We start from the raw sequence: 144179 nt of genomic DNA on the forward strand, positions 1-144179 counted from the left end.
CCAGGAGATCATTATATACTTCAACAACAATACTTAGATGATGACCAGTTCTGATGGACCAGGCCATCCTCAGCAACGAGATCAACCAAATCATTTCCAATGGAGCAGTAATGAACTGAACCAGCTACGCCCAGAGAAAGAACTCTGGGAGATGACTAAAAACCATTACATTGAATTCCCAATCCCTATATTTATGCCCACCTGCATTTTTGATTTCCTTCACAAGCTAATTGTACAATATTTCAGAGTCTGATTCTTTTTGTACAGCAAAATAACGTTTTGGTCATGTATACTTATTGTGTATCTAATTTATATTTTAATATATTTAACATCTACTGGTCATCCTGCCATCTAGGGGAGGGGGTGGGGGGGTAAGAGGTGAAAAATTGGAACAAGAGGTTTGGCAATTGTTAATGCTGTAAAGTTACCCATGCATATATCCTGTAAATAAAAGGCTATTAAAAAAAAAAAAAGAATTGCTTGCATTTCTTTAACCAATAAGTGTTTTAGAGTATTTTTTATTATGGCTATAGATAGCTTTGATTATTTCATCTGAAAACTACCTATTTATATATCCTTTGGCCATTTCTCTATTGGAGAATGGCTCTTATTTTTATAAATTTTACTCAATTCTCTATATATTTGAGAAATAAGGCCTTTATCATAGAAATTTGCCATAATTTTTTCACAATTATGATTACTTAATATATTGCATCTCTCTCTCTCCCTCCCTCTCTCTCTCTCTCTCTCTCTCTTTATCCTGTTTCTTCTCAAAAATATTTTGTTTTGACTACCACCTCCTTCAATATCCCTTCCTTTTGTTACTTCCCCCACTTTCCTGAAAGATTAAAGAGGTTTCTATATTCATTTGAATGTGTGTGAGTTATTCCCTTTTTGGGCCAATTCTGAAGACAATGAGTTTCAAGCATTATATTTCCCCACCTCCAATGTCCTCTATCTTTTCCCCCACTGGAAAAGCTTTGGGGCCTCTTTTATGTGAGATAATTTACCCCATTCTACATCTCCCTTTCCTCTTCTTCCAGTACATTCCTCTTTCTTACCCTTTACTTTTACTTTTTAAAGATATTATTCCATTATATTTAACTCATACCCATGCCTTCTGTCTATATATACCCCTTGTAACTACCCTAATAATGATAAAGTTCTTAGGAAGTTACAAGCATCATCTTCCCATGTAGCAATGTAAACCTTTTAGAATCTTTTATGACTTCTCTTTTATGTTTACCTTATTATGCTTCTCTTGAATCATGTATTTGAAAGTCAGCTTTCTATTCAGCTCTGTTTTTTTTTCAACAGGAATGATTGAAAGTCATTTATTTAATTGAATATCAATTTTCCTCACTGAAGGATTATGGTCAATTTTTCTGGGAGGTAAATTTTGGTTGTAATCCTAGCTCTTTTGCCCTCTGGATTAACATATTCCAAAATCTAAATCTTGTGTTATCTTGCCTGTGGCTCCACAATATTTAAATTGTTTCTTTCTGGCTGTTTGATGTATTTTCTCCTTGAGTTAGGAACTCTATTTGGCTATAATATTTCTGGAAGTTTTTATTTTAGGATTACTTTCAGGATATGATCATTGGATTCCTTCAAATTCTATTTCACCCTCTGATTCTTGAATATCAATTCAGTTTTTTTTGATAATTTCTTGAAAGATAATGTCTATGCTCTTTTTTTTTTTTTTTTTTTTTTTTTTTTTTTTTTTTTTTTTTTTTTGATCTTGGCTTTAAGGTAGTTCAATAATTCTTAAATTACCTCTCCTAGATCTATTTTCCAGGTCAGTTGCTCTGCCTCCCTTTCAAAACTCTTATTAGGAATCTCAGTGGCCAACCACTATGAGGTGATTTGTCTATGCAACAGAGTATAATTGAGGGAAGGGCAGCAAGTTGACATAGTGGATAAAGTAATGGGCTTGGAGTTAAGAAAACCTGAGTGCAAATCCAATCCCAAACATTAATTAAATATGTGATCCTGGGCAAATCATTCAACTCTTTTTGCCTCATTTATAAAATGAACTGGAGAAGGAAATGGCAAAAAATCCAGTATCTTTGCAAGAAAACCCCAAATGGGATCATGAAGTATCAAGAATGACTAAAAACAATAACAAGCCAAAACTCAAAAAGAGAGAGAAGTTTTAGATTGTTTTTTTTTTTTTTTTTCTCAGTGGCTGCTGGTTGAGAGTGAGTTAATCTGAGAGAAGATATGTGCAATTTATTGTTAATATATTCAAAATTTTTTATATCCATAACTCATTTCCTTTTAAAATCAGTTTGAGAAGAGCTGTTAAGGAGCCCAATGTGAAAAGTTTGTTTGGAGTGGAGACCCATTGGGACCATTTCTGCTTGAGAACTCTGGGTATGGCAGGACTAATATTGCCCCCAGTGCAATCTGATGATAATTGCTGGAGGCACCATGGGGGCTGAATCAGTCCCCAACTTGATTGACAACAGCTCATGACAACTGGATGGGAACTCAAAGATCTCATTTTTCAGAATAGGTGACTAAGACTATCAGCAGGGTAGAGATTTATCCAAGTTTTAAGAAGGGATCAGCTGCAGACCCACCTGGCACTTGAAAATGGGTCTTGTGACTCTAAACTCATTGGCCGGAGAAGGCTCTGTAGAGATTCTAGTATTGGATGGCCAGATTTTACAGGTAAGTAATATGTGTCCACTTGATGGAAAATAGGGAAACTGAGGCATCTGAGGAAGAATAGGGAAGGGGAATGGACAAATAGAAGAAAAGAAGGGAAGAAAAGTAAGAGAGTGAATGAATAGAGGAAGAAAAAGGAACAAACATAAAAGAGGTGGTATTATTATCCCCACTGTACAGATGAGGAAACTGAGGCAAATAGATGTTAAGTCATATAGCTAGTAAGTATCTGAGACAGCATTTAAATTGGAATATTTTTTATTTTAGTCCTGGCCAGTGCTTTATGCATTGTGTCATCTAGCTGCTTCCCACAAAAGAGAACGAAGATGAGCAGAGGAAAGCCAAACCCTAGAAAAAAAAATCTGGCCTTGGGTGATTTAGTCACGACATGAAAGTGACCCAGAATTGGGGATTAGCCTGAGGAGAGGCAAGGGTTCAGATGAAAGGAGAGGAACAGCCAGGCTTAACTTGACACAAAAAAATTTCACAGGTAGCTAGAGAGTCTGGCAGACCATTGGCAAGAATAAGCCCAGTGCAGTTAGAGCAGAGACAGTTTAGGGAGGTGACCCTTAGGAGAAGTACCCATTATGTTGAGCCCTAGAAAGGGGCAGTTCGGAGGGCTGCAGCTCCAGCAGAGTCCATTGGGCTAACTGAGTAGGGTAGAGCCTCCTCTCCAAGGAGAGCCCCATTTCTGAAGGTGAGGTGGTCAAATAATGTGGCTTAACTGAGGCTGCTTAGAAAGTGGGAGAGAAACTATTTTCCTATTCCACCCTAGATCCAAGGAAGAGTTCTGAATTTTTAAGCTACTGGTCTGTGAAAAAGCTTTCTTAGATTCCTCTGACAGGCAGCCTAGTGCAGTGCAGAAAACATGGGATTTAAAATGAGAAGTGAGAAGATCTGGCTCCATTATTTACTGCCTGTTTGACCTCAGACAAATGACTTCGCCTGTTTCTGAGCCTCAGTTTCCCCCTCTATTCAAAAGGGATAATATTACCTGAAATACTTCCTTTTTGGGGTAATGTGAGAACCGCTGAATATAATGCTTTGCAAATCTTAAAGTACTATAAGAATGTCAGCTATTATCACATGTCCCAGGATGGGCAAAAGCATCTCTTATAAACCCTAGCATAGAACAGAAATGGGAATTATTATTACTAGAATGAATAGAAATCATAAGAATAAAAATAAAAATCTGTGAAAAATCAGGAGAGTTATTATCTGCCAGGTCATAGGACCACAGATTGAGTGACAGAAAGGATCTTGGAGATCAGCCAACCTAATTTCTTTTATTAGCATTTCTTTATTTTTTCAGAGCCCAGCACAGTGCCTGGCACATAGTAGACACCTAGCAATTGAATTAAATTGAATTCAATACACTTGAAACCAGGTCTAGTGACTCTAAACTGGCCTGAGAAGATTCTGTAGACAATCTAGTATTGGATGACCCAGTTTCTGAAGGTAAGTAATATGTGTCTATGTCATGGAAAACAGAGAAACTGAGGCACCTGAGGAAGAATAGGGAAGGAAAAGGGACAGGTATTGAATTAAATAAAAAGAATTTTTAAATGTCTTCTCAAGATATAACTCTGCTTTCAAGGATTTCCCAACTGTGATGGGTGACATCATAGAAGAGACAGAGAGGAGTGTTTGGGAAAAGAACAAAACTGTTCCAGAAGATGAGAGAATGTTTCCTCTCCTCCCTCCCAGCTCTTGGATCCAATTCAAGTAGATGAAAACATCCATGAGCCCTAGGCTGGAGCTGAGGGGTCCCTGCCCTCAAGAAATTTACCATCTACTTGGGGGAAAAGACTCAATCACAGATAATGCTGCATATTGTTGTTTCCTGCTCTTATGTCTTTTTTTCTATACGTATTTCCACACTTATTATGTTGCATAAGAAAAATCAAATCAAAAAAGAAAAAAAGTGAGAAAGAAAAAAAAGCAGCATCTAATTTGATTCTCACAACAATCCTGGGAGTTGCTCTTGTGTCTTATAAGACACACAAATTTTCTTATAAGAAAATGTCCTGTGTGGTCTCCAGAGGAAAGCGGAAGATGTTGTTTGTTTTTTTACTGATTAGAAAATCACAGAAGCATCCAGGAGAAGAGGCTATTGGAGTTGCTGAGTTTTAAAGGATCAGGGAAGAGATCCAAGGGAAAAAAAAACAACTTCATGTTAATGAAGGAATAGACTCATTCTGCTTCTCCACTCTGCTCCAAACCCCAGAGAAGAGCCAGGAGTGACAGATGAAAATGCCCATAAAGAAGATTTATTAATAATAACAGCTATTATTTACATAGTACTTTAAGCTTCACAAAATGCTTTTATATATGTGACCTGTGAACAAGTGCTATTATCCCCACTTACATTTGAGGAAACTGAGGTAGAATGAGGTTCAAAGGCTTGCCTAGGCTCACACAACTAGTAAGCCTCTGAGGCAGAATTCAAATTCAAGTCTTCCTTTCTCCAGGGCTAGAGCTGCCCCCATTATCCCCCTTAGAGACCATTATCTCCTCATTAAATCCCATCCCAGCACCCTCCCCATTCAGTCTTTCTGACTCCACATCCAACACTAGCTAAGAAATGCCGCCCTTTCCATGTGGCCGTTAGCACCTCCATTGGACGTTTCCAGACATTCTGTATTTCTCTTTCTCAAACCCTTTGCCCCATGGGCTGCCTTGCTCACTCCCCTTCAGGCTCATCTCCGGATCAGGGACCAGATTATCCATTTCTTGTGGGACCTTCCTTGGCCATGCTTTCCGCTGCACTCTCAGCTCAATTCATTCTCTTCCACTTTCTTTCCAGTTCCCCTTCACACTTGTTCTTCTTCCCCTATTAAAATGTAAGTCTCTTACGGGCAAGAACCATCTGTATTCTCACATTTGTGTTCCCAGTGCCTCACACAGTGCCTGGTACACAGCAAGTGCTTAATAAAAACACTATCTACCTGCTTGCCCACCTGTCTGTCTAGCATCTATCTTTCTCCCACTTCATGTTCTATTTCTGGTCTCCTCTTCACACCCGTGCTTAAACTGCCTTCTTTTAACAATCTTTTGCTTCTCTAAGATCCAGATCAGATCTCTGGGAAATCTTTCTTGCTTTTTTGCTGGCTTGTGCTCTTAGCATCCTCACTTGATGGTCTATTTCCTGACCTATGTATGTTTCCTTCTCTGGGGGAACAAAGCTCCTTGAGGACAGGATAGTTTCCTTTTTGCCTCTGTATCTTCATGATCTGGCACACAGTAGGTGCTTAATAAATGTTGTTGATGATTGGAAAGTGTGTAGCTAATATGATTCAACGTATCCTCGGTGTCCAGTGCTAGAATAGACCTTAGATGAGGCAGCTGGGGACATAGAAAGAGGGCCGAATTTGGACTCTCAAAACCTGTGTACAATTCCTGGTTCTGACAGTTACTTGCATAACACTGGCCAAGTCACTTCCCCTCTCTATTTCCACATCTCTAAAATGGGACACTCAAAGAGGACTGGCAGCTCTGGTAGGAGGGTTTGCTAAACCTTGTAGTTCATCAGTGTCTACCTGGGACTCAACTCTCACCCGTGGCTCCAAATGGCGGCTACACTCAGTAAATCCTCTCAGCGGAGGGGCTGACCCAGGTTGAGGGGAACCATTTGGCTTCAAAACCTTTGGCAAGTTAGGGGGATGTCTACTTCAAGCATGTGAAGACTTCCCCCAGCCGAATGGGCAGATGAAAACGATTTGTCCCAGCGATCATGAAGGGGGCTGATGGGGTCAGCCATCAAAGATGTCAAAGCCACCCACTGCATCCCGGGCTTTAGCCAGTCATCTGGACTTTGTCTTGCTCCTGGATTTCTATGACCCTGGAAGGAGGAAGCTGATGATTTTGTGCAACTCTGTCTCACCTAAATCCAATTCACAAAAGAGTCAAGACTTATCCTCTGTTATTGGTCCTCTTCAAAAAGGAAGGACAGAACAAGAGGATCCTAATATTTGGAAAGATCAGTTCAACCCTTTCACATATAAATGGGGATCCTGAGGCCAGAGAGGAATTACACAGCTATGAAGAGGTAGAATTGGAATTGGAAGCCAGGAACCGGTGCCATTGCTCTAGATAACACTCCCGAGCTGCTTCCTGTAATTTAGTATCAAAATTAATATGTTGTATCTTTTGATGAGGGAAGAAAGGGGATGTGGTCTACATTTCAGAAAGCAGAATCTTGGGAGCTTTTAATACTCTAGTTCAATCCAATCCAGTCTAATCCAAATCAATACCAGTCAGACCAGGTCCCTACTGCCCAACAGATTCCAGGTAAACAGTGATCTTTTTTTATGAAACTTTCTTCTCTGAGGTCCTAGCTGCAAATCAGCCAACTGCGGCCCTCTCGTGGCCAATTAGAAATCTTGCATGGGAGATGATTTAATCTACTGGTGACCTCTTGTGGCCATCAGAGTTTCTGCATGGGGGAATGAGTTAGCTCACTGGTGTTCTGTAGTGGCCAACCAGAAATCTTCCAAGGGAAATTATTTAGCCTACTAATGCCCCCTTGTGGCCATCACACATGGGGGAATGATTTAGCCTACTGGTGCTCTGTTGTGGCTAACCAGAAATCTTCCATGGGAGATGGTTTAGCCTACTGGTGCCCCCTTGTGGCCACTACAATCCTACATGGGGGGAATGATTTAGCTCACTGATGTTCTGTAGTGGCCAACCAGAAATCTTCCAAGGGAAATTATTTAGCCTACTAATGCCCCCTTGTGGCCATCACACATGGGGGAATGATTTAGCCTACTGGTGCTCTGTTGTGGCCAACCAGAAATCTTCCAAGGGAAATTATTTAGCCTACTAATGCCCCCTTGTGGCCATCACACATGGGGGAATGATTTAGCCTACTGGTGCTCTGTTGTGGCTAACCAGAAATCTTCCATGGGAGATGGTTTAGCCTATTGGTGCCCCCTTGTGGCCACTACAATCCTACATGGGGGAATGATTTAGCCCACTGGTGTTCTCTTACAGCCAACCAGAAATCTTCCATAGGAAATGATTTAGCCCACTGGTGCCCTCTTGTGGCCATCAGACTTCCTGACTAGGGGAATGATTTAGCCCACTGGTGTCCTCTTGTGGCCATCAGACTTCCTGAATAAGGGAATGATTTAGCCCACTGGTGCCCTCTTGTGCCCATCAGACTTCCTGAATAAGGGAATGATTTAGCTCACTGGTGCCCTCTTGTGCCCATCAGATTTCCTGCATGGGAGAATGATTTAGCCCACTGGTGCCCTCTTGTGGCTAACCAGAAATCTTCAATGGGTTTAGCCTACTGGTGCCCCTTGTGCCATCAGCCATCCTGCATGGGAGATGATCTAAACTGAGATTCCTGTTTACAAGACTTGGCCCCTGATCCATCAGAGTTATTTCCAACTAGTTAAAGAGCTGTGATCATTGTTGTCACTGGAAGAGCCAAGACAGGTTGATAGTTATGGAAAGAACACCCTGTCACCTCTCTACAAATACAAGTTTTTCTGGTACTTGATTTTGTTTCTACCCCCAGGGTACCTTTAGCCATGGAGCTAAAGTCTGTTGTTGACTCAGTTAAGAGCTAGGAAGAAAAAGAAAAGGGGGAGGCAGTAGCGAGGATCAGTGGCGTGGCTATGAGCTCTGTCAGTGGGACCATGAGTTCTTCACCATTATGGTACAGTGAGAAAAGCTGAGCTTGGAATAAAAAGCCCAGGGTTCAAATATTAGCTCTATGGTCTATTACCTTTGTTGGTAAATCATTTCCCCCACCGTTTTTTTATCTATAAAATGCAGGAATTGTCTTGGTATTTTTTTTTCTCAATAGTATTTCATTTTCCCAAATACATGTAAAGATAGCTTTCAACATTCATTTTTGTAAGACTTTGTGTTCCAAATTTTTCTCCCATCCTCCTTCCCTTATCCCCCTCCCCAGAATAGTAAATAATCTGATATAGGTTAAATATGTGCAATTCTTTTCCACATTTGTCATGCTGTGCAAGAAAAATCAGAACAAAAGGGGAAAAAACCCGTGAGAAAAAAAGCAAACAAACAACAAAAAAGGTGAAAAGAGTATGCTTCACGCCACATTCAGTCTCCATAGTTGGCATTTTCCACCCCAAGTCTACTGGAAATGTCTTGGATCAATGCACTGTTGAGAAGAGTCAAGTCCATCATAGCTAATCATCATACAATGCTGTTGTAACTGTGCACAATGTTCTGATCACTTCACTCAGCATCAGTTCATGTAAGTCTTTTTTGAAATCAGCCTGCTCATCATTTCTTTTTTGTTTCTTCTTTTATTGTAAGACAATTGAGGTTAGTGCCCAAGGTCACACAGCTAGTAAGTGTTAAGTGTTTGAGACTGGATTTGAACTCAGGGTCTCCTGACTTCAGGGCCGATGCTGTACCTAGCTGCCCTGATGCTCATCATTTCTTATAGAACAATAATATTCCGTAACATTCATATACCACAATTTATTCAGCCATTCTCCCATTGATGGACTCTCTTCATTTTCCAGTTTCTGGCCACGACAAAGAGGGCTGCCCCAAACATTCTTGCTCATACGGGTCCCTTTCCCTTCTTTAAGATCTCTTTGTGATATAAGCCCAGTAGAAACACTTTTGGATCAAAGGTTACGCACAGTTTGATTGTTTTTTGGCCATAGTTTGTCTTGGTCCATCTCTAAGCTTTCTTTTAGCTTTGAATCCCAGAGCACTCAAGCCTCTCGGAATGGTGGAGAGACCTGCCAGCCTGTTTCCCTGACCTAGTGACTAGATGGGTTTCCCAGAGTGGAAAGCTCACCTTTCCACTGGTTAAAAGTGAAAGCCCTGAGCTGTTAGTTTCTGGGACAGTAGTTTCCATAGACCCTTAGAAGGGTGCATGAGCACTGGCCAATCCCTCTCAGAAGAATCCAGTTGATCTTAAAGAGCGAATATATTCAATTTTCTAAGTCAAGGAACATGTTGTATCCTCTGCATTACCCACTGAGGTGAGTAATAGCTATGAAAAGAGCACCCTGTCATTTCTCTACAAATACAGGTTTAATGTATTATAAATTATATATATGGCATTATGATTTCTATTTTAAGATGTAAATATTGAAGCTCAAAGTTGGTAAGGGACATGTTCAAGATCTCACAGCCAGTCATGGGCAAAAGTAGCTTGTGCTGTCCTGAGTGTTTCTCAATTGATCCTCAATGTTCTTAACATATGCTGCTGAATCACTGAGACAGATTGTATGGGCCTGCTACTGTGTGTGTGTACAGGAGACAAGCAGAGAGAAGGAGAGAAGGTGTGTGTATGTGTGTGTGTGTGTATGTGTCTGTATACTTGGGAGAGGAAGAAGAGAGAGAGGGAGAATACGCACACATGAGAAAGACAGAGACAGAGATGGAAAGAAGTCGGGGAGAGGAATAAAAAGAAAAGTTAGGAGGGAGACAGAGAAGAGAGAGAGAGAGGAGGAAGAGAGAGAAAGAAAGGAGGGGGAGTAAGGGAGAGACACAGAGAAAAAGAAACATACAGGGAAAGGGAGAAAAAGAAAAAAGTTAGGAGGGAGAGACAGAGATAGAGACAAAGAAAAAAGATAAAGAAAAAGAGACAAGTTAGGAAGGAGAGAGAGAAGAGAGAGAGGAAGAGAGAAAGACAGAGAAAAAGAAAATTAGGAGAAAGAAAGAGGAGAACTAGAGAGGGAGACAGAGAAAGAGACTGAAACAGAGAAAGAGAGACAGAAAGAGAGTCAGAGAAGAGAGATACACAAAGATAGAGATACACAGACACAGAGATACATGGAGAGAGATATAGACAGAGATAGAGAGACACAGAGAAACAGAGAAAGAGACACAGAGAGAGGCAGAGACATAGAAACAGAGACAGACACGAAGAGACAGAGAGAAACATAGAAAGACAGAGACAGATAAAGAGACAGGGAGACTTTGAGAACACTCAAAAGTCCTCATTGATTCCCTCTTATCTCTAGGATGAAATAAACACACCATATGCTGGGCATTCCAAGTCCTCCTCAGTGTGGCTCTGAGCTGCCTCTCCAGTTTTATTCGCATCACACCTGGCCTGTCACCTGTCACCGGGCAACAACATTCCAATTACTGCTAATGTGCCATCCCCCCCCCCACACTTATGAAACATTGATTTTTCCTACCTCTTACCCCTCTCCCTGCCCCCCCCCACTGTAAAAACACTAACAGAATCCTCCTAACAAATATTGTCAGGTCCTACTGACCATGTCCTCAAATGCAGATCTCATTGTTCTTTCCCTTTTTTTTAAAATGGCAACTCTCTCCCTAACTTCCCCTTCCCACCTTCTTAATTCTATTCCCTCAAATGAAAAAGGGGGGAAAAATACAGTAATAAATTGCATAGTCGAGCAACATGAATTGCCACAATAATTGCTAAGAACTACTCTCTGCACATTAAGTCTATCTCCTCTTTAGTGGGCTTCCTCCTTTGTACTCTGGAACCATAGTTCATTCATTCATTCAATAAACATCTTATTAAGCTGCTACTACAAAAAGAGGCAAAAAACAATTCCTGACCTTGAGGAGCTTACAATCTTATAGCAAGAAAACACACAAACAAATGTATACAAAGCAAGCTGTATAGAGGCTAAACAGGAAATTAAAATAGGGAAGGCCCTGAAATTAAAAGGGATTAGAGAAGGCTTCCTGGAAAAGGTGGGAAGAAAGTCAGGGGGGTCAGGAGTCAGAGCAGAGGGAGGATAGCATCCCAGGCATGGAACCATGGTTGATCATTGCACTGATCAGAGTTCTTAAATGTTTTTCAAAACTATTTGTCTTTAGAAAGTAGTCATTATTTAATTAATTTTTTTTTAATTGTAGCTTTTTATTTACAAGACATAAGCATGGGTAATTTTTCAGCATTGACAAATGCAAAACCTTTTGTTCCAATCTTTCCCCTCTTTCCCCCCACCCCCTCCCTCAGATGGCAGGTTGACCAATACATATTAAATATGTTAAAGTATATGTTAAACACAATATATGTATACATATCCAAACCGTTATTTTGCTGTACAAAAAGAATTGGGACTCTGAAATAGTGTACAATTAGCCTGTGAAGGAAATCCAAAATGCAGGTGGACAAAAATATAGGGATTGGGAATTCTATGTAATGGTTCATAGTCATCTCCCAGAGTTCTTTTTCTGGGTGTAGCTGGTTCAGTTCATTACTGCTCCATTGGAACTGATTTGGTTCATCTCATCTCACCACGTCCATCAGAATTGATCATCATATAGTATTGTTGTCGACGTGTATAATGATCTGCTGGCCCTGCTCATTTCACTCAGCATCAGTTCGTGTAAGTCTCTCCAGGTCTCTCTGAAATCATCCTGTTGGTCATTTCTTACAGAACAATAATATTCCATAATATTCATATACCACAATTTATTCAGCCGTTCTCCAATTATGGGCATCCACTCAGTTTCCAGTTTCTAGTAGCCATTATTTTATAATTTATTCTCTCAGTTCTGGCCACTTTGTTCTACAAAAGTTCACAAGAGTCTTCACAGGTTTCTCCCAAACCTTCCCTTTCATCATTTCTTATGGTGCAGTAACATTTCATTCCAGGGATTCCATCATTTGCAGCCTCCCCACATGTCCTTTGTTTCCACTTTGCCAAGAGCAGCCAAGTGTTGCTGTAAATAACTTTGTTCTTACAGGTTTTTCCCCTCATTCTTTGATCTCTTTGGGGTATAAGCCTACTACTAGCACTGCTGGGTCGGCACAATTTAGTGGCTTTTAAAGTATAGTTCCAAATTGCTTTCTAGAATGGCTGGACCAATCCATATCTCTACTAAATACTGCATTAATGTATCTGTTTTCCAGCAGTCCCTCCAACTGTCATTTTCCTTTGTCAATCTAATGGGTCTGAGATAGGTCCTCAGAATTGCTTTAATTTGCATTTCTGTAATTACTAGTGATTTGAAGAAAGTTCCTCCCCCTCCCTCTCCCCCCCAAATTATGACCATAGCTAGCTTGGATTATTTTTCCCCCTTCAGAACTGCCTGTTTAGAACTTCCTTTGACCATTTTTCTATTAAGGAGTGGTTCTTATTCTTATAAATTTGGATCAGTTCCTTATATATCCTGGATATGAGATCTTTATTAGAGAAGCTTCCTGCAAAGATTTCTCCCCCCCCCCCCCAGTAACAGTAAATATATTTACTGTTTATGTTTTCATTTTAACTTTATTGGTTTTGTTTATGCAAAAATGTTTTGATTTTATGTAATCAAAATTGTCCATTTTATCTTGTGTTTCTCTCCATCCTTTGTTTGGTCCTAAACTTTTCTCAGTCCTTAACAGTGAACAACATGTTCTTCCTCTCGCTCCTCTGATATGTTTATTGTGTGAACTTTTATTTGCAAGTCACACATCCATTTGGACTTTATCTTGGCACACGGTAAGAGTTGGTTTATACTTATTTCTGCCAGACTCCTGTCTGGTTTTCTTAGCAGTTTTTGAGAGAGTGAGTGAGCCTTTGCCTCGGGAGCTGGAGATTTTGAGTCTATCCAAACGTTATTTCACTTTATTTTTTGGCACGTATGTATATTATGAACTTCATCTGTTCCACTGATTGTCCCAAATCATTCTGATGATTATGGCTCTGTAGTGGCCCTTCTGGGCTCTGCTAGTTCCCCTTTAGGAAAAGGAAGAGCAAAGGTGGCTAGAAACAGCAGAACCTCAAAATGCTCAAAGCGGGATATCCTGGAGAACCTGAACCATGAACTACCCCAGACTGTAGCCACAAGGGTCAATGGGGCAAGAATGGGATATACAGAGACAGGAGTTCCCACAATAGGCTGGTAAGTAAATGAAGACTTTTCTTTCCTGCAAGAATGGCCTTAAGGAAGGTTATTCCACTTACTTCTGGCTATTGCTGAGTTTCCTGAACCTGGGGGCTTACTTTTAGTACTTGGATGGGTGAGGGGGAAGATCACCAGGGCTGGGAAAGCTTCCACTCCAGAATCATCCCTGAATGCTCCTCTTCAACTCATCCCATGTTTTTCCTACTAGGCCACAAGAACTTGGTTAACTGTGGCAGAGGAATCTGGAACCAGAACTGAATGGGTGACATCATGCCCTACGTCACTGCACTTTTCTAGACCCCCATTTCCACCTCTCGGAAAGGAGACGCAGACATGGCGGGTCCCCCGAGGGCTCTATCCCACCAAGGCCACTGCCAATAAGGAAAGACATCCTCCAGAATGTGCAGAGCCTCACTCTATGTATTAATAAAAGATGTGCTCAAAGTTTCGAGAACAGCCAAACAAATTACACCCCATAAAGTTCAAGGAATACGACAGTACCATAAAGAGGAACAAATATGAAGAATTCAGCCACCTGTACAAAACGATGCAGGGTAAGGACAGCAGAACCCAGAGAACAATTTACACAGCATTTCTAACGTTGAGGGGAAGAGGGGGAAAAGTCTGCCTAGAGAAGAGCCACAAATCAAAGATCAAATGCATGGGTCAGTGGTCAGTGTTGGTCCCACACGGCCCAAGCCCACAGTTGTCTGTGATCCAAACAAGTTTCTGAGATTCAAAGACATATTTTTTAAAGTACATTTCATTCCAGATTGAATCTGTTGGCAATGGTACTGATTGGATGAATGAATGAATATAAATCCTTTATCAGGAGGCTCCTATGTGCCAAACACAATACCAAGTTCTGAGAATACAAGTATAAATACAAGATAGCACATGAGGATTTTCCTATTAACACAAGTTCAATGCTTACTGAGCCAAAGACAACAATGTTTGTTTCTACTAAAATGGAGGCTTATTCATTACTTGAACTATTAAAAAATTAGACATGCAGCCATAATATTAGTATGTAGACTCAACAGATAATTATCAGAATGACATTTTAAGTGCTGATCTAATTTAGTAAATGTTTATTAAGTGGAATAGAGGATAGCTATGTTAACTGAGCAATTCTTTTTTCAAAAAATTTTTCTTTTTTTATTATTATACCTTCTTATTTAGAAGTTATATGAATGGGTACTTTTTCAATATTGACTATTGCCAAACCTTTTGTTCCAATTTTTCCCCTCCTTCCCCCCACTCCCTTTCCCAGATGGCAGGATGATCAATACATGTTAAATATGTTAAAATATAAATTAAATACAAAAGAAGTATACAGGTACAAACCGTTGTTTTGCTGTACAAAAAGAATCAGACTCTGAAATAGTGTACAATTAGCCTGTGAAGGAAATTCAAAATGCAGGTGGGCAAAAATAGAGGGATTGGGAATTCAATGTAATGGTTCTTAGTCATTCCCAGAGTTCTAAACTGAGCAATTCTTGATCTCTCAATGCTGCAGGCAAAGAAATAGTGGTGGAGCAGTGTAATAGGTTAGTATGCAAAAAACAGTAGTTAACGACTACAGTAATCTACTGTTTGATGAACCCCAAGACTCCAGATTCTGGGCTAAGAACCCACTATCTGACAAAAATTATTGGGAAAACTGGAAAATTGTATGGCAGAAACTAAGCATAGACCAACATCTCACACATTATACCGAGATAAGATCAAAATGGGTTCATGATTTAGACATAATGGCTAATAATACTATAAGCAGATTAGGATCCTTGGAGAAGGAAGGAATTTATGGCCAGATGAGAAATAGAGGCCATTATGAAATACAAAATGGATTCTTTTGATTACATTAAATTAATAAGTTTTTGCACAAATAAAATCAATGCAACCAAGATTAGAAGGGAAGCAGGAGACAGGGAAACAATTGAATAGTTGAACAAAATTGTGTTGACTAGACAAACTCCTATTGGGGACCTTGTGCTGATTCCTCTAGATACTGTTATCTTTCCTCCAAAATTGCCTTTATCTTTTCCTTTTATTTTTATTGTGAACTCAAATGCCAATTCCCAAAAACACAGTTGAACACCAAGAGGATCCCATGTGAAACCATTAATTTCTATTTTATGACACTCACTTAAAAAAAAGATATATAATAAATTCTACCTGCAAATTTCAAAACAGTTACTTTTCTGTAACTCAGCTTCCAGACTCTGTTCTCTGGTGCAGCAAGAAAAAAGCTCCAGAGGCTCTATTTCTGGGGATCACTACCGCTATAGAGGGGCAGCCAGATGGCACGGCAGATATAGTGTCCAGAGTTCAAATGTGGCCTCCGATAGTGTGTGACCCCGGGCAAGTCCCTTAATCCCGTTTGTCTCAGTTCCCTCACCTGTAAAATGAACTGCAGAGAAAATGGCAAACCACTCTAGTTCTCCCAAGAAAACCCCAAGCGGCTGAACTGAAATGGCTGAACAGCAAACTGCTAGAAGGAGTAAGGGCTCATGGGAACCGAATTCTGCATAAAGGAATGGTTCTATTATGTGCGGGTACACTGGCAGGCGTACATGCACACACACACACACACACACACACACACACACACACTGCACACACACACACACACACACACACACACACACACACACACACTCTAGGCTCTCTGGGGCCCGCTGGGGAAGCTTCCCAGAGGAGGCAGGTTGGGGGTTAAGCTTTGGAGGCCTGCAGGAATCCCCAGGGCGTATGTGGATGCTGCTGGGGACGAGGGCAGAGGCCCAAGCCTTCAGCTGGGCTAGAAAACACAAAAGTCTGGGAGACCGAGAGGAGGCCAGGCGGCCGAGGGTGAAAACCAGGCTGGTGGCAGACTGCGGGGCCTTGGATGTCAGCACTGTACTGGATAAAAAGAGGGGGCCCATGACTATAAAACATACAAATTAAGATGTCTTGGGCCCCCTTCTCAAAGCGCCCGAGGGCCTGCTTCAGAACTGACCGGAGGTGGTTAAGTCAATGGGGCAGACACCATTCTTCTCCATATTTCCCCGAGATGACCTAGTCTCACCAGCCTTACCTTCATGAGACAAAGAAGGAGCTGAGCCCTCCAGGGGCTGTGCTTTAGAGGGATGTCGGGCGTGGAAGGGACTCCTGAGACCACCTCATCTAGCCTCTTTACAGAGAGAGGCTGAAGTCCAGGAAGGACCCCTTTGTATATCACATTCCGCCAGGGGGTTTGGTCTCCCCCAGCAGGGGGCTTACCCAGCGCCTGGGCTGCCCCAGGGGTGCCAGGAGGCTGGACAAGCATGTTGACGTACGGGTAGTCCCAGGCCTCCTCACAGCGCAGACCCCGCGCCAGCAGAGAAAGGGGCCCACACCCAGGCAGGCAGCCGCGGCTGGAGCACCGGGCAGCACTGAGGGAGGCTCGAGTGGTGGGGACGGGGCCGTGTCCACTGGGAGGAGCCAGCCGGGTTCGCACAAGCGCCTTTATTTCTGTACAAGTGCCCGTTACAGGAAGGGGGCCCAGAGCGAGGGGGCAGGAGCACAGATCGGGCCCGGAAGGGCCTCGGGAGCACGGCTCCTGGAGCAGGCAGAGGCAGGCCGGGGCGGCCCCCACAGAAACAGTCAGCGGCTCCTCCCCGCGAGGCCGGGCTCCTTTCGTCAGGGTGACGCATGCACTAGTGTCGGCCAGCTACGAGACAGCCGCTGTCACAGCAAGGACAAGGCGCAGGAGGAAACGCCGCGGAGCCAGCCCAGAGCGGAGGCCAGCCCAGGGCGGCCTCCCCTCCTCCTGGGGCCCTGCTTGCTCAGCTCTTGGCAGGAGCCGCGATCCCTTTTGTGGTCTTCTTCAGGTGGTGGTAGTTGGGCAAGATTTTCATCAGGAAGTCCAGCTGGAGGGTTTGGGGCTGGAGGACAAAAGACAGGAGGAGGAGAAGCCCATTAGCAAGACCTGCAAGGCTCGAGGCCGCCCGAGTGCCCAGCCGTGGCGCCCAACCTTGGGAAGGAGTCCTCCCGGTCAGGGAATCTCCTGCAGGGACCCTGAGCATCTCCTGGGGAGGCCCCAGAGCCAACACCCACCGGTCGTCACTGACGCCTCAGGAGGAGGCCGCCCAGGGGGCGTGAGACACCCCCACGGGCTCAGAACCAGAAAAGCCCACCCTTCTCTTCCTCACCCTTTTACTATTTACAAAGCCCAGGGCATGTGCGGAAGGCCCAGAAGGGACCAGGAAGCCAGGCTGCACCTGGGGCCCTCCCCTCAGGACCCACCTGGGGTCTCTCCGTCTGGACCCGGCGAAGGCAGTCGGCCCCATAGATGACAGTGTTCTCAGGGATCACCTCGAAGGTGTTCAGGTTGCAGCAGGCCCCGATGATGCAGCCGCTTGTCAAGATCACGTTCCTCCCTACATGGGCTGTGGACAAGAACATGGCTCTTAGCAGAGGACCAGGGAATGGGCAGGAGAGCTTGGCTCTGAGGAGGCTGGGGGAGTCGGCTCTGAGGTGAGAGCAGGGGACCCCCGAGGCAGCATCTGCCCCATGGGGATGGAGATGGTAAAACTGGAGCTCTGTACACCCAGCTCTCGGTCCTCCAAGTCTAGGGCCCCTCCCGATCGCACAGGGATCAAGATCTGCTGCTGCATCCTGTAGGCTCCAGGCTAACCCTGTGGCTGATGCCCTTCAGAGCCCAGGACCCCAGGCAGGAGCACTGGGCCAGAGTTTTCACCTTGGCCTTGAAAAGCTGAGTTCTAGCTCAGATACCTGGGGGGGGGAGGGGCAAATTCCTTCCCTTTCCTGGACTTCAATTTCCTCATGTATAAAATGGGGGGGGGGGGGGGGGGGGGGGGGGAGGAGAGGAGTAGACTGGATAAGGCCTCCTGGCCTTTGACATCATCTGGGCTGAATCAGAGGGAAAGAAGGAAGAAGGCTGCTGAAGGCACAGGGCGGGCACTGGTAGCTATGGAGGGCAGGGGGATCAGAGGCAGAAGGAAAGCAAAGACCAGGGGCTGGCATAAAGGCTGGAAAATGGGCAGAAAATAGAATAGTTCCATGAATAAGTGCTGGACTAATCACACGCTGGCCATTGCTGTTTCTGTTTCCTGGAACACCTGCTCCCTCCTGTGCAGCAAGGGAAGCTCTTGGGCCTCCTGTGCCAGTTTCTCCCTTGCTAGCTCTACCCGGGGTGGACCCGGGTCTGGAGCCCTGATCGCCCTCCCTCCCAGGGTGCTTATCTGACCACAGCCTGAGGCCTAATGAACTCAGTCCAAAGGCCTTTTCTCAGTTCTTCTCCCTGACCCCCTCAGCCTGCCACACTGCTGGATGCCCGCTCTCCTGACTCTCCTCCTACTTCTCTGGCCATCCCTTCTCTGAATCTTCTTCCAGACTGGGCCCCTAACTGCAGCTGTTCCTTGGGGTTCTGTTCTGGGCTCTCCTCTTGGGGATCTCATCAGCTCCCACAGACTGAATTACCATCTCTGTCCTGCCCCAAACTCTATGTCGGCCTCCTTTCAGACTTCTTGAACTGAATGTCCAGCAGCCCTCTTAATCTCAAGGCATCCAAAGCAACCCCCAACCTTCCTTATCAGTGTAGAGGGCAACCGCCTCCTCCCAGTCCCTCTCAATCCCAATGGAGTCATCCCAGATTCCTTACTCTCTCTCTTCCCACACCCAATCTACTGCCAAGGCCCACAGACTTCCCCTCAGCAGCACCTCCTGAACACAGGTCCCACCCAGTGTAGACCCTCATCACCCCGTACCCGGCTACTGCAATAAATGCTGGGGGAGTGGGGGTGGGCTGCCTGCCTCAGGTCTCCCCCTCCAGTCTGTCCTCCATTCAGCCACCAAAGTGATTTTATAAAGTGCAGGTTTGACCATGTCCCTTCTACCCTCAGACCTCTGCCATCTCCACACTCAGTAACCTCCAGTGGCTCCCAATACAACATGCTCTACTTGGCCCTACAAGCCCTTCATAATCTGCCCCCTCCTCCCTTTTCCACCTCACTCCCCAACACGTCCTCTTCCACCCAGCGAGCCCAGCCCCTTGGCCATTGCACCAACAATCACTTCTCTTGGCTCTGGGCATTGTCTGTCTGTCCCTCCTCTGCTCTGACTGACGTCCCTGGCTTCCTGTAAGTCACGTTCTTCTGTAGGAAGCCTTCTCTGACCCCTCTTAATTCCAGGGCCTTCCCTCTGTTAACCACGTCCTATTTGTCCTATCTACAGCTTGTCTGTACGTAGCTGTTTATTTGTTGTCTCCCTCATCAGACTGTAAGCCCCCAGAGGGCAGGAACCATCTCCTGCCTTTGTATTTTGAGCTTTTAGCACAGTGTCTGGGACATAGTAGGTACTTAATAAATGTTTATTGATTGATTGGTTTGTACTTCACAGAAGAAAGACTCCCCCCTGCACAGTTAGTACACACATTCAGTGCCAGGCCCAGGGGCAGCTGATCTTGGCTCGGCTCAAGCTGGCGCCACAAAGGGCATCTCCTGGCCTAGAGATGGATCCTCGTGCTTGGAGCCTCTCCCTGTCTCTTTCATGGCTGTAAAGACCATTTCCTTCTCAAAGCTGGCACTCCATGACAAGGAGAAGGACATGCGGCCCTTCCACACGGGGCAGAGGCAAGGGAGAGCCAGTCACGCTCGCTAGTCCCATCTAACACATGCCCACTACAGCAAATGATGTGGGCACTGGGGGAACAAAGGCCAAAGTCCCTCTACTGGCTGATGGCAGGCCTAAATCTCCATGACAGCAAGATTCAATCTAAAGAACCTACTGAAGTCTGAGATGCTGACCTTTAGCAAAGCTATTATCAGGACACCAGAGAAGGTCTTAACAATCACCTGTATTTCTACACCTTGAAAAAAGACAAGAAAGAATACCACGCTCTTCTAAGATCCTGAGCAGCTGCGTGAGCTTCATGTCAACTGGAAATCTGGTAATTGTGTCGTGAAGGAACAAGGTCTGAAAAAGGAGATACAGGGAGTTGTGGGAGGACAGGAGCCCGGAAGCATTGTGGGCCACACTGTGAACTGTAGCAGACATTCTGGAAAGGCCCATGCTCCCAAGGGATCCAAGATGGAAGAAAACATGGAGATGGACAAAAACATATGGCAGCACTTTCTGTGGGGGCAGAGTCTGGTGGGTGGCTGAACAAATTACGGTCTATGGATGGGATGGAACATCATCGTGCTTAAAAAATGAGGAAAAGAGGGCAACCAGTTGGGCAGCAGATAGAGCACCAGCCCTGAAGTAAGGAAGACCTGAGTTCAAATCTGTGCTCAGACACTTAACATTTCCTGGCTGTGTGACCCTGGGCAAGTCACAACCCCAATTGCCTCAGCAAAAAAAGAGGAAAAAAAGGGAGGAAAACGATGAAACCAAAGAAACCTGGAAGATTTAGGTGAACAGATGCAAAGCAAAGTGAGCAGAAGCAGCAGCACAATTTACAGAATAACCCAATAATGTAAGGGAAAATAACTCTGAAAGACTCCAAGGACAGCCATGATAAAGCCTAGAGGCAACAGGTGGAATGGTGTCCACGAAAAGTGCCTGAGGGCCAGCTGGGCCGAACCAAAGGATGCACTAAGAAGCCTGGAAAGGTGGACTGGAGACGGGCAGAGAATGGATCTCCAGGTCAAAGGAAGGAGCTTGTATTTAATCCTCAAGTTGAAGGGGGGCCATCCAAGTCTCCCCAGCAGGGGATTGGTCTGCTCAGAGTTGGGCTTTAGGGAAGTCCCTCAGGACAGAGTGTGAGGCGAGAACGAGGGGACAAGAAGGGACATGGCTCAGGAGGTCACCTCCATTCTCCAGGAGAGAGGGCGTTGAAGGCCACCAGAGGGATGAGAGAAGCCATGGAGCATGATGACCAACGCTTGGGGAAACAGGAGGTGCTGAAGATGGGAGTGAGGGTGTGCTGCTGGGAGCCTGGAGGGAACCTTGACAGAAGGGAAAAAAGTGGGGAAGGAGAATGAGTTTTGGACGTGCTGACTTTGAGCTGCCTACGAGACATCTGACAGACAGCTGGGGATGCTGCCTGGAACACGGACACCAAGTTTGGATACCTGACCGGCAGTCAGATGGCTGCAAAGAAATGAGAGCCAAACTTCTGGGGGCTGAGGAGACACTGAGTACAAAGAGAAAAGAAAAGGGGGTCAAGGACAAAGTCTGAAGGAGTATCCTAAATTAAGAGACAAGAAAACAAACCTTACAAAACACATATGATTGGACTGAGAAATATACACATCCATCCCAACAGCCAAGTATCGAGGAGCAGCTAAACAGACCATTCAACAAACACTTATTAAAGTCCTACTCTATAAAAGGCCTAGCTGTCCAATTCAAATCTGGCCTTAGCTGGGTGATGCTGGACAAGTCATTTAACCCTGCTTGCCTCCGTTTCCTCATCTGTAAAGTGAGCTGGAGAAGGAAATGGCAAATCCCTCCTATATCTTTGCCCAGAAAACCCCAAATGGGGCCATAAAAGGTTGGACATGATTGGAAAAAAAGCAACTATAAAAGGCCTGGTCCTTTTATGGACAAAAATAAAATGTCCCCCGCCTTTACCCCATCAAGAAGTAGAGAAAAGGTGATCTGGGAGGGACAGAGCACGGCATGAATACCTGGGGGGATTTGATTTGATTCCATAAGCATCTACTGAACACCCTCTATATGCAGGACACTCACCACTGCCACTTCCACAAAATCTTAAAATTTTGTCTGATCCCTCCTTTCTTTCCTTCAAGTGACAACCTTAGCTCGGGCTCTCATGGCCTCTCACTCAGGCGTCCATAACTGCCCTCCCTGCTTCCCTCTCCCACCCCATGTCTCTGCGTGGCCTGAGGGGGTTTCCCCTGATTGATCACCTCCAGTACCTTCCTGTTGCCTCTAGGATCAAGTAGAAACTCCTCTGATGAGCCAAGAAAGCTCTTCACAGCTCATCCCCATCACACGCCATCTCCCACCTCTGAACCTTTGTCCTGGACCTCCCCCACGCAAGCCCTCCCCTCCCATCTTGTACCTGGCTGCTTTGTACATATTGTACTTATTTGTATCTCTATTCTCTGCATTTGGCTCTATCTTTGTCATCTTCCCATTGGAAAGGAAGCTCCCTGGAAGGAGGGATGATTTCCTTTTTTGTTCTTGTACCCCCAGTGCTTGACACACAGTTGATGCTTAATGAATGCTGGATAACTGATGTTTACCTTTGGATTCGATGACATTGTTGTCTCCCATTTTCATGGCTTCTGAATCTGGAAACGAGGGTTAAGCAAAAGATGGTATCAAAAATGGAAAGAATCACTAAAAAGGCAGCAAATGTAGACAGCAGGGCAGGACGTGTGTCTGTGCTTATTCACTCAGGCTTAGAGGAGATTTTGACCCAAACAAGAGCGCGAAGCTTTAGTGGAGGAAATGAGCTCAACGCCACTTTGCCTCCCACTCTGCACTGTAGCTCCTTCCCCCAGCCTGGAGAGAAGAGTGTGAGGGAGGAGATGGGCACAAAGGGGCTCCCCCAACGAGAGCCCAGAAAGAGGGTACAACTCCTCCCAGCTGGAGGCCACGTGCCTCCTCAATTAGGACAACGCTGAGCATTTCCATAATACTTCAAGGTCTGCCAGGAATCTGGCATCAGCTCCTCACCACCACCCTGGGAGGCAGGTACTATTATCCCTTGCATTTCATAGATGGGGAAGCTGAGGCAGGCACTGAGCCTTTGGGACTCTCACCCTGCTCCACACCTGCCACCAGCTGCAGGCCTCCCTTCTGAACCCTCTCCCTCCCACTCCGGCCTCAGCAGATTTCCCATTTCCATCACTGAGCTGATGACGCCATCGCAGGAGCAGGAGGGTGGAGCTGGGTGGGCCTGCACCAGTAGCCAGGTCCAGGGACTCAGGTAGTCCCTAGGTACACAGCTCGAGCCTCGCCTCCAGGTATGGGCTCCAAGAGCCCAGCACCCTCTCCCATGGGCCACCAGGATTCAGAGGAGAGCACAACCAGGAGAGCACAGATCCACCTGCGGTGGAAACATTATCATGGCAGGTGGGCCACTGTAGGAGAAAGGCCACTCTCAGGGCAGGGTCCTCTCTGCAAAGGATACAACAGCCAACTTCAAACACGTTGTTGGTGCCGATGATCATGGGCTTGGGCTCCACGTCCTCTGTGTCGGGGATGACGTTTTCAGGATAACTGTGGAAAAGACAAATACATTTTCAAAAAGTTTTAACGGAACACAGTTTCTCCCCTATTTACTGAACCCCAAATGTTTTCCCACAGTAAACTTCAATCCCACAAGAGTTTGTTTCTGGATCCAAGGGTTTCCAAGTTTCAAATGAGAGGAAGAAAGGTAGCTGTCGTTAAAACTCCAGGTAAACGCGAAAGAAACAAATCCTCAGAAAATATCCCCAAGAAGACAGAAGGGATGGGACAGCAGGACAAACTGGGCACAGCCTTTGACCCACCAATACCACTCCTGGATCTATACCCCAGAGAGAGCAAAGAAAAGAGGTAAAGGATCTACTTGTACAAAAATAGTTACAGCAGCTCTTGTTGTAGTGGCAAAGAATTGGAAATCAAGGAGATGTCCTCCAATTGGGGAATGGCTGAACAAGTTATGGTATAAGATTGTCATGGATGACTATTGTGCTATGAGAAATGACAAGCAGGATGCTTTCAGAAAAACAGAGGAAGACTTACATGAACTAAGACAAAGTGAAATGATAAGAACTGGGAGATCATAGTCACATCAATGCTGTACAAAGATCCCAGACAATTCTGAAGACATGATAAAAGTGCTGTATCCCTCCAGGAAGAGGATGATCATTGTGGGCTCGGACTGAAGCTGGTTGGTTTTCACTTGCTTTATTTCTTATCACCCAGTTAACATGGAAACATGTTCTGCATAACTGCATATATAGAGTGGGTACCATATTCTTTGTCTTCTCAACACGTGAGAGATGGACTGGGAGGAGGGAGGGAAATTGGAACTCAAAATTTAAAAAGAAAATTGGAAAAAAATAAATAACAGCGGTCTGGATAAACTAAACAACAAAAACACACTCAATAGGAAGAGTGCTGATCTGGACGTGAGAAGCTCAGGTTCTAAGACAAGAAGCCAGTTTTCTATAAGCTGGCTGGCTGTGTGTCATCTGGTCCAGGCTTGCTGTTAACTGGAGTGCACGAAGCTGTACAAGACACATAAAAAAAAGCTGCTTCCTCCAGAGAAACACCAAGGGAAAACAAATCACTTTGGTAACCTGAGCATCCAAGCCGGGCACCTTTCAGAGCTCAAGGACGCATGTTTCATGTGCTGCTGCTTTGGAGAAGGCAAGAGGAGCCTGGAACCTTGGGCCCCTGAGGAGGCCGGCAGGAATGGTGCTGCTGTTGCCTTTGGAGGGAGGCTGACAACCCAATGGCCAATGCATGGCCAAGGGCTCCATCAAGGGCAGAGCCAGAGTGACTCTGAGTCTAGTTCTTCCTCTCTTCTGCCCCCACCTCAATGTTTCCCAAGGACACAAAGTCTGGTTCATTAATACACTGTAGACACACGTACACGCAGACACAGCCAGACAAGGAATCTCGGCCAGAGGACTCATGAGTTCACATCCCTCCTTCGTGACTTTCTAGGTGGAGTGGGGGCCCTAGAGGTGACCATGGTCAGTCTCATGACCTGCACGGACCTGGAGCTGGTCCTGGGACCCTAGGATGGATTGATGGCACTGGAGAAGGATGGCTATCTGCCTCAGGCAGGGCACTGCCACATTTGGACGAGATCAAAACTCTTTCACATGTATCTAGTGAAGAGGGTCTTCTTACCAAACACATAAGATTTTCCACAATCTCCAAACCCTTCAAGTGTTAAGAGCTGACAAGCTTATGGCTGCATTTAGCATCAAATTTCCCCAGCAGGAGCCTGGGAAAGGCATGTGGAACAGCAGGAGAAGCTCCAGACACGGCTCTCTCCTTGCCACCAGCAGGGTGAGCACTGAGAACCAGCAAGATACAGAGGATGGGGCCCTGACACCCAGATGTTTACATCTCAGCTGTGACCCTCACTCTCACATCTTCCTTGCTGGACTGATCTGTCTCTAGAGTCTCTTCCATCCCTAGATCAATGACTGCAATGACAGCCTGAATGGTTGGGATACAAAAATGAGAAGCATCGAGGAAGAAAGGTCAAAGTCGATTCTCTGGGCTTTGGGCCCAAAGCCCAGTTCATTACTTCTCTGCCAACAAATTCAAAAGAGTAGAGATCCATCCAATTTGGAAAATCTCTCTGCCCAGAATCATCTTCTTCTCTCTTTTTAATAATAGCTTTTTATTTTTCAAAATATACCCCAAAATAGTCTTTAAGACCAAAATCATCTTAAACTCATCCCCTCACTCCTCTGATGCTCTCTAAGGCTCCTGCCTACTCAGGTACAGATAGATTAAGAGACGCTCATGTTGTCTGACCAAAAGACATCCTGGCACTCAATCTGATTCCCAATCCCACTCCCAGTCGCTGGGGAGCTGAGCTGGGCAGAGTAGGCTCAAGCTCTGGGTGGCTAGAGGTGAGCAATAACGAAGAACCCTACTGCTGCCTGGCTCACAGGCAGCCCATTGCAGAGGCTCCTACTCACCCATTGAGAATGAAGGCCTGCTCCTCGATGAGGTTGCCCTCCCCAATCACTATTGGTCCGGCTTCCGCAATGATACGGGCCTTTGGATGAATCACTGTCCGAGGACCTATGGAGGAAGCAGGATAGGACATTATTACTGGCCAAGGTTCAGGGGCTCCAGACACAGATTTGCAGCTTTGAGAAGAAACAGGCCCATTCCCTTTAGACAAATTGAAATATGTATTTTTAAGTAGACATCCTCCAATGAAGGAAAGAATAAGATAAGAATTAGTCTCTCTGACCAATACACATGACTTTTTAAAGCACATGATGCAGACTTCCCACGTGCCTGACTCCCTAACTTACAAAAAAAAGACTTGACGTATCCCATGTAGCCAGAACACTAGCCTCGGGTCTGACAGGACTGTTCACATCCCTGTGAAGTGAGCAAAGCTGGCTAGCCCCCATGTCCTCATGTGTACCAACAACAAATTTTATTTTTTATTAATTAATAATTAATTTCATTCATTAATTAATAGCACTGCAGTGCTGGGAACTGATACCAAAGACAGAGACTACTTTCAAGTGGAAAGAGAGATCTGGTTCAATCCCTACTCCCAGTGTGATCTTGGACAAATCCCTTCAGGTCCTGGTCCTTAATTACCTCCTCTGTCAAACAGGCCTGGACTAGATGAGCTCTGGATCGATGACCTTATGCCTGGGCAGGGGAAGGCAGGGAAGGAGGGGCAGATTTCCAGCTGGCACAGAATAGGGGCCCACCATGTCCCAGACTTGCTTTTCAAGTGGGCGTTGTCTCCCTTGTTAGAATGGGAGCTTCTTGAGCACAAGCAGGCCCTATCTTTCTTTCTGCCTGCATTTATGTGTGTCTGGCACACAGCAAGTGCTGCCTGCCCCAGAGACAGTGTTTTTCATGACTGGATCTGCACCCAACAGCCTCCAGCTGGAACAGTCCTGCTGGGACAGGAGAGAGTCCTGGGTGCTGGGGCAGAGGAAGGAGAGAAGCAGCCATGGCCACAGGAGCAGCTGTGGCCTTCTAGAGCTAAGTGTGCTTAAAAGGGAACACACACACACACACACACACACACACTCCCTAACAAGACTGAGGGCTTCGGACCCCTGCTAAGATTTCAAAAGAATGGAAGGACAGCACGGAATGAGCAAGCCTGATCCCCCAGTTCACTGAGGGCAGCCCTGCGAGGGATGTCGGGGTTGGTTGCCATAGCGACCAGTTCTCCAAGGGATGGCTCTCTGGGAGAAGGCAGACGGCAGCCAAGTGTGAGAGGCAAACACAAAGGATCAGAAATGATTTCCCTGTAAAAATAAGTGCTGGCCCCTGCGCCCCTCCCTCAAAGGTGCCTCCCATCGCTGCCATTTCCCTGTGGATGTATCCACCAGCCTGGTTCTGGGTGGGAGATGATGGGGCCACTGAGCATTGTGGGGAGAGGAGAGTGGCCTTGGGGGGCCATATCAGGTAACAGACAGCTGACAGGCAAACACAGGTGGCTGGCTCCCACCTGGGCTCTCTACCATGCCCCAGACTTGCTTTTCAGCTCCCTGTGGGCGCTGTGTCCCTTCTTAGTGAGGAGTTTCTTGAGCACAAGCAGGCCCTGTCTTTCTTTCTGCCTGTATTTATCTGTCCTTGCCCTCCTCCCCGCAATGTTTTCTGTCACTGGATCTGCAGCCAAGACCCTCCACAAGGGGCAGGGATGTTCTCCTCTTTGGCCATTTCGGACACATGCGTTTCCTTGGGCCCAGAGAAGTTGGGCCATAATCCTCACCAATAGTAGACAACCCCTGACCCTGGAGATTCTTAACCTTTCCTCCATCCTGGCCCCCTGTAGTCTGGTGAGACCAACTCTATTTGACAAGAAAGAATCCCTGGGCCTCAGGCCAGCTTGGCAGAGAGAGCTCTGGGTGGGCTGTGAATGTCTGGGGTACAGCCCAGGAGAAGCCACAGGAGAACTTTCAGAGAGGACGCTGCATTCGAGATGGCCGGGGGACCTGTCCGGCCTGACCCAAGATAGGCCCCATCCCACAGCAGGAGGCCAGCCCAGCCCAGGCAGCCCTGCAGGAGATGGGCTGGCACCCAGTCACAGCAGAGGAAGGGCAGCACCTGCTGCGAGCTCAGTCAGAACCGGCTGGGCAGGGCCTACTAGCACATGACCACACAGGAAAAAGTCAATTCCATGACAAAGGGGGAGAAAAGATGTTCCACTGAAGACCAAGTCGAGCTGATCACCAAGAGTACAGAGCTAGCACAAAGCCCCATGCAGAAACTGAGCCTGAAACCAGGAGGGAAGAGAAGAAAATGGCAAACCCAATGAAGAAATCTGAAGGTGTGGGGAGGCAAGGGGAATGCCCATCAAGGGCAAGGAGAGCCTCAACCAACACAATGTCCTCACTGTGCTGATGCAAGAGACCTTGGGGGAGATGGAGCCAGAGGTACAGAGCTGTAACACCAAAGGAAGGACCGTGGGGAGCAAATGGCAGATAGGGATAAACTGTGCCCAAGGGCAGGACTTCCTGAAAACCAGAGGAGGCCCAACAGAACGCAAGGACTCCTTCCTACACACTGACCCTGGCCAAGGAAACACACCTGGCTGTGTGTAACAGAAGGTTCTGTTCCCAGACAACTCTCTTTTCTCTTTAATTTACTGGAATTTCATGCTGTGAAGTTCAGAAACAAAGGGAAAACCAATTGTTTTGGATTAAACAATTGTTTAAAAAAGACATTTTAAAAATGTTTAAAATTGTTGTTTAAAACAATTAAAAACAGAATTAAAAATTGTTTAAAAAAGACATTTCTGGAAGGGATGCTCATCAATTGGGGTATATGAATGTAACGGATACTATTGTGCTATAAGAAATGATGAGCAGGCAGATTTCTAAATACTTGTACAAACTGATGCAAAGTGAAATGAGCAGAACTAGAAAAACATTCTATACAGTAACAGCAACATTGTGCAAGGAGCAACTTCGATAGACTTGCTCTTCTCAGCAAGTTCCAAAAGACTCATGATGGAAAATGCTCTTTACATGTATAGAAAGGATAAGAATCTGAATACAGATGGAAACGATTTTTACTTTTTTTCCATGGTTTTTTATTTTTGTTCTATTTCTTCTTTTACAACAGGACTAATGTGGATATAGGTTTTACATTATTACACATGTATAACCTTTATCAAACTGCTTACTGTTTTAGAAAGAGGGGAGGAGAGGGAAAAATGAAGAAAAATTTGGAATTCAAAATCTTTCAAAAAATGAAAGTTGAAAATTACTTTTGCCTGGAGAGACTTACATGACCTGATGCTAAGTGAAGTGAATAGAATCAAGAGAACATGGTACATAGTAATAACAAGATTATGCGATGATCGACTGTGATAGACTTGGCTCTTCAACAATGGGGTGATTTAGGCCAATTCCAATAGACTTGTGATGGACAGAGCCAACTGCATCAAGAGAGAGGATATGGGGATTGAATGTGGATCACAATATAGTATTTTCATCTTTTTTGTTGTTTTTTGCTTTCTTTTTTTGTCTGATTTTTCTTGTGCAGCATGATAAATGTGAACATATATTTAGAAGAATTACACTTTTTTTTTTTTAAAACATATATTGGACTACTTGCTGTCTAGGGGAGGATGATAAAGGCAAAGGAGGGAGAAAAATTTGGAACACAAGGTTTTGCAAGGGTGAATGTTGAAAACTATCTTTGCATGTATTTTGAAAATAAAAAGCTGCTATTAAAAATTTAGAAAAAAAAGAAAATAGATTTTACGTGTAATTGGGAAAACGTTTAAAAATTTTTAAAAAGATCATTTCACAGGATGGTGTAAAGGAGTTTCTGGCTACTTAGATTCTAATGGTGCTATTTACTAGTTGTTTGATCCTGGACAAGTCCACTTCATTTCTTCACTAGTCAAATACTCAAACAGGACCAGAAGACCCTTCACATTCCCAGCAGGTCCATGATCCTCATGAAAAATACAAAACCAACTTTATGCTCACTCTTACCCCTGTATATACCCCTTAATTTATCCAGCTGGGCCCTTCCATCTATCTTCTGCTGCAAACATCTAAGTCAGACCATATCAGTTGCTATGTAGCTGAGAAATGTTACAAACAAATCTTCCTTTTTTTTTTTCCTAAACAAGTGAATCCCATGCAATGGAAAGATTCTCTCCATTGTAAATACTAGCAAAATGCCCAGAGTCCTAGGTATGACCCAGTGGTACCTCATGAGAAGTCCATACCCAAGTCATAGAGCACAAGCAGTGCTTCCTGAGGCACTCTTTCAGGCCAGTCTGCCTCCTCTCTCTCTCTCTTTTTTTTATTAAACTTTTTATTTTCAAAACATAAGCATGGATAATTTTTCAGCATTGACCCTTGCAAAACCTTGTGTTCCAATTTTCCCTCCCCTTCCCCTACCCCTCCCCTAGGTAGCAAATAATCTAATGTATGTTAAACATATTGAAAATATGTTAAATTGACTATATATAGAGATAACATATTTATACAATTATCTTGCTGCATAAGAAAAATCAGATCAAAAAGGGAAAAAATGAGAAAGAAAACAAAAAGCAAGCAAACAACAAAAAGAGTGAGAATGTTATATTGTGATCCACCCTCAGTTCCCACAGTCCTCTCTCTGGGTGTAGATGGACCTCTTCAAAACAAGATCATTAGAACTATCTGCCTCCTCTTAAAACTTTTCTTCCAAGCAGAGAGTAAGGCAAAGCATTTCTGTTTTGTTTCTCATCAAAGAATGCCATACCCCAAACAAATATACCCCATGCTAAAGAATGAAAACAACTGCCTTCTTCCAGAGAGGAAGGGAAGAAGCTTGTATTAAGCACCTCTAGGGCCAGATATCTCCTGGGTGTCCACAATAACCCTGGGAATATCATCCTCCTCAGGTAAGGATAAGGAAACTGAGACAGAGGGTGGTGAAGCATCTTGTACAGTGTGATCTAAGCAGGACTTTACAGGTGACTTACTGCCTAAGCACTAAATGCTACATAATTGCTACTGTAACACGGCCTCTGTCACAGCTTCAGCTGCCCAGTCCTGTTGCAGAGAGCATCTCAAAGAGAGACCTCGCAGTAAGCGTCCTTCAAGCTCACCCTTAGCTGGTGACCAACCCCAGGCACAAAGCCACCAAAACAAAAAAAAAAAAAATCTGTGGCTCAGGAAAAATTTGTGATCCCCCTCTCCCCCTTCTCCAAGAATTAAAACTATTCCACATCCAGCCATTCTGGAGAGCAATTTGGAACTATGCTCAAAAAGTTATCAAACTGTGCTCACCCTTTGATCCACTATTGGGCTTATATCCCAAGGAGATCTTAAAGAAGGGAAAGGGACCTTATGTGCAAAAATGTTTGTGGCAGGTCTCTTTGTAGTGGCCAGAAACTGGAAACTGAGTGGATGCCCATCAATTGAAGAATGGCTGAATAAATTGTGGTATATGAATGTTATGGAATATTATTGTTCTGGAAGAAATGACCAGCAGGAGGATTTCAGAAAGGCCTGGAGAGACTGACATGAACTGATGCTGAGTGAAATGAGCAGGACCAGGAGATCATTATACACTTCAACAACAATACTATATGATGATCAATTCTGATGGACGTGACTCTCTTCAACAATGAGATGAACCAAATCAGTTCCAATAGAGCAGTAATGAACTGAACCAGCTACACCCAGCAAAGGAACTCTGGGAGATGACTATGAACCACTACATAGAATTCCCAATCCCTCTATTTTTGCCCACCTGCATTTTTGATTTCCTTCACAGGCTAATTGTACACTATTTCAGAGTCTGATTCTTTTTTGTGCAGCAAAATAACTGTATGGATATGCATGCATATATTGTATTTAACTTATGCTTTAACATATTTAACATGTATTAGATTATCTGCCATCTAGGGGAAGGGGTGGGGGGAAGAAAAAGAAACACTGGAACAAAGAGTTTTGCAATTGTCAATGCTGAAAAATTACCCATGCATATAACTTGTAAATAAAAAGCTATAACAATAATAATAAAAACTATTCCATTACACAGACTCATTTTAAAAACTGTCTTCCAAACAAAAGGTCAAGAATTTCAAGGGAATTCATGAAAAAAAATATATAGGAAGGGAGCGCCTAGCTGTCCAGATCTAAAATTACATTATAAAGCAGTGGTCATTAAAACCATTTGGTACTGGCTAAGAAAAAGAGTAGTTGATTAATGGAATAGGTTAGGATCACAGGATAAAATAGTCAATTACTATAGTAATCTAGGTGTTTGAGAAACCCAAAGACTCCAGCTTCTGGAATAAAAACTCACTATTTGACAAAAATTGCTGGGAAAATTGGAAAATAGTATGACAGAAACTAGGCATTGACCCACACCTAACACCTTTTACCAAGATAACATCGAAATTAGTTCATGATTTAGACATAAAGGATGATAAACTATAATTTATCTTTCAGATCTGTGACAAAGGAAGGAATTTATAGCTAAAGAAGAATTAAAAAATATTAAGTGTAAAATGAATAAGTTTGATTACATTAAATTAAAAAGGTTTTGTACAAACAAAACCACTGCAGCCAAGATTAGAAGGGAAGCAGAGAGTTGGGAAAACAATTTTGCAGCCAGTGTTTCTGATAAAGGCTTCATTTCTAAAATATATAGAAAATTGACTCAAATTTATAAGAATACAAGCCATTCCCCAATTGATAATGTGGTCAAAGGATATGAACAGACAATTTTCACACAATGAAATTAAAGTAATTTCTAGTCATATGAAAAAATGTTCTAAAAATACTTTAAATCACTATTGATTAAAGAAAAACAAATTAAGAGAATTTTTAGACTAGCTATGATGACAGGAAAAGACAATGATAAATGTTGGAGGGGATGTGGGAAAATTGTGGTGGAGTTGTGTGAATTGATCCAACTATTCTGGAGAACAATTTGGAAGTATGTCCAGAGGGCTATCAAATTGTACATATTCTTTCATCTAGCAGTGTCTCTTCTGAGTCTGTACCCCAAAGAGATAATAAAAAATGGAAACGAACTGATGTGCAAAAAATATATACATATATTTTTTATTAAAGCTTTTTATTTTCAAAACATATGGATGGATAATTTTTCGTGGATTTTTTTTTTATTTAATAGCCTTTTATTTACAGGATATATACATGGGTAACTTTACAGCATTAACAATTGCCAAACCTAGTATTGTTGTTGAAGTATATAATGATCTCCTAGTCCTGCTCATTTCACTCAGCATCAGTTCGTGTAAGTCTCTCCAGGCCTTTCTGAAATCATCCTGTTGGTCATTTCTTACAGAACAGTAATATTCTATAATTTTCATATACCACAATTTATTCAACCATTCTCCAACTGATGGGCATCCACTCAGTTTCCAGTTTCTTGCCACTACAAAAAGGGCTGCCACAAACAATGCAAAAATATTTGTAGCAGCCCTTTTTGTAGTAGCAAAGAACTGGAAACTGAGTGGATGCCCATCAGTTGGAAAATGGCTGAATAAATTATGGTATATGAAGGTACAAGAAATGATGAACAAGCTGATTTCAGAAAAGCTTGGAAAGACTTGAATGAACTGATGCTGAGTGAAGTGAGTAGAACCAAAATAACATTGTACACAGCAACACTGTAAATGATGATCAACTGTGATGGACTTAGCTCCACAATAATGAAGTGATTCAACACAATTCCAATAAACTTGTGATGGAAAGAGCGATCCCCATCCAGAGAGGGAACTATGGAGACTAAACGTGAATCAAAGCATAATATCTTCTTTTTTGTGTGTGTGGTTGTTGTTTGTCCACTTGTTTTTTTCTTATGTTTTTTTCTTTCACCTTTTTGATCTGATTGTTCTTGTGAAGTATGACGAAAATGAAAACATGTTTAGAAGAATTGCACATATTTAACCAATACTGGATTGCTTACTGTTTGAGAAAGGGAGTAAATGGGAAGGAGGGAGAAAAATTTGGAAGACAAGGTTTTGCAAAGGTGAATGCTGAAAACTATCTTTGTATGTATTTGGAAAAATAAAAAGCTATTAAAAGATAAAGTTCATAAAAAAAAGAAACTGTCTTCTAAACAATGGCTATTTCTGAAGGTTTTGAAATTCTATGATCTCTGCTATCGACAAATTTATAGATTTAGAGAACTGTGGAAGCACAGAAAGAAGGATATAAGTTTATAAACTGTGTTGGGGGCAAAAAATTTTAATGGATTATTAAAGTGTTCTTTGTTTGATTTGGTCAAGACCAAAAGGTCTGAGGTGCAAGCACCCAAATTCATGTATTTCCAACTGCAATAGGCCAGCCTGATGGAAAGGGAGCAATAAGTTAGGAATCTAAACACTTGTTTGATTAAACTAAGGCCAGTGAGGGCTTTACATGAAAAGAAGCCACAGTCATCTGTGACAAACAGGTGATCGTATAAAGCTAAATAAAAAATAAAAAAAAAAAACTTAAGACATGAAGGAATTCAGTAGTAATAATGAAGCATTAAAAAAAAATTTACAAGTATACCTAAATCTCAGACCCAGGTATGGACTAGTTACTGCCTCTTTGTGATAATGAAGAGGGTCTGTCTGCCCTCTCTCCTCCTTTGCCTACTTTGCCTTCAGAGCTGGGGGACATAGAGAGGGACCACTTGAAGTTTGGGGTGAGACTGACCCACACTTCTAAGGAATACTTGGCTATTTCTCTGTCTGTCTGGGAAGTAGACATCTCAATGAAGGACAAATCTTTCTGTTCTGCAGGGGAACTCTGATGAAAGCCACTGCAGAGCTGCAGCATAAGTGGGCCTCTTCCTAACCACTAAAAACTGATGTACTATAATCAACAGAAAGTGACTGGAGATGTTCAGTTGATCTGCTGATGGCAATGGCAAAGGTCAACAAGACCAAATGAGGAAAAGGTATAAAAATACTTTGGGCAATACTTTGGTTGATCTCACCTTCTCCCAGGAAGGATGCTGAAGGAGTCCAGAGACCCCCTCCACCAGAAGAGAGAACTGGAGCTCAGGCTGGTGCTGGGGAAAGCAGGCCAGATCTAGAAACAGCAGAACTGGGCCCTGGTCCTGGCCCAGCCACATGTGATCGAGTCACTTCCCTTTCTTGGTCTCAGTCTCCCCTCATCCCTAAAAGGAAGAGGTCTCCAGCCCAAAGACATGGCACTGGAATCACCAATACTGGCGAAGTAGACCACAACAAATCCACCGTCCCCTCTCCCCGACTCTTGTCCTCTTACCTATGGTCACATCTCCCCTGATCTCGCTCTCCACACACACGACTGCTCCTGGAGCAATTTTCACACTGTAAACAAGAATACAAGTCAGACTCCTGCCTGTTTAGAAGGAAAACGAAGAAATGATGGAGTTAATTGGAGTGCTTCAAAGGTTTGGGATGTCTGATGGGGGTACCTGTGCCCCTGCACCAGCCAAGAGAGAGAGCAGATCTGTACACAGCCAAGCACCCTTGGGTGATGGAGCTCACCCTTGTACTGCCAGCCTGGGGCTCTAGGGGCACAATCTGAAGGGCCATTGGGGTCCCTCTGGACCACAGTTATCAATCTGTTAGACCTACAGAAAAAGGTGGAGTTAGAAACATTACATAACTTTTCAAGCTGTATCAACTCAATTAAGGTTTCAGGCCCCACCTAAGGTGTTATCCAAAAACACCTTCATGCAGGAAAAGAAAAAGCCAAGTTTTAATTTCTTGCGCTTACTTATGCTTATTTTGAAGGTGCCACACCTAGTGGTGGCAAAGTGGATAGTGTCAGAAAGATTCATCTTTCTGAGTTCAAATTTGATCTCTGCACTTAGCAGAGGTGGGTGAACCTGGCCAAGTCACTTTACTGTTTGCCTCTGTTTCTTCACCTATAAAATGAGCTGGAGAAGGAAATGGCAAACCCCCAGTGTCTTTGCCAAGAAATCCCAAAATGGAGGCATAAAGGGTTGGACACAACCAAAAACAACGGGACACAACAATCACGCTTATCATGAATCAGCCCAACTTGTGCCCAGCAGACACGTCCCCAAGGTCCTTGGGGCAGCAAGAACTTCTGATGCGCTTTAATGAATGCTAATGCATTTCCTTCCGGGGGATCAGTGCAGTTTTGGGCGTGCTGTCTCCCCAGGAGTGTCTGAGCTCTAGGGGACTCCTTTGCCTTTGTGTCCCCGGCACATACAACAGTACCCGGCTTCTAGGAGGGGCTTCACAGAGCTTATGAGGCGATTGGCCGAGCGCTCTGGGCTGAGCTGGGTACCCAGCGAACACTTCGATGTTCAATGACAATTCACAGCGGGTGCCAGGTGGGCACGGCGCGTCCGGTGTGTCGCGGACCCTGCTTCCTCCTTGTCAGCACAGCCCTCTGCCCACGGCCATCCCCGTGGATCTGTCTTTGAAGGGTAGAGGGCTTAGGAAATCCAGGAATCTGGCGCGGTAAGTGGACACAAAACGGAAGATCTCATCCCTCTTTAGACGTTTAAAACTAATCAGGGATTGCATCTAAGGAGCGCTTCACATTGGGGATCTCACTAGATTTTACTCCCATCCAGGGGATGGTGACGCCCATTTCAGAGATTAAGAAACTGAGGTAAGCAGATGGAATGACTTGTGCAGAGCAGCCTGGCTAGGAAGTGTCCGAGGCTGAATCTGAACTCAGGTCCTCCGGATGCTTTCTCAGGATCCCCAGCCCTCAGCGCAGTGTCCCGGCACACAGCAGGTGCAGAGAGAGTGCAGACTCTCCTTTGTCTATTTCAGCAGACTCCCCTCTGTCTATTTCAGCAGGCTCCCCTCTGTCTATTTCAGCAGGCTCCCCTCTGTCTATTTCAGCAGGCTCCCCTCTGTCTATTTCAGCAGGCTCCCCTCTGTCTATTCAAACCTCAGTCTTCCTCAGATAATTTCAAAGCTTTTAAAAAGGCAACAATGTTATTAACAAGGTGGCTTGGTCCTTGCGGTTCTCTCCCTTCCCCCCCCCCCCTCCTCTCCTCCGGCTCCCGGGAGCGGCCCTCCCCACCCTGCCCCGCCGTCTTTCACTCCGCCCAGGAGGGCTGCGGCGTTCAGGCTCCGCCCCAGTGGGCGGAGCCATCAGGAGCCCGTGACACACCGTTCCCATCCAGGCTCCGCCCCGCCCTCGGTTTCTGCGCGAACACAGACCAGCCTCCCTGGGCTAGCGCACGCGCATTGCGAGACCCCGCCCCGCTCAGCGCTCCCAGCCTCTCCGGCCTGCGGTGGGGGAGGGTTAGCGGAGGTCTCGGGCCGATCTTCCGCCTGCTTCCGTCACAGTTTGTGGGGGCACTGCAGGGGGAAGGCAAAATGGGGGGGCTCGAGCAACGCTGGGAAAACTCACCTCTTCGAGATTTTCTCCGACATTTTCCCCTACTCCCGAGGCAGATACAGCCGTCACATCCAGTGAGGGTGGGGTCAGCTCTGCGCTCGATTAGTCAGATGCCGGTGGGGAAGAGGGCGCATGCGCAGTGAATGGGCTAAACTCCGGACTCCATTATTTAGCCTGATAGACGGTGTGAACCGGGGCGCATGCGCAGCTGGGCGGGGCCAGCTTTGAGCTCCTTTGACTAACTTCGCTGGGCGCGATCTCGTGCTCCTGAATGCGGAGCATGCGCACTGGCGGCAATCCCTCCCCGGTGCCTCAGTTTCCCTTGCGGTCTCTCTGGCTCTAATCTCGAGACCCTCAGGAAGTCCTGTGCACCCCCTTCCTGGGAGCCTCATAACCCTGGGCAAGTCCCCGCCCTCAGGTCCCTCCCAGCCCGGATCTAGAGTTCCGTATCTCACCACTTCCTGGCCTTAAAGTGATGGAGGGGCCCATTGATAAAATCACAGAATGACAGACAAACCAGCGTATTGAGGGTCCCAGGAACTCTCCAGGGTGCGCCCCTAATGCTCTAACCCAGCGGAGTAAGCCACCCGTCTCCACGCCAGCTTGGCCCTCCCAGGGCAGCCACGAGCAGAACCTGGTTCCTGGCATCCTTTTACCCAGGCCTTAACCCGAGAGGAAACAGACGTCAAAGGGTTTTCTGCTTTTGAGAAGCACAAAATCTGCATTAAAATGGAAGTCTTAGTTTTCTGTGCCTGTGGCCATTGCTTTAATAGTCATGTTATATTTATCTTACTGCTTTCTTTTATTTCTATTTTATTTTTTTTATTAATAGTTTTTTATTTACAAGATATATGCATGGGTAATTTTACAGCATTGATAATTGCCAACCTTTTGTTGCAATTTTCCCCCTCCTTCCCCCCACCCCTTCCCCTAGATGACAGGATGACCAATACATGTTAAATATGTTAAAGTATAAATTAAATACAAAATAAGTATACATGTCCAAATCTGTACAAAAAGGGTATTTTGCTGTACAAAAAGGATCAGACTCTGAAATAGTGTACAATTAGCCTGTGAAGGAAATCAAAAATGCAGGCGGACAAAGGTAGAGGGATCGGAAATTCTATGTAGTGGTTCGTAGTCATCTCCCAGAGTTCTTTCTCTGGGCGTAGCTGGTTCAGTTCATTACTGCTCCATTGGAAATGATTTGGTTGATCTCCTTTCTGAGGATGGCCTGGTCCATCAGAACTGATCATCCTATAATATTGTTGTTGAAGTATATAAGGATCTCCTGATCATCTTACTGCTTTCTTAAAATGTTTTATCTTGAAAACCAAGGAACAGAATGAATGGGGAGCAAATCAATAAATAGGCAATGAACTAAAAGAACTTGATTGATAGGGATACACCCTCCTCCAGATGGGGAAATGAGACTCAAATAGCACCTATTCCGAGTAGAGCTAAGGGGAACTGGGAACTTCTTGTTACAACATGCTCCAAGTTTTAGTGGTTCCTTTCTGCTTGTAGAGAAAGCTGTCACCACTTGGTCTCTGGCTCTTTCAGTGTAGTTAGCAGCCTTGGATCTAGACTCGGGACTGGAGTTTAAATTCTGATTAGTTTCCTTGCTCCTTAGGTGATCTTGACAAGGTACATCTCTTTTGTGAGCTTCAATTTCCATCTGTCCAACATAGAGCTAGCCTTGGTCCTGATGCTACACTTTTGACCCCACTTGTGACTTTCTTGCTTATATTGCATACCCTAACTTCCTCATCTTCTTAGGGCTAAACAGATCACACAGTAGCAAAGTTATCAAAGAACTTCATTTTACCAGTGAGGAAATGAGTCCAAGCAGAAGAATGTACTTGCCCAGAGTCACACAGGAACTAAGGCCACTATTTTGTTTCTATGTCACAGAGTTTTATATTTCCCTTGGTGCACCCCTATCCCATTTCCTTTCCAAATCTTCCTTCCTGGTCTACTTTCCTTTTTCGAAATATATGCTCAGATATAAGCTCCATATCTTATGAGTTGTGTCCTTATGGAAAGTTTTTTCCAATAGAGAGCAAACACTTTTATATTAACCTAGTGATGGAAATATGTCAGTGTACTTACAGGAAAGGCAAATAAAGCAGTGTTTGCAACGAATACAGCTGGCAGCTGCTGAAAATAGCCAGGTGCTTTCTCCCTCTTTCCCCATTCTTCAGATATTCCAGTCTCCCAAGTGCAGAAAATCCTACTGAAACTGCTTATCTCCACTACTCTAGCCTGGCTATCCAAACCATATATAACACCCTGACACTGAAACTAGAGGTTGCTTAATTGTGGAGAGGCAAGAAGAAGAGACTAAAGAATCTGGCCAATTTCCCCAGTTCCCAATGGATGGCCTACCACTGTTTTACTTTCATCCTGTGACCTTTTACCAAGGGGTTGCTTTTCCCTTTGCTCTTCTTTTTAATTTTCTCTGTGCTATGGATTCTTTCTCCATTACCGCCCGGTAAGTTTGGAAGTTTTTTTTCTTTTTATCTTTGTGAAGGCTTTAACCACCAATTGGGTGGATAACTTTAGGTGAATCCCTTCTCCTGTTGGGCTTGGTGATCTTTGAGATCTCTTCCAGCTGTAATCTCTGACATATAAAGTAGATTGTGGAGCTTTGAGATTTGGAGTCATCCCCAACAACAGCAAGAGAACATCTGTGTTGACAAGGAAGCTGGCAAGCTTTTGTAGCAGATGGGAAAGATGACATTCATTGCACAATTTCCTAAATGCCATCCTGCCTGCTTTCTACCTCCTACTCCAATCTGGGTTCAAGTGATTCTCCTTCAAAGGCTTTGTTTCATATAGATGCACTCAATTTAAGGGAGTGGCCTTCTCTCCAACTGCCTATCAAAGTCTAGATTTTTTGAAAATTTCTAGTACACAGTAGGTGATTTCAAAAATGTGTCTTAAATTGAACTGAATTATAATGAGTTCTATGCACAGAAAAGCTAAGTACATAATTAGACTCAGGTCATTGAGGATAGGGACTATTTTTGCCTTTTGTTTGCTATTCCTGGCACTTGGCCTAGTGCCTGGCGCACACTGTTTCCTAATGCTTGTTGACTTTTTGAACATGCTTAGGGAAAAAATCATCAGATCTGAGATTTGGGGCTGGAAGAGATGTTGTAGACCATAAAATCCAATCCCCACCCCTATTCTAGAAATGAAGAAACTGAGACCTAGAGAGGGAAAGTTAGTTATTTAAGATCACTAGTAACAAGATGGAAGTTGAGGAACACCCCGAAGGGGCACCTTTATGAGGTGTGTGCCCCTCCCCCCATTTCTTACACATTGTTTTTCTAAATCAGATCATAATTTAGACAGACTTCAGGGAGCTGTGATGGATCCCCTTATGAAGTTCATAGATCTTTTGTTCTCCAGATCTTCATTCCTTAGCTGAGCTATTTAGAGGCCCTTTGTCTTTGTCAGATTTTCTGAGACAGACTTGCTCTCATCTGTAACTCAGCTGATTTCCTCTGACTCCAAGGGTCTGGGATTTTCTGTAGTGACTCCCTCCCTTATTCCTTCCCTCTGATAGCCTTGGGAGACAGTCTTCAAGAGTTGTAATGGCACAAAGACCCATCATCCAGTGTCTGTGGTCACTCCCAATAGCAGTTTGAATGGGCTTCTTTGTGCTGTGTCTTGAGAAGTCTAACATGAGACTTGATTGGTTTCTCCTACTCTTTATCAATACCTATATTTGGAGCCAAAGAAAGGCCTGTTCATGTGAGTAACTGTGGTAAACTAGCATTTTTGCACTGAGAAGGAAAGGAAGATCCGGGCACAAGACTGACCATGTCCAGATGAGTTTATTAAAGGCCACTCTTCACAGCCAGCTCAGAGGAAGGAGTGCTGTGACTTTTCAAGTCTATCTAGATTAGAATGATAAGGTGATAGGTAACATCTATGTAGTGGCCTTTCAGCCTGCCCCTTCTGCACAGGAAAAGACCTATCTCTAGCCTGTGTTGGGGATTCCTTCTTGTTTTTCAGGGGCTTCAGGACCTAATTGGCAGGGGGGGAGAATAATAATAGCATCTATGTAGCTCTTCAAAATTTGCAACACAGCATATATATTGGAGAAGGAAATAACAAACCACTCCAGTATTTTTGCAAGAGAATCCTGAATGGGGTCACAGTCAAACATGACTGAAAACAAAATATGTGTGTATATACTCAGTTGATCCTTACAACAATCCTGAAAGGCAGGTGCTATCATCACCTACATTTTCTATATCAGCAAATTGATATATAAGTGAGGTGACTTGCTCAGGCTCACCTACATTGGAAATACTTGAGGCTGGGTTTAACATGTGTCTACCTGAGCCCAGGCCTAGCATTCTAGGCTGCCGGAGGAAAAGGGGTTTATAACTCAAGTTTCTTTTGTTTATTTCAAGTGCAAAGTGCCATATTAAAGGGGGCACTGTAGAAGACTGAAAAACTAACATTTTGGACTCTTTGTACTTTATAAATCATGTCTTCAGTGGTTAAAGTTAGCTGTTTGTCCTTCATTCTCAAAGAGGACTACACACATCAGGAAGATGACTTGCAAATGAATTGGATTTAAATGAGGCAGGGTTGTGCAAAGTCATCAATCTCATCTGTCCTTCAGAGCCATTTGCATCCTGTGGCAAGACATAGATCAGAATGACTGGAGATGACCCTGCTCAAGTAGGCAATTAAAACGTGAAGAGGCATGAGGTTAAAAAAAGCCCAAATCCCATACTATCTAGCTGGCACCACCTAGCTGTCTTTTGAATGAAACTCCTCTGAAGTACCCAAGGAAGGATCCTGGCAAGGTATGAATTTTCTGGCCTCAGGGCCAGCACATCAGGCTTCCATTTCTGCAGGGTCCCCTCTCAGTCACAACAAAAACAATTTAAAGCTTGCTCCCCACAGACATTGAATGCAAAAGCATTCACATGGGTAGGAGACAATCAGTTAAAGGGATAGTCACATGAGAAATATGTAAAAATGACATAGGATCTTGCAGGTAGATATCTCATAAGCTCCAACTGCCAGAAAGTCATATAGGACTTCTTGATACAAGACATTTTCATAAGTCATAAGTCATAGACCTAAATAACTTGAAAGGGTTTCCATAGCCATCTATTCTGATTCATAGCCCCAAAGATTAGTTATCTGGTCTTTTTCTTAAGAAATTGATTGTGGTAATGAGAACCTCTAGTGGAAGGGAGCTCGTTACTGCCCATATTTCCTAGAATAATCTAATTCCATTTTGAGATAGTCCTAATAATTAATAAGTTCTTCCTGCATCTCTATAACTTCCACCCATTACTCCTATTCTTGCCCTTTGGAGCCAAGAAGATTGGGTTGAATCCCTTTCCCCCAGACTAACCCTTATAAAAGGCTGTCATATACCCTCTATGTCTCTCTTTCAGACTAAGTATTCCCAATTCAACCAATACATACTTGGCATAGTCTGGAGATCCTTCACCATCTTGGTTGATTTTTCAGTATACTCCCCAGTTAATCAGTGTTCTTCTGAAAATTCTGCCAATTATGAATGTTAATTGAATGTCCATCCGGCATGGTGTTCCAGATGTGATGTGTGATAAAGAGATGGATGGAGAGACACAGTGGGACTATCCATACCCTCACCCTGAAAGCATTCCTCTCCACCAAGAGATAGATGTCAATCTTCTGGAATCATTTCATTAACCATTTCTTAAGTCTTTCAAAGATGTTTTTCTTTACAATGTTATGGTCAAGGCATACAATTATTCTCTTGGGTTTGCTCACTTCATTCTACTTTATTTTATATGAATTAGTCCAGGTTACTTTGAATTCATTCCTATGGTCATTTTTTATTGTAACAGTATTCCATTATATTTATATTGTATAATTTGTTCAGTTTTCCTTATTTGATGAACATACACTTTGTTTCTTTGCTATAAACAAAAATACTTTTATAAATATTTTTATACAGATTTTATTTTATCTTTATTTTATCTCTTTGGGATATAAATTTATTAGTGGGATGGCTGGATCAAAGAGAATACATAGTTTAGTGACTTTGAAGGCATATTTTCAAATTATTTTCCACAATAATTGGATAACTTCTACTAACAGTGCATCAGTCAATTGCCATTTCCCTTTTTTTCCTTATCTTTGCTCATATTATGGCTATAAGGTGAAAGCTCAAAGTTATTTTAAATTATATTTCTTTAATATTTAATTATTTGGAACATTTTTCATATTGTTGTTGATAGCTTGTATTTCTACTTTTGAGAACTGATTATTCATTTCCTTAGATCTGTTAGTTAATGCCTCTTGTTCTTATGTATGTCAATTTCTTACATATCTCAGATATGCCTTTTATTGGAGGAATATCTACAAAGATTTTCCTCTTTCTCCCTAGTCCCACGCCAGCTCATTGCTTCTATTCTAGATGCATTTTGTTTGTAGAGAAAATTTTCGGTTTGATGTAGTAACAATTATCCTTTTATCTCCTGTGACACTTTGTCTTTTTTTTTTTTTTTTTTTTGGTCAAGAATTCTTCTCTTCACGTTGTGGGAATATTTTCTCTCCTGTTCCTCCAACTTGTTTATAGTGAATTGTTTCATTCTTTGTATCCCCATATTGGGATGCTTAATAAATGCTTATTGCTTGAAACATTATTGTTATGCCTCAATTTGTGATTTCTGGTTCCCAAGTTTATAGTTCACTAAAGCTCTCTTCTCAGCTCCAAGCTCTTAGCTCCAGATGCATGTTAGACATTTCCTAGCTGGTCTCAAGCATTAACTGTGGGCCCTTGGATAAATTTCTTAACTACCATATACCCCAATTTCCTCATCTGTAAAACTGGGATAATAATAGCTCGTCCCTCTGAGGATTGTGACAAATTAAATAATGTTTGAATGCTATATAAATGCTGTCCTTGTGTTCTGTTGGTATCTTAATCTCATTTAAAAATCTTTCCTCAAGTCCACCTTTCCTCTAAATTATTCTGAAAGCAACTCCCTTTTTCCTATCACCCAGATTTATTATCTCTGATATTCTCAACTCTTCCCTTTCCCTTGACCTCAGGGATCCAATCACTTTCCAAATCTTTCTTTGAAGCATCTTGAGCATTCATACCTTTCTTGTCTGTTTCTCCCCACAAGTCTGGCTTGAACTTTTGCAATAGTCTTTGGATTAGTGTCCCGGCCTTTTCTCCTTTGCAGTCTATTATCTGCTCAGCTGTCAGTGGTTTTTCCAGATACACAGGGCTGACCACATCACTTCTCTGCTTTAAAAACTCCAGTGGATACTTAGTGGGACGGTTAGGTGCCGCTACTATAAATAAAGGGCCAGGCCTGGATTCTGGAAGACTTCCTGAGTTTAAATCTGCACAACTAGCTGTGTGATCCTGGGCAAGGCACTTAAATCCTGCTCTGCTTCAGTTTCTTCATCCATAAACCAGTGTGAGGGATGTAGAAGGCCCTTACCCAAAATGACTACTCAGAGATCACTCAAAATAGAAAACAGAAAAGTTATTTATTAAAACCTCCAGAGAATGAGCCATCCTATCATGAGATAAGAAAGAGAAAGCTCATAGTAGGAGGGCTAAAGAATTAGTAAAGATATACAGCTTTTATAGGTTCTGTTATAAAGGATTACATCATAAATAGGGGAGCATTGAGAACTAGGTGCCCTCTCCCCTAATTGAATGTTAAACATTGGGGCCAAAGGCAGATTACAATGGAATGCTTTGTGTCCCTGGTTCCGAGAGGAATCATCAATCAGACCTTCAAACTTTAGATTACTGAGCTGACATTTAAACTAAGAGTCTAAATATTGATAACATTGAATGAGGATAAATGTCATCCTCTCTGGTTAAATAAAAACATCTGAAGTTTTAAGTAAATATTGGCTTGCACATACCATACTTATGTAGGTCACAGAGACATAGAAATAATAAAAAATACAGAATAAGAATTTAAATATTCCTGTCAGTTCTTCACCTTATCTCTCCATTCCACACACTAGGAATAATAATAGTGCTTACTTCCCAGAGTTGTGAGAATCAAATGAGATATTTGTAGCGGGCTTTGTAAATCTCAAAGTGCTTAAATGCTACTAAAGAAATGATTGTTGTTAATTGTTATTATTAAGTGCCTTGTCCTGGGTCATATGGCTAGTATCTGGGGCAGGATTTGAACTCTGTACTCTAGCACTCTACCCACTGTACCTAGCCATCCAAAAGGGACCACCTACAGTGGGCCTGTCTTGAATGGAATCCCAGGCTCCATCCTCATGAGACTCCTGCAGATCAGGATGCCAGGGACTCTCTCTTGTTCCAGATACATCTTTCTCCTGGTGGGAGGCTGCCTGCTCGCCTGGACGGCCATGGCCCAGTATTCAGTGCTGGTCTTCACCCCTGCTGTCTGTGCTGTGGCCCTCTTCCAGTCTGTGAGTCCAGAGAAAGTTCACCGCTGGACACTCTCCTTCCAGATGACCTGGCAAACCTTTTGCCACCTGGGACTACATTACACTGAGTACTACCTTCAAGAACCCCCTTGCATGAGGTAAAGGAGATCCTCACTCAGCCCATGTATGGCAGCGCCATCAGTTACAGGAACTGTCCATGGAACTTTGTAATCTTTCCACAGTCGGGCACTTCCTTTTTTATTACTGCCTGTGCTCAGCCAATACTCCAGGGAGGCCAATTTACCTTAGGAATAACAAAGCTAGCTGAGAGAGGTAGCTGTGGAGAACAGAGCCAAAAATGGGAATTATTTCTCTGCATGGGGGCAGGAAAAGCCAGGAGTGGAGCTCATTATGGGAGGAAGTGAAGGAAGCCTATCCCAGGACATCTTGAGTTTTCCTTGCTACTGGAGGACCAAGAGAGGAAAAAGGATGGTGCAAGAAGATAGGCTAAAAGCCAGGGGTGTGACAGCTGTGGGGAAAAGAAAGCATACTTTGAGATGGAGCTGGTATCACACCCAGGACCTTGGGACAAAGATCACACTGCCCTGCCCTAGTTATGGCTCAGAGAGGGAGGTACTCTATAGTGACTGCAGGGTGGGGGAGGAGTGGAGTGTGTCAGGGCTGTTATCAGAAGAGTGAGCTGGGTAGGAGACAGAAAAACAAACTACTCAGGAAGGAAGAGGGTGGGAGTTTGGAGCTGGGTTGATGGGGGAAGATGAAGAGAACAGCAATGGATGCCATTTGGTCAAAGTCCTCCTTTCTAAGAGAAACAGCTAGACTTTTGTAGTTCAACCTATTTGCACACAGGTGAGAGCTGGAGGGGAGCTGGAAACCAGTATTGCTCCAGCCCCATGACAGCCTGGTCTTCCTATTTTCAGAGTGAATGACTATAATTTCCACTAATTACTCTCACAACCACCAAGTCCAGGAAATTACCCTGTTCTAGAGAGCATGAAACTAGAAAAGGAAGGGCTTGGTAACATGCCCAGCGGTTGATGTTTATATGCTGAGAGGGAATCAATAAGTTAATCAACAAGCATTGATTAAGAGCCTACTGTGTACTTAGTAGTGTGCTAGAATATTAGAAGTAAATCCCACATCTGAATCATACAGTTAAGACACACTTCATAATAAAGCACATTTAACCAATTTTTTAAGCTACATTTTAATTTCTGGGATGACAACTCAGGAAAGGACACACTTTTTATTTATCAAACACAATGATTTTTTTGTACAGTTATACAACTTCTATCTATCTTGTTCAACAACTGATGGTTTTTAACTTTGTTTAGAAATCTCTCAGTTGTTTCCTAAATATTCTAAATGTAAATATATTTCTAAAGGTATGTGCTTACCAAAATCCAGGAAAATATATGGGGAAAAATCTCTGGATACAGATGAGTGAAGTGGCTTTATTTCTATCTTGTCCAAGTTGAAGTACCTGGAGGGCCATTCTTTGGTATCAAATACCGGGCAAGAACTCTCCAAAGCTAGATTCTTGACCAACCAGCATCTAGCCCCGAAATCTAGATACCAAGTGCTTAGGTGGCCTAGAGGGATATTTTTCAGCATAAGTCACTCAGGATTTGCCACACATACCGTTAACAAACAGCAAATGGATGAAAGCCCCAAGTTTCAGATATCCATCCTGCTTTCAATGAAAATAACTGAGTCTGGTTGGTCGGGGCTCATCTTGTCTCTTTAAAGATAAGTCTGTTCATGCTTGGAGGCAGTGATGAGAAAAAATTTCCCCAGTCTTTTTTCTCCATCTCTTTCAGGTTCTGTATCACCCTTTCTTCCCTCATGCTCCTGACCCAGAGAATCACTTGGCTCTCTCTAGACATCTGTGAGGGGAAAGTGGTGGTGAAGAAAGCCTGGAAAGGCCCCTGTGTCCTGTCATTTTGTAGCTACCTCCTCTTCTTCCCGGCACTTCTGGGCGGCCCTTTGTGTTCCTTTAAGAGGTTTCAGGCTCGGGTGAGGCAGCCGGAGTCACTGTGGAGGCCGCTGTACCTTGGCCCTACCACCAGGAGGGGCCTGATGTTCCTGGGGCTGCAGCTGCTTAAAACCTTGGTGAGGGGGATACTCAGGGCAAGTACCAGCTTGGCCAACTGCCGCCGATTTGGCTGTGTCTATGTCATGTGGACCACGGCTGTGCTCTTCAAACTGAGCTATTACTCTCACTGGATGCTGGATGAAGCCCTCCTCTGGGTAGCAGGCTTTGGGCTGGACTCCAGAGCTCCTCTCCACAGCGAGGGAGATGTTTCGGACACAGACATTTGGACCTTGGAGACAACTCACAGGCTCTCCCTGTTCACCAGGACTTGGAACCAGAGCACCACCAAGTGGCTCCGGAGGCTTGTATTTGAGCGGGCTAAGGCCTGGCCACTGCTGCAGACATTCGCCTTCTCCGCCTGGTGGCACGGACTCCATCCAGGTCAGGTCTTTGGTTTCCTGTGCTGGGCACTGATGGTGGAAGCCGACTACCTGATCCATGGCCGTGCCAAGGTGCTGATCAGATCCCGGCCAGGGAGGCTGCTCTACAGGATCACCTCCTGGGCCTACACGCAGCTTATCATTGCCTACATCCTACTGGCAGTGGAGCTTAGGAGCGTCTCTGCACTCCGGCTACTGGGGGCTTCCTACAACAGCCTCTTCCCCCTGGGGTACTGTATGTTTCTTGCTCTAATAGCAAGGAATAAAAAGCAAGCAGGAACCTTACCAGCCTCTTTCACACAATGAACTGGATTCTGCCTTGGTGCTGGGGTCCTTGCCCTGTGGGGCATTATGGCCTCATTGGGGATCATTTAGAACATTTTGATCAGACAATTGACAAGACAAAGGAAGAGCTACTATAGCAGGTTCAGTGAGGATGACCAAAAGCAGATCTGAAAGGAAAAATAGAGAACTAAATACACAGAACTGAAACAAGCAGAGTAGCAGCAGCAAAGGTGTGGGAAAGGTGTGCAAGCATGACATGTGGCTTGGGAAATGACACATAAACTGCTGATTTGGGGCAGGCCGCTGCAAGATCTTGCCACCGAAGGAAGGAAGGTTTATTTAGTTAGGGTGTGTTGAAGTCTCAGTCCTTTCTCATTTTTATGGCCTGCAGGACACTCTGCTGTTCTGCCTTGCTTACTCATCTCACCTCTTGCCCTAGTCTTCCTCCTCACCTCACCCATCACCATCTTTGGTAGTTTCTCAAGAGGTGAGGTGGTGTGCTTTGGTGGAGTATATATGGGACCACTCTAGGGTCTGACTGTCCTTAGAATAGAAATCAGGGAGATAGAAGCCCTCCTAACAAATACAACTTTTTCACAGATAGGAGGCTTGATCGTTTCTTGATCTTTTGAGTTAATATAGTTTCTGATTAGATGATCTCTGAGGATGTTTCCACCTCTAAAATGTTTATTATGACTTGTTTGAAAACAACATAATTTTTAAAATATGAGGAGCCCTAAAAACTGGAAAATGAATGGATGCCCATCAATTGGAGAATGGTTGGGTAAATTGTGGTATATGAATGTTATGGGATATTATTGTTCTGTAAAAAATGACCAGCAGGATGAATACAGAGAGGATTGGTGAGACTTACATGAATTGATGCCGAGTGAAATGAGCAGAACCAGGAGATCATTATATACGTCAACAACGATACTATGAGGATGTATTCTGATGGAAGTGGATTTCTTCGACAAAGAAAAGATCTAACTCAGCTTCAATTGATCAATGATGGACAGAAGCAGCTACACCCAAAGAAAGAACACTGGGAAATGAATGTAAACTGCATTTTTGTTTTTCTTCCCCGGTTATTCTTACCTTCTGAATCCAATTCTCCCTGTGCAACAAGAGAACTGTTCAGTTCTGCACAAATATATTGCATCTAGGATACACTGTAACATATTTAACATGTATAGGACTGCTTGCCATCTAGGGGAGGGGGTGGAGGGAGGGGAAAAATCGGAACAGGAGTGCAAGGGATAATGCTGTAAAAAATTACCTTGGCATGAGTTCTGTCAATAAAAAGTTATTTAAAAAAAAATGAGGAGCCTTAGCATATTTCCACAAAAAAAAGATAAGTGATAAGAGCCAGTAATAACATTGTTTGGCAATATGACAGATTAAATGAGCTCATGGGGGCTGGTCTAGGAACCAGACTATAACTGGTAATGTTGATTTTATGGAAAGATGTTATAAATTCCAAACACTCCATTTCATCTTGAAATAGCTTTTTCATAACTCGGGACTTGACAGCTTCTGTTTTGGAAATTTTCATTTCTGTAGGTCTTTTTTTAAATGAGGAAGGTCTGACTAAATCGTGGCACATGAATGTAATGAAATATTATTACAGGGACAAAAACAATGATGTGTAGAATTCAGAAAAGCACAAGAGGTCTTTCTATAGTGAAGCAGCTACATATGTGGAAGGAAACGATATACACAAAAACATGACAAGTAGGATGGTTTCAGAAAATCCTGGGAAGACTTAGATGAACTGAAGCAAAATGAAGTAAGAGGAACAGAACATTGTACATAATAATAGTGATGTTGTTGTAATTATCAATTGTGAAAGATTCAGCTACTCTGATCAAGACAAGGAATGATTCAAAATAATGATGAAAAATGTAATCCACTTCCAGAGAGACAACCAATGAACTTTGAATGCAGAATGAAGCATATATTTTTTACTTTATTTTTCTTGGGATTTTTTGGTTTGCATTTTGTTTTACAACATAACTAATATGGAAATATGTTTTACATTCTTCATATGTATAATTGATATCATATTGCTTGCCTTCTCAAGGAGGGATGGGAAGGAAGAAAAGAATTTGAAACAAAATATTTTTTAAATGATTACTGAAAAAATTTTACATGTAATTGGTAAATAACAAAATTAATAAAAATATATTTTAAATGACAACAACGTAAATGAAGAGAACAAATGAATCAATCTTGGTTTAATTATAAGGATGAAGCCCACCCCACAGGAAAGTTGAGAATATTTATCTCCTTTCTTTCAGGGCAAAGGGGAATCCTGGACTATGAGTGAAAAACGTAACATAGACCATGGGATACATTCAATAATATTAATTGATATTGCTGAACCATTTTCCTACCTCTTAACATCTTTGTTGGATTTTATTTTGTAGAGGAAAACATCGATCTTCATACAACTTTCTTATATGTTGCTTTTCTTATGTTTGGTTTAGGGTGTGTTCTGAGATTCTGTGTATCCCAAGTACATGATTAGATGTTAAATAAGGTACCCTAATAAAGTTATCTGGATGGTCAGACCTTTTCATCCAGGGGGCTTCAAAGTGAACTAAAGTTTGACTTTTTTTTTTATATTCTCAACAAAGACTGAAACAACAAGTAAAAACAACCATACTATTGAAAATGTGGAATTTCATGGATTGTTTAGATTTGCAACAGAATGCATACTTGACCTAAGAGTAGTGCTTGTATTTATAATGCTAATACATATAATTTTTCAGACTAAATAGAGAAATAATCCTTTGATGTTTGTTTAAGCAAAGCCAGCTGAAATAACAGTATTAGGAGCACTATGCCATAAAAATACGACCTTAAAAATATTTGCAGCAATTTTACAATAAAAAGGTCTTGAGATTAAGTTCTGAGATGGTTCTGAGACCTGCCTTTTGTGACTCAATTGCAAACACGGTTAGGCAAAATGTCATTTCCTGACCTTATTGGCCCCCTTTCACTAATGTCTCACATCAGGGAGTCTCAACCACGAGAAAGGAACATTTGTTACCATGGTTTCAGTTTTAATTTTGGAAACAAAACTGCGCTGCAAGGTTACCATTAGCTAGGCAGCCATGCTATCATGTCATGTGCTTCTTTAACTCTTTAATTTCCTTAAGACTAGAAGCACCTCAGAAATGAAAAACAGGACGTCGCATGTGTTTGCTAAAAAAAAAAAAAATAAAATAAAAATAAAAAATCCCACAAGCAAAAACAAGAACTTAAAATCTTTATTGTTTTGTCATCAAAAGTTTTCCCTCTCTTGGACAGCAATGCTCTATCAATGCATATTTTATGGAAAAGCCACATGTTAAGTATCTTAGTCTAGAAACCAGAGGTGGCAGCAGCACTATATCAAGCCTAGTGAGCAAGCTCTGAGACACAATGCTGCTGCCCCCACTGCCATTAATATATAAGAAGTGTGTGCAGCAGGTAGAAAAAAGACGTATGGCCAAGGAAATAAACAGGAGGGAGCAATGAGCCACCCTGACATCACCTAAGAGGAATAACAGAAAATGGGAAAGTTTCATAGACTGGGTGGGGGGATCACAAGGCATGGCAAGTTCTCAATCACATCCACAGTTGTCTAATGCATATTTACTCAGCATTCTTGGACTAGTAGGGGTCAGACACATTTTAACATTGTAGGTAATTTTCAGCCCCACTGAAGGGGCAAGGGGCCACAATGGTAGGGAGTCACATAAAAACTTTCTAGGTACACAGTGTACTCTCGGTCAGCTGTCCCTATGATCTTGTTGCTCATTTCCTAGCAAGAAAAACAATGCAAGGTGATTTTATATATCTATAGGAATAAGCTGAACATGTCCAACATCTGTTCCCACTTCCTTCAGGAATAAACTTGATAAAAAAAAAAAAGCAAATAGTAACTATCATGATCATTCACCATTGTCTAAGAATGAACTCATTTTTATGTATATACATCAGTACAGTGAGTAAACAAAACCAACAAAAAAAAAAAAAACCAACTAACAGAATAGTTGTTGATGAATCTCAAAGTTTTTCAAGATTCAATTTAACAATTATTATGTGCCTAGTACACTAAGGCATCAAATACATCAAAAGGTAAACTTTCTCTCTCTGTGTCTCTCTGTTTTTCTCACACACATACACAATTTGATCAAGCTCGGTTAAGAATGAGATATGCAGCTGAGCATTTTGTGGGTTAGATTTGTGTCTAAAATGGCAATAGAGGCAGCCAATGACATTACATGAATTGAATACACAACAAAATGAATGCTTAAGGAAGGGGCAAGTCTGACAGGATGGCTATCAGACTGCCAAGATGTAAGCAGGAAACTTGTCTTAAATATTAAGTTACATGTGACCTAACATTACAGAACACTAAACTACAATTGTCATCGACTAAACATGAAGATTATTAACATGAGAGCTGCAAGACTGACAAATCACTTGAGAAATCATTTCAAGACTTGCAAAGAGAAAAAATGTAATGCTTTGACTACACAGGATGGCAATCCTGGTCGTTTAGTATTATTTAAACTACATTTGAAAAGTATTTTTAGTTAAGATATACTATGTATAAAATAAATTTTAAAAGGGACATGGGAGAGGGAGGGCTTTCTTTTCTAGATGCTGCAAACATAAAACTTTTTAATCATCAGTAGTGCCATCAACATCCATCTTACCTAGAGTAAAACATGAAAGGCTGCTGACAAGATCAAAAATCTTACATATAAATAGAAACAGGCCTTTAAAAATGGAATTGCAACACTGGTTGCTCCCCACAATGTAGCTCAATCTATTTATAACCACAAGAAACACAAATAAAAACCAGGCATAAAAGATCTCTTTTCTCACATCTCCAGCATAGAAGTTCAATGAGGAAATAATTAAAGGAGCAACAAACACTCCTTCTGAGTAACTCCAAAAATAATCTTTCATGACTCAAACACCTGTCATGGGTAGAACCCCCAACCTGGGCCTGGCCACTAAGACTTATCAGTCCCACTGAGGTATGGCCAGCTGTGGATTCTTCGGCACTTGTCATGTTTTCTTCCACTTGTGCCATCATCAACATGGCTATTCGGCAATGGGAACCGTCATCCTGTCTGAACAAGCACGTCATTTTTATAACACAGGAGCTATTTAGGAATTGAAGATGATTTCTGGAGACTAAACTGGACCTAGATTCCAGGACCGTGGCCTTTGGAGGGCAGGCATTACTTTCGCATACTCAAGTAGTGCTTTATTCCTTTAAAAAGGGGGCAGGGGCATGGCCAATGGAGCTAACACTGAACAGGGACAACACTTAAGATGGACGTCCCAACTCAGCAGGGCTCCATGAAAAGCAGAGGAGTCCACCCTAGCTTTAAAAAAACAAGTCTGTGAACCCTTTAGCAAGTCACTGTGGAAATGCTCTCCCACCCAGCAGCAGCGAGTAGAGTCTGTCCCCAGAAGACCAGCCACCTGGGACCTGCTCGACTGTCTCCTCTTCTCTTCCAGCTTCTGGATGGCATGGATGGCCACCAAATGACAAGAGGTTCGCGTTAGGAGAGTCTGGTAACCAAGTTCCTTCTTACCACTGCTGCCAGCTGAAGTCATCATTGCTGCCAAAGACCAAGAAAAACCCAAGGATCGTTGCAAAGATGACTGTATTGCCCGTGAGAACCAGGGCACAAGCCCCCCACTGAATCTGGGGAGAGAAGAGAACTGAGTTATTTCCTTCATGAAGCCAGCAAGCTTGGACACCTTGGACTACAACTGCTTCCTGGACCTTGGATCCTGCTCAAACACACTTGGGTAGTTGTTGGGAAGGAAGGGTCTTATTTGATAGCTGCTCTCATCTGATTTTGGTCTCTTGGAGATGACTGGACTTGGGGATGGACAATGGTTCCTGTTTCTGCTTCTAAAGGCATTTGCTTTAACTCATGTTTTGTTAAGAAAAACTTTACGTATTTTTGGGTGGGCTGCTCACAATGTATTCAAGGACTAAATGAGGGGAGAAACTGGGATAGCCAAGGCAAGGAATGTGTATAGGGAAGTCTACTTGTCTTGGGAGTCAGGATGAGACCAGAGTTCAAGTCTGCTGACCCTTCCTAACTAGTGACCCTGTGTACTCCCACTCCTTACCCTCTTCCAGCTTTATTTTTTTCATCTGTAAATTGAGGAGAATAGTATCTGCAGTACTTATCTTACAGGAGGGTTGTGTGGATCATAAACGATCATGCTTTTAAAGCATTCTGAAAACCTCAGTACATTGGGGAAATGTCAGTAAAAGAGGAAAAAATAAAAAGACTATCCTTGGATGGCTTAATGGGGACATTACTAGTGGAATTCAGTCCTCCCTGAAGGAAGACCTTTTCTTGATCATGTTCTTCTCTGAAATCTCATTAGGGTGGAGGGAACACCCTTGGCTTTCAAATGCTATGTTTGTGGTGGATCTTATTGAGCTGGAAAGGCCTCAAGATGGTCCCAGCAATAGGCTAATTAGCAGTAAGGTGGTGCCAAGGAATGAAGTTTGGGATTGTGGTAACCCAGAAATATTGGGCATGCATGCAATGCATCCATTCATCTTTCTCCCTTTCTCGGTGTTTGTGTCCCTTTGACTTCCTCTCTCCCTTCCCTCTTCCATCCTTTCCCCGTCACTTCAAATAAAGCTATGTCAAATAAAACACACTTACCAGTTGTGCCCTGGCAAACACTATAGGAAGTCCAAAAGCAGAGACAACAATGCCAGTTGTGAGAAATATGGCGAGTTCCTTACAAGCATTGCTCATGGCATCTGTGTCATCCACTAATCTTCTTGCAATGCAATATGGAATAGGAGAAAGGACATAAAAAAACAGAACAAACAGGGGCCAGTATTGGCTGCAAAAAGAAAAAAAAATAGAATGAGGAAATCACCCAAGCTTCTGCTGTCAAAGCCATTCACTCCTCTTAAGTTTATAATAACATTTATCTTTACAAAGAACCAGAACAATGACTTTCCTTAAAAGAGACCTCTGCGTGCTGCAAACACCAGGCAAAGCTTGTTTAATCTTTCCAATACCCCACAATCAGGATCACAACCAGAGAAGAGGCCTGCAGCAACGCACCTTACAGAGGAGGACACTGAAGTCCATCACCACACAGAACTCATAAATACCGGATGTGACATCAGATGCTAGATCTCCTGACTTGAAGGCCAACGTGCCTTGCTCATCTCAGCACATGACACTGGATAAACCTCCCAGTTGGCTTTCCTAAGTCTACCTTCTTTCTTTCTTTCTTTCTTTCTTTCTTTCTTTCTTTCTTTTGGTTGAGGCAATTGGGGTTAAGTGATTTGCCCAGGGTCACACAGCCAAGAAGTGTTAAGTGTCTGAGGCCAGATTTGAACTCAAGTCCTCCTGACGTCAGGCCTGATGCTCTGTCCACCTTCTTCTATAGTCTATAGCTAGGACCAGAGCCATTTTCACTTGAATCTTGTGCTATCCATAACAGGGCCTTGGGGCTTCCTGCTATACCAAGTAGAAACTCTTCTGATCTGGCCCCACCATACTCTACAGAAGTGTCTGTTGAAGTACAACCAATTCCTTCCTGTGCCCTTCTCCTCAAAACCAAGTCACTGCGTTCATGCTGTTCCTCTTCCTCATCATCACCTTTCCGATTCTCCAGACTTCAGGGCTCAGTTATCTCTCCACAAAGTCTTACTTAACTTCCCAAGCTCCCAAAGAGATCTACTTTTTCCAAACTGCAATATACTGTTACTAGTACTCTCCTCAGAAGTTAAACACACAGTGTCTAGTACCAACTACCCAACAGACTATGTATGACATGGCTGCATGGGAAATCCTATTTTATTTTCCATCATTTCTTTGGTACAATGGATAGATTGTTGGCTGAGGAGAAGGATGTAGGAAAACCTAGAACCAACTTGCATGTCCGACTGTGTGACCCTGACAATCTCAGACTATGTCCTAGAGCAGGTGCTGAGCCCTGTCAGAAGATTCTCCTTGGCAGTTCTCTATACTAATGAGATTACATGCCTAGTCCTCACAACACCTTCCTCAGCACCAAGCACCTAATGGGCAGCCAACCAGTAACTGATTGAATGGATTCAATCATAGGAAACTCCTATGCACGTGAGGTTGCCTGCCTTTTTCCTCCATCCCCCCCTACCCCTTTCCACAGTAAAAGTGTCACTTCCATCACAGCCAATATTTGATCATATGCAAACAAGGTGTGGAGAATAGGTGACACCTTATTTAGTTAGCTTTGACAGAGAAAGAGTCGTCATGCTCACAGATTCTCCCAAAAGTCCCTTTCCAGTTCCATGATGAAGACTCACCACCTGTGGCCATCAATTGTTCTAAGGCCTCATACTGTGAAAGCAGTTGGCACTTCCTCCCACAGAATTCCTCAATCATCTGATCTGCTAAGATTTTATGTAAGGTTTCAAAGTCCACCTGCTTAGCTATCAATATCCGCTGGATTTTCACTGGTCCCACGGAATCCTTTTAGACCACGCCTAACCCTCCTCTTCTTTCCCAAGGTGTTAATACCTTGGAACACTTTCTTCCCTCATCTCTACTTTGATCCCACCCATCCCAACACAATAGCAACCAAGTACTCTTGTCCCCAGCCCCCAAAGAATTCTCACTACTGCACCATACACGTTTTCAACCAGCCTTGGTTTGGCAATCCCTAAGGAGAGGAATCCATTCTCTGCTGCAAGAGCCCCCAGACTTTAAAAAGTATTCCAATGACCCTTTATACCCAGAGTAGTCACTGTCCCATTTCTAGGTTTGAGAATGGTTCAATGAATAGAACCAGTGAGTGAAGATTACTGGGTGAAACTCTTAAGCACCCCAAAAATCTGTCTTTGGTCTTATTCTATTCCCTATTATTTTGATAAAGGCAAAGTTGGCATATTAGCCAGATCTGCTTATACCCCAAAGCTGAGTGGGACAGTTAATGTACTGGATAAGAGAGGCAGGATCTCAAAAAATTCTGGCATCTTTACTGATGTAATTAATTAAAGATACAATTTAAGGTTTTTTCTTTTTTCTTTCTTTTTTTTTTTTTTGCTGAGGCAATTAGGGTTAAGTGACTTGCCCAAGGTCATACAACTAGGATGTGGTAGTGTAAGACCAAATTTGAACTCAAGTCCTTCTGACTTCAGAGCTGGTGCTCTATCCACTGCACCACTTAGCTGCCATTAATTTAAGGCTTTTTAATGGGGATAAATGCAAAGTCCTATACTTAGATTAAAAAAATTAATTGTACCATTTGTATGAAAAGAGATTTGGGGCTTTTAGTGGATTGAAAGCTTAATGTGTCATATTAGCTACAAGATGATGTGATTTTTGGCTATAATGAGATACCTTATGTTTAGAATCAAAGAGGTGGTAATTCTTTGCCTTTAGTTCTACTTAGGTCACCTCTAGAATACTATGTTCCAGCTTGGTCCCACATTTTAGAAAAGAGTTTACCAGGATGATGATAGGACTAGAATTTCCCAAATCAGGGTAAGTTAAGAAACTAGAGATGCTGAGTAAGAAAAATAATAAGATAAGAGAAAACTCAAAGGGACATGGCAGCTTCAGAACGCTCTTCCAAGGATATGACAAAGGGATATCACAAGCTAGAGTGATTAGGCTCCTGTTTTGTGCTTGAGAGAAGAGCTTGGAGCAATGGATATCAACTGCAGAAACTGATTTGAGGTTGAAGAACTTTCTGAACAATTAAGTTGTTTAAAAGCAGAAGGGCTATTTCAAAAGTAGTGAGCTCCTCAGCACTGTAATTCTTGAATTAAAGCCTAGATAATCATTTATTGAGGATTTAATGCTTATCTTTCCATGTACCTATGCTTAAGGAGGTGTTTTCACCCCTAAAGCCTCTTCCAAAATTCCATTTGAGGATCTATCCACATGAGCCATGTTTACTTCTAACTTGTCTCACCTTCTGATTATCTGCATGAGTTTACCACCTTGATGACATGAAGGTATCTACTCTCCTTCATCCTCATTTCAACTCCCTTTTGTGTTGTCTTTCCCGTTAGAACATACACTCCTTGAGGGAAAATACATACTTTTTGCTTGTATTTGTCTTTCCAGTGATTAGCACAATGCTTGGTAGAGTGTATTTAATAATTAAATACACTGTCCCTTTCAAAAGAGATTCCTATTCTGGTAGGGTTGAAACAAATGACTACCAAGAGTCTTGTCTCCTAAGAGCTCTGATATTGGGATTTATTTCAAGACTTAACTTGATTTGGTAACTGAATGCAGTCATCATTATTTTGATTGGAGCAAGGCTGGAATGGAAAAGCAGAGCCTCTGATCCCCATGCTGAGGGGATTTATAAGAATTTGGTGGCGACTCCTTTTGAGATCATTAAAACACCATTTTTAAAGACAACCTTAACACAATGAAAGAGAAAATGTTCATACATACTTGTATAGTGGAAGGGCACATCCAAGCATCAAAAACATGAGCCCAATCGCTCCCCCAAAGGACAAACTGATCAGAGCTGCAAGGAAAACACAAAAAATAGAAATATTCATTCATTTAAATCACAGCTTCAATTAGTATTATTATATGGTTGAAAATACCTAGATGTATTATAAAAAGAATAGCTTATAACTTTGTAAGTAAAAATTCTGCTTTTCTTTTTAAAAAGGGGGAAGGAGCATTAAAATTAAGCCAGCCTCTGGAACTATCTCAATCACCTACTCTCCAACTAATGGTCTTTTGCAGTATTTTGAAAGATAAGTATCAACTTTCAAAATATTCACATCATTTCCACCTGTTTTGTTTGTTTACTTTTTCCCCCAATGATTTTTTCCCTTTTGGTGTGATTTTTCTTGCACAACATGACAAACATGTTAGAATTGCATACATATAACCTACATCAGAGTGTTTGCTCTCTTGGGGAGGGGAGAGGGATGAGAGTTAGAGGGAAAAATCTGGAACAAAAGTCTTACAAAAATGAATGGTGAAAATTATCTTTACAAATATTTGGAAAAATAAAATACTATGGAGAAAAAATAAAAAAATTTTAAAATTCAAATCATATTATCACATTCTTCAATTTTGGTATTCTATTCCAAACTCATTAAACTAAGCATCTGAGTATAACACATTTTAATGTTCTAGATTAAAGTTATTTTATAGATACTTGTGGAGTTTTCTTTGTTAACTGGTATGTGGAAGAGGGAAAGCTCTGACTAAGGTATGTTTAGCAAGTTATTGCCAAAAAGAAATACTTCTAAAAATGCACAGAAGAAAGCAGAAGATTCAGAAAGGATTCTAGATGACCCGGAGAGTTTTCAAAGCAATAGAGATTTAATTAGACATTTTTATATAAAAATAAACATAGAATGTTTTTTCTACTCTACTACAGATATAGAAATGTTCTTTTTTTTTTGGGGGGGGGGGTATACTTAAAAGAGAACTAAAGACCAATATGACTAATGAATATTGATGAAAAAATTATAAATAAAATTCCAAAAAAACCTCAAGAACAATATATCCCCAAAAGTATTCATGATGAGTGGATTGGTCTCTTGGAGTGTTTCAATATTAGGAAAACAATTAACATCACTAACATTAACAACCCCAACAATTATTTCTCACTAAAGATAATCCCTCTTTGTGTGACTTGGACTACATTTTCTTTCTTTTAAAAAAAAAAAATTATTAAAAAAAAACAGAATAAGGAAAAAAAAAACAGAAAAGGAATCTGAAACAAAAGAAAACATTGTCATGTGGCCAGCAGAACATCAAAGAGAATTCAAAATATATAACAACAAATTATCATTTTAATTATGAGTGTTGGACTAAATTTTCTACTGGCTCCTCTTTAAGATTCTTTGCCATCAGTCAACTGATCTCTTTCAGGGACCTTCAATCACTTTCTTTTTTCATTGGTTCTTCCTACTTCTCCCTGCCTTCAAATATGGTGATGTTTCCCCTCTCCTAAGGGGGAAAAAAAAAGCCAAAAATAAATCTATTCCAGGGTCTTTCTTCCCCTAACCAGATCTTGACTAAATGAATATAAGTAATGTCATGGGACAAGTAGATGGCATGGTAAATAGAGCATGAACCCTGGAGTCAGGAAGATCAGAATTCACATCAAGCCTCAGACACCTATTAGCTGGATGATCCTGGGCAAGCTACTTAACCCAGCATGCCTCAAAAAAAAAAAAAAAAAAAAAAATCACATCAGGAGCCTTTTTGAAGTTATGAAGACAGCAATACAATGATGATTTTTACATGGATAATCACACATGTATCTCAAGAAGACTTTTAATTTCTTTAATGAAATATTATTAGACTGGACTCAGCATGATGTCCCCTGATCAGATGATGGATGAAAGGGAAAGTTAACGAGTATCTCATGATGGAAAGTTTCTTGTATTCACAAACAATATTTGTGGATAATACTGAGTATCAGCATATTTGTTAAAAGCGAATAGTATTTATTTGCAATGTGTTTAAAGCTTAAAAAATGATTACTTTTTATACAGGCATGTTTCATCTGATTTTCTTCACTGGTTTCATGAAAACTTGTTAGGCAAAATGAATCAACTGTGGCCATGGTGACATTGTTATACAACAAAAATTTAGCCAAATCCTAGTGTTTGGGATATAAAGACCTACCCAAATTGACTACAACAGAGATCACTCATAGAAAGCAGAATTATTTATTAGAATCTCAAGAAGCGGACCCCATCCTGGTTTGTGAGCCAAATTCACAGCAGGATAGGGCCAGAACCTTGAAAATGCTTACAGTTTTTATACATTTCAGACAAGGAACCTCCAAAATCCCACCCTCTATATGTTGTAATTGGTCACATAAGTCTACTGTTCCCCTAGTTGGTCAGTGGAATGTAGTAGATAAGGTGATGTACAAGTTTCTTTGGCCACATAGTCCAGGCCTTATCTAAAATCACGTGACTCCGGAGAAGCCGAAACTGAGGCCTATAGGCTTGATCTACTTTAGGCTTTTGACCATGATATGTTAATTATAGCATTGGAAAATTGTGAGAAATGCTAAAAAGTTGGGTTTCCAGAGTGTTGCAAGCTTCTGGGTACTGTGGGATAGAAGGTAACACTGACCAACAGGTTTTCAGAATGTGAGAGGTTAAGAAAGGTTAAGATTCCACACAATTAAGTGATCACTAGAAGCTTTGAGCAAACAAGGAGTTGGGGGGGAGGGGAGGAGGAGGGATTGGAAGGCACAAGTGGATATCAGGCCAATCATAAAGTCTTGAGGGTTTTGATGATTGAAAAGTATTTGGTGAAGCCTTACAAAGGGGAAGTAGACAGGGCTTGGCAATAGAGTGAATATGAGGTGGGGCAGTATATCTGATACCCATATAACCACAATAAAAAGCAGAGTAAATCTGCTAATATTATAAACTTGGCCACCTAAGCCTAGGAAAAAACTTAAAACTGTTAATATTTTGAACATCTAAAAACTACTGGGTCATTGAGCTGATATTACATGTAGGCAATAGTGACATGAGCAAACCCTGTCATTGAAGAAAGCATATTCCACATATTTATCAGATTAAAAATGATAATTTGGGGGAATATGATAAAGCATTTTAAAAAAATTTAACATTTCTGTGCTTGCCACAAGTTTCAAGAAAAGAAAGAACTGCATCATTTAGATTTTATCTTCTTGTTCAGTTGTTTCAAGTCCTGTCTTGTGACCTTGTGAGCTTAGGGTTTTTTTGGCAAAGATACTGGACTGGTTCACCATTAATTTCCTTCTCCAGTGTCAAAGAGAGATTAAATGATTTGCCTAAGATGATACAGCTAAGAAGTTTTTGAGGCAGGATTTGAACTCAGGGCTTCTAGACTAAACCTAGCCTTCTATCTACTGCACTAACCTTGCTGCCCCTTAAAATTTTATCTTCAGAATTTGTTATGGCAGTTAAAGTAAGTATTTTCTCATGGAAAATTCATAAAATGGTTTAAAAATAGGAAAAATGATTATGAGTTTTATAATTACCAACATTCTGTATATATACATATATATGTATATACTAATAATTTAGATCTCTCAGTTGCCTCTTCTGGATCGGGAATTAGTCGCACAAAGCAGCTTGAAATGATTAATAAATTCTTCTTTTTTTCCCCCTGAGGCAACTGGAGTTAAGTGATTTGCCAAGGATAACACAGCTAGGAAGTAATAAGTATCTGAGGCTAGATTTGAACTCGGGTTCTCCTGACTTTAGGGCTGGTGCTCTATCCATTGTGCCACCTAGCTGCCCCGATTAATAAATTTTTGCCAACACTTTTGTGTTGAAATGAATCAAAGATTGTAGATCTATTTCTATCACAGAACTCTGGTCCTGTCCTCCCATCAAATAACTTCCCAACTCCCTGTGATTTGAAACAATCACTTAAGAAGGACTCCAGAGGACTGGAGAACACTCATTTTGTCCTACATTCATAGTCTTGTCATGGGAAACCATTCAGGCTCTAAATAAAAATGACTGTATTGTATTTTACCTACTCCTCTCCCTTCCCACTTATGATTTGTATATAAAATCTCTATCTTCCTGCAACAGATAAAGATCTTCTACCCAGGGCAACTTCCATTTTGCACACTGCATTCCTTATTCTGAAAATAATTAAACTGTTACTTGATCTCTAAAACCTGTCTCTAGACATGCTTTGTATGACTCTGGCTATTCAGTTTAGGGACCACAATAGTAAAATTCTACACCAAAACCTAATTAAATTCTAAGGTATTACTTCACAGATTGGCTCATATGGGAGAAAAGGAAAATGACAAATGTTGGAGGGGATGTGGGAAAACTTGGATACTCATGTACTCTTGGTGGAATTGTGAACTGATCCAATCATTCTGCAGAGAAAGTGAACTGTGCCCAAGAGCATATAAAACTGCATAATTTTTAACCCAGCAATACTACAAGGTCTGTACCTCAAAGAAAAAGGAAAAGAACTTAATGTATTGCAGTTTTTTTCTAGAAGCAAATTACTGGAAATTGAAGGAATGCTTCCTCATCAATTGGGAAATGGCTGAAGAAGTTGGGGTATATGATTGTGACAGAATACTACTGTACTATGAGAAATGATGAAGAGGATTCTTTCAGGAAAATCTGGAAAGACTAACATGAACTTAAATGTTCTAAGGGTTTTTTTTTTTGGGGGGGGGGCGGGAGAGCTGTTTTCTTTCCTAATGTGACAAATATGGAAATGTTTTGTTTGAGTATACATGTATAACCTATATCAAATTGTTTCCTTTCTCAATGGAGGGGAGGGGTAGGAAAGAATCTGGAACTCAAAATTTTTTTTACATGTTAATTGGGAAAAAATTAAAATATTTTAAAAAACACAACTCTGTGGTATATATTTTCATTATTACTATAGTATCACCTTAAGCTTATATAGCATCTTATCTACCAAGAACAAAAAGTTCCACAATATTAATGGTCATATTACCTTCACAACATTCCCAAAGGGCAGCCAATGAAAAACAACAAACAGGTTAAAATATTTACCCAAGAAGTTGGGAATCAAATTAAATGTTCCAAGTGAGACAAACAAAAAAATACAACCTAGTTTTTCTAACTCTAATCAGTTTTCCTCATAGGCTGATAAACCTATAATGACCTTTAAAAGATTTATTTCCTGGTTATTTAATAATTAACAATTGTCTTATCTGCCCAATGAGTCCATCTATCTGACTAAAGGTTTGATGCAGTTTAATAAGTCTCTTATCAGGAACATAATATTGTATCACATTCTCTTTCCCAAGGAAGCAATGCCACAGAGTAGGTTTTCAACTTTTTGTCATGTGAGATCTGCACACGCAAGATGAGTTTAATTATGATTTAATTATGTTTAATTACAACAAAAATGTTACTTATATCCTTATATATTTATACAAAAAAATCCAATACCCAATCATACTAAGAAATATTAAAACAAAACAAAACTATGCACATAAAGTGTCCTCTTGATCCTAATTAACAAAGAATCAAAGTGAGAAAGTCCCAGTTCCCAGGATTCAATTTGAATCTAATTTTATTTTTTAAAAATTTACTTTTTTTCAATTAACAAGGATTTTTTTCTCTCCATTAATTGAAAAAAGAAAACCCTGATAAACAATAGGAAAAAGACTTTTTTCCTACACTAATCACAGCTAAAACTATGTCTTTTTTTTCTGTACCATTTAAATTATTCTGTTCTGCTCACTTCACTCTGCATTAGTTGATACAAGTATGTCCAAGTTTCTTTGACAACCTTTCTATAATTTCTTATGATGAAATAATATTCCATTTTATTCAGGTGGCATAAGTTAGTCAATCATTTCACAACTAAAGGGCATCCTCTCAGTTCCCAGGTCTTTGCCATTTCAAAAAGAGCTGCTACAAATATTTTTGTACTTTTGGGTCCTTTTCTTTTTCCCTGCACTCTCTTTACTTGGGTCAAAGGGTATGTGGACTGGTTTCTTTGAATACATGGTTTCAAATTATTTCCCATCACCATACAGCTTCTACTAACACTGCAGCAGTGTGCATCTCTCTCCATAGTAGTTCCAAAAATTGTCATTTTCCTTTTTAAGGGCATCTTTAGCAGTCAGATAGGCGAGAAGTCTCAGAATTACTTTAATGTGCATTTCCTTAATTATTTATGATTTGGAGCATTTTTTTCTATATGGTTATAAACAACTTGGATTTCTTCCTTTGAAAACTGCCTGTTTATATCCTTTGACCAGTTGTCTATTAGGCAGTGGCGCTTTTAAACTTTTGCACCAGTTCTTTGGACTTTAAAATGAATCTTTGGATTCATTTTAAACTTTTGCACCAGTTCATATAGGAAATGAAATCTTTATTAGCAAAATTTACTGCAAAGATATCCCCTCCCTAGCAATTTTTCTAACTTTAACTGTGTTTCACTTGTGCAAAAACTTTGATTTTTTTGTAATAACATTACCTTATTTATGAATTCTTCCCCTGTCCAAATCTGAAAAAAAAAATCTCCCCTGGTATTTCTTGTTTACAATGTAACCTTTTATTTAAGTTATAATATAAGGCAGGTAAACGGTGGTGCTGCAATGAACAGAATACTGGGCCCAGAGATAGGAAAATCTGAATTAATAGCCAACTCTGCATGCTTTTGGGGCTGTGTGACCTTGAACAAATTTATTTGCCTCAATTTCCTTATCTATAAAATTAAAATAATAATAGCACCTACTTTTAAGGAATATTATGTGGATAATGAGATATTTACAAAGCACTTATAAAGTGTTTATAAAGGCTAGCTATTGTTACTATTATTATAGTATCCATAGGGAGCTTGCCTTGCTATGTAGTATATAAGTGGCAGATATAAATCTAATTTTTGCTAGACTACTTTCTACCCTTCTCAGCAGTCTTTGTTGAATGAGTCCTTACCCTAGGAGTTGGGGTTTCTGGGTTTTAAACATTATAATTTTTCTGTTTACTTCTTTTTGTTATATATCTAATCTATTCTATTAAATGATTTGTTTTTATCAATACCAAATATTTCTGATAGTTAATGCTTTGTATTAGAGTTTGGAATATGGTACTATTAAACTCTTATTCTTCACACTAAAAAAAAAAAACAAACCCTTGAGATGTCTGGCCTTTCTGTTCCCTTAAATGAAGGGTCAACCATTTTTTTCCTAGATCTAAATAATCTTTTGGTAGTTTCATTGGTATGACAATAAGTAAATTTAGGTGTGGTTTTAAAAATTATATTGGCTTGATCTACTTATAAGAAATTAATATTTCTCATTTCCAGAAAGTGTTTTGTAGTATTTTATATTGTTTCTAAGTCTGTTTTAATAAATAGAAAATTAACACTTTCCTAAAAAGAAAGGCCTGCTTTTATTTCCATAAAGAATGATTTGTAGTGTTTATATAGCTTTCTGTATGCCTTGGTAAGTAAAAATTCACTAGTAATTTATATATTCTGTAAGTTAAAATTTCTTTGTCTTTTTGTTAACAAACAGAAATGATGTGGAGTTATTAGACCTACTAAAGTAGCATTCATTTCAATTATGGAGCTTAGGTTTTTGTCAAGTCTAAAATCTCTCTTTTAACTTCTTCCTATGGTCCTCAGTTGTGCCCTCTGGGCCAGAGGATCATGCAGCTATCATGTTGATAAGAAAATATTTTAAAATTTGTTTAATGCATCGTATTTGTTTAATAAATGCTTATTCCTTCTTCTCTCCTTCTGCTCACCTGATTCTGCATTAGCCCATCTTCATAGGTTTCTGCAGAATTGACTTTTTTTGTCCTTTGCTTCAATACTACAGCATTCCAAATTATATTCCTATGACATCATTTGCTTCACCCTTCCTGATCTTATGGGCCCCCCTTTAGTTTCTGGTTCTGTCATTACAAAAAGAGCTATTAGAGATATCTTTGTACCTGGATCCTTCTCTCCTTTCTTTGATCTCTTTGAGCTACAGACCTAATAGCAGTATCTTTGCATCAAAGGGAATATGCAGAGTTGTGATATTTGAGGCATCGTTCCAAGTAGTTTTCTAGAGCAGCTGGCCCAATTCCCAGCTCCACCAACAGTGCAGTCTGTCCTCCCACTTTCTAACAACTGTCATCTTGCTTTTTTGTCACTTTGCCAATCAAGTGGATATGAGATGTTACTTCAGAATTGCCTTAATTTGCAGTTACTAGGACTTCTCTGAAAAAAGCCTGTTTATATCCTTTGACCATTTCTCTTCTGGGGAATGGCTCTTGTTCTTGTAAATTTGAATCTATTTCTTCCATATATTCTTTTCTGAAGATTCAACTTTTCCATTTCCTCCACTTATTCTTGGAGACTATATATATATAGCTGAGGCAATTGGGGTTAAGTGACTTGCCCAGGGTCCCACAGGTAGGAAGTGTTAAGTGTCTGAGGGCATATTTGAACTCAGGTCCTCCCGACTTCAGAGCTGGTGCTCTATCCATTATGCCACCTAGCTGCCCCATTGGAGAGAATACTCTTAAGGATTCTCCCCACCTCAACTCACTGCTGATCACCTTCCAGCTGGTCAATGTTCTTAAAACGTAGCAGCGAAACCAAACATAATTCAGAAGTGGTGTTTGAGGAGAGACCTTCCTTGTTTTGGATGTTAGGTCTGTGTTCATACAGCCCCAAATCATTAGCCTTCCACATAACACAGTTAACTCTAAGTTGTTTCAAGTTTCCTCAATCCCTCAAATCACTTTCACAGGAAATTTGTCTAGCCATGCTTCCTTTTTTTCATATTGCTTAGAATTTTGGGTTGTGAAATTTCTGATTCTGTGAAATGAAGAAAGTGGACTAAATGGTCTTCAAGTTCCTTTCCAGTCCTAGTACTTCATTTTATATTTTGGAGTAGAACATATTTCTGAGGTTTTAATCTCTTATTGTATCTCCTATACATCTTCATTTTCAAATGTGTCCCTCATCCCCAACTATACAGCAATCCATTCCTTGTAACATAAAATCTAAAAAGAGAATTTAAAAAATTGGCAATATATCAACAGATTCTACTAGTATAAGTACATGATGTTTTACAACAACAGGTTCTCACCTTTCTCTCATTTCCTTTCTTAGACACAAGTTTCATTTTTATAAGTTGAGTTTATTTTCACCCCCTCCCCCCCTTTTATAACTTTATCATCATCATTTAGATCATTTCCTGGTATTTATTTTACTGTGTCTCTGTCTTTACAACTTTCTATGTTTCTGTTAATTCTTTCTACTTATTTTCTTACAGCATAATAAAATTTCATTATATCATTAGACTATTTTGATCAGACATGTCCCAGTCAACTGGCATTCACCTGGTTTCTTCATTCTAAGTGTCACAAGTACCAATTAAGCAGGGTATTTTTCATCTAGTACAAAATTACACTGCTATATCCAACTTATTTTTCTCTTCAGGTACACAACAAATTCAAAGTTGTCCTGCTAATTTCTGAGCTACTCTTTCCAGATTCCTGCTCTAAATATTTTGTGTATTTGTGGAATTTAGCTTTCTTTCTTTGACCTACCTGGGGTATATGTCTAGCAGAATCACCCCTGGATTGAGGGGTATGAAGAACAGACTTTTTAAAAATTAAATTTTATTTTAAAAAATTATAAAGTATGGGTTTTTTCCTCTCCTACCTTCCCATCTCCATTAAAAATTTGAAAAGAAAAACAAAACTTATCTTACAAGTTCTTATAGGCAAAAAAAAAAAAAAAAAAAAAAAAATCCCAGGTCTGGTCATGCCCAGAAATGTGTCTCAGTCTGCATATGTATCATTTCTCTGTCAGCATAGCATTCCTATCATTTCTCTTCACTGAAGTCCATTATTCTTTTTTTTTTTTTTTGCTGAGGCAATTGGGATTAAGCGTCTTGCCCAGGGTCACACAGCCAAGAAGCGTCTGAGATCACATTTGAACTCAGATCCTCCTGACTTCACGGTTGGTGCTTTATCCTTTGTGCCACCTAGCTGCCCCTGAAGTCCATTATTCTAAGAAGAAAATTTAACTAAGGGTTAAAAAAGTGTTGCACATAATCTATACGTGCATGATAAATTAACCTTTTAAATATTCAATTCAATAGGCATTTGCTTAATACATATCAGGCTCTGTGCTAGACAACCAGGGCAAAACTGTGCCTGTCCTTAAGGAAAGGTTTACAAAATATTCTCCCAGACAACTAGATCAAGAAGATAGTACAAGTTATTTGTTTCTCCACGCAATTAGGGAGGAAACTAAGGCTTGGTGGGGTCAAGTGACCTATTAAATTATGGCGCTCAGATGTGAAGCTAGGTTCCTGTCTCCATATTACATACTTTCCCCTAAATGTCTCTAGGAGTCACTTTTAATGGTTTAAACAAGGAATCTCTTAGTTCCTCTCAAGAGTCCTTGAACTGTACAGATTATGCAGCATAGGGATGAGTTAGCACAGAAGTGATCTGACCACTGAGTTTTTCAAACCCAGTCCCCAGTCACTCTATTTACTCTTTTCCCCTTACACACAATGATGAAAATTGACAATGTTTCTAAATGGCCTAACTCAGCCACAATTTCTTGTAGCTTGAGAAGGCTGACCATCACAACCTAGAAGATTTCTGTAGGGGAAGCAAGAGGCTAGGTAGGTGGAGAATTTGGGCTTCATAGGAATGAAATAAGATTATGTAGCAAAATCACCTTGAAATGATGGGAGGGGGGAGGGAGGCACCACACTTAAATCAGGTTGCATAACATCTCAATTTCATTTCCATGATTAGCCTGCATTGAACAATAAACACACACTTGTTGAATGAGTTGCACTCCTGATAGACACTTGGTATTCAGGTGGACCAGCATGAAAGATGGCTTTTTCCTTCCATCTATAATTGGCAGCTGGAATAGAATACAACTGGAGCCAGAGCTGGCTATGAAAGCTCTCATTTCTAGTTTTTATACCTCTTTGGGCCCTTTGGAGTACAGAGTTTTTGTGAAACTCTTTTGGCTCACAGTATTCAATGTAAATGTGTTTCTAGAGAGACAGAAGTCAGTGAGCCACACAACCTTCAATAGAGAGATCTATGACTTCATGGATGTGGTATTCCTTTCATTGATGGTTCACAGGGACTCATCTCTGCTTCTCCACTCAGGACCACTCCTGTCCACACGTTCCTCTAGCACTGTCACAGGTGAGCCAACATTCCTTTCTTTTGTCATCGAACTTAAGGATATTCACTGGTTGTCTCTTGTTCTGGTCACAAGTCCATGTGTCTTAACTGTAAAATGAAGAAGCTGGACTAGATGATGATTGATGTGTCTTCCAGCTCTGACATTCTACAAGTCTATGACCTCTTAACAAATTACATTTAGGGAGTATTGTAAGGTGTACAAAATTATTGTCCTCTCGGCAGCTTTGTGAAGTGGCATTGCAATGAAAGTGGGGTGGATGGGAAACAGACTCAGAGCGCACTGACTTGCCCCATATCACATAAAGGCCTCCATATCAAAAGCTAGGACTTGAAAGCATGTCTCCTACTCTTTCTTCTTGTAACTGAAGTCTTTCAAGTTATACACTATTGAGAACACAAGGTTCAACAACTCATTTAACCAAGAAATAGACTATCACTATCCAAGAGCGTTAAAAACCTGAAGGGAAAAAGCACACTGGTCATAAAATCTAAATGCCCCTGCATTAAAAACCTGAAGGGAAAGCACACTGGTTATAAAATCTAAACACCCCTAACAAAGGGGACCCCAGAATTCTCAGCTGTCTTCAACCTAGGAAGTTCAAAAGGTGGTCTGTTGAATTGCACTAAAATTTAGCTCTTCAAACCATAGCACATCATGCCTCAGGGAATGCAAAAAGGGGCAGGTGGTAAAAGCAGACTGGTGATAACAGCACTGATAGTCAATAATCTTGAGTCTTAATTTCTCTTGAGGCTAGATTGGTGCTCACTAGGCCACCCCTTCTGGACACTTTCCTCCTGGGTTTCATGGCTCTGTTCTGGGAGTGGCTCTTGGTTTTGCTGACAATTGGGGTTAAGTGACTTGCCCAGGAACACACAGCTAGGAAGTGTTAAGAGTATGATGCCAGATTTAAACTGAGGTCCTCCGGACTCCAGGGCTGGTGCGCTATCCACTGTGCCACTTAGCTGTTCTCAGAGTGGCTCTCTTCCAGCTTTTACAATGATCTACACACAAGCCTTGTTCCCTATGGGCAGCTATAAAACAGAGCTGTCCTGGACCCCTTCCTGCTTTTTCTCTCTTTACACTCTCCTGTGATCTCATCTGTTTCCTCGAGAACAGAATCAAAGAACTTGAATGATGGAAGGACAGCAGGGTCATTACAGATCAGTCTCTACATAGAAGGAATTGGGACTACCATATTCTGGAGGTCTCTAAGAAGGGGGAGCCCACCATCCTCAGAAGCAGTTTATTCCCTCTCTAGGATAGTTCTAATTAGTAGCAAGGTTTCCTTGATATCAGGCCTAAATTTGTTTGTAATCTGCTGTTCCCCTCCAACAACCCTTATCTCTCCTCCATATGACATATGTCCTTTAGACATATGAACATAGATATCACAACCCCTTTGGTTGCTTCCTAAGGTAGGTGGTGCCTGAAATAAAGCTCTGAGTCTGGAGTTAGGAAGATCTGAGTTACCTAGATATGTAACCTAAGAAGTCATGTAGCATCTGTCTATCTCAATTTCTTCAAGTGTAAAATAGAAATAATAGCATCCATCTTGCAGGGGTGTTGTGAAGATTAAATGAAATTAACTCCAAAACACTTAACACAGTGCTTGCCTCATTTACTAATCTAGTAATCCTGTGAAAACAGGAAATGAAGTTAGTCTGGAACAACCTGTTCTTGAAGCCAGGTTGGTTTTCTGTGATTACTATTTTCATTTTTAGAAATTCCCTACCAATCTCTTTAATGATCTGCTTTAGAATTTTCTCTGAAATAGAAATCAAGCTCACTGTTCCATACTTTGCAGACTCTCCTTTTTCGTGGAAAACCCACATTTACCCTTCTCCAATCTTATGGCACCTCTCCTGTTTTCTATATAACCATTATTCAGAAGACTCCAAAATGAACACATCCAGACCTCTTCTCTCTTAAGTGCTAGTCCCCAACATCTCTCCCATCTCTCCCTGTCATTATTCTAATAAGATTCTAATTACAACCACCACATACCCTTACCAACTCTCTCCTGGGCTATTTATTACAGAAGTTATGCTCCTTTCTCTCCAATTCATCCTGCCCATGGCTGCTGATGGATAATCCTAAAGGACTGATCTGACCATGTTACTGCTTTGCTAAAGAAGCTTCAGTGAGCCCCTAGAATAGAACAGAATCCTTCAGAATAAAATACAAGCTGCTTTATGATTTAAAGTTCTTCACAATCTGGTTCCTGACTACTTTCTGGGCTATTAGAAAGTTACCTGTACTGTGGTCCTGTTCCATCGAGGTCACTTGATCTTCCCCATACAATCTACTGTGCAGCCAAATTCTGTTTATTACTAAGTTACACAATTTTGAAAATAAGTACAATTACATTCCTCATATTATTTTACTTTACAAAAGTAAAAAATAAAATCTAAAAAGCTTAGACATCATATCAAAGATAAGTGTGAAACTGAGGGTGTGTCGATATTATAAAATATAATAAAAGCTACCTCCACTACTTTGCAGGCTATCCCCACATCTGCATTATTCTCCCTCTTCCTCTTCCCTTTTTTGAATCTCTATTGCTCTCTTCCAGACTAAGCTCAAAGAGCACTTCTTTCAGGCCTTTCCTGATTCACTCAGTGAATCTTCCCTTTACCTGATATCCCCACTTCAGCATACCCTGTCTATTCTATAGGTTGTCTATTTTCTCCACTGGCAGCATGTTGTATCACTCCTCAGAAGCTTATGGAGAGCAAAGGTTGACTTATGTTTGTACTTGTATTAGCAGCACACAGCAGTGCCTCAAACTAGCCAGGAGAAAATTAGATAAAGTGGACACCAAACTCAAAAAGTGAGGCAATCTGGAGCCAACTTACCATAGGGAAATAGAAGTTCACAAATAACTCTAATTTTCCTTATCACCTTGTTCAATTGAACAGACTTCCTTTCCTAGACCCCAGAGCCACAATTTTGGGTAGATCTTTTTGTTCTTTTTTTGGAGAATGAAATGTTTGCTGATGAGTCAAATTCAAAATAGGGCAAAAGGATACCAATTCAAATCTCTTTCTCTCTCTTTTTTTTTTTTTTTTGAAGCAATTGGAGTTAAGTGATTTGTTCAGGGTCATACAGCAAGTATTAAATGTAGGAGGCTATATTTTAACTCAGATACTCCTGCCTCCAGGCCCAGTGCTCTATTTATTGCACCATTTATGTCTATCTTTTTAAAAACTCATGAATAATATGTATTTTATACAGTACAATAATTAGTAATGATGGCTTTCAGTAAGGACAAGGATAAATTCTGCTTGGTATATTCTATTTAAGAAGTCAGAAGCATGTTATCTATTAAACAATAGGTCCCTTGAAAATTTTTAGCAATTTCAAGTGTAAATTGGAATAAAATCACTTATCTAAACACAAGATTTCGCTTTCATTAGATAAATAAAATTCCTATAAAAATATCAAAAAAAAAAGTTTTTCGAAATTGTAGTTTATCTCAAGGCTGGCAAAAACAAGTCATGAACTTGATAATTTGGCTGACATTGAAGTAACATTTCTATGTAAACTGTTTCCTTGTTATAATAACATAGTAATAATTCATTATCCCAATCCAGTGGTGAGCAAATGTAAACGTGACTGGTCAACTTCCAAAGCCTCTATCAAGGCTAGAGTTGGAACAGAAAAAATATATAATATCTAGAGATGAAGTGCTAATTATATGAATTTGGTAGCAATTTTTTACTTATCAAAATTGGAAATCAGACTTATTAGCACAAAAGTCACTACCTTCTTAGATCTGCTCTGTTAGCTCTTTTGATACAACCCTGTAAGGTAGGTGTTATTATTAACCTTACTCTACAAATGAGGAAACTGAGACTGGAAGAAGTTCGGTGACTTGCCTTAAGTAGAATCAACAATGGCTGTTTAATACTTATATAACAGAAAGTGGTTTTTCGAGCATTGTTGTTTAAATTATGTTTTCTTTGTAAACAACTGCTGGTGATTAAATCTCAGCAAGGAAGCCGAACTAGGATTGAGTTTAAAGACACTAAAGCACATTTCAAACACATCAACAACAACAACAAAAAAACCCTTAACTTAAAAAGCTCCTCACTTCCAGTGGGCTCAGCCTTTCTCCAAAACATCAGCTCTAGAAAGGAACGAAGTCGTCTTCAAAATATCTTAACACTACTAGTACTGTCTTTAAAGTGTGGGTGGGTTATTTGTGACTTAACCACAGAAGGAAAGAATAAAGTAACTTTGTAAGTACAATTCCTCTTTTTAAAGTCTGGATACTTTAATTTCCCACCAGGGGTAGGAGAACTCGTTCCTAATTATCACTACCAGATTCTGGAACCCACAACACGTAAAACAGGATCAGGACACAAATCAGTGGCTTCAGCCTGCAGGGAAGGAGCTGAGTCATTAACCATGAAACCCAATGCAGTCCCCTGGGAGGCCATGCCCGGCCCTGAGGGTGGAGCCCAAAGAGAAGTGAGGGAGGCAGATTTGTAGGCAACAATAACCCAGTGCGGTTTGAATTCAGTAACAATGTAGCGAAGACAAAGAGTCCGTGTAAAGGGATGTCCCCGAGTGGGAGACGCTCACTTGGGAGTGAGCCCCGCTTCTGGTCGGGGCGGCTTCCCAAAAGGAGCTCGTGTCTCCGCAGGGGAGCGCGACAATTATCCGACCTCCGAGATGCCCCATGCCCAGCCCTCCGCTTAGGAAGTAGCTCAGGGAGTCCGGGGGAAGGCGATCACAGACCGGCTCTGCGCTCAGTTGGGGTGGGGTGGACCGGGAGAGAGCACGCAGGACCGGAGGAGTTCCTAGCCTCGGTGCAGCAGGGACTTTAAACAGAGGTGTTACCGAAACCTCCATTTCGCTGAAGTTTCTGAAAGTTCTCGCTGCGGAATGGACGCGTGGGAGGGCGAGAAGAGGGGAAGGAAAAGGGGACAAGCATTTATTAAGCACTGACTGTGTGCCGGGCACGTTACAAAAACTGTCTCGTTTAGGGAAGACAAGTAAGCCAAAGAGAGAAATGAAAGGGAGGGGAGGGGAACAAACATTTATTAGTCGCCTACTGTTACCAGGTACCGCGCTTAAGCGCTTTCCAAAAGGTATCCAAGAAAGGAAAGAAGGGAAGCGGCGACGTTAGGCTGGGGGTGGGGGGAGAAAGAGCGCCATGCGAAGGGAGACAGAGACACGAAGCGGGGGGGAGGGGAGGGGGCGACAGGACGCGGGGGGCAGCGACACCAGGTGGGGAGAGCGCGAAGCTGGGGGGGCGGATAGGAGGGGGCGGCGACGTGAGGCGGGGGAGGGGGACAAAGAGAGATGAGGCGGGGCTGGAGGAGGCCAAAGCTCTGGTCCCTCCTGCCCGCTCTGTCGCCGCAAGCCCGCGGCCCCTCCGCCGCCCGCCCGGCAGGGCCGCTCGCCGGCCCCCTCACCTTTGATGCCGGCCATGGCGGCGCCGACGCCCCGAGAGCCTCCACGCAGTCGCCACACGACCAGACAGACAACAACCGGAAGCGCCCAACACAGCACTTCCTCCGGCGGGGTGGGAGCGAGCGGTGGGACGCGATGACGTCAGACAGCGTGCTCCGCCTCGAGCCCGCCCTCTCCTCCCTTCTTTCACACTGATTGGGCAGCCAATATAAGGTCCCGCCTTTGGACCCTCCCCTCATTCCTCTCCGTCTCTGGCTCCGCACCTGTTATTAAAGGGGCCGCGGGAAAGCGTCTTCTTTCTCTCTCTCACGCCTCTCACGGAATCCGGGAGGCTCGTCCCGCCCTCCGATGTTTCTGCGGGGGCGGTCAGGTTGTCCGCCTGGAGCAGCGCTACTCCCTTGGCTCATCCGCGCTCTCACGTCCCTCCATTCACACGCCCGTCCGTTCCCTCCATCGTACCCCGAGCAAGCCTTTCCAGCTTTTGTAGTAGGAAGACTTGGGCTGCAAGTCTTAGTCCCTGTGTGACTCCTAGTGGACACTTCCCTTGTCTGGCCCTCATTCTCTTCATCGTGACAGGATGGGGTACTGGACTTGACGTTAAGAAGATTTCAGTTCAAAGACACTGGCCAGATGAATGACCCAGGACAAGTCATCTTTTAACTGCTCTGTGCCTCAGCTTCCTCATCTGTAAAATGGGTATAATAATGTCACCTGCCTCCTGGAATTGTGTAGATCGATGAATAACATCTTATGCAACATATTGGCTTTGCAAAACGTTAACATACCATGCCCATGCTAGTTGTTATTTAAATTGAGTATATATGTGCACTCAAACTTCAAAGTCCTTTTCAGTTGTTATAATATTTTTTTTTAACCTGGTGTGCATAACCTTTTTTGTGTGTGTGTGATAGTTCCCTTTAGTCTGATAATGTCTATACACCCCTCCTCAGAATCACTTGGGAGTGATAATCATGTTTTTTAAATAATCAGAATAAATCATGTTTTTTAAATAAATAAATCAAATACACAGAATTCCAAAAGAAACCAATTAACATTGAAATATTTTTATCAAAATATTTTTAAAAAGTTTACAGACTCCAAGTTAAGACCCTCTACCCAATTAACTGGCTCCTAGAAAAGGGAAGTATTCTGAAAGGTAAAGAGGGGAAAGTAATACCATGTAATGTATGGGTAAAGAGATCAACCAACAAGCATAAGGTCTTACCATATGTCAGGTACTAGGTAACATTGGGATTCATAGTGCAACAGGAGCTCATGGAGTAAGTTTGGATTTGTTGATCTTGATAGCTTGTATGGAGCTTTTGCAGATGTTTCCTGCTAGTCAGTCCACTGTGTACTGAGGAGAACCCATTTCTGACCAGGGATAATTCAGGGGTTTTGCAATGGCTGATGAAAAATTGTCTGCTAAATTGGAACTCAAGATGTCTGCTAAAACAATATTGTGCCTCGTTTTCTTTTAGCTTTGAAGCATCATGACTGTGATGACCTGCCTTTCAAGAGTCTAGTGAGAAAAAGTCAGTTAGCCTGATTCTCTTTGCTGACTACTATGTATCCCTGAACACACGGAAGCTTCTGTTTCTTTGTGTTTGTTCTTTCCTTATTTCAAGTGAATTTTAGTATCCAAATAAGAATTGTCAAGAAGTTTGGGTAATTCTGAAAGGACTGTTGATCATAATAGTAGCTGTCACCAGAGGGGTAGTGGTTAATAGCTAAGGGATCACCCACATCAAGAGTGCAGAGATATACTGAGTTAAATGAACTATGGGGAGACACCAATAGAGAAAAAGCATCTTGAAGGAGAATGACCCTCTATGGCAGAGATATGGATAAGAACTCAGATCCTGTTTGAACAGTTTGCCTAATGGAGAGCAAAATCCTAAGGAAATCCTGTGAGGACTCTACAAAGAGTGAAATGGATTTCTAGTGACAGAAGTTGTAAGATATCACTTTGCCATATCATTTGCTTCACTGCAATTATATAATTCAGGAAAGGAAAAGGAGCAATATGATAGACAGGAGGAGAACCAGTATAAGGTAGATTCACAGCAGTCAAGATAGTAATAAAGTATGCGTCAGAAAGATAAAGAGTTTCAGAGAGGTCAAGGAAGATGACTGGAAAATGGCCTTGTAATGCATGGGTAAAGAGATCAACAATGGTTTAGCAATAAAGTTGCTTTTGTATCTGAGATTAAGACTTTGGAAGGAAGAGTTCTTTTTTTTTTTTTTTTTTTTTTTACATCTCCAAATAGTTATTTTGCTGTACAAAAAGAATTGGACTTTGAAATAGTGTACAGTTAGCCTGTGAAGGAAATAAAAAATGCAGATGGACAAAAATAGAGGGATTGGGAATTTTATGTAGTAGTTCATAGTCATCTATCTCCCAGAGTTTTTTCGCTGGGTGTAGCTGGTTCAATTCATTACTGCTCTGTTGGAACTGATTTGGTTCATCTCATTGTTGAAGATGGCCATGTCCATCAGAACTGATCATCATATAGTATTGTTGTTGAAGTATATAATGATCTCTTGGTCCTGCTCATTTCACTCAGCATCAGTTCGTGTAAGTCTCTCCAGGCCTCTCTGAAATCATCCTGTTGATCATTTCTTACAGAACAACAATATTCCATAATTTTCATATACCACAATTTATTCAGCCATTCTCCAATTGATGGGCATCTACCCAGTTTCCAGTTTCTGGCCACTCCAAATAATGCTGCCACAAACATTCTTGCACATACAGGTCCCTTTCTGGAAGGAAGAGTTCTGATATACTTCACACTTATTTTCACTTTCTAGATTATTGCTCACCCCAAGTGAAACTGGAAGTTAAGCTTGAGATGTAAATTGGTAAGGAAATGGAGGCAATGACAGTAGAGAACTCTTTCTAGGCGGTCTCAAGGGAAGAAGAAAGATAAAGGCAGTTTCAATGGCTAACAGCTGGGTCATCATATTCTCTTTACTTATGAAGTCTTGCCACTGGACCCAGCTGGCTCTGAAGGAAAGAGTGAGGCTTATGACTTTGCACAGCCCTGTCTCACTTAAATCTAGTTCACTTGCAAGTTAAGACATCAACTTCTTAACATCATTGGTCCTTTCTGAGAATGAAGGACAAACAACAATAACAGCAGCATCTGGTGGCAGATTTTTTAAGACTGAGGGTACCTTGTCTGCACAGAATTCTCAGCATGATTGGGAAAAGGTCTTACCCTGGATTTTCTAAGGCTATACCATGAAGTTCAAGGTTTATGGCATGTTCCTGCTAGGCTGGAAAAACTTTTTGCACCTGGTAATGGACTGAATATATTGGCTAAGAACCAATTTCACTAAGGTTGGAGGCAGAGTCACCTTTTCTTGGCTACAGCAACTGTCACAGACTATCAATTGAGTAGCAAAGGGATCCTGGATCCTGGAAGTTCTGAAATGGAGGCCAGAGATTAGAGCAGGCCTCAGTGGAAAGGGAAAGGCCAGAGATAGAGAGATTAATTAATGGGCAAGTTCCTGCAGGATACGGAAGGGAGAGGAGAGGAATTTCAAAGAGAATGGCCACCTCTTCCTCTAAGGCTACTAGGAGGAGAAGACTCATGAAGAGGTAGATGAGGTTTGAGGCAAGGAAAAGGCAGCTAGTTTATCAGCAGATGATCTTGATCTTCTCAGCAAAGCAACATTATCTGTTAAGAGGAAGTATAGAGGAGATGGTAGATAAGAAGTTCAAGTTGTTGCTTGAAGTGTGATAACCAAAGCTGAAATAAGGGTTGCTGTGCAGTAAGGAAGGCCAGTAATAGGTAGACCCAGGCATTATGGTTTTGTGAGCTCTGTTAGCCCCAGGCAATGAATGATTTTAAGAGCCAGAGCACAGAGGGTGGAGGCTAGAGGTGACCCAAAGTTGTGGAATGACAAAACATGAACAGTGGGGGCAAAGATCAATGGTAAATAAGAATGCTTTTAAAAAGTGATTAATGCCAAGACTATGAAGAAAGGAAAGTGAAACTAGAAAAGACACAGTGTAGCAGAAAAGGGAGAAACAAGTGTCTATGGTGAGAATGAAGATCAGGTTTAATAGCAGGAATAGATGATTTGAGATCTATTCCTTTTTCAAAATTCAATATTATTTTGAAGTACACTTTCTCTTCTTCCCACTTCTCCCTCTCAACCTCCATTGAGAAAGTAAGAAAAATAAAACCCCTTTTACTGTTGTGCCAAAGTTCCTTTTTAATGTCGTGATCCAGTTTCTCCAATTGTCCTATTTAGTTATTCTGCCTCAGGTTATTACCTTTGCCTCTTAATGTTTGATGAGATAAAGGATATAGGTTATAGACATTCTTCTTAAGGTTTGATAGGATAAAGGTTTATCCATTTTAGATGTCATTAGAATATCAATAACCTCCCTCCATTATGTCATCCTAGAGGCCTCCCCCACCATTAGGTTATCCCCACCTAGGTACCTTTCCCATTATGTCATTGTTCTTGTTATTCTATAAAAAATCTTGCTGTCCCAATACTCAGGGCTGGACTCTTTGAGATGATAGTCTTGTCCAGCCCTGGGATCAGACATGGATCCATTCGTCCCAGTACTTCTCTCCATTTAATAAACTATTGAATTGGTCTCTAATCTCTTGTCTTGCTCAGTTTCTTTGGCATTACATTACAAATATAAATAGTAAAGTCAAACAAATCCCTTTATTGGTCACATCAAAAAAATAAAACAATTGTTTCAATCTCAACCTGTCTTAACCTCTCGTTTGGAGGACAGTATGTTTCATCATGAATTTTCTGAAATTATGATTATGATTAGTCACTATGTTGAGCAGAATTTCAGAGTCTTTCCAAAATGTTTGTACTTACAATATATAATGACAAGTTGCCACTGAATAAAGTATTCCCTTGGTTCTAGTCACTTCATTCTGCATCAGCTCAAACAACTCTTCTAAGGATTCTCTGAAACCATCCTCTTTACAATTTGTTATAGCACAATAGTGTTCTAGTACATTCATATATCATAATTTTTCATTACACAATGAAGGGTACCCCTCAGTTTCCAATTCCTTGCTACTATGGTGATTCCAGTTCTCCCAAAGTGTAAAAAGGCAAATGAGGTGCTGTAATGGAATATAATCAATGCTCACATTATATAATAGTTGAGGGTCTCATCCCTTTCACCCAGGTATAGGGTCCACTTTACTTTTCTCTGGATTTGGCTCACTCCTCAACCTGCTGTTACATTAGTAGGTCTAAGTTTCCAGTGATTGACTACTTACTACCACAATACTGTTACATTCAAACTCTTTTAACATCCTAGGGGTAACACTTGAGAAATATACTTCTCCTACTTATAATTCTGTCTCTTGAACATCTTTCCATTTTCTCCACCCTTCCTTCCTTCCTTCCTTCCTTCCTTCCTTCCTTCCTTCAATGCCTTATCTCATCCAGGCAGGGGATATAGCAGGGATTTTTGGACCCAATATTATTGATCAATAAAGATGCTTTAATGTGTTCTGTTTCCAATCTGGACTAACTTGAATCTCCTTAGATAGCCTACTGGCCCCCTGCTCCCACAGATTCAACATATTGGTATTGTACTTGGTGTCGACACTGAGCCAGATTTAGCCCTGTTGCATTTCAGGACTCCCAAGCTCAAGCAATCCAGCAGATTCAGCCTTCCCAGTAGCTGGGATGATGCCATGCCAGGCCCAATATATTTCTGAATAAACAACCTGCCATTCATAGTAATGGCATTTAAAATTTTGAAACATAACCATTTACTTAATAATAATGCAAAATAATAATATAATAGATACTAAAATATTAAAGAAAATATATAAATATATTACAATACACATATAAACCTAGATTACATCTTTTCACGGATGTACTCAATAACTGTGGTGAAAAGTTGGCATATTTAAAAAGAACCTTCCAAGGAAATACAGGAAGGGGAAAAAAAAAACTAATGGGTGCAGCTTTGGAGTATTGGCTGGAATGTTTGGTTTTCTTTGCTTATTGTAATCAGTAATTCACTCACCTACTTGCTGCTTCATCCAATCAGAAGGGAGCTCATAGACCTCTCAGAAATGGCAGTAGAAACTAGATACTTATTATTGCTCTTCTGCAACTTTATGTGGCGTTAGAAGGAAATATCACTGGAGATCTTGGCAAATAAAATCAACTGTAATCAATCAGGAATCACTCAAATGAAGCCTTCTTTCAGTTGACTGCTTCTAACTACCTCAACCCTAGCACTCCAATCCATACTACAAATCATTTGCTCTCTGAAAGTGTCCCAAATCCTACCTAAAATCTGTATTTCTTCATATACATATCACAGGAGTGCATAGGAAAATATATACTTTTTCTTTAAGCATTAATTTTCTAAATGTTCATCCATAGAGGCAGCTGGGTGGTACAGTGGATAGAGTACCAGCCCTGAAGTCAGGAGGGTCTGGCTCTGGGCATGTCACTTAACCCCAATCACCTCAGCAAAAATAAATAAATAAATGAATTTTTGTCCATTATTTATTTTTAACATTCATTGTCTCTTTGAAGGCAGCATTTTTCATTTTAAGTTCAGAATTATCTTGGATCATTCTGTTATTGAGAATAGTTAAATCATTCCCAGTTGATCATTATAACAATATTCCTATTACTGTGTTCAATGTTCTCTTGGTTCTTCTCACTTCACTTTGCATCAGTTTAGGTATGTCTTTCTAGGTTTTTCTCAATGTCTCCTGTTCATCATTTCTTATAACACTATAGTAGTATTCCATCACAATCATGTATCATAACCTATTCAATCATTCCCCAATTAATAGGCATTCTCTCAATTTCCAATTCTACGCCACCACAAAAAGTATTGCTACACACACACACACACACACACACACACACACACACATATATATTTATATATATATATATATAGTTTTCTTTCCCCCCAAATCTCTTTGGATGCAAATCTAATAATGATATTGCTGAATCAAAGGATATATATATATGTGTGTGTATATGTATATATATATATAGTTTATAGTCCTTTGGACATAGTTCTAAATTATTCTCCAGAATCGTTGAATCAATTCACAACTCCATCTATAGCGTACCTATTTTTCTACATCTTCTCCAGTATTTTTCATGTTAGCCAACATGATAGGTATGAAGTAGTATCTCAGATTTGTTTTAATTTGCATTTCACTAATCAATACTGATTTAGAGCGTTTTTATATTATTATTGATAGCCTTGATTTATTGTTCTGCAAACTGTTCATATCTTTTGACCCTTGATCATTTGGGGAATGGCTCTTTTTTTGTAATATAAATTCAGTTCAATTCTCCATATATTTGATAAATAAGATCTTTATCAGAGAAACTTGATATAAAAATTCATTCTAAGTGTTCTACTTTTCTTCTAATTTTGACTGCATTATTTTTGTCTCTGCTAAAACTCTTTAATTTCATGTAGTCAAAAATCATCCATTTTACTTCCCCTGATCCTGCCTATCTCTTGGTCACAAACACTTCTCCTATTTGTAGTTCAGACACTCCCCTAATTTGCTTATGATATTACATATTTGTGTGAAAATTATGTATCCATTTTAAACTTACCTTGGTATACAATGTGAGTTGTTGATCTCTGTCCAGTGCCATACTGCATTCCAGCTTTCCTAGAAATTTTTTTTTGTCAGATAGTGAGTTTTGTCCCTCAAGTTTGGGTCTTTGGATTTATCAAACACATTATAGTGGACATTTACTTCTGTATATTTTATACTTAATTGATTCCACTGATCCACCACTATTTCTTATACAGCAGCAGATTGTTTTGATGATTATTACTTTCTAATATAATTTGAAATCTAGTATTGCTAGGTGAACTTTAAAATTTTTTCACTGATTCCCCTGATATTCTTTATCTTTTATGTTTCTGGATGAATTATTTTTTTCTTGCTATATAAAATAATTCAGCATGCACTGAATAAATAAACTAATTTAAATAAAATTGTCATTTTTATTGTATTGGCTTGATATACTTATGAGCAATGACTATTTTTCTAATTGTTTAGATCTATTTTTATTTGGATAAAAAGTGCTTTGTAATTGGGTTCATATAGTTTCTAGGTCTCTCTTGTCAGGTAGACTCTTAAGCATTTTATACTGTCTGTAATTATTTTAAGTGGAATTTATTTATCTCTTCCTGCTGGATTTTGTTGGCAATATATGAAAATGTTGATGATTTGTGTTGGCAATATATGAAAATGTTGATGACATCCTGCAACTTTGCTAATGTTGTTAATTATTTCAACTTTTTTTTTTTTTAGTTGATTCTCTATTTTACAAGAATACCATCGTGGTCTGCGAGGAGTTAAATTTTGTTTCCTTGATTCTTATTCTTATTCTTTCAATTTCTTTGTCTTTATTCTTAAATCAAGATAATCATTAGTTTATCTATTTTTTTTTATTATTCTCTCCCTTCCCAAATCAGTTTCTAGTTTTACTTGTTAGTTCAATGGGTTTTGTTTGGCTGTTTTTTCACTTTGCTAATCTCTCCTTTGCTTTTCCAGGATTTCTCTTTCAGTGTTTAGTAGGAAAATTTTAATTTATTCTTTTTCTATTTTTTTTTTTTTTGTTGTTGCATGCCCGATTCATTGATTCACTCTTTCTTTTTTTTATTGATTTTGTTGATTTACAACTTTGGTATTGTAATACCAGAGAAACTGAGGCAAGAGAAAGATTGGTTTTTAATCTTTTAATGTCAAGAGTTTTAGGGTAGCCAACTGGATGGGACTAATGTCCAAAATCATTCTGGCCCAGAAAAATTGAGACAGGGAACTTCTCACAGTTCCCTGTTTTAGCTAACTAGGGTTTGCAAGCAGGATACAGAAGCCAATAATGCATGAGTCTAACATTTTGTAACTGTTATCTTTATTTTAGGGAGAGAGCTAGAGAAAGGAGTTAACTTGGTATTTACAGCTTTGGATTGTGGCTCAGGCCCTGTCAGACAAAGGAGGAGGATCATTCTTGGATAGATACGGACTATAACTTAGGTTTTTTAGGCAGGAGGCAAGATAACAATTCTATTTCAGGGTAGTTTTGGACAAGGATGGAGTCAGAGTGGCAGGCACCTCGATATTGTTTTTCTTTTCTATCCTTCAATGGTATGTAAAACTCAATTTCCACTTCTAATGGCAAGGAAGTAGAGGGCAATGCCCAACAGTATCTCAAAAATGTTGGTACATTGTATCAGTTATTATTTATAATAGAATTGATTGTTTCTATGATTTATTCTTTGACTCATTCATTATTTAGAATTAGCCTCTCTAGTTTCCAATTAATTTTTGATCTAGTCTCCCATGACCTTTTACTCAATGTAAATTTTATTACATTTTAGTCCCCAAAATGGAGTATTTAACATCTTTGCTTTTCTGCATTTATTTTGAAGTTTTTGTACCTCAACACATGGTCAGTTTTTGTGACGTTTCCATGTACAAATACTCTTTTCTGTTTCCACTCAGTTTTCTCTAGAGGTTTATGATATCAAAATTTTCTAAAATTTTATTCACTTAATATCTTTCTTATTCACTTCATGTTTTGATTCATCTAATCCTAAGAGGGAAAAATTGAAGTCCCTACTAGTAGAGTTTTACTGTCTATTAGAATAGACAGTATTAGAATCTAGATGTTTGCCATTATTTAATGCACATATATTTAGTACTGATATTATTTCACTGTCTATGTTACCTTTTAACAAAGAAAAAATATATAGTCTCTAGTTATCTCTTATTATTAGGGCTACTTTTGCTTTTGCTTTATCTGAGGATCATGACAGTTAAGCCTGTCTTTTTTACTTCAATTTAAGCATAACAGATTCTGCTTCAGCCCTGTATGTTTTTGTTTCAAGTGTGTTTCTCATACATGTTGGATTCTAGTTTTTAACTCATTCTACTATCTGCTTCTGTTTAATGGGCAAATTCATTCCATTCATATTCACAGTTATGATTACTAATTCTTTTCCCCTCCAGCCTATTTTCTTCCTTTATGCTTCTCTTATTTTATCTCATCCATCCTCCTAAATTTGTTTTGCTTCTGACCCTTCTTTCTTTTAATCTAGCTTCCTATTTATCACACTCTCCCCAGCCCCCCTCCTCTTACCTTCTTCCTCTCTTACTTCCCTCTTGGTTAAAATAGATTTCCATATCTAACTATATATGCATGTTTATATATTCTTCCCTTTTGAAGCAGTTTAGATGGAAATGAGGTTCAAGTGTTAGCGGGAATGGAATTTCTTTTACTTAAATTTCATTTTTTTTAACTCAGGAACATCTGCCTCTCTTCTCTCTAGTTCAGTTCTGTAGGGAGAAAGTAGGGTGGACCAGAGGGAGGGGAGCAGGGAAGAATTAAAGCATAAAATCCCCTTTTTCAGTTGTAAGAAGCAACTTTTTTGGATGATCTAATGGAAAAAAGTGGGAAATCTGTTCTAGTCCTTGCTCTTTCACTGAGCCTGCTGTGTGACCTTGAGCAAGTTTTTTTCCTGTTCTGTACTTTAGTACTCTCATCTGTAAAATGGGAACAAGGCTAAAACAAAGCAGATAATACGGAATGGGGATTCAAAAGCTCTTCTTGCATGCTTCTTTTATGTGAGATAATTTCCCCTTTTCTTCCTCTGCCTTCCCTTTTTTCCCTAGTCAATCATGCTTTCTCATTTCTCTATTTTGTAGTTGTTGTTGTTGTGGTCATTGCTACATACTTAACTCACATTCATGAACTCTCTTCTTTGTAAATACCTAATTGCCTCAGTAATGACAAAATTCTTAGGGACTTTCATGTCTCATCCATTGGAATGTAAACAATTTAACCTTATTTAATCCCTTGTACTTCCTCTTTGGTGTTACATTTTTATGCTTCTCCTGAATCTTGTTTTTGAATGTCAAGTTATCTTTTTGCTTCAGTTTTTTTTCCCTCAGGAATGCTAGGAAGTCCTCTATTTCATTAAACATCCATTTCTTTCCTTGAAGTTTTGCATTCCAGAATCCATTCATCCACCCTTTGCAGTCTCAGTTGCTAAGTCTCATGTTTTTATCCCTCCCAGTATTTCTTTTATCCCTCATGTCCATGCATATAGAAAGGCAAGGAGTCATTCAGAATGATGGTGAGGTCATGATTCTCTTGCAGTCTGTCCTTTTCAGCCTATACCTGTAGTACCAGATGTAATCTGTGCATTACATTTTAGGAAGATAGATGCCATCCAGAAAGGGGTAGGAATAATGTTGAAAGCTGAAGAAATTGAAGAGAAAACTTAAGTGAATTTGTTTTTAGATAAAGTCTCCAATCTTTCTTACCTAGGCTGAAAGCCCTGCCTCCAAGTTCAGCAGGGTAGCTGACTCCAAATATTCAAAGAGTTGTCCAGCAGAAGGATTAAGCTTTGCCCTGTTTAGCCCTAGAGAGCAGAGCTAAGTGTTCTGGGTGAATGTTGTAGAGACAGATTTAAGATCTATAATCCTACATACAATTGTCTCAAAATACATGTGAACTACTTGTATTCAGGGTCAAAAGACTGATATCTAAGCCTACATAATGTTACTTGCAACTTGTGTGACCTGGGAGGAGTTACTTTCTGTTTCTTCATCTGTAAAAAGAGGGGCTGTTCTAGGTGACCTTTCAATTCTAGATGTAGGATCCTGAGACAGGCTAACTCCTAAGATTCCAATTTACTCCAAGCTCTCACATGCCATCTTTCAGGTGATGCTGGAAGACCACTATTTGGGTGCATTATACAGGGTATTTGTTTAGTAAGACCAGATGCTTCTGATAGTCTTTCCAGCTCTGAGATTGTGACCCTCTACTTCCATTTGTTGCAGCCACCTTCTACCCAAGCCTTTCCTCTTCTAGTCTTTAGGTGGCTTCCCCCCAATCTTCCTTTGTTTATTTTGTATCTTATTTATGGAGAGATACAGTATGTATCTAGTACACACACAATCTATATAGTTGTTTGTGAACTATACAATGTGTATTCTATATATACTATATATGCTAATGAAGGCAGTCCCCCAAATTTTAATTTAATTTTAAGCTTTAATATATATTTAATATATGTATTGTTTATCAATTATGTGCAATATAATAATCTATTATATTAAACTATATGTCATAGTGTAATATAAAATAATTCTATTAATATAATTATAAATTTACCAATCATTAAGCATAAATTAAATTTTGATAGTTCAAAACTGTACTAAGACTTTTGAGACCACCTATTAATATACGCGTTGTCTTTCCTTCACATTTATCTTTATATAGAGTGCCCAGCACGTAGTGGGCATTAATAAGGCCGGTACCTATGCTGCGGTGCTCAAAGTGCTTAGAGGACTTGAGTTCAAATACTGCCTCAGACACTAATGGGGTGATCCTGGGCAAGTCGGGTAATCACCATTTGCCTCAGTTTCCTCCTCTGTGAAATGAAGAATTTCCCCCGAATTTTCCAGGGTTGTAACGCAGATCAAATAAGGGATTATTTGTAAGGTGTTTTGCAGAGTTCTAGCTGACGTTATTTGTATTATTTGCCGTCTCTATCGAGACAAGCTATTGTTGACACCTAAGTGCTTGTGCCTGCGGGGAGAGACGGACACCTAGGAGAAAGGGGCGGGGGAGAGGAGAAGGCAAGCTTCAGTCCAGGAAAGTCCGGGAACAGAGGGCTGGGATCTTTTCGTTCCCGGGCTGGCCCGGGGCTGCTCCGCAGGGGGTAGTTCTAGGCCGAGGGAGATGGAAGGAAGTATGGAGATTGAAGTGACAGGGTGATGAAGCTCCACTCGCTTCCCAAGGCGCCTGCGCAACTGCCCGGCGGTGCCCGTTGGGGCGGAGATCCCTGGCTGGCTCTCGCTCCTCTCGGGCCCAGGGCAGGGCGGGGAGGAGGCCGGGCGTGAGGCAGAAGCATCCATTCGGAGGCCGAGACGTGGCACCGCCCCAGTGTCGCAGCAAACGGGACCGAGGCGAGCGTCGCGAGCTCCCTCCGCCCCTCGCCGCAGTCTGTCTGCTGCACCATTCTAGAACGTCTGCAGCTTCGGGACGTCGGATTTCGTTGAGCTCCTTCCGCCGCCCCCCGCCAAGTCTCTGCGCTAGTCCACTGGCCCCCCGACCCCCGCGCGCCGGCTCCATGGCGCCCGCAGCCCTGGCCCCGCTCTGGGGGGGCCGTCGCTGCCTGCCCCTGCTCTGCGCCCTCTTCGTGCTGTTGCTGCTGCCGCGGCCCAGCCCCGCCCTCGCCTGGGACCAGTCCGGTGAGGCCCCTGCTCCAACCCCCTCCCCTTCTCCGAGGTACCCCTCCGTTGCTCCCCACTGGAGGAGCCCTCCAGCCCCCTTGGCTCTCCCTGGAGGAGCCCCCGTCATCCTCCTCTTCTCGAAGTCTCCTTGTCATCATTCCCCTTCTTCTCCAGCTCTCCTCCCCGCCTTCTTATGGAAGAAGATAATGCGTATCTCCTTCTACCATCCTCTACTGTTCATCTCCCTCCACCTTCTCTATCCTCTCCCCTCCTCGCCATTATCCCCCTCCCCCCCCTTCTTTCCAGCTTTCTCGACATCACCCCCTCCTCTCCATCCTCACTGCTTTTTACCTTCTCCCGTCTGACTCCCTTCTCTCTCTTTCCCTATCCTCATTCTCCTTTAGTCTGACCCCCCACCTCGTCTCCCTCCCCTCCCCACTCCATTCACCCAGCTGTAATCCTTCTCGACTGACTCCCCCTACCTCCACCCTTCTCTCCATCCTTTCTGACATTATCTCCTCCCTCCATCCGTTCCTGGCCCCCTTCCTTCGCCTCTTCATGCTCCTCTCCTTCCCCCTCCAGTGTCATTCCTCCTCCCTGGTTCTTTCCATCCCTTGCCACCATCCCCATTCCTTCTTTTTGAGGCCCCCTCCCCTGTGGCCGCAGCCATCCATCCATCCATCCCTTTGCCCCTCCTTTCTAATCCCCGCCCCCCTGCTTCTCTTCCCCCCTCCCACACTGCGGGTGAAAGTGGGGGTGGTGTCTGGTCCTCTGTTGCCATAATGCGTATTATTCAGATCCTCCATATTTCTGCTTCCCCCTTCTCTCTCTGCTTCCTCATTAGCCTGTGAGCCACCAGAGCTGCTTCTAACCTGGCTTTGGTCCCCTTTGTTCACCTGTCTTTGGCTGATGAAATCGGCAGAAATCCTTTGTCTGACAAAGTGGGGGTGGGGATAGGGAAGGGAAGAGACGAGGTGGGGGGGAGAGAAGAGGTGGGGCGCTGACTGGCCCTTGCTGGCTGGCTGATTTTATTCACCATGCTTTTTATTTTTTATAGTAGCACTTTACCTGGTCCTGTGAGGTGGGTGAGCCAGGTCTCTTTATCCTCATTTTACAGTTGAGGGAAGAAGCCTGTTCTGTTGTGACTTAGCTGAGAGGCCAAGATGCTTTGTCTCTATACCCTTACCTAGTGGTAAAATTTAAATTTAATTTAAAGGTTTAGTAGATTAGCTCTATTGTTCCTGGTCTACACTGAATGATAGTGGCAACTATCATGTTTTTACAAGCATTAATGTCATTTTAGAAAATCCTCGTTGTAGTCCTGTGAAATAGATGTTATTCCATTTTACAGATGAATCTGAGGTAGATGTGGGGAATAGATAAGGTGAAGAACTTACAGGAATATATGAATTCTTTTTCTGTATTTTATTATTTCTGTGTTTCCCCTATGACCTGTATAATATGTGCAGGCTCATATTTACTTGAGCCTTGGCCAGCTAGAAACATATTTACTTAACCTGAGCTGATGACATTTATTGGCATTTGACATTTTTAGATATTTAGTCTATTAGCTGGACCACTATCTGCTTGATTAAGCCTGAAGGCCTGACTTTCTGTTTCCTTGAAATCAGGAGATTTCAGGGAAACAGAAACCTTCCATTCGAGCCTTCTCAAATAGCAACAACCAATTAGATGCCTTCCCCTCCCCTTTTCAATGTTCTCTTACTTGTGATGTAATTTCTTGTATAAAAGCCATGTATCTTTACTACTTCTTTAGCCCTCCTACCAAGAGCTTTCTCTTTCTTATCTCACGATGGGACGGCTCATCCTCCGGAGGTTTTCAATAAACAACTTTTCTGCCTTCTACTGAGTGATCTCTGAGTAGTCATTTTGGGTAAGGGTCTTCTACATCCCTCACCCAGAGAAGTGAAGTGACTTACTTGATCCTGGTCACATTGTTAGTAAGGTCTAAGGTTGGATTTGAACACAGGTCCTGCTGATTTAAATCCCAGTACTCCATCCACTGTGTCCTTTTCTTTAATCCATCTTTTGCATGCTGACGGAATAGTCTTCGAAAACTTCTGTGGCTACTACACATTCTGTGGCTAAACAACATTCTGTTGTTTCCAGAATGAAATTTAATCAGTTAAGCAACAGTCATGTATTAAATGTAAACTAGATGCCAGACCCTACTAACCATTAATTTTACAATGGGAAAAAAATCAAATACAGTCCCCATTCTCAGGGTGTTTAACCATCTAGTGTTATCTAAATTGAAGATAAAGTGATTAATTTATTTTTCATAATGAATTATGCTACCCTTTAAAGAGTTACTGGGGTATAAATAAGTCCCCTTTATCTTTCATACTTTTATATAAGTAACCCTTGATTAATCACCTCACTTCTATGTGCCTCAGTTTCCTCACCTGTCAAATGGGGATAAAAATATCTACAATAATAATTTCTTTACAGAGGTGTCCTGGGGCTCTTAGCATGGAAGTCTATGTGCACAGTGTGGAAGTTTGCTGTTTTTTGCAAAATTTTTAGGACATGTTCAGTTGAGTGACCATTAGGCATTTCTCCTGGGTGACAGTTTGATGTGGTCTGTCTGGGTCAACATGTTGTATGGCTTTTGGATCACTATCCTTGGTGCTTTCCTTACTCATGGCCCATCCCTTTTTTGAGCCTGGACCTCTACCTCCCATGGTGGTCCAAAGATGGCTGTGATTGGTGAGAAGCATATAGGTGAGTCAGCAAATTAGCAGGGTCAGACTTATGCTTTGGAAAAATCATGTTGGTAGTTGAGTAGAGGATGAATTGGAGGGGGAAGAAACTCTGAAGAAAGGAAACCAATTAAGAGGCTATTGTAATGGTCTAGGTAGGAAATGATGAAATCTTGAGGTAGGATTTTGACAGGTGAGTGGAGAGAAAATAGATAAAAGAGGTATTTTGAAACTCCAAGATAAGATTTGGCAGCTGGTTGACTGTGGGAGTTGAGGATGGTATCCAGGTTGTAAGCTGAGGTAACTGGGAAGATGGTGATCCTCTTGACAGTTAAGAATAGAGTGGTTTTGGGGGAGAGAGGAGTTCTTTTTTGAACACATTGAGTTGGGATGTCTGTGTGACATATATTCCATGAGGCAGTTGGTAGTGGATTGGTTGTCTCTCAGGAGAGAGGCTGGGGCTGGATGTCATGTGCATGGAGGAGATGAACATTGGATCTGATGAGCTCACTTGGAAAGGTATAGAGCAGGAAGAGAAGAGGGCCCAGGTCAGGCTGGATTTTTGATTTCTCTGGCATAGGGAGCTTTTGGATAAGTATACTCCCTCTCCCAATGTGGGTTAGCACCTTCTCTGCAAGCAGCAGAATTAGGGTTTGAACCTGGTCACAGAATATGAGTGGCTAACTCTAAACCCACATGCAAAAGGAATTCCCATTATGACAAGTGATTTTCTAATTTAGGGGAATCCAACACTTCAGGCAGATATGCCATTCCACTTTTAGTGGGACAGCTGGAGAGCAGGCTTAAATTGGCTTCCATGAAATTTCTTTCTACCTACTGCTGCCGATTCTGTCCCCAAGCTCATCTCTTCCTCACCAGTCTTTTCTTCTCCAGGCTATAGACATCCCCAGTTCCTTTAGCAATTCCTCATGTAATGGACTTGAAGACCTTCATGGTTGCCCTCTTTTGAGTCCTGTCCAGCTTATTCATGCCCTTTTAAATTTGTGATGGTCAGAATGAGAACATTTTCTTTTAGATGAGGTCTAGGTCCAATTGGACCATCATTTCCTTCTTCCTGGCAGCTCTGCCCCCATGCTTCCATTAACTTTTTTGGCTACCACATCACATCGCTAACTTATTGAGCTTGTAGACCCCTAAAATCCACCCCCACCTCTTTCAGAATCATTGTCCTTTATCCATGTCTCTTTTATATTTGTGAAATTGGCTTTTTGAACCCAGGTGCATAGCTTTACATTGAGGCCTCTTGAACTTTACTTTTATTAATCTTAGCCCAAAGTTCTAGGTAGTCAAGGGACTTTTGAATTCTGATTTACCCTTGGATGTGTTAGCCATCCCATCTCCCCAACTTTGTGCCATTTGCAAACTTGATGAACTCTCACCATCATACCTTTATCCAAATTTTTATTAAAGATGTTGCACAGTAAGGGGCCAAACACAGCTTCCTAAGCTACTACTACTCTTTTGACAAATGGACCTGCATGGTTGCTTAGGTATGCCACCCTAATATTGAACCATTAACAATTACTCCTTGAATCCTGCCATCTAATAAGCTTGGAATCCACTTGATTATATTATAAATAGTTTATATCTTACTATTTTCTCCCCAAGAATAGCAGGAGATATTATATCAAAAACTTGCAATCCACCTAGTTTAGTAATCCTTTCCCAAAAAGGAAGTGAGGTTAGTCTGGCATGGCTTGTGGTTGATGATGACACTAGGCTGGTGTCTTGGAATTATTGCTTCTTTCTAGTTATGCACCAATCATCTGTTTCAGTTCTGGGACAATTATAGAATGAATCATCAGGGAGAAGATCACTGGCCCTATAGTTCAATGACTATTATCTTCCCTTTTTGAAAAATCCAGATGACATCTGCCTTTTTGCAGTGTGTTCTTTGAACTATCACTGATGGTAGATCAGCCATCATGTTAGATGCTCTTTTACACTAAGTGACTTAAATTCATCCAGTGTAACTAGCTGTTTCTTACCCTCTCCTTACTTATCTTGAGTGTCTTATGTTCAATATCTCCTCTTTGTTAGTCATTTTTGTTCTGTCAATTTGCAGTCAAGGCCATTCCCTTTTTGGGAAAAAAACAAACAAAATAAGAATTGCTTTCTCTCTTTTGCCAGTTGTCATCTTCCCATACCATACAAAGATTCTGTGAACTTTTCTTTAATCCTCTCATTTCTCTCAATGTACCAAAAATTCTTTTTTTGTTGTTGTTGCTCTTAAATTTCTTTCCTAACTTCTGCACATTCTGTGTTTAGCATCCTTAATGTGGAGTTAAGAGTTAGAATTCTAACTCAATATCTAAGCCTAATTTTTTATTTTTATGAGACTGCATTACACTCTTGTTGTCATTCTCTGTTACTTGACCTTGATTTTATCTTCTCTATGTTTCTTTTTACTATTTAAGTTGGCTTTGGGAGTTCCCTTTGTATTCCCTTTGCATATCATTCTCAGATAAATAGATTTTAGGTAGCACAGTGGATAGATCACTGGACTTGGAATCAAGATGACCTGAATTCAAATCCATTTCCAACATTTAAGATTTAGGTCTTTGAGCTTTGTGACCCTGCACAAATCATTTGATGTCTCTTAGCCTCAGTGTTTTCAGTTGTAAAATGAGGATAATCATAGTATCTACCTCCGTAGTATATTGTGAGGATCAAATGAGATATAAATGCTTTGCAGACCTTAAAGTACTATAGAAATGCCAATTATTATTCTTCCTATTTGGAATTGTTTCCATGGGTCTTTAAAATTTTATCTGTGAGAATCTCCTAATCCATGGGATCCTCCTCATCCTCCCTATGTTCCCTCTGAAGTCTTCAAAATATGTTTTTTCTTGATCTTGTCTGACTGTGTGGTCACTTATTCTTCAGGTTTTTCATCATTTCCGCCTCAGCAACCAGTTTCTCCTTGTGAGTGAGAATGAGATTTAGAATATAATTTCCCTTTTTTGGCCCTTTTGAAGGATGAAATAATCATTAAGGCAGATCAAGAAGTTAATCGTGACTCAGCTTTTTTGAGGTCCAGCACATATCAGGATATTGAAGTTTTTCATCACTCCTGTATGATACTTCTGTGTCAGGCTTGGGATCTGTTCCTCTTCATCTGTTTCTTCCTTCTGGCCAGGTAGTTTCTGGCATATTCTAGTGACAAATTCAGTGTTGTTTCTCCCTCCTTTGACCTTTGCCCAAATAATCTTTACCATGCTTCCTTTCCTTTGTGGTTTCTGAATGTCTTCCCATCTAAGCCCTGCTTATGTTTACTTTGTTATGTCAAATAAGGTGTGCCTATCCAGAGCCATGTACAGTTACAGGTTTCATCCCAGCGAGCCTCAGTGCTACCTATCTTGAGATCAAATATGCCCTCTTGAGTGAGAATTCTTGTTTGTTGCTTTAACTCTAGTTATGGGTCCTCAAATTTTTAAAATAGGGGGCCAGTTCACTGTCCCTCAGATTGTTGGAGGGCTGGACTATAATAAAAACAAAAACTTTGTTTTGTAGGCCTTTAAATAAAGAAACTTCATAGCCCTGGGTGAGGGGGATAATCGTCCTCAGCTACTGCACCTGGCCTGCAGGCCGTAGTTTGAGGACCCCTAGACGATATTTGTGTGTGTGCTCTCTAGGTCACAGATTTTTGTTTGTTTATTTTTAGTAGTACTTCTTTCTTTTATTTTGTCTTGTGAATTTCTGAGTGTGTTGGGGTTATTTTTCTTTTTTTTTTGTGGTTACTTTCCATAATATCTAGCTTACAGGGGGATACTCTTCCTCCTCCATTCTTTTTGGTTTAATGTCCTTATGAGTAGATTTTTAAAATGCCTGGCAAATACATTTTTTGTTATTAGATATTAGATTCCATCTCTGACCAGGAATCCAGCAACTTCATATTTTAAGTCAGGGATCCAGATATCCAAAAATAATTCTCAGATACCATTTTTTTAGTGTATCAAATAACCTTCTTATTTCAAATCAATCACTTTATCATTCCTGGAAGATACTTCATATACAAGTCAGCTGTGCAGCACAGTAGATAGAGCCATTTCCTGATGTCAGGGAGGCCTGAATTCTAAGCTGGCCTTGGACATATTTAATCACGTGACCCTAGATAATTAACACTCCAGATTGTTTCCTCATTTGTAAAATGGAGATTATAATAACCCCTGCTTCTGAAGGTTGTTGTTGGGATCAAATGAGGTATTTAAAATGCTTTGCCAATCTTAAAACTTTGTATACTTATTATTATCATATGAATATTTTCTTTTTTAGCAGCAGCCCATTTACGGGAAGTTTGGATAACTTTATATCCCCATTTTAAGTGCTCACATAACAAGCACTGTTATTTTTGTTGGGTTTCAAGGTATACAAAGTGCTTTCCTGAGACTCAGGGGAGTGACTTAGAGGGCCATAAATTTAGAGCTGGAAAAGAGGCCAACCACCTCATTTTATGGATGAGGAAATTAGGAAGGTCCAGTGACCTGTTCAGGTTCTCAAAGCTAATAAGTGTTCCAATGAACTCAGTCAGCAAGTGCTTCTTAAGTGCCAACCAGGCATTGTGCTAGTGGCTAGGGATACAAAAGTGAAGAACGGAAGAGATGCTGCCCTCAAGGAGATTGCATTCTAAAGGAGACAGCTTTGGCTAGTGAACATACAAAACAAACTCCAACAAACACAAACATTTCTATTTACAAATAACATTGTGTTTGAAAAAGAAAAAAGATGATTTTGTCCACACAAAGCGTGAATCTTTGCTATATACAGCTTGCTTTTTAAAACTGTGTATCAAATTTAACAACATAGTGGCAATACTTGTTTGTGTCCTCTCCTAACCTTTCCTTCTGCTCTCTACTTGGCCATGTCTGAAAAGGTAAGTACCAATGTGCACCTCCATTCTACCACCATATCAGGGGTGGGGGGCATGCTCTGCTCCTCTGGGATTTGTCTTCCTTTGCATTATTGTAGTCATTATGTGAATTGTTCTGGATCTGCTTTCTTCACCCTGTTCATGTAAGTCTTCTTCCCAGGTTAGTTTGAATTTATCCCTTCTATCATTTCGTGGGGTACAGTAATAATTTGTATGCCATAATTTGGTCCTTCCAGTTGGTGGGAATTTACTTTGTTGCCGGTTCTTTGCTATAACAAAAAAGTGCTTTAAATATCTTTGTATATGCTTCTTTCTTTGGGATGTATAAATATGCCTAGGAATTGGATTAAGGGGAACATAATTTCCAGAGGTGTTGAACTACATCACAGTTCCAGCAACAACAAACATATCATCATGCCCGTTTCCCCGCACTTCCAGCAATGTTATTTTCTGGGTTTTTTTTTTTTTGTTGTCTTTGCCAATCTGATGGGTATGAGGTGGAACCCCAGAATTGTTTAAATTTGCAGTTCTCTTCTTTATTAGCAATTTGGGGCATTTTCATATGGCTGTTGATAGTTTTGGATTTCTTTTTTTGAAATAGAATTATTTATATAAACCAAATTTTTATTGCAAGAATTTTATACATAGTTTTTGATTAAGAATATATTTCTTAATGTAACTTAAGGAGTTGTTCCCCAAATAGTTCATGTTTTCTAGGTTTTTTTGAATTCTGTTATTCCTGGTTCTTCCCAGTATAGTCTGTTCTAACTGAGCTGCCTCTCTTTTCTAACCAACACCAGATAGTTTTGATGACTGAGGTTTTATACACCTCCCCACCTCATCCCTATCTTTTTTTCTCCCTTCATGTGATATTCTGCATCTCTTATTTTTTTCCACATGAATTTTATCATTTTATAAAATATTCCTTTGATATTGATTGAAATGTATTAAAAGTATAAATTACCATTGATAGTTTTGATATTAACTCAGCCCCATGAGTACCTTACTAGTCCTCCAATTGTTTAAGCTGTTCTTTATTTCTATGAAGGAGCAATTTGTACAAGTCTCATGTGCTTTGTTAGATATATCCCCAGTTACTTTATGCAATTTGTAGTTATTTGGAATGGAATTTTCCATTTTTATTATTCTATAAAAATGCTGTTGCTTTTTGAGGGTATCTTTTGTAACCTGTTTCTTTGTCAAAGCCATTAATTGTCCTGACACTTTTTATAGGAAAGTGCCAGGCTTTCATATTCATTTCCTGTCACTGGCCTTGCTTCCATCTACTTTGCATTTCTTTTTAAAATCTATGAGTTGGTGACTTCCCTGTGCATCCACATACATCTCTAAAGATGGATTTTATTTTTTCTTTTTCATTGAAATTGTTTCCTTTTGTGTCTTTAGAACTTTATGTTTGAGCATCTTTCATCTTTCCTGGACTGACTCCTTCTGAAGCATCTTAGTCTATGAGATGCTACCTATCTTTTCTTTGAACCCTTTGAAATCTGCTTTGCTCAGATTTTGGGATCATTTCAAATTATGATAAAATTTCCTTTTTTTCTAGATCACAAACTCTAGGGTGGAATAGTTACTTCCTCACAGGGCTCCCATAATTTCTACCTCAGCAGTCATTCTTTTTCTTTCATTTTTTAGCTAATTTTTTTTCAATCCATGAGCATTTATTTTCTTTCCTTTTTACCTTTTGAAGCTACAAAATTATCTCTACAAAACTTTTGTAATAAATATTGTTACATATAGTTTTTGTCATAAATATAGATAAGCAAAACAAATGCCCATTCTGGCTATGTTCAGAAAGCATCTGTTTCTGCATGTTGAGTCCATCCACTGTTTGTCAGGAGGTGAGTAGCATGCTATCTCATCAGTTCTATGGAATAGCAGATGGTCATTGCATTGATTAGAATTCCTAATTCTTTCACAGTTGTTCATTTTTGCAGTGTTGCTCTAATTGTATAAATGGTTCTGCTCCCTTTCCTCTGCATCAGTTCACATGGTTTTTTTGTCATTTCTCACAGCATTCATATACCATTATTGATCTTTTATTCTCCAGTTGATGGTTATCTCTTAGTTGACATTTCTTTTCAGGATTGCACTTTTTTAAAAGACATTTTTTTCATGTAAGAAAATTCTCTCCTATGTGTTCTGTTGTGTGTGAAGTTGTCAGATAAATCCCTGTGCTGGGGGTGGCATCTCTAAGCCCTTCCTTGTAATCTAACCTAAGTACTCGGATCTCTGAATTTCTAGCTGGAACAGATCCTAGAGATCAGCTGCTCTGGCCCCTTGGTTTTCCCCTGTCAAGGCTGGGGTTTGGACCTTGCCTGTCCTGTATCTTTACTGGAACTCCTCTGCCTTTCTGACCTGGTCAGATTCTGTCCCTGAGCTTCATGTCACTCTGGCAACAGACCCTAGGCCAAGGGAGCTGTACTGACTGTGGAGGTGGCCGAGAGAAACTGAGAAGCCCCTCTGTGCAGTAGCCAGGCTGGGGATCCCTTGTCCTCTGTCTGCATCATGCTGATGTTCTCTCTTTTGCTCTATAGAGAAAATTCTGCTACGGGACATCCAGGCCTTGACCCTGCACCGAGACCGTTTCACCACTGCCCGCAGGACTGCGCCCATCCCTCAGCTGCAGTGCCTGGGGGGCTCTGCCGGATGTCCGGCCCACATCCCCGAAATCGTGCAGTGCCGCAACAAAGGCTGGGATGGTTTTGACGTTCAGGTACCAGCAGTGGGAGGGCCGGGAGGGTGGGGTAGGTAGGCTGGGGTGCTATGAGGAAACCTCCAGGGGGGAGCTTGCTTACCATCAGGGCCAGCTATTGCTTGGTCAGTCATGGATCTAGGACAGAATACCTTCTGTCTCAGAGGCAGAAACTCAGGTTGCAGGAAGGGAAATGGGTTTTCCAGGGTCATGCAGGGGATCACTCAGAATGCGCTACCTCTATTGCCTTTCCTTCACTCCTCTTGATGTACTGTGACCATTCAGCTTCAGAGGACTTGGACTTATTTGCAGTCAGGAGAAGCAGCAGTTCAGCTGCTCAGAGTCTTCTTTGGGTTCAAGCTCAGACTTCCATATGTACTGGTGGGGTTTCTCTCCCTCTCCCCCAGGACCCTGGGAAATACTGGGGGAAAGCAGCTGCTGATCTGCTTTAGAAAAAGGAGTTTCTTCACTGGAATCTCATGGTCTAGTTCCCCTCCCATCTCCTCCCCAAGAAAAAGGCAGAATAGATTTAATACATCATAGAATCAGGTAGCTTTTGCTGCTTATGCTCACTTGAGGAAATGTCAGGATTATTAGATCCTAGCTGTGGAGACTGGAGAGACCCTCTAGTCCAGGTTCTCACTTTATATAGGGAGACAGAATCAGAGCCCAGAGATTTGCCTGCAGCTTTTTGTTTGTACCCTTCCCAGGAAATGGGAGGACCTTTCCTGATAACAAGAGGAGGGTGACTTGTCTTTTCTTGGCCCCTCTGCAGTGGGAGTGTAAAGCAGAGCTTGACACGTCCTACCGATTTGGCAAGACCGCTGTGAGCTGTGAAGGTTATGATTACCCTGATGACCCCTACGTGCTCCGTGGCTCCTGTGGCTTGGAATTCAACTTGGAGTTGACCGAGCAAGGCCGGAAGAAATACAAAGATGCTGGCAGCAGCAACACCAACAGCCACGGGAACACCTACGGCTCCAATTACTTCCCCGGGTACGTTGAGAAGATGGATTCCCCCGTGCCCTCCAGTACCAGAGGCCTGTTGGCCGTCGTCATCCTGCTGGTGCTGGCATTGGGCGTTTATAAGCTCTTTCTGAAAGCCCAGAATGAGGATCTCCCCCCGCCCTACACTGAGCATCCCCAGGACCACCAGAGGTTCTTCCAGGCGTCCCCACCCCCGCCTCCTCCTCCCCCAGGCTTCAAGTCCTATTTCACAGGTATGTTGCTATGGCTACTTTCCCCCAAGGGATGGCTTCCAGTGTCTCTTGTGAGCGTGGTGACTGTTGCTGTGTCCCTGGAAAGGACTGAATGTCACCATCCCCCCAGAGCTCGCTGGGTTGGGTGGTTCCAGGGCATTTTGAAAGTCTCTATGATCCCCAGAGTAAAAAACAAGACTGGAGGGGGACTGAAGCATTGGCCATGACTTAGGGTGTTCATATGGCTTGGCTGTGTTGTCACATTGGTGGTGGATTGATATAGCTTTGGATCTGCAGTCAGAAAGACTCAAATTTCGCCCCAGACTTTTCCTAGCTGTGTTACCCCCTGAACAAATCACTTGACCCTGATCCTGTCTGCCTCAGTTTCCTCATCTATAAAATGAACTGGAGAAGGAAACGGCAAACCACTGCAGTATCTTTGCCAAGAAAATTCCACATGGGAAATAACTGAACAACAAATGTTGTCACACCAGAATGGTGATCATTTTTTTCATTTGTAAAGTAGGTGATCTTCAGAGTTCCTTCCAGCAGTAATCCCTTGATCCTGTGAAATCTCAGGTGGAGCAACCTTGTAGATGGTCCTGTCCAATCCCTTCATTTTACTGATCAAGAAACTGAGGTTCAGCTCAGTTAAGGGAGCTGAGTCAGAGAATCTGATGGTCAGGAAGACCTGCATAGGGAGGGGATCACTGACTTGGGAACCTGGTAAAAAGGGGTAGATAAATGGGGGTAAGGGGACACAAGGAAAATGAAGACATATTTTGTTTTACTTTGAAAGTCTCCCTTTGGGAGAAAACTTCCTTTTTATGAACTGTGTATTATAGAGGAAAGAAGAGTAGATTGGAAGTCATAGGGTCTGGCTTTGAGTCTTGTCCTGGGAGTCTCATAGAAAATCTTGGCTCAGGGGGGAAGCTTTCTAAGAGCTGATTGGTCAGAGGCTATGTGAAGGCAGTCTCCTTCTGGGCTATGGGGCTTGGTTTGTCCTGGGGTGGCCTCCCCTGGGAAGGGGGATTCTGAGCTAACACTTGTCTCTGCTGTTTGCATTAGCATCGGGTACCCCCGGATGGGGCTTTGGCAACTCTTTCACGGGTCCCCAAGCGTTTGGCCAATCTGGCCCTGGATTCTGGACTGGATTGGGGACTGGTGGCCTTTTAGGCTACTTGTTCGGAAACAACAGGTATACTTATTTATATATTTCCTTCTCTCCTTTTTAAGGAGAGCTTTTTGAGCTCTGCATCTGGAAATCTTTTTCAATTTTGACTTCATTTTAGTTTGACTGAATTGAGCTTTATTCAGCTGGTTTAATGAAAGTAGGAAGAAGAGCTGATGATTTTGAGGTCAGACTTTCTCTATAAAAATAGGAGTAAGGCTCCTTTTCCTGCTGTTACTTGATGTGTTTTAAAAATGCTGACAATAGCAATAAGACAAAAGTAAGAAATAAAAGCATTAAAGATAGACAAAGAGGTGTTAATAACATTGCTCTTATTTGCTTAAGATGCAATAGTTAGAATGTCTCAGGGAATCACTGAAAAATTAGTAATTAGCAGTGATTGACACAGCTCTTGGCACATAATAGGCAGTTAATAAAATTCATAAAAACCATCAGCACTTTGACATTATGATAATTCCACGAACAGTGGAATACAGAAAGAATCCATACTCAAAAACAACTACAACAAATATCAGATTTGTGGGAGTCAGCCCCTATCAAGTCATACTCAATACCTGTATAGCTATATTATAAAAGGCTCCTTAAGCTCTTAAGCTCCTGTAGTTCTTGCTCTTAGGGAGGCAGAAGTTGGTGGATTGCTTGAGCTCAGAAGTTCTGGCTGCAGTGGATTAAGCCATCAGCTTTCTGCACCAAATTGGGCACTAGTATGGCAAGCCCCCAGGTGCCCAGGGGGTTCCTGACTGGCCATGTTCGATATGGAACAGATCAGAGGTACTGTGCTGATGGGCAGTGAGGTTGGACCTGGGAATGGTTGCTGCACTTTTAACCTGGGTGAGGCAGGGAAACCTGGTCTCCAGACATAATAAGGAAATACCAAATGACTTAAATAACTAATTAGCTCCTTGCCAATATGGTTAAAAGGACAAGAACATCCAGAGCACTGAAGCAGATTTATTATATGAGGTGGGGCCTTTAGAAAGCTAGAAAAAAGAATGGTGAAGTCCATTTAGAGGAACTTCTGGAGATTGAGGGTCTCAGGGTAAAGTAGAATGAAGGGGCAGCAGGCCCTGACACTGTTTAGATAGATTTTATTTCTGTGTTGCTCTTCAGTAAACATTGGATCCCTGCCCCACTGTGCCAAATGATCACATTAACTTGAAATATAAAACATGATGTTTCTGGAATTGGGTCTGATCTGCCAACTCAAGGCAAAGCCTTCAGAGCTGAACCTCCCCTGTTGTTCCTTCTTGCTTTCTAGAGCCACGCCCCTGTCGAACAACTGGACTCATCCTGCGTATCCTCCCCCGTACTTCAACACCTGGAACAATCCGGTGCCCCCGTCCGCGCCCGTTAATTCCCGGAGCTCTGGGTCTTCCTCGGGCTCCGACACGGGGACTAGGACCACGTCAGGTGAGTTATGAGCCTTGATGGTCATTCCTCCTCCTTCAGCCTGGGCTCCCTGCCGGTGATCCTTAGAGTACAGGTCACTACAACTAATAAAATAGGTAGCTTTTTCCTGTCTCTGCCTTTTTTATTTTAAAGTGACTGCATCTGGGATAGTCATTTCCATGCAGATCTAGGGAATGGTGCCTGATGAGGCAATTCCCTCTCTTTGAAGGAGGTGGGCACTCTCCCATGCAGGGACACACAAGTAGGAATGACCAGAGATAGATCTCAGACTCAGGGATGATTAAGGGCAGTTAAATGTTCTTTCCTGCTCCACAGGTTGGCTTCTGACCAATCGAGTTAATGAGGAATGGAAAATTTTAAGTACTATCTTATATGAAGTGTTTGATGAAAGCCTGAAAACGCTGACCTTAGGGAAAAAAAAAATAACTTAATTGAAGCATTGTGGTATGCCTGCTACATCTGTGCCAAATGGAGTTGGCCCTCAGTGTTCAGTCCTTTATAAAAGACTGGTGCCATCCTGGACTCTTTATAAAAAGACCAGTGCCATAGGGTTCACTGAGCTGCTGCTCAATGTGGGTTGGGATAAGCCTAATGGAGTTTTTGTTGTTCTTGTTCTAGGGTTTGCCGCCACCAAAAGACGTTAAGAAGATAAGGCGGATGAATAAAACCTTCAGACGCAAATTTCTTATTTTGGGGTCATTTTCTCTTTAAAAAGCTATGTACTAAGAACTGTGGGAAGAAAAATTATTCAAGTTTAGAGGTGGATGATCGCTTGTAACACTCTTCGTCATCAGTTCTGTAATATAGCTAAGAGTTGGTGGGCTGAGCTCACGGGCTTGTCTGTAGGCAGGTTTGTTGACCCTGGGCCGCCTCAGCCAAGTGCTTTTGGCAGCTTCTGGAAGAATGCATGCTGCTCGGGCCCCTGGTATGTCTGCCCTCCACTTACCCCTCTTCCTGTCACCATCCCACAGCAGAGAGGACCACCAAAGCCCCTGGCAAATGCCAACTGGGGAGAAGTTTTTCTCCAGCTCGGTTTCCATTTCAAGGGACTACTATAAATAGTTATGGGAAATTGACTCCAAGACCCCATCTCCTATATATGCAGTTTTACTCCTTTGCCATATAGAGTTTGGTAATTGGGGCAAGGTTTTCAAGCACTGCCCAAGCTTGGGTTTACTAATTGGATCAAGCTGTTGGTATAAAGTGAAACTTCTAGCAATGGTGGTAATGGAGTCAGAATGGGGAGATTGGGACAGGGGATACAGGCAGCAAACTTTGAGAGGTGACTTTTAGATGCTAAAAGGAGAGGACTTTTTTTAGGGCAGCTCATGCTACCAGCATGAAGGAGAAAGGAGGAAGTGTGCCCCATTTGAGCCACTGAGAAGTGAATTTGGATTCCACTTTTTTTTTTCTTTTCTGAAGAGTCCCTTTTTTGTAATTTTTACATCCCATTCCTGCTTCCTTTAGCCGTTTGTAGCCTATTATATTGTAAGACTTAGTTTTTCAGGTCCCAGACTGGAAATAGAAGATTCTGAAAGAGCTGGTTGTGATCTCAAGCCTCTCACAGTCCCTATGCTTTTTGTTGCCTCTGGATCAATCTCCCTGGGCTAGTTGTCCTTGGAGACAAGGCAAATATTACAGCTGCATCAGACAGCTGGAAAGCACCTACTTGTACACTGTCAGCAGCTTGATTTTGGGACGTGGATTGGAAGCAGGTTGTTGGGTAGTGTAAGTAGACTCATCTTGGCCACCTCGGCAGAATTGGGAAGCATCCTTTTTCTTTTGATCAGGTGAGCTTGTTTAGGCCTGGCCCTTTATCCTTTCTGAGTAGCAGGGAATGTGTGGTTTTGTTTGTTTTTGTTTTTTTCCAAGCACTGGTGACTTTCTGGTATCAGGCAGCTATTTTTCAGGTGAGAAGTCAGGAGCTAGTTTGGGGTCCATGTTGGGGTGCTTCAGGAGGTGTGATTGGGAAGGCTTTCCTTGGAGGTCTTCAGGCAGAAGGGAATTCTTGGCTTGTTATAGGCATGTACTAGATTAGGGGATGGCTAGGGACCTATTGCACCTCAGCCCTCAGAAACCCAGCCTGCTAATGCACCACCATTGTCCATGGTGCTATTAAGGAAACCTGAGGGCTCCGATCAATCACTAGATCAATTTTGCATACTCTGTGCCGGGCACTGCACTGCGCTGGGTGCCCTCACTGGGTTTACTTTCATTCGAACAGGAGACAGCTTGTACATAGCATGAGTGTAGACAATGAAGGTGATTATCTGAAGTAGAGAAAGGAGGGAGGGGCGGGCGGGCACTGGCAGAGGAGGGAGAGGGGGTGTCAGGAAAGATGGTCTGCCCAGAAGGGAGTGGGGTGGGGGTAGGGAGGAAGTGCCTCGAGGCACAGCTGACCTGCTGCCGCTTTTGATTGACCTGGTGTCAAGGGTGTTCCAGAACCTTTATTCCCTTCTAAATCTGTGTCTTTGCTGTTGGTGCCCACAGCTGCTCGTGCTTGTTATGTTCGTGTTGTGTTCTGTAAGACATATCTTTGCTCTTTTTCCCTTTCTTGAACTTCAATAAACTAAGCTTGGCCCCAAGGGAAAGTTCTTGGCTCCAGTTTATTCCCATTGTCCCTTTGCAGTGGGAGGGTCTCCAGTTCAACAAGGTTAGCCTGGCCTGGCCTTGTTGGCATTGATTGGCACGTGTGCTGCCACTGGCTTGTGGTAGTGAGGTTGGGGGAGGTGGGATGGACTGGTTCACACTACCCTTGTGGAGTTAAACAGATTCTGAGAAGCTCCGTTTTCAAAGAGACTGTGATGGTCTCGGTCATGATGGCTGTGAGAAAGAACCTTGCCCTCCTGCAGCTGATATAGGATCCTATGAAGCCACAAATGTTAACGCTTTGTGAGGTCTTGGGGAAGAAAATGGGTATCGGTCAATGGACATTAAATGCCTGCCTGTTACCCTGAGCAAATGACTGATATTCCCAGGGCCCTAGATTCTGAAAAATGAAGCAGCCTGGTTCTAAATCTATGGCCTAAATCTAAATCTAAATCAGTTGTATAATGAGGATCATAACTTGGACTACCATGTGGCCCATGGGCTTTTTGGGAAGGAAAATGCATTATGTACTTAAGAATGATAAAAGGTGTGCCCACTAAAGCATGAGCGGTGTCAGGCACTTGTCTGGGAGCTGGGGTGAGGAAGGTTGAGACCAGGCGGCCCTATTTGACACATTCCATGTGAAGCAGGGGTGAGTGATGGGGCAAATCCCTTCTACATTTCCTCCTGGAGTCCCTGTAAATAGCTCTAATTGTAGTGCCCTACAAAGTAGACAAATGTCTAGGAAGAATATTACTATATAGTACATATGCTATACTACATCTAGGTTTCCTCTGATGACCCAACCACAAACTGACATTATTTTGAGAAGAGGTCCATAGGTTTCACCTGCTTCTACAGGAATCTGTGACACAAAAAAGATTTAAGAACCACGGTCTAGATGGCAGGTAGTTTAGTTTTTCCTATATAGACTATTAGCCTAAGCTCTTGAGTGTTCATAGATCTTACTGAGGCTTGTATCTTCCATAAATAAGCATCTGAAGAGCTGCTCCAGTTGCAAAGACTTCCATTAGGACATTGTTTGAAACATCCTTCCTAACTATTGGTTACCTGTTTTATGCCTTACATGATGATAGAGGGCCATTGTGATTGCCTTTATCTAAATCAATCTTGTATTCTGATAACACATGTGAGAGATTTCCTGGTGGAAGAATAGTAGCATTCAGTCGGTTATGCTCTCCTAATCCTTTTTTTTTTTTTTTGGATCACGAAGAGAGGGAAGAGAACAAGTATTTACTGCCAAATGGAAATTCTCTGGGTGCTTGATGGAACTGATTCTTGTTTCTCTCTCCCAGAAGGACCTGAGAGTCATCCTTTCACTGAGCCACAACTTCTCCTGGGCTTCTGGTTTTATTTGTCATGTTCCAGATCTGTCACAGTTCAATTCATCTGTCAATTCCTTGGTTGTTGCATAGAGTTTTCACATTGAGAGTACCTGTAGTTAAATTAGTGTCTATAGACAATCTGAAAACTGATTAACACTCCAAGCTGCCTCTTCTGCCCTGGCCACCTTTTAAGTAAAAGATGACCACACTGAAATGAGGTTTATTTTATTTTATTTTATTTATTTTATTTTAAAAGAATTTTATTTCATGAATTGCAATAGCCAAAGGAGGCGTCATTAAGTGGCCAGTCTGCTGGTGATGAGCTTCTGATCCTCAGAAAGCAGATCCACTTTATTGCCAGGATTCCACATTCAGCCTTGCAGAACTTGCCCAAGCTGGCCCCCACTGACAATCTTTGAGAGTTCAGGGTCACCTTCATAATGAGGTAATAGAGGAGGTCTTGTGGAGGATGAAAAGTGGTTGCCTTAGGAAATAATCATTTTACAAAAGGATTCCTGTAGATGAATTTTTCTACTCTATGATCTCTTATAAAAACTCAATTTATACGTAACTTTCATATAGAACACATCTTCAATCAGAGACTGCAGTTTGAAAGGGATCTTTGTGACCATGTTTCCCAAGCTCCCATCCAAAGCTTGCAAGTTTTAGCCTCTGCTTGCACATTTTCAATTCTGGAAAATCCCTATTTTGTGAGGCAGTCCATTCCTTTGTCAGACAATTATAACAATTAAAGCCAGTATCTGTGTACATTCAATTTTCACCCATTGGTCTTAGTTCTGTCTTCAGAAGCTACACAGGACAAAGTCAACAGTTAGTTTCACCTAACAGCTCTATAAATATTTAAAGACAGCTTCCTTATTCACTTCTCACATGTTTCCAAACTCTCCTCATTATGGTGATCCTTTCTTCACACAATCCTGTTTCTCAATGTCTTATTGATAGCAGTACCCAGAAGGTTGTGTGGTGCTCCTGATTTTGATTGATTAGGGGCAGAGTAGAGTGGGACTACTACCCTTTTCTAAGTACTTACTTCTTGCTAGGCAGTATATAATAAAATGAGAATATAAAGATGACAGTGAATGTAACCCTGCCCCCTAAGACTCAGTTTCCAAGAAGATACAATATATATATATATTTTAATTTTTTATTTAATAGCCTTTTATTTACAGGATATATACATGGGTAACTTTACAGGATTAACAATTGCCAAACCTCTTGTTCCAATTTTTCACCTCTTACCCCCCACCCCACCCCCTCCCCTAGATGGCAGGATGACCAGTAGATGTTAAATATATTAAAATATAACTTAGATACACAATAAGTATACATGACCAAAACATTATTTTGCTGTACAAAAAGAATCAGACTCTGAATTATTGTACAATTAGCTTGTGAAGGAAATCAAAAATGCAGGTGTGCATAAATATAGGGATTGGGAATTCAATGTAATGGTTTTTAGTCATCTCCCAGAGTTCTTTTCTGGGCATAGCTTAGTTCAGTTCATTACTGCTCCATTAGAAATGATTTGGTTGATCTCGTTGCAGGATGGCCTGATCCATCAGAACTGGTCATCATCTAGTATTGTTGTTGAAGTATATAATGATCTCCTGGTCCTGCTCATTTCACTCAGCATCAGTTCGTGTAAGTCTCTCCAGGCCTTTCTGAAATCATCCTGTTGGTCATTTCTTACAGAACAGTAATATTCCATAATATTCATATACCACAATTTATTTAGCCATTCTCCAACTGATGGGCATTCATTCAGTTTCCAGTTTCTAGCCACTACAAAGAGGGCTGCCACAAACATTCGTGCACATACAGACTCCCTTTCCCTTCTTTAAGATCTCTTTGGGATATAAGCCCAGTAGTAACACTGCTGGATCAAAGGGTATGCACAGTTTGATAACTTTTTGAGCATAGTTCCAAACTACTCTCCAGAATGGTTGAATTCGTTCACAACTCCACCAACAATGCATCAATGTCCCAGTTTTCCCGCATCCCTTCCAACAATCATCATTATTTTTTCCTGTCATCTTAGCCAATCTGGTCATCTGAACTTTTATAGTGTCTGAGGAAAAGGGGTAACTATTGAGGAGTGACTAGAAGAATAGTTATAAGGAACTTATAAGAAATAAGGAGCTAAGAGGAGGTATATATTTAGGTAGAGAGATAATGAGCTCTCTTTGGGGGCATGTTGAGTTTGAAAAATCTGGTGAAGTAGAAACTAGAGATAGGGACTGGATTTGAAGTCATAATTTCTATTAGCCTTAGTTTTCTCACCTATAAAGTTGGCAACAATAATAGTATGCACCTCATAGGATTGTCGTGAAGATTAAATGAGAGCATATTACAATGCTTTGCAACCTTAAGTGCTACATAGATATTATTATGAATTAAATACATAGAGATATTGGTTGAAACTATAGGAGATGAAAAAATCACTGTAGAGGGAAGAATGTGCGTGTGTGTATGTGTGTGTGTGTGTGTGTGTGTGAGAGAGAGAGAGAGAGAGAGAGAGATAGAGACAGAGAGATAGAGAGAGAGAAAAGAGAGAGTTAGACAGAGAGACAGAGATAGAGACAAACAGAGAAGAAGAAGAAGAAGAAAGAGGGGGAAGAAGAAGAAGAATAAAGAGGAGGAGGAGGAAGAAGAAGAAGAAGAAAAAAGAAAGAGGAGAAAGAAGAGGAGGAGGAGGGAGGAAAGGAAGGAAGGAAGGAGGGAGAGGGAGAGAATAGGATCTAGGGCAGAATGCTAGGATATAATCACATATGTTTGATGATCAGAAAAACTTAAGAATAGAATAGTTCTGGAGCAAGTGTCATGAAAAGCAAGGGGGGGGGGAAGTATACAAAGGAAGGGGTTATTGAACAGTATTAGAGATAGTGAACTGGTCAAGAAGAAAGAAGAATCAGAAAAGCAAATCATATTTAGCAATGAGGACATTATTGGCCATCTTGGAGAGAGCAACTTCAACTTGCAGAAGATTGAGAAGTGAGAAAGTGGAGGCAATGAGAATAGATGGCTTTGACTAGGAACTTGGCTATGAAAGGGAAGAGATCAGAACGTGAGAGGATGGTAGGGTCATATAGAGGTTTTTAAGAATGAGTGAGAAATATAGCAACCTAGTCTTTGACAAACCCAAAGATCCCAGCTTTTGGGATAAGAACTTACTGTTTGATAAAAATTGCTGGGAAAATTGGAAACTAATATGGCAGAAACTAGGCATTGATCCATACTTAACGCCGTACACCAAGATAAGGTCAAAATGGGTTCATGACCTAGGCATAAAAAATGAAATTATTAATAAATTAGAGGAACATAGGATAGTTTACCTCTCAGACCTGTGAAGGGGAAGGTTTTATGACCTAAAGCAGAACTAGAGATCACTACTGATCACAAAATAGAAAATTTCGATTATACCAAACTGAAAAGTTTTTGTACAAACAAAACTAATGCAGACAAGATTAGAAGGGAAGCAATAAACTGGGAAAATATTTTTACAGTCAAAGGTTCTGATAAAGGCCCATTTCCAAAATATATAGAGAATTAACTCTAATTTATAAAAAATCAAGCCATTCTCCAATTGAAAAATGGTCAAAGGATATGAACAGACAATTCTCAGATGAAGAAATTGAAAATATTTCTAGTCATATGAAAAGATGCTCCAAGTCATTATTAATCAGAGAAATGCAAATTAAGACAACTCTAAGATACTCACTACACACCTGTCAGATTGGCTAAGATGACAGGAAAAATAATGATGATTGTTGGAGGGGATGTGGGAAAACTGGGACATTGATTCATTGTTGGTGGAGTTGTGAACGAATCCAACCATTTTGGAGAGTAGTTTGGAACTATGCTCAAAAAGTTATCAAACTGTGCATACCCTTTGATCCAGCAGTGTTACTACTGGGATTATATCCCAAAGAGATTATAAAGAAGGGAAAGGGACCTGTATGTGCACGAATGTTTGTGGCAGCCCTTTTGTAGTGGCTAGAAACTGAAACTGAATGGATGTCCATCAGTTGAGAATGGCTGAATAAATTGTGGTATATGAAAATTATGGAATATTACTGTTCTGTAAGAAATGACCAACAGGATGATTTCAGAAAGGCCTGAGAGACTTACACGAACTGATGCTAAGTGAAATGAGCAGGACCAGGAGATCATTATATACTTCAACAACAATACTAGATGATGACCAGTCCTGATGGATCAGGCCATCCCTCAGCAACGAGATCAACCAAATCATTTCTAATGGAGCAGTAATGAACTGAACTAGCTATACCCAGAAAAGAACTCTGGGAGATGACTAAAACCACTACATTGAATTCTAGTCCCTATATTTATGCACACCTGCATCTTTGATTTCCTTCACAAGCTAATTGTACAATAATTCAGAGTCTGATTCTTTTTGTACAGCAAAATAATGTTGTGGTCATGTATACTTATTGTGTATCTAAGTTATATTTTAATATATTTAACATCTACTGGTCATCCTGCCATTTAGGGGAGGGGGTGGGGGTGGGTAAGAGGTGAAAAATTGGAACAAGAGGTTTGGCAATTGTTAATGCTGTAAAGTTACCCATGTATATATATCCTGTAAATTAAAGGCTATTAAATAAAAAAAAAAAAAAAAAAAAAAAAAAAAAAAAAAAAAAAAAAGAATGAGTGAGAGCTGGGCATCCCATTTCTGAGGTTTACTGCCAATGAGTAAATGATGAAATCTCTCTGGATTAAGGTTCCTCATCTGTAATATGAAGCAATAATACTCAATGTCCTCTGAGTGTCCTTCCAGCCTTAATATTATGACCCCAAGTTTATAGAAAGTATGGAAGGAGTAAGGAGAGATAGGAAGTTATGAAGAAAGAGATGCTTTTGAGGGGGCAATTGAGGGATGGGATCCATTTGAGCAGTTAGTGCTATCAAGAAGAATGGTCACCTCATTTTATGAGGAGTAGAGAAGAAAGGGGTAGTGTTGAAATGATTTCAAGTGTGAGATTATGGAGGAGGGGAGAGCTAGCTATAGATAGCTTTTTTTCTTTTTCTTTTTTAAATGAAATAGGAGAGGGAAGGAGGTGGAATATGGGGCTTGAGAAGAGCTTTACATCCATTCTGGAGAACAATTTGGAATTAAACCCAAAGGGCTATAAAACTGTGTACACCCTTTGACTCAGCAATAGGTCCATATCCAAAGAGATCAAAGAAAAAGGAAAACAAGTGATATGTACAACAATATTTATAGCATCTAGACTTGTGGTGGCAAAGAAGTGGAAATCGAGGGAATGCACATTAATCAGGGAATGCTTCAACAAGTTGTGATGGGACATACTGTACTATAAAAATCATGAGTAAGATAGTTTCAGAAAAACCTGGGAAGACTTATATGAACTGATGTAAAGTGAAGTGAGCACAATCAGAAGAACATTGTACACAGTAATAGCACTATCATAACTATGAAAAATCTAGAGACTTTGATCAGTATAATTGTTGGAATACACCGGAGCCAATCTGGCTGTTGGAGATCCAATCCAGAATGGATCTCCTCTTGTAAGAGGAGACTGAGAAGCAGTTGCTGTTCTCTGACCTCTCTGACTGAAAGGTAGTTGCACTTTCTGAACTACCTCTTCTTCCCTCTGCCTCCAATTTATCTCGTTCCCAGTCAGCAACACCTGTTGTCAGCAAAGGCTGCCTTGCAACTCCTTCAGATGCTGTGATCCACAGTGGTGGAGGCTCTCAGAGAATTGACCTGTCCCTTAACATATAATGATCCAAGAAAACTCCGAAAGACTCATGATAAAAAATACTGTCTCATTCCAGAAATAAAGAACTAATGAATTCTGAGTACAAATTGAAGTACATATTTTTCCATTTATTTTTATTTTGCAATGTGACTAATAGGGAAATATGTTTTGCATGATTTAACACTTATAATTGATATATTGCTTACCTGCTCAATAGGTGAGAGAAGGGCAGGAGGGAGAGAATTCAAAGCTCAAGACTTTTCAAGAATGAGTTTCACAAATAAATAATATTTTTAATAAAGCAAAAAAGAGAAGAGAAGGCTTAGAACTCCCCCTTGGTGTTCCATAGAGGAAAGTTGATCAAGGATGAATTAAAGATTGTTGTACAGTGGTGAGAGCCTTGGTAAGAATGAACAGGTATGACCATTGTTGTTAAATAACTTCCTCCCACTCCTTTTTAACTGTGTGTGATGTGAGGTAGAGTAGGTACATTTAGAAGTAAGCCAGGGATGAGGTATAGAAAGGGATGAGCAGTAATAGGAGGCAAAGGCATGAGGGACTTTATGGCAGAAGTAAAGTGTATCTGGATAGCTAAAAGACTGAGATTTTGAAGAAAAGCAAGGTCCTGAAGGGACCATTGTATGTAGTCAAGACAGGGAATAGATTTTTGAGGAGGTAAAGCACAAGGAAGGCTGGAAGGACAAATGGTTTCAGTGCAATAAAGGGAACTTCAGAGCTTTGAGATTGTGGAGGCAGAATAATGTGGGTGCTGACAAAGATCAGCAAAATGTGCCTTCCCTTTATTGGTTCTTTAGAGATAAGATCTGGGTGGGGATTTCATTGGTTTAGGGACTTCCCAGATGAGAAAACTCCCACCAGTGCAGATCAGTACTTAAGAATCTTAGAAAGCTTCCTAGAGCATTGAGAGGTGAACTGAATTCAATTCAATCAACATTTATTAAGCACCTACTGTGTTCCAGCTGGGATATGTCAGAGGCAGGGCTGGAACCCAATCTCCTTTATCTCTAAAGCTGGTCCTCTAACCACTATTGCGGACTGATAGAGAAAGATGAAGAACCAGAAAAGAGTACCATATTGCTCAAGATTACATTCTAACAAGCCATTCTCCAGTTGATAAATAGTCAAAGGATATGAACACACAATTTTCAGAGAAGAAATTAAAACCATTTCTAGTCATATGAAAAAATTCTCTAAATCACTACTGATCAGAGAAATTAAAAAAAAATCCATTACATACCTCTCAGATTGGCTAAGATGACAGGAAAAGATAACGATAAATGTTGGAGGGGATGTGGGCAAACTGGAACACTAATGCATTGTTGGTGGAGTTGTGAACTGATCCAGCCATTCTGGACAGCAATTTGGAACTATGCTCAAAGGGCTACCAAACTCTGCATACCCTTTGATCTAGCATTGTCTCTACTGAGCCTATATTCAAAAGAGATCATAAAAAAGAGATATAACAAAACTGTGGCAGCCCTTTTAGTAGTGGTGAGGAACTGAAAACTCAATGGATGACCATCAATTGGGGAATGGTTGAATAAGTTATGGTACATGAATGTTATGGAATATTATTGTTCTGTAAGAAATGATCAAGAGAATAATTTCAGAAAGCCTGGCGATACTGTACTGATTCAACTTTTATCTAGTTTTGACCCTGCAGTTGAGGGAAGAGAATGCAACAGGTTGATGATGAACAGCATCCCTGTACTGATGCTGAGGGAAGTGAGAAGAACCAAGAGAACATTGTACATAGCAACAGTAAGATTATGTGATGATCAATACTGATAGATGTGGTTTTTTTCCAAAAATGAAGTGATTCAGGCCAACTCTAATAGACTAATTATGGAGAAAGCCATCTGCATCCAGAAAGAGGAATATGGGGACTGAATGTGGATCACAACCATAGTATTTTCACCTTTTTTTTTTTTTTGTTATTTTTCTTGCTTTCTGTTTTGTTTTTTATTTTTTTCTTTTTGATCTGATTTTTCTTGTGCAGCATGATAATTATGGAAACATGTATAGAAGAATTTCACATGTTTAACCTATATTGTATTACTTGCCATCTAGGGGAGGGGTGGGGGAAGGGCGGGAAAAATTTGGAACACAAGGTTTTGCAAGAGTGAATGTTGAAAATTATCTTTGCATATGTATTTTGAAAATAAAAAACTATTATTTAAAAAAAGCTTACATTCTAGCATTTTTATTGTTTGAGGTCACTGAGACACATGATTGGCTCCCAGTGAAGTTTTGATTTATTTGTTTGGAAAAAAGGGATCTGGAGTGTCTCTCAAATGACCTATCATTAGGTCAGGTTTCCCCTTTCCTATTTGTGAACAATTGATGTTTTAGATCTTAATGTATGACCTTTGCATTTTTCTCTATTATTAAAGGTATCCAGGTGGTCTATGGCTAGTGTGCTGAACCTGGAGTCAAGAAAACTCTCGCTTCAGACACTTCATAGTTATGTGACTATAGCCAAGTCATTTAATCTCTGTCTGTGATATGTAATGTGGGGATTACTAACATGAGGATAAAACCTGCCAGGATTGTTATAAAAATCATATGAAAAAATATTTATAAAGTGCTTAGCACAGTGCCTGGTCCATAGTAGTCACTTAATAAATGCTTGTTCCTTTCCTTCCTTTCCCTTCTTTCAATTTTTATCTAGTTTTGACCCTGCAGTTGAGGGAAGAGAATGCAACAGATTGATGATTATCACTGATAATACTGACAGCTTTGTCCTGTCCTGTCCTTGCAAACAGTCTTGGATCCCACTTGAAGCCCCTTGAGGATGACAGCTGTCTGGTTTTCCATCCTTGTATCTCTTGTGCCGAGTTCTTCACCTTCCTTTTATCTTCCTGCTCCAGAGATGTCTGTGGAATTGAGATGAATGGCTGGATAAGATCTTGGCACTTTCTAACTTAAAATTCTTAATACCTTGAATCTTGCTGCCATGTGGGATTCAGAGTTAGAAAACCAAAATCTTTTTCCAGTCTATTGAGTCACTTCCTTCTTAGACTTAGGATCCTACTGCCTGAATGACTTGGCCAAGCCCCCAACTTCCCTGAGCCTCAGTTTACTCCTCAGGTAAATATTGGGTTTGGGCTCTATGACTTCTGACAATTTTCCCATCTCCAATGGTCAGTGTTTTCTAACAGCAGAGCTGCTCTGGGCATGTTCTATGACCATGGTACTACACTTCCTGGCTCAATTCAGTTTTTCTATGTCTATTGTCTTTTTTAATCACTAGAGGGCAACAAGACCCCACTGCCTAACTCTGGCAGTGGCCAGAAACACAGGCTCCATGCCACGGCTCCTCTGCCCTTCAAAAGCCTTCATCCTGCAAGGCTCTTCCCTTAGCTTGTTTTTTGGGGGGAATGAAGAAATAGTGGAGGGGAGGGCCACAGGGTCTTGCTGATCCATGGAGGAGATGGGAGCCACATAGATTTTCTCAGAGAGCTGATGCAGCAGAGCCTTGATTATAGCATGGTGCTGCTCTTAAAGGATGCAGCATTCCACCCTCATCTTCAGCTGGCTTTCACTGTGAGCTGCCTTTTCTTCCCTCTGTATTTCCCAAGCTGTATCCCAAAGAGATCATAAAAAAGGAAAAAAAACTCACCCGTGCAAAAATGTTTGTGGCAGCATGGAACTAGAAACTGGAGGGATGCCCATCAGTTGGGGAATGGATGAATAAATTATGGTATATGAATGTTATGGAATATTATTGTTTTATAAGAAATGATCAACAGGATGATTTATTTCAGAGAGGCCTGGAGAGACTTACGTGAGCTGATGCTGAGTGAAATGAGCAGAACCAGGAGATCATTGTATAAGGCAACAACAAGACTATACGAAGAGCAATTATGATGGACCTGGCTCTTCTCAACAATGAGATGATTGAGGTCAATTTGAATGAATTTGTGATGGAGAGAGCCATCTGCACCTAGAGAGAGGACTGTGGGAACTTGAGTGTGGTTCACAACATAGTATTTTCATCTTTTTTGTTGTAGTTTGCTTCCTTTTTGTTTTCTTTCTTATTTTTTTGATCTGATTATGCACGGTAATTATGGAAATATGTATCAAAGAACTTCACATTTTTTTAAACATTAAGAGCTAGCATTTATTAAGTACCTATTATTTGCCAACCTTTATGCAAAGTGTTTTACTAATATCTCATTTGATCCTCATCACTACTCTAGGAAATGGGTGCTATTATTATCTCTTTTTTAATGATTTTTTTTATTATTAAAGCTTTTTATTTTCAAAACATATACACAGGTAATTTTTCAACATTGATCCTTGCATAGCCTCATATTTCAAATTTTCCCCTCCTTCCTAGATGGCAAGTAATTCAATATATGTTATACATGTTAAAATATATATTAGCTCCAATATATGTAAATATATTTTGTACAATTATCTTGCTGCACAAGAAAGATCAGATCCAAAAGGAAAGAAAATGAATAAGAAAACAAAATGCAAGCAAACAACAAAAATAGTGAGAATGTTATGCTGTGATCCACATTCAATTCCTACAGTCCTCTCTCTAGGTGTAGATGGCTCTCTTCATCACAACATCATTGGAACTGGCCTGAATTATCTCCTTGTTGAGAAGAGCCCCTTCCATCAAAATTGATCATCATATAATCTTGTTGTTTTCATGTATAATGATCTCTTGGCCCTGCTTGTTTCACTCAGCATCAGTTCGTGTAAGTCTCTCCAGGCCTTTCTGAAATCATCCTGCTGATTGTTTCTTACAGAACAATAATGTTCCATAACATTCATATACCCTAACTTATTCAGTCATTCTCCAACTGATGGGCATTCCTCGACACTACAAAAAAGGCCGCCACAAACACTTTTGCAATACAGGTCCCTTTCCCTTCTTTAAGATCTCTTTGGTTCACAAGCCCCGTAGAAACACTGCTGGATCAAAGGATATGCACAGTTTGATAATTTTTTGAGCATAGAAAAACTGCATATTTATTGGATTACTTGCTGCCTAGGATAGGTGATGGGGGGAAGGAGGGAAAAATTTGGAACACAATGTTTTGAAAAAGTGAATGTTGAAAATTATCTATGCATATATTTTGAAAATGAAAAGCTTTAATAATAAAAAACATCATATGCCAAACTGTCTTCCTGTATCCAAAACAAAGAGGAGGAGCTGGACTGGACCCAGGATACATGAAGGTGATCCAAGCTGGAATTGAGACAATGCTGAGACATCGGATATTTGAAAGAGGGGAAGATATCAAAGGCATGGAAAAATCTTGGACCTGGCCAATGCCCACAAAGACAACATCAGTAGTTATATATGCCTATGTGCCTGTGTGCCCATTTATGTACAAAATCTTTAAAAGATTGGTTTATTCTTTATAAGTGTATACTCAGCATATATATGGACAGTGCCAGATACAAAGGAGGCATTTAATAACCAGTGATTGAATAATTGATTGATGAGAGCCCTCTATAAGTAAATTCAAGGCTTTCTTCCTTCCTGCATTGGCAGGATTGATCTTTAACTTGCAGATTTCCAGTTAGAACAGACTGGTGAGGATCTTATAGTGGAGACTCACCTCAGTACTCAAGCATCCCCACAAAGGACCAGTGGGGTTTTTTGGGGGGATGTAGAAGCCTCCAAATAGATTTCAAGGATGGAGTTGTACACTCAGAACATCTAATAGCTGTTTAATGAAAATTTGTAAAACTTAGTCAAGGAGGGATGCGGGAAAACTAGGACATTGATGCATTGTTGGTGGAGTTGTGAACGAATCCAACCATTCTGGAGAATAGTTTGGAACTATGCTCAAAAAGCTATCAAACTGTGCATACCCTTTGATCCAGCAGTGTTACTACTAGGATTATATCCCAAAGAGATCATAAAGAAGGGAAAGGGACCTGTATGTGCACGAATGTTTGTGGCAGCCCTCTTTGTAGTGGCTAGAAACTGGAAACTGAGTGGATGCCCATCAGTTGGAGAATGGCTGAATAAATTGTGGTATATGAATGTTATGGAATATTATTGTTCTGTAAGAAATGACCAACAGGATGATTTCAGAAAGGCCTGGAGAGACTTACACGAACTGATGCTGAGTGAAATGAGCAGGACCAGGAGATCATTATATACTTCAACAACAATACTAGATGATGACCAGTTCTGATGGATCAGGCCATCCTCAGCAACGAGATCAACCAAATCATTTCCAATGGAGCAGCAAAGAACTGAACCAGCTACACCCAGAGAAAGAACTCTGGGAGATGACTAAAAACCATTACATTGAATTCCCAATCCCTATATTTATGCCCACCTGTATTTTTGATTTCCTTCACAAGCTAATTGTACAATTAAAAAAAAAAAAAAAAAACTAAGTCAAGGAATTGTTTAGGACCAAAAATCTTGGAATCGTACGTTAAAATCTAATCGCTGTTTAATGAAAATTTGCAGGTAATTTGGGAACCAAGAATTAATTCAAGACAAATGTAGTCTGAAAGATAGACTCTCTTAGTGAGGAACATTCTTCTGTGTCGTTTCTAGTATCTTTTACTTACTCAAAGAACGTGAGCCTGCTCTAGTCTGGGAAGGCTTCCTTGCCACTGTGCTCCAGGAACACAGAAAAGCAGGTGGTCCTGGAGAGCTGAAGCCCAGCAGATGGTAGCAGAGAGCAGTGACTCAGATCTAGCAAAGAAGCCCAGCGCAGGCAAGGTGGGAATTCTAGCACACTTACCTGAAAGGAGCTGGAAACTTCCTGTCCCTAGAGGAAATGAACAGCTCTTTGATGTTACAAGTGTGAATGACCAGCAGCCTTCACACACACACAATCATCCATGTGTGTATTCTCTTCTACGTGTGTGTCACACACACTCAAGCAATTTCCTGATCACACGGATTCTGTCTTCTCCATTGATAATGGGATAACCTGGGAGTGCTTCCCGTGAATGCATGGGAGGAATCCTTGTCTCCCAATTTTCTATGCTATATGATTGAATCGTATCTTTCTTTTCTTTTTTTCTTTTCTTCTCTTCTCTCTCTCTCCTCTCCTTCCCCCTCTCTCTCTTCCTTCTTTCCTCCCCTCTTTTTTCTCCCCCCTCCCTTCCTCCTTCCCTCCCTCCTTCCTTCTCTCCCTCCCTCCCTCCTTTCCTCTCTCCTTCCTTCCTTCCTTCCTTCCTTCCTTCCTTCCTTCCTTTCTTTCTTTCTTTCTTTCTTTCTTTCTTTCTTTCTTTCTTTCTTTCTTTCTTTCTTTCTTTCTTTCTTTCTTTCTTTCTCTTTCTTTCTTTCTTTCTCTTTCTCTTTCTTTCTTTCTCTCTTTGTTTCTCTCTTTCTTTCTTTCTTTCTTTCTTTCTTTCTTTCTTTCTTTCTTTCTTTCTTTCTTTCTTTCTTTCTTTCTTTCTTCCTTCCTTCCTTCCTTCCTTCCTTCCTTCCCTTTCTTTCTTTCTTCCCTTTCTTTCTTCCAAGAATCAACTCCCTGAGCTCTTTCTACAGGGGTCTTGACAGGCTGGAAAGGTGGTGGGTGAAAACAGTGGACCTGGGACTGAGAGGCCACACAAATATGCCTGGGTTTTTAGCAATTGAGTCTCTAGTTAGATTCCTATTCCTTATCATTATAGCTAGAAGAATCCTCTTTTCTCTATTTGTTTTCTGCTATATACATAGATCATCATTTTATTTTTTAAAATGTATTTCTTATTGGAAACTGAGTGGATGCCCATCAGTTGGGGAATGACTGAATAAGTTATGGTATATGAATATTGTGGAATATAATTGTTCTATAAGAAACGACCAGCAGGATGATTTCAGAAAGGCCTGGAGAGACTTACACGAACTGATGCTGAGTGAAATAAGCAGAACCAGGAGATCATTGTAGATGGCAACAACAAGATTATGTTATGGTCAATTCATATGGATGTGGCTCTTTTCAACAATGAGGTGATTCAGGCCAATTCCAATAGTCATGTGATGGAGAGAGCCATTTGCACCCAGAGAGAGGATTGTGGGAATGGAGTATGGATCACATGATGACATTTTCACTTTTTTATTGTTATTTGCTTGCATTTTGTTTTCTTTCTCATTTTTTTCTTTTTTTTTGATTTGATTTTTCTTGTGCAGCATGATAATTGTGGAAATGCATATAGAAGAATTGCACATTTAACATAGATTATTTGCCATTTAGGGGAGGACATAGATGGAAGGGAGGGAAAAATTTTGAACACAAAGTTTTGCAAGAGTTAATGTTGAAAATTATCTATGCATATGTTTTTAAAATTAAAAAAACCTTTAATAAAATAAATAAATAAAATACCCCAAAATGTATTTCTTTAGGTTATACATGTACATTCACTTTATTATACATGTGCATTCACTTTTTACATATTTCCATGTGTCATGTTGGAAGGGAAAAATCAGAATAAAAAGGAAAAAACAAAAGGAAAGAAAAGGTAAAACAATATGCTTCAATTCACATTCAGCCTTCATAGATCTCTTTCTTGGATGGGTGTGACATTTTTCATCCGAAGTTTATTGTAATTTCCTTGAATCACTGAATTGCTAAGTCTTTCATAGTTGATCATCACTGAGTTTTGCTGTTGCTGTGTACAATGTTTTCTTGGTTCTGCTTGCTTCACTAAGCATCAGTCTATGTAAGTCTTTCTAGGCTTTTTTGAAACCAACCTGTTCATCATTTCTTATAGAACATAATATTCCATTACTTTCATATATTAATCTTACAAAGCCATTTGATGGGCATCCACTCATTTTTCAATTCTTTGCCACCACATATAGAGCTGCATTTTTGCATATATGAGTCCTTTTCCCCTTTTTATCATCTCTGAGATGCAGATCCAGTAATGGCACTGCTAGATCAAAAGATCAAATGGCACTGCAGAGTCTTATGGCCTTTTGGACATAGTTGCTTTCCATAATAGTTGGATCAGTTTACAATTCCACTAACAATGAATTAGTTAGAAAATATGGTCTGACTTATGTTATCTATCATATGTTATGATAACTTATGTTATCATTATTTGTATATATGTCGAATCTTCTGAGTAAACTGTAAACTTCTTGAGGGCAAGGATTATCTTGCTTCCCCATTCTCTCATCCCTTCATGTTTTTGTGTCCTTAATGTCCAGAACCAGGATACAAGATAAGCATTTTAACTTCTTTGTGGATTTGAGTTCCTTCACTTTAACTCCAGCCATCTCTTCTTCCCCCTTCCCTGACCTCTTTTCCCCCTTTACTCGCTATTTTGTCCTCTCCTTCTTTGATATCCAGAGCAATGATGGACTAGATTAATGAACTTAAATGACAGAAGACTTGGGTTTGAATGCCAGCTTTGTGATTTACCACCCTCTATAGGTCTCAATTATTTTATTTATAAAATGATAGGATTCATATTTTGAATTTTACATCTTCAAATTTTACATGCTATGATTACAGAGAATTGAGAGAAGGAGGAGGAAGGCTCACCTGCTAAAGCAAGTGAATCTAAAAATGGGTGAAGGAAAGGACAGACTGGCTGAGAAAGAAGACCCTCACCTCCAAAATTTAGGAATTTAGCTGGAAAAATCTTCCTGGACACTAGAAATTTTTGTGCAAGGTGGATTGGTCTAGGAAGAGTAATCAAAGGAGTGTTTGGGCTTTAGGAAAACTTTTCAAATATGTTTAGGTAAATTTGTACTTATATTTTTACCTTTTAATAAAACATCTTTTTTTTTTTCTTTTGAGCCTCTTTCTAGTCATTTAAAAATAAATCCCAATTATTTAAAATTATTTTAAGTTTAATAACTATTCACAAAATAAACATGCAAAATGAGAAATAAGACTATAATAGAATTAGGCATATTATACCAAGCATTTTAACAAAATAGATCCAGATCAATTAACAAACAACAAACCAATCAAAATGGGTATGATTATTTCTTGGTTTTATTACCTTCTACTTCCTTTCCCTGCATTGTTTTTCTTTATGTTGCCTTCCCTTATCTTATTTTCTCTAATCTTTCCTTTCCTTGTCTTTCTTTCCCTTGTCTTCTCTTCCCTTCCTTGCCTTCCATTCCTTCTCTTTTTTTTTCTATCTCCTCCTTTCCTTTCCTTTCCCTTCTCTTCTCTTCCCTTTTTCTTCCTTTTCCTTCTCTTCCCTTCTCTTCCCCTTGCCTTCTTTTCTTTTCCTTTCATTTGCCGTGCCTTGTTTTCCTTCCCTTCCTTTCCCTTTCTTTGGCTTCCCTTTGTTTGCTTTGCCTTCCCTATCTCTCAAATCATTACACAATGTTGTCTCACTCTCCCCTTTTGTACATAAAATATTTGTAGGAGTTAATGCAGAATGAAATGAGTAGGACCAGGAGAAGAATTTATAAGGCAATGACATTAACATGAAGAAAAATAACTTGGAAAGGCCTCAGAAATCTTATCTTAGCAGGAAATTGCAATGCCTTTGAAAGACTAATGAACATCCAACCTAGCTTCTGTCTTGGCAGGGAGGAAATGGACTAGAGAGAAATAGGATGAATGAGCTGAGCATTCTCAAACCTGACTACATGAGGACTGGTTTTGTTGGAACACATCTATTTATTACATGTGGTGGTAGATTAGTGGGTAGAGAGAGATATGGTGGAGTGAATAGAATCAATAAAGCATTTTAAAATGCACAGAAGAAAACAAAATTACAGGAAGAGGAAATAAAGAAAGGAAATTTATTATTACTCTATAATATTTTATGCATATATAGGGAGTCCAAAAGCCTTTAATACACTTAAAAAACCTTAATAACTTTAAAATGGACTAAGATTTTTGGAACATATATGTTCCAAAGTATATAGGATATATCCATATATGTATGTATATACATATTGATCCTTATTATTTGTGGATTCTGTATTTGCAAATTCACCTACCCATTAAAGTTTATTTGTTATCTCCAAATTAATACTCATTGCTTATAACTTTCCCAGGCATTAGTGGACACATGCAGAATGACTAAAAATTGCCCACATTCCCTCCACCTTCTTGTTTTGGCTCTCAGGCTATAAACAACTGGCCTTTATGCTGTGTATTTAGCATCATGGATCTTTCCCTTCATATTTTTCTGCTTTTTGTTGATGATTTTGCTTTAAAATGGCCTCCAAGGATAACAATGAAGTTCTTTGTGGTGCTCCTAAGCACAAGAAGGTTGGGCTACGTCTTACAGAGAAAATACATGTGTTAGATGAGCTATATTCAGGCATAAGTGGTTGTGCTGTTGGCCAGGACCTGAATTTCATCAAGAGAGGAGAACCAGAAAAAGGAAGAGGAAATTTGCCAGTTTTATAGGAGGCTATCCCAGAAAGGGCTAAAATAAAGAAATGTCATGGCCAGCAGCTCCCTAGCAGCTAACCACTTATTTCCTCGAGGATGATTTAGTGATTCATTATTTGCTAATTCAGTGTTTATGGTGACTTCATAAGACATAAGTGCTACAAATAATGAAAATCAACTGGGACTGGGCAGTTTAGGAACTCAGTCTCCTCTCCAGAGACTGAGATGGTGCAAGGAGGAAGAAAGATTTTACCTCCCATATGTTGGGAGGGTGAATTTGCATATTGATGATTATATTTTTTCAAAGTAAATATTTCTATGTAAAAGCTAAACTGACTATTAATGGTTCAATAAAATAGGGGTACAGGGGATCACCACTCACAAATGGGGGAACACCATTTGTGACAGCTGAAGCAATTACAGAGAGCTTGGACAGCTTCTGATTCCCTTAAAAGAGAACCAGAAGACCCTGGGAGAAATAGTAAAATCTAACCTGCCCAGTCTTCAGGCATTAAAGACCAGAGTGGAGTATACTGTCTAATTGTAATTACATAGGTAGAATTATGCAAATAAAGTGATTAGGATGGTCATAACCTTTGAACCAGACACTCCATTACTGGACTTGTGCCTCAAGGATACTATTGATGGGAAGGAAGTTCCTATGTAAAACAGAATTACAGTGTAGTGTAATAGATAGAAAGCCAACCTTTGAGTCAGGACAACTTATGTTACCTTTGACATATTCTAGCTGGGTGACTCTGGGTAAAATGCTCATTCTCACAGTACCCTTGGAAAATTTCTTTATATTCTTCAGAAGTCTTCTGTCATCTTTATTATGTTCTTTGGTTGTCTTTTTCCATATTTCTTCTTGCAGGTTATAGATATTTTCCCCTTATTATTGTAATGTTGAAGTTTACTTTTCAATCCAATTCAGGTTTATTAAATATTTTTGGACACTTTGTGCAAGGAATTGTGCTACATCCTTGGGATGTAAATATAAAATGAAAAAAATCCAATTATACATAGGACTGATGGCCATTCCCCAATAGATACATTTTCAAAGAAAAAAAAAAAAACCAAATAGTTTTTTTTAAAGCACAAAATATTTATAACCTCATGAAAGAATGTTCCAAATCATGAATAAGAAGAGAAATGCAAGATATTACTCAAACCTTCCAAACCAGTAAGGAAGACAAAAAAAGGCAACACTCAGTGTAGAATGATGAATGCACTAGTGCATTGTTGGTGGAACTGTGAAATGATGAAGTTATTTTGGAGGGCAGTTTAGAATTATGCAAATAAAGTGATTAAGATGATCATAACCTTTGTTCCAGACACTCCATTAATGGACTTGTGCCTCAAGGGTGCTGTTGATGAGAAGGGGGTTCCTATGTAAAACAGAATATTTATAACAGCACTTTTTGTGATGGTGGAGAATTGGAGACAATTGGGGAAATCACTAGACAAGTTATGTTGCACAAATATAGTGGTATGTTACTAAGCTGTAAGAAATGACATATGTGTTTGAAGAAGAAATATAGAAAGATTAACATAACTGAGGCAGAGAAGTCAACAGAGCCAAGAAAAAATATACACAAATGACTGCAACAATTCAAATGGAGAGAACAACCACACCCAGGGAAACCAAAGGTGAATGTAGTAAAAAATATAGATTAATGTTGACTTGAATGAAGAGACAGAACAAGACACTCCTAACCCAAAATCACACATGTGAAAATCACATGTTTTTAAATTTTTTCAATGTATCAATCAGTTGGGTTGATTTTTTTTCTTTTTAAAAAAAGTACTATTTGTTATATGGAATGGCTGTCTGGGAGATGGAGAGGGAAGAACATTGGGGATAGCTAAGATGATGTAAGATATCAATAAAAACTTATTAAAAATAGAAAAACAGATCCTATTTTTGTGTTTTAATTCTAGAATGATTTCCTGGAGTAGAGGATTAAAATTCTTTTGTTTTCCCCTATTTTCTGCAAGGTTAGTAATCCCATAGTTTCTCGCTAGCCTACCTCCTAGTGTGGTTATTTGACTTAAAGTTTGTCAGTTTTTTCAATAATTCAGTGATTTACAGGACCTTTATTTTGACTTCGTCTCCACTGGCAAGTCTGTTTTTTGGTATGATAAAACTCTGGTTAATTCATAAAGGTTTTCTGTTATGTTTCATATTAGTGATCTCTTCATTATTTTTTCCTGATCAGTCCTTTTTTATTGTATTTTCATTCTAACAAGTTTTTCTGACAATATTTTTTCCTAGTTAACTTTCTATTCTAATGCTAGCTGAATTTTTTGTTTGTGCAAAACATTTTCACTTTTATGCAAAAATTATCCAGTTTGTCTCCTATGACCCTCTCTATCCCTTATTGGATCAGGAACTTTTCCTGATCCAATAGTTGTGATATGTATCACCTTTGTTCTTCTGTTTTGACTATTGTGTAACCTTTTATATTGAAGTCACATATCCATTTGGCGTTTATGATGGTACATTGTGTGAAATGCTGACCTAAGCTTAATTTCTATATAGCCATTTTTTAGCTTTCCTAACAGTTTAAGATTGCAACATATGTAACTGTTGGGCATAAAGAAGCTTAATAAATTAATTAGGTTAATCTCAGCCTTCAGAAATAAAACCTTGAGATCATCAATTTGCCTGAAGTCACATGTCCAGGGCCAGAAAGTGGCCAAACTATGATAAGGCTGAGGAGGGTGATCAGGTCCAATAATCCTGCAGTGAGTCAGATTGGTCTGCCAGCTTCCATGGACATGAGCTCTGGCTCTTGGATGATGGAAAGCTTAGAAAAGTGAGGATACAGTGAGCCCCACAGATTACCTTTAGAAATAAATCCTTATCTATAGGGGCAAATCCCCTTCTTTTCACTCCAGATCTGTTGTCAGCAGCCAGCTCTGCATAAGTGCCCATCATATCTATGAGTCTCTCCACTGCAGAAACTGTAATGATGCTCTAATAAGCACATTGTCAAGGCTACAGGTGTCTGGGGAGGACATAGGGCTTCTCATCACCAAGCTGCAGGGCTACTCTTCTTCACTTTAACCTTGTTTCACTGCTTTTATAAGGATTATCTCTTTCTAGGAAGCCTTCAACAGCCCCACCGGCCTCTTTCTGCCAAATAAAAATATTGTGTATGCCATGCACTGACATCCCCTCAGTGGATCAGGGTTTATAGTCTAAAGATTTATGTGTCTTTTTCTTTCTGGGGAATTCAGTGCTGAATGGTGACATGTCTACATGCTTTGGAGTACAAAGGATTTTCATTAGATGCTTCCACTAGGGATGAAACTCATGGGTGGGCTTCAATTGAAGTTAAGTTTTAAGCCTTGGCCTTTGGGGATGCAAAGAATTATAGTGTTGAGGATCTGGGGACAGAGGGGTTCAAAAAGGTTGTGGGGCTGTGAAAAGAGAAAATGAACTTAAAGTTTTTAAAAGGCACCTGCTGAGAAATTGTCTATAGTTTCAGAAACTGTCACTGAGCACCTTGTCTTCAGAATAAAAGGATCCAGGGTTTGGATCTTGTGCTGGGAACCTTTTTTCCTCCCTCAATGGCACTCAGAATTAAAAGCAGAAGTGTCAAAGAACCAGATAGTCTCAGAAGAATCCTTTTGAATGTTTTCCCTCATCCAAGATCTTTTCCTACCTTTGAGGGGGGGGTATTGGAGTGGGGGTGGTGAGAAATAATAAAGAATTTAGGATGACTCCTGAGTATTGATCCTAAGAGACTGATAGGACAGTGTTGCCCTCTAGAGTAACAGGAAAAGTAGGGGATGGATTTTGAGGAAAAGATAATGAGTTTTCCTTTGAACACACTTAGTTTAAAATGTCTATTGGATAGCCAATTTGATGTGTCTGAGAGTCAGTTGGAAATATAAGATTGGAAGACAGTAATGACTTGGGTTCATCATCAGTATAAGATAATTAAATCTAAGGGAGCTGAAGTAGTGTAGAGGGAGAAGAGGAGAGGATCCAGGACAAAACCCTGATGGACATCTATGGCTAGATAGCTTGATTTGGAAGAGGATCCAGCAAACGAGGCAGAAAAAGAACAATCATAAACATAGGAAGTAAACCAGGAGAGAAAGGTTTGTCCCCAAACCTACAGAGAATATCAGGAAGGAGAGAGTAATCAATAGTGTTAACAGCTCAAAGAGGTCAAGGAGAATGAGGACTGAGGAAAGGCCACTGATTTGGCAACGAAGAGGTCATTGGTAAGTTTGGAGAGAGCAGTTTGGTTGGAATGATAATGTTGGAAGCCAGATTATATGAGAGTGAGAAAAGAGAAAGTAGAGTCATCTATTGCAGATGACAGCCTTCTTGGAGAGTTTAGCTACAAAGGACAGAAGAAATATAAGACAATAGTTAGCAGGGATGAAAGAATCAAGTGGGGGATTTTTTTTCAGGATATTTGAGACATGGGCATTTTTGCAGGCAGCAGTAAATGAGCCAGTAGATAGGGAGAGATTGAAAATGAATGCATGAAAGGAGATGACAGAAAGGGCAATCTGTTGGAAGAGACAGCTTGGAAAGAGATCACTTGAACAAATAGAGGGATTAGCCCTGATAAAGACTAAGGCCACCTCATCATGTGAAACAGGGGTGAAGGAAGAGACAATGGCAGAAGGTAATGAGGTTATAGGAATAAGGTTATAGGATGAGAAAGAGGGGAGAACAAGTTCTTGCTGACTGGTCTCAATGCTACCTATTAAGCTAAATCTAATCATAGTCTTTTTGCATTTCTGTAAAAAATCAGGTGGGGTTCTCATCTGAGAAAATGGTGGGAGAGAGAGCCAGGGGAGCTTTGAAGGCATATGAAAAGGTTTGGAAGAGTTGCTGTGGAGAGTAAAATGTGATGAGTGATGATGATGTGAAGTAGAGTATGGTTGTCTGACTTCTATGAAAGCCCAATTTATAATAAAAAGTTATAGTGGACCCAGTCAGAATGGCTGTGTGATTTTCTCCACCTTCATTCAGCAGCACATGAAAAGGCATGAAGGTGATGAATGATAAAGAAGTCTGAGGTTTAGCTGGGTCTAATAGAAATATAATAAGGTAGATGATCACCAGGTGGAAGATTTTCTTTTCTTTTTAATAGTATTTTATTTTTACCAAGTACATGTAAAGATAGTTTTCAACATTGACTTTTGCAAAAACTTGTTTTGCAAATTTTTCTCTCTTCTTCCCTCATTCAAAGACAGCAGGAAATCCAATATGGGTTAAAATATTTCCATATTCATCATGCTGTGAGACTTTTCTTTATTCACAGTTATTCATGAATGGAATTATTTACTAAAAGTTAGAGGATGGGTTTCAATCTATGACTGTGTGTCCACAATAATCAGTTGTGGTAACTTGATAATCAGTTACCCTAATCCTAACCCACAATTACAGTAAAGTGGATATATTGTTCTTATGTTGGTTAGTAGCTAGATATGTCTCATTAATAGTTTAAAATAAAAAGTTCTTTAGATCTTAGAATCATTAACTTTAGAAATAGGAGGAACTTTAGGATTTATCTAGACAAACCCATCCAATGTATAGATAATAAAAGTGAGTTTTATTGTATGGCTACCCTGTATCAGAGCCTGGAGCCAGGGAGCTGCTGTTCTAATTGGCCAAGGGGATGTAATATTTAGAGAGAAGAGAACAAGGAGAACTTAGAGGCTTAAAGGCAGGAACCATTTCTAAAATCAGGCTGAAGTTGGCTATCCTTGGGTGAGATGACTGAGCAGACTAGAGCTGATGGTAAAGGCTTCTAACTGGGGGCTGTGAGGACCCAAGTCTGGAACAGGATAAAACACTTGAACTTGGCTACTGGATGGTACATTTCTACTTTGTAAGGTCTACATGTTACTTCCTCACCAATGACATGCATGATTCCATTGCCCATATCCTGATTTAAGGAGTCTCATTTATTGGGTCTTTTGGAAAAATCCTCACTTTGATGGGTACTCCTCATTGGTCTCCAATATTTACTTTTTTTTTTTTTTTTTTTTTTTTTTAGTGATGAGTTGGATCTAAGAGGAAGAATATTGATATGGAACTAAAGCAGTATCCTGGTCCTTATTTCTTGTGTCACCTTGAACAAACTCCCTTTCCTTTCTAGGTTCTAATTTCTTCATATTTGAAAAGATGGAGCCAAATGATTGTTAGTTACCTTCTATCTCTAAAGCCTCATGACCTTGATACTAAAACTAATTTGGTTACTAAATGAGTGACTCTGAGCAAGCCACTTAAGCTCTGAAATGAAGCTTTCCACAACCTTAGACTCAAAGTCTCTTTTCCTTGACTCTTACAAGATGTCTCTCCCACAAGATCTTTCCCACTTATCATCCCATTCTCCTCACTCACACAGTTGCCAGCCTAGTTCAAGCACTTCTATCTTGCCAATATTATTACAACAGGCCCTCTTTTTAAACTCTCTCCATTTTCCAAACTATTCCTTGTATAGTCATCAAAGTCATTTCCCTGAGGCTCAGGCCTAATCATGTCACTCTTCCACTCAATAAACTCCATGGGTTCCCTATCACCTCCAGGATCAAATATAAGCTATGTCTTCACTTTCAGAACCCTTCACAATCTGGCCTTCCCCTACCTTTCCAGTCTTATACTTTACTTCCCTTCTTGCATTGTTTAGAGCAGCCAATTTATCCTTGTTATTTCTCACACATGATCCTTCATTTCCTATTTCTGAACTTTTGCGTTGGCTGTCTCTCATGTCTGGAAGGTACTCTTATCTCTCTTCCAGGTCATACACATTCTTTATTCCTTCAAAACTCTACTCTAGCATCATAAAGCCTTTCCGATTCCCCTCTTCCCCTTGGAACTGCCCTCCCCCCAAATTTATTGTACACTGATTTGTGTATATTTATATACTGAGGGGCAGCATGGCATAATGGCTAGAGATCTGGTCCAAGCCAGAAGGCTTGACTTCAGATCCTGCCACATGCTGATAGTACAACCCTGAACATCACATAACCTCTCATTGTTATAGGCAGTTTTCTTGAGGCTGTAAGCAGGGACTAAACTGCTTTAGAAGAGTAGAGTTTCCTCTCTGGTTGAGATCACAGATCCTGTTCCTAATTATTTCATAGGGTGCCCCCAAATCTTTGTTTAGGGGGGAATAAGCATACACATATATACACAGACATGTATATATACCTATATATATATATATATATATATATATATATATATATATATATATATATTGTAAATGTGTATAGATGTATGTAAAGGGCCAGTTTCAAAGAAGTCCATGTACAGAAATCACTTGAGACTTGCTCTCTATAGGGGCACACAATTCAAAGCACTGGCTCACCATCTCCCTTAGCAATGAATGACAGATATGTTTGAGATAAATTTAGGATAGTCTTGATAAAGAATACATGTAACAAGAATAAGTCTTCACAACTCTGCTATTTATGACTCTCTTTTGATAAATGCCTTGTTATGGATAGTTACTGCCATTTATGATTCTGTTATGATTGATACCTTGTTATTGTTAGTTAAGCTCAAACCTAAATGTTGAAGTGTGGGTCTATACATTAACCATAGAATGTACATAGTGCCACCTGGAGAGAGTTGGTGTTAATGAAACACGAGTTTAAAGGGTATATAAACTCTGGCTCTCAGATTAATAAACAAAAATTGCTCAACATATCTTCCACCTGGCTCGTGCACATTCATACCCAACCACACACTCGAGACTCATTGGAGCTGGACTCCAACAGATGTATATATGTGGCTTAGGGAGAAAGGGGATAAATACTTATATATGTATGTGTGTATAATGTGATTTCCCAGGTAATCACACACCTGCTTGGTGATGTAATCACACCTGCTTAGCCTGTGCATAGCTTGCTATATTCCAAGCTGTACTTTCCCAGGCATTTTTGCCTGCTTAATCTGCACTCAATCTGCAGTAATTCATGTCATTCTGACCTGGCACTAAACCCCCACTTCAGTTTGCTCACTGGAAGCTAGGAAGCTTTGAGAGTAGATATGCTTGAAGGTTTATCTGGAGGAGCAATAAAGCCACCTGCCTGGATAGGAGGAGAAACAGTTTGTCTGAGAATGCTAAAATTTCTCCTTGAACCCAAATTTCACATAGTCCCTTTATACACTGACTGATTTATCTACTTTTTGTTTTCATTTGTGTTTGGGACATCCTGTATATGCATATATTGTCTCCTCTGATAGAATCTGAGTTCCTGGAGGGCACATACTATTTCATTTTATTTTTATAACCTGAATATACTTGGTGCTGAGCACCCAGACAGAGTTCAAGAAATTATTGCTTGATAATGAATGCTTTCCAGTGCCAATAGCAATGCCTACCTTGTGTGCTATCTCCTGACCATGGTGCTGAATGGAATCCTGTAAGAGCCACTGTCTTAGAACTCCTTTTGAGAAACTTTGGAAATTTTTTTTTATTATAGCTTTTTATTTACAAGATATATGCACGGGTAATTTTTCAGCATTGACCCTTGCAAAGTCTTCTGTTCCAACTTTTCCCCTCCTTTCCCCCACCCCCACGACTAGATGACAGGTGGACCCATACATATTAAATATGTTAAAGTATATGTTAAATACAATATATGTTGCATATCCATATAACTATTTTGCTGCACAAGAAAAATTGGACTAAGACATAAGGTAAAAATAACTTGAGAAGAAAATAAAAAATGCAAGCGGACAAAAACAGAGGAATTGGAATTGCTATATAGTGGTTCACACTCATTTCCTAGAGTTCTTTTGCTGGGTGTAACTGGTTCTCTTCATTATTGAACAAATGGAACTGATTTGGTTCATCTCATTGTTGAAGAGAGCCACGTCCATCAGAAATGATCATCATATAGTATTGTTGTTGAAGTATATAATGACCTCCTGGTCCTGCTCACTTCACTCAGCATCAGTTCATGTAAGTCTCTCCAAGCCTCTCTGTATTCATCCTGCTGGTCATTTCTTACAGAACAATAATATTCTGTAACATTCATATACCAAAATTTATTCAGCCATTCTCCAATTGATGGGCATTCACTCAATTTCCAGTTTCTGGCCACTACAAAAAGGGCTGCTACAAACACTTTTGCGCATGTGGGTCCCTTTCCCTTCTTTAAGATCTCTTTGGGATATAAGCCCAGTAGTAACACTGCTGGATCAAAGGGTATGTAGTTTGATAACTTTTTGAGCAGTTCCAAATTGCTCTCCAGAATGGTTGGATGCATTCGTAATTCCACCAACAGTGTCCCAGTTTTCCCACATCCCCTCCAACATTTGTCATTATCTTTCCCTGTCATTCTAGCCAATCTGAGAGATGTGTAGTGGTATCTCAGAGTTGTCTTAATTTGCATTTCTCTGATTAATAATGACTTGGAGCATCTTTTCATATGGCTAGAAATAGTTTCAATTTCTTCATCTGAGAATTTTCTGTTCATATCCTTTGACCATTTATGAATTGGAGAATGGCTTGATTTCTTATAAATTAGAGTCAATTCTCTATTATTTTGAAAATGAGGCCTTTATCAGAACCTTTGATTGTAAAAATGTTTTCCCAGTTTGTTGCTTCCCTTCTAATCTTGTCTGCATTAGGAGAAACTTTGGAAATTTAAAGAATCTCAAGGAGAGGGCTTTCCTGCTAGAACTGGAAGAGAGACTGACCCAGGGTCATCTGCTTTGAAATCTTGAATAAATGGATCCATAAAAGAACATAGTGAAGGTTTTCTGTTGCTACCAAATAAGAAATGCTATTAAAAATGAGAATTAACACTGATAAAATGCATTAACATCCATCTTGTGATTTCACATAACAACCCTGTGATGTAAGTAGAACAAGTATAATTATTCTCATTTTACAGATGAGGAAACTGAGACTCAGAGTTATTAATGATTTACCCAAGGTCACAGAGCCAGGATTTCAGCTAAGCTCTCCCTTGAGTCCAAGCTTTCCCCCCTATTTGGAAAGAAGTATAAAGAGTAGAAGGATGTACAGGGAATTCTGCCCATAAAACAAATAGGAGGACAAAGTACTTGAACAGAAATTCATCAGGTGCTAATTAAGAGCCAAGTGAAGTGCTGTGAACCTAGTACAGCATAATGGGAGCACCACTAATGGCTTATGATTTGTAACTTGAATTAAGTAATTAATCCTCCACAAACTTAATTGGGAGCATTTACTTAATTGACACCTGGTACAATGGGATGGGTGACAATGAGTTACAGCTGTTTGCTTCCTTTTGATTCCCTGGGAAGTCATGAAGAAACAACGTAACATCCGAGGCTTCCTCTGGCTTAATGGAATGAAGGTTTAATGATCCCAGGGAAAAGGCTTCATTAGTGGATATATTTTCAGGTGTCTGATTCTGGCATTATGAGGGGTCTGAGGAGGTTTTTCTCCCCCTAGAGTTAGTCTGTTGCTGGGCTTTTGGATTCCATTGAAGAAAACTTCAGCAACACAAAGAAAATGAATCCATCCTTTGCTCTACAGATGAAATTTGTTTTGCAAAAACTCTCCTGAGGTGAAAACACATATTTAAAAAAATCTCTATAGGTGTCTCATGTCTTCTATACAGAAGAATTTAGCTATGCTGATGAACAGTAGTCCATGTTGTGAAATGGGGATATAAATCACTATTGTCTGTTAAAGCAAAAACCTATAAAGTAGCTGCCTATTTGGAAAGGGATGTATGTATCTCAATTCTGGAGATTGGTTGATAGTTTCTTTATAGGAAAAATTTAGTAATTTCCCAAATGCTTTTCCTTGCATTCACTTTAAAGCTCAGTCATCCTTGGTTATCATTATTTATTAATAATATTTGCTGATATTTTAATAGCTTTTCAAAATTTGCAAAATGTTTACAAATATTCTCTCATTTGATGTTCACAATAGCTCTGTTATTTCCATTTTACAAGTTCTTATGAAGATTAGATAAGTAATATTTGAATATTTTAAAAGAGCTTAGCACAGTACCTGCCACATAGTAGGTATTAAATAAATGCTTATTTACTTCCCTTTAAGGCAGTTAGAGGTTAAGTTCAGGGTCACACATCTAGTAAGTTTCTCAGGCTGGATTTGAACTCAGATTTTCCTGACTCTATATCCTCCCATTTAATCAATCAATAAGCAATTATGAGTACTAGTAGTAGATTCTGAGAACATAGAGTTCAAAGTGAAACAGCTCCTAGCTTGGAGACTAGATAGATAGGTAGTTAGATATGTGCATACATGCATGTGTGTGTATATATGTGCACATATATGCATACATAGATGTATGTGTATGTATATATACACATAGTATATGTCATTGTCTGGACAATATGCAATATTGATCCACTTTGTTTATCTTGTGTGAGTTGTTTTGAGTAGCTGTAAATCTCACTGAAATGACCCTGTAACATTCTGGTACCTGATACAGACAGTACAATGTTACCCAAAACCTAGATGATGTCACCACCCACATGGAATCCATTGTCTATTAGAATTCTGACCTGGATATCCTCCCTGATAGGGTGAGTGCCTTTGATAAGCACCCACACTCCCTGTTGTAAATATTGTTTATTGTCATCACGTTCTTGACCCTGTCAAGTAATTTAACATCACCTGTGTCAGTGGTTCTCAAACCTTTGTTCTCAGTATCTTCATGTTGTTAAAAAACTATCGAGGATCTGATCAAAGAGTTTTTGTTCACATGGGTTATATTTATAGCTATTTACTATATTAGAAATAAAAAATAATTTTGAATTTGTAGACCCTCTGAAAGGGTTTCAGAGGCCCCAACAATTCTTTGGACTACACTTTGAGGACCACTGACCTATGTAATGCTATTGGTGGAAATGACATGATAGAAAAGGCAGGATCATCTGCTTTGCTGCTATATCCCATCCTCCAAGGACCAGGGGACCCTGCCATCTGATTTGCACCTGGAACCTTTCCTCAGGATCATCTTCTCATTAAAATAGGAATTCCTGAAGATCCCAAACTGGCTGACTTTGCCATGTGTATCCCCAGCACCTAGCACAAATCTTTGTACATAGTAAGTGCTAATCATTAAATGGTGGTTCATTGAATAATTCTTAGTATTATTGCTTCTGTCGAGGACACTTCTATGATCTTAACACACACACTCAAGATGTCTTGCTGGAGGAGAATCTTTGGGGTGCTTTATGCAGCCAAATGATATTTTGAGGCTTGTTTGTTATTCCAGGGAACCAGAAAATCTTGGATTCTGTGTACTGTGTGCCTGCTAAGATGTGGTCTGCTAATGAAAAATCACCTGTGAAAGAAAGCTTGTCTATTCTTGCATCATATTTCCATCCAGAATGTCCTTGGTATGTGGGTTTCCCAGGTGGGGGCACTGGCTTTAGTGTCTTGTTTGTAAAACAACTATGTTGGATGAAAGAGTCCTTGAGGTCCCTTTCAAGATCCCCCTAAACTAAATGACTTATGTCACTTTCCTTTTTGTATCCACAACCCTTGCACATAGTAGGGACTTAATAGATGTTTTTGGAGTTGAATTTCTTTGACTTTTGAAATTCTGTCTTGTTCTTTCTTGGGCAGCTAGATTATGCAGTTGATAGAAAGCTGGGCCTTGATAACAGAAAAACTTGAATCTGAATCCTGTTTCAGACATTTACTAACTATATGACCTTGTAGACCCAGTCAGCCTCCTTTAGCCTCAGTTTCCTTATCTATAAAATGGGAATAATAATACCTTGCAAAGTTGTTGTGAGGATTAAATAAGATAGCCTATGGAAAGTGTTTTGCAAACCTTAAAGTGATGGAGAAATAAAAGATATTATTATTCAAAATCAAGGTATTGGACTGACTGTCCTCCAATACCCCATTCTCTCTACCATTTGGATTCTTTAACTATAGAGTGCCTTGAACCCAATGAAAATGAAGATAATTGTCCTTTGGCCTGGCAATGGTGAGGAGTCCTCTGTAAACCTTATTCAATGTGTCTATGAATTACTCCCATCAATCAATGAATAAATAAAGCTTTTATTAAGCACTTACTAAGCACTACAAAGACTTGTCCTAGATGCTGGAGATACATATGGCAAAGTCAGCTAGTTTGGGTTCTTCAGGATTTCATATTTTATTTTATTTTATTTGTTTGTTTATTTATTTATTTTTGCTGAAGCTATTTGGTGTTGTGACTTGCCCAGGGTCACCCAACTAAGAAGTATTAAATGTCTTGAGACCAGATTTGAACTCAGGTCCTCCTGACTTCAGGGCTGGTGCTCTATCCACCTAGCTGCCCCAAGATTTCCTATTTTAATGAGAAGATGACCCAAGGGAAGGTTCCAGCTACAAATCAGATAAACAGGTTCCCTGGTCCTTGGGAGGAGTAGGGTATAGTAGCAAAGCATATGGTCTTGCCTTTTCTTTTACATCATTTCCACCAATAAAATCATGTCATTGTCTGATGTTGAACCATTCAACAGAACCAAGAACTTCAATGACAATAACTTTATTTTTTTTTTTTGGGGGGGGGCTAGAATCTAAGACTGCAGGCCATGTGGGAGCAGTGATCAAGCTACATCTTCCCAGGGACTGCTTTCCTAGGTGATTGCTGAGGGCAATGGGCTGGAAGCATTGCTCTTGGGTTTAGAGTCCTGGGCTGTCAGGTTCTGAGGGCAGATGGTGGTCAAGATGGTGGGGGGTTGGCTTGCCTGGTCTATGCTGCTTCCTATTTCTCCCTTAGGGAGCTATGAAGAAGGCCTGTCACCTCACATAATGCCCTATCTTTACTAAGGAGGAAATAAATGAATTATGATACAACACCTCTGAAAATGATATCACTCTCAGAGGTTTGGGATCCTTCAAAGAAGGGAGAATAATTGCTGGTAAAGGGATCAGGGAGAGTCTCATATTGATTTGGAGGTGAATGTTCCAGGCATGAACAAACTGAATGAAATAAATCTAGAGAGTGAGTTAAAGGAACAGTCACTAATCCCAGTGCAGAGCACATGGAAGGGAGAAATGAGAGCTATGTCAGGATAAAATGAATCCAGTGGGCAGGGACCTTGAATACCTGGTTAAGGAGTTTAGATCTCATTTAGTAAATAGTAGAGAACCACTGAAGGTTGTAAGCAGGGGAGAGGCGGGGTCAAAATTGCACACAATGAAGACATATTTGGCAGATTGTGATGGATGGTAGAAGAATGGAGGCAGGAAGGTAGGTTAGTTAGGAATACATTTTAATTGGGTGAGGAGAGACAAAAGCTTGGACTAGAGTGGTGGCTATCTAAGCAGAAAGGATGGAAGAAGCCCCTTAAAAATGGCCATCTTCTAATCCACACCAGGAAACAAGAACCTGAATAAAAATGTCAACAAAAGCATTTACAGATTAGCAGTGGCTAAGCTCTGTTTTTTTTTTTTTTTTTTTTTTTTAATTTTCAAAATGATACCAGATAATCTACTTTAGGGAATAATTGGAAAATATCAGGGAATGAATTTCATTAGGATTACATTATATTGTCCAGCAAAAGCTGGGGAATGAGCAGCATAGATAGAGCACCTCATTCCTTTCCATTCCATTCAATTCAATTCAATTCAGCAAACATTCCTCTTGGTTAACCTTTTTAGTGCCCTTGGTAATCAGTTATTTTCTAAAAGTATTATCTATGGTTTTGCTTGGAACAGAATCATTTAAATGATTTTTTTGGTATGGATTTGGGAAAGTAACTTTTATTTATGACAAAATAATGCCGTTGGCTCTTGTAGGTTATATATCCTCTTTAGGGTCATTAATTTCCTGTACACATGGGTTATTATCATAGAATGAGAGACTCCAGCTTAAATCTCTGAATGAAGAGGCAGAATTATAGAACCTAAATTTTTCTGAGTAGAAAATTTCATTCTGTCATTAACATAATCCTAAATAGATAATTGCATGTGTAGGACATCTGGATGCTCATTTTCATTAATATTAAACCATTAAACTTTAAAGAATGATTTTCTTTTCTGGTGTACAAATCTAGGCCATCTTTTGCTAACTTAGTTATTGTTAGGATAACCAAGGAGGCAGGACAGTGGCATTGTGGGAAAAAAGACAGCAGTTCCTGTCAGTCTTCCAAAGAAGGATAATAGCTTTTCTCTACTTGAGGTTGCTAATAGGCAACAGATAAATAGATCAAGAAACTCCCCCAAAAGCATGATTGCTTACCAGGAATAAGGAAGTGGTGGTCCCATTCTCTCTTCAGACAGAGTTTTGTTTCAGTTTAGTTGCAGGCAACATGGTTTAAGAAGGACCTTGATAAATTGAAATGTCCAGAGAGGGTCAATCATGATGTTAATTAATCATCTGACATCACTTCCAAAGACTTCAAGAAATGGAGACCAAAGGGATGGAAAGAAAGGAGAGAAATCAACATTGGGTAAAACTGACTCAGAAGGATGGGAGGAGGGTGCAGGGGCTGCCAGGAAGAAGGGGATTCTGGAACCATTGAAGTACCCTTTTGAACAATGTGCTGAAACTAGATTCTAACTATTTTGGGAAAAAAATGATGGTTTTTGTTTGTTTGCTTTTTTAGTAGTTTAGTAGTTTTCTTTTTTTTTTTTTTTTTTTGATATTATTCTTCAACTATATGACTATCTTTCCTGCATTGACTTCCTTTGAATCAGGAAGAAAATACTCTGAGGAGAGAACTGGAGCTTCTGGGCCCCAATTCTCTGAGGTTATTCTATTTAGTCTGCTCTACATAGAATACCAGATTCTCCTAATACATCAGTGTAGACTGGACAGTAAAGGAAGTCAAGCAGAAGCTTCCATGTAAGGGCAAAGGTATTTTGAATGAATTAATGTCACCTCAGTTCCTTTCTAATTATTTTGATTGGCCCATGTTTCAAATGAGGAGATGGGGTTAATGAGTATGCTCTGCCCTGTGCTCATTATGAGGAGATGAGATTAGTACTAAGGAGATATAATTAGAGTGCTGAAGACTGCTCTTTCCTCCAGGATCACCCTCCCCAAAGTCAAGCAAGGTTAAAACATGGGGTCATTTCAGAATGACTGCATTAGTGACTGATTTTTCACAATACGCCTGCTAAGGTGCTACCTTTGCTCATGGTGCAGCCCCACAATCAGATTTGTATCATTCCTCTATCCTCAATTGCATTATCCTAATCTCTGTTGCTTGTGCCAAATCAATTTGAGTAAGCCTTAGTGGCTATAAGCTAGGGGACTTAAATTTACAACAGGAGACAAGGGTACTATGGCCATGAGTATTACAAAATCATTATCTTATGTTTCTTTCAATGCCATAAAAGTTAAACAAACTCTGCAGTCATAATCTCATATATTCCTTGAGGAGACAAAATTTTTTAATTAGGTTTTTATAGGTAAACTAAGTCAGGTTATAGATTAAACCTTTTAGAGGGTTTACCATGTATTAATTTGAGAGGGGAGATTTATGTATCTCCAAGGTCACCAAGAAAACTCAGGAAACATAAACATCACAAAACAAAACAAAACAAAAAGCCAAAGTAATATAACGATGATATTAAATAATATCAAGTCTCCCTATGACCTGGTAAGCTATTTCCATGTCCATTTAATCAGAACATTTCATCTTGAGTCCCAGATATCCCATGTAGTTGCCTGGTCCCTGGAAACACTTTCCTTGGGCATTCTGAAATAGGGCTTGGGTTCAAGGCAAATCTGGAGGGGACTTTTCCTAGAAGATCTAATCTCTGGTCGCAAGTCACTTTGCAGAAATTTCTAGATAATTCTGCTAAAATCTGCCTGCTAGTAACAAGACTCAATACAATTTATGCAGCCTCCTAAGTTTGCTTTTTCAATAACTACTTCATTTCTCAAACTAGATGGATCTAACCCTATTAAAAATAGATCTATCAGAGGAGCAAGTTAGGAATCCATAATTCACCAGAAACTTTAGCCTTTTAAAAATATATTATTTACTCTTTCTATCTACCTAAACTCTGTATCTGATTGCACAATATTATCAAGAGACTGAAGAATTCATTTTTGTAAGATTTTGTGTTCCCAATTATTTTCCCTCCTCTTCTTACCTCCTCCCTCCCCAAGAAAACAAGTTATCTGATATAGGTTATACATGTACAATACTTTAAAACATATTTCCATAATTGTCATGTTGTTCAAGAAAAATCAGACCAAAAGGGGAAAAAACACACAAAAGAAAACACAAACAAGCAAAACAAAAAAGTTATCCACATTCAGTCTCCATAGTTCTCTCTCTGGATGTGTAGCATTTTCCATCCCAAGTTCATGGGAATTGTCTTGGATCACTGCATTGCTGAGAAGAGCTAAATCCCTCAAGATGTCATCACATAATCTTGTGGTTACTGTATACAATGTTCTGATTCTGCTCACTTCACTCAGCATCAATTCATGTCTTTCAAGGCTTTTCAAAAATCAGCCTGCTCAGAATTTTTTATAGAATAATATTTCATTACATTCATATACCATAACTTATTCATCTATGCCTAATTAATGGGCATCCACTCAATTTCCAGTTCCTTGCCACTACAAAAAGAGCTGTTACAAATATTTTTTGCACATGTGGGTTCTTTTTCCTTTTTTTATGATCTTTTTGGGATACAAGCCCAGTAGAGACACTGCTGGATCAAAGGGTATGCACAGTTTGGTAGCTCTTTGGACATAGTTCCAATTTGCTCTCCGGAGTGGTTGGATCATTTCCTAACTCTGCCAATAATGAATTAATGTCCCAGTTTTCCCACAAACCATCCATCATTATCTTTTCCTATCATAGCCAATCTGAGAGGTGTAATGTGGTACTTCAGAGTTGTCTTAATTTATATTTCCCTAATCAATAGTGATTTAGAACATTTTTTATATGACTAGAAATAGTTTTAATTTCTTCATCTGAAAATTGTATATTCCTATCATTTCATTATTTATCAATTGGGAAATGACTTGTAATCCTATAAATTTGATCCAGTCCTCCATATATTTTAGAAATGAGGCCTTTATCAGAAACACAGCCTGTAAAAATTGTTTCCCAGCTTTCTGCTTCCCTTCTAATTTGACTGCATTGGTCTTGTTTGTGCAAAACCTTTTTAATTTATTGTAATCCAAATTATCCCTTTGCAATTGTAATTGTGATCCAAAATAATGAATTTCATATTCTTTTCTAGTTGTCTTTGGTCATATATTCCTTGTAATGGAAGAATCTTAAAACAAACAAACAAACAAAAAACCATAAAGGCCTAACTTGTAACATTTTTTTTCTCTCTCTCTCTCTCTCACACACACACACACACCCCACACTGGACTCAAATTCAGCAAGAATATATATACACACACAAAGAGAGATACCCACTCAGTTGTGTATAGAAATGCAACTTGCCTAATGGGGAAATAGGAGAACAAAGAGAAAAGAGAACACGGGGAATGATAAAAGGGAGAGCAGAATAAGGAAGGCAGTGATTGGAAGAAAAGTAGACTGTTAGGGAAGGACAGGATAAAAAGAAAGAGAGAAGAAACAGAAGAAAATAGGATGGAAGAAAATACAAGTTAATAATCATAACTAAACAGAAATGGGGTGAGCATACGCAAGATGAAAAATACTCTTCACTTCCAGAGATAAATTTTGAATGCAACTGAAGTATAATTTTCTTGTTTTCTTTCTTTCTTTCTTTCTTTCTTTCTTTTTTTTTTTGCTTTGTTTTGCAATCTGGTTAATGTGAAAATGTTTTGCATGATTTCAAACGAATAACTGATATATTGTTTGCATTCTCAACGAGTTGAAGAAGAGTCGAAGGAAGGAAGAGAATTTGAAACTCAAAATTTAAAAAGAAAATTATGTTAAATTAAATAAAAAGTGAAGATTAGACTCAAAAAATCATCATTTTTCATTCATCTTAAATATTCCATAGTAACTATGGATTTATCTCAATGCTCTCCTTTTGTGTTGTTCATAATATAAATTTTATTTTATTTATTTTTTTTTTGTTTCTATTTTTTTTTTAAATTTAATAGCCTTTTATTTACAGGATATATACATGGGTAACTTTACAGCATTAACAATTGCCAAACCTCTTGTTCCATATAATATAAATTTTAAACAAAATTCTTTTTTAAAATTAAAGCTTTTTATTTACAAATCATATGCATGGGGAATTTTTTCAACATTGACCCTTGCAAAACCTTTTGTTCCAGATTTCCCCTTCTTTTCCCCCACTCCTTCCCCTAGCTGGCAGATAGTCCAATACTTGTTAAATATGTTAAAATACATGTTAAATCCAATATATATATATAGATAGATATAGATATAGATATAGATACACATATTTATACAGTTATCTTGCTGCACAAGAAAAATCAGATCTAGAAAGAAAAAAAACCTGATAAAGAAAACAAAATGCAAGCAAATAACAACAGAGAGAGTGAGAATGCTATGTTGTGTTCCATACTCTGTTCCTTCAGTTCTCTTTCTGGGTGTGGATGATTTTCTTCATCACTGAAGAAGTGGAACTGGTTTGAATTATCTCATTTTTGAAGAGAGCCACGTCCATCAGAATTGATAGTCATATAGTCTTCTTGTTGCTGTGTATAATGATCTCCTGGTTCTGCTCAATCACTTAACATCAGTTCATGTCAGTCTCTCCAAGCCTCTCTGGAATCATCCTGCTGGTTGTTTCTTACAGAGCAATAATATTCCATAACATTCATATACCACAATTTATTCAGCCATTTTCCAACTGATGGGCATCCTTCAGTTTCCAGTTTCTAGCCACTACAGAAAGGGCTGCCATTTTTGCACATGAGGGTTCCTTTCCTTCCTTTAAGATCTCTTTGAGATATAAACCCAGTAGAAACACTGCTAGGTCAAAAGGTCTGCACAATTTGATAACTTTTTGAGTATAATTCCAAATTGCTCTCCAAAATGGTTGGATCCATTCACAGTTCTACCAAAAACGTATCAGTGTCCAGTTTTCCCACATCCTCTCCAAAATTGATC

General features: G+C 40.4%; 4 protein-coding genes across 4 annotated transcripts; 2 read left to right on the forward strand and 2 right to left on the reverse strand.

The window, feature by feature from the left end:
* Nucleotides 1-16974: 16974 nt before the first annotated feature.
* Nucleotides 16975-37667, reverse strand: DCTN6 (dynactin subunit 6). The gene is made up of 7 exons (XM_031941455.1): nucleotides 37491-37667; nucleotides 35388-35452; nucleotides 26115-26220; nucleotides 23594-23682; nucleotides 22701-22748; nucleotides 17770-17912; nucleotides 16975-17408 (listed from the first exon to the last, which is right to left on the reverse strand). Exons 1-7 carry the CDS (start codon nucleotides 37511-37513, stop codon nucleotides 17310-17312), a joined length of 573 nt encoding a protein of 190 aa, XP_031797315.1. The 5' UTR covers nucleotides 37514-37667; the 3' UTR covers nucleotides 16975-17309.
* Nucleotides 37668-39721: 2054 nt separating this feature from the next.
* On the forward strand, nucleotides 39722-48826 carry MBOAT4 (membrane bound O-acyltransferase domain containing 4). The gene is made up of 3 exons (XM_003772803.2): nucleotides 39722-39972; nucleotides 45818-46042; nucleotides 47723-48826. Exons 1-3 carry the CDS (start codon nucleotides 39854-39856, stop codon nucleotides 48681-48683), a joined length of 1305 nt encoding a protein of 434 aa, XP_003772851.1. The 5' UTR covers nucleotides 39722-39853; the 3' UTR covers nucleotides 48684-48826.
* A 3093-nt stretch (nucleotides 48827-51919) lies between these two features.
* Nucleotides 51920-75901, reverse strand: LEPROTL1 (leptin receptor overlapping transcript like 1). The gene is made up of 4 exons (XM_012551919.2): nucleotides 75781-75901; nucleotides 59123-59198; nucleotides 55370-55556; nucleotides 51920-54381 (listed from the first exon to the last, which is right to left on the reverse strand). The coding sequence occupies exons 1-4, from the start codon at nucleotides 75794-75796 to the stop codon at nucleotides 54265-54267; spliced, it is 396 nt and encodes a 131-aa protein (XP_012407373.1). The 5' UTR covers nucleotides 75797-75901; the 3' UTR covers nucleotides 51920-54264.
* A 12504-nt stretch (nucleotides 75902-88405) lies between these two features.
* On the forward strand, nucleotides 88406-105756 carry SARAF (store-operated calcium entry associated regulatory factor). The gene is made up of 6 exons (XM_003772793.3): nucleotides 88406-89055; nucleotides 99207-99385; nucleotides 100140-100584; nucleotides 101632-101761; nucleotides 103014-103165; nucleotides 103784-105756. Exons 1-6 carry the CDS (start codon nucleotides 88935-88937, stop codon nucleotides 103807-103809), a joined length of 1053 nt encoding a protein of 350 aa, XP_003772841.1. The 5' UTR covers nucleotides 88406-88934; the 3' UTR covers nucleotides 103810-105756.
* The last annotated feature ends 38423 nt before the right edge of the window (nucleotides 105757-144179 follow it).

This window comes from Sarcophilus harrisii, chromosome 6, assembly GCF_902635505.1.
Source record: "Sarcophilus harrisii chromosome 6, mSarHar1.11, whole genome shotgun sequence".
NCBI classification, from domain to species: domain Eukaryota; kingdom Metazoa; phylum Chordata; class Mammalia; order Dasyuromorphia; family Dasyuridae; genus Sarcophilus; species Sarcophilus harrisii.

Excerpts from the sequence above, each read along its gene's own strand:
- SARAF (XM_003772793.3), top strand. The coding sequence starts at position 88,935 with ATGGCGCCCGCAGCCCTGGCCCCGCTCTGGGGGGGCCGTCGCTGCCTG. Across the intron at positions 101,762-103,013 it reads TACTTGTTCGGAAACAACAG|AGCCACGCCCCTGTCGAACA; the intron begins GTATACTTATTT and ends CTTGCTTTCTAG. Across the intron at positions 103,166-103,783 it reads GGGGACTAGGACCACGTCAG|GGTTTGCCGCCACCAAAAGA; the intron begins GTGAGTTATGAG and ends TTCTTGTTCTAG.
- MBOAT4 (XM_003772803.2), top strand. The coding sequence starts at position 39,854 with ATGGATGGCCTACCACTGTTTTACTTTCATCCTGTGACCTTTTACCAA. Across the intron at positions 39,973-45,817 it reads TCTTTCTCCATTACCGCCCG|ATACATCTTTCTCCTGGTGG; the intron begins GTAAGTTTGGAA and ends CTCTTGTTCCAG. Across the intron at positions 46,043-47,722 it reads CAAGAACCCCCTTGCATGAG|GTTCTGTATCACCCTTTCTT; the intron begins GTAAAGGAGATC and ends CATCTCTTTCAG.
- DCTN6 (XM_031941455.1), bottom strand. The coding sequence starts at position 37,513 with ATGTCGGAGAAAATCTCGAAGAG. Across the intron at positions 35,453-37,490 it reads TCGGAGAAAATCTCGAAGAG|TGTGAAAATTGCTCCAGGAG; the intron begins GTGAGTTTTCCC and ends TCTTGTTTACAG. Across the intron at positions 17,913-22,700 it reads CAATGTCATCGAATCCAAAG|CCCATGTAGGGAGGAACGTG; the intron begins GTAAACATCAGT and ends TCTTGTCCACAG.
- LEPROTL1 (XM_012551919.2), bottom strand. Across the intron at positions 55,557-59,122 it reads TGTGCCCTTCCACTATACAA|CCAATACTGGCCCCTGTTTG; the intron begins GTATGTATGAAC and ends TTCTTTTTGCAG. Across the intron at positions 54,382-55,369 it reads TGTTTGCCAGGGCACAACTG|ATTCAGTGGGGGGCTTGTGC; the intron begins GTAAGTGTGTTT and ends TTCTCTCCCCAG.